The sequence below is a fragment of the Malus domestica genome, chromosome 04 (genome assembly GCF_042453785.1).
Source record: "Malus domestica chromosome 04, GDT2T_hap1".
Lineage (NCBI taxonomy): Eukaryota > Viridiplantae > Streptophyta > Magnoliopsida > Rosales > Rosaceae > Malus > Malus domestica.
The window spans coordinates 29,931,842-30,071,656 of NC_091664.1; the positions used below are offsets into that span (position 1 = coordinate 29,931,842).

The 139,815-nt window shown below is 36.6% G+C and overlaps 19 protein-coding genes and 4 long non-coding RNA genes across 29 annotated transcripts; 11 read left to right on the plus strand and 12 right to left on the minus strand.

The window, feature by feature from the left end:
• Positions 1-19,023: 19,023 nt before the first annotated feature.
• Positions 19,024-23,705, minus strand: LOC103419499 (pathogenesis-related protein PR-4B-like). Its single transcript, XM_070820297.1, has 3 exons — positions 23,421-23,705; positions 22,821-22,969; positions 19,024-19,099 (listed from the first exon to the last, which is right to left on the minus strand). The coding sequence occupies exons 1-3, from the start codon at positions 23,703-23,705 to the stop codon at positions 19,024-19,026; spliced, it is 510 nt and encodes a 169-aa protein (XP_070676398.1).
• Positions 23,706-26,263: 2,558 nt separating this feature from the next.
• On the plus strand, positions 26,264-27,216 carry LOC103434169 (pathogenesis-related protein PR-4). The gene is made up of 2 exons (XM_008372483.4): positions 26,264-26,740; positions 26,836-27,216. The coding sequence occupies exons 1-2, from the start codon at positions 26,465-26,467 to the stop codon at positions 27,004-27,006; spliced, it is 447 nt and encodes a 148-aa protein (XP_008370705.3). The 5' UTR covers positions 26,264-26,464; the 3' UTR covers positions 27,007-27,216.
• Positions 27,217-31,923: 4,707 nt separating this feature from the next.
• LOC139195104 (E3 ubiquitin protein ligase DRIP2-like) lies at positions 31,924-33,072 on the plus strand. The gene is made up of 3 exons (XM_070820298.1): positions 31,924-32,095; positions 32,299-32,398; positions 32,847-33,072. Exons 1-3 carry the CDS (start codon positions 31,969-31,971, stop codon positions 33,070-33,072), a joined length of 453 nt encoding a protein of 150 aa, XP_070676399.1. The 5' UTR covers positions 31,924-31,968.
• A 1,206-nt stretch (positions 33,073-34,278) lies between these two features.
• On the minus strand, positions 34,279-36,224 carry LOC103434170 (uncharacterized). Its single transcript, XR_001789839.3, has 2 exons — positions 36,072-36,224; positions 34,279-35,770 (listed from the first exon to the last, which is right to left on the minus strand). It is a non-coding gene; the product is annotated as an uncharacterized lncRNA (long non-coding RNA).
• A 2,979-nt stretch (positions 36,225-39,203) lies between these two features.
• On the plus strand, positions 39,204-45,240 carry LOC103434171 (E3 ubiquitin protein ligase DRIP2-like). 3 transcript variants are annotated; one of them, XM_070820062.1, is made up of 8 exons: positions 39,204-39,769; positions 40,082-40,181; positions 40,716-41,073; positions 42,179-42,672; positions 42,791-42,841; positions 43,498-43,570; positions 43,931-44,032; positions 44,356-45,240. In XM_070820062.1, exons 1-8 carry the CDS (start codon positions 39,637-39,639, stop codon positions 44,416-44,418), a joined length of 1,374 nt encoding a protein of 457 aa, XP_070676163.1. In that variant the 5' UTR covers positions 39,204-39,636; the 3' UTR covers positions 44,419-45,240. The 3 variants fall into 3 exon arrangements, with proteins under 3 accessions (XP_070676163.1, XP_028957393.2, XP_008370706.3); XM_029101560.2 differs by having other exon boundaries at positions 44,412-45,240; XM_008372484.4 differs by lacking the exon at positions 44,356-45,240 and having other exon boundaries at positions 43,931-44,276.
• Positions 45,241-46,452: 1,212 nt separating this feature from the next.
• Positions 46,453-48,130, minus strand: LOC103434173 (aspartic proteinase CDR1-like). Its single transcript, XM_008372485.4, has one exon. It carries the CDS (start codon positions 48,078-48,080, stop codon positions 46,611-46,613), a length of 1,470 nt encoding a protein of 489 aa, XP_008370707.3. The 5' UTR covers positions 48,081-48,130; the 3' UTR covers positions 46,453-46,610.
• Positions 48,131-48,633: 503 nt separating this feature from the next.
• LOC103434174 (probable prefoldin subunit 4) lies at positions 48,634-50,567 on the plus strand. The gene is made up of 3 exons (XM_008372486.4): positions 48,634-48,810; positions 48,941-49,051; positions 50,140-50,567. Exons 1-3 carry the CDS (start codon positions 48,802-48,804, stop codon positions 50,398-50,400), a joined length of 381 nt encoding a protein of 126 aa, XP_008370708.1. The 5' UTR covers positions 48,634-48,801; the 3' UTR covers positions 50,401-50,567.
• A 2,436-nt stretch (positions 50,568-53,003) lies between these two features.
• Positions 53,004-55,125, plus strand: LOC103434336 (pectinesterase-like). Its single transcript, XM_008372672.3, has 3 exons — positions 53,004-53,340; positions 53,863-54,342; positions 54,446-55,125. Exons 1-3 carry the CDS (start codon positions 53,004-53,006, stop codon positions 55,123-55,125), a joined length of 1,497 nt encoding a protein of 498 aa, XP_008370894.3.
• A 2,260-nt stretch (positions 55,126-57,385) lies between these two features.
• Positions 57,386-58,718, minus strand: LOC103434175 (PRA1 family protein E). The gene has a single exon (XM_008372487.4). The coding sequence runs from the start codon at positions 58,396-58,398 to the stop codon at positions 57,742-57,744; it is 657 nt and encodes a 218-aa protein (XP_008370709.3). The 5' UTR covers positions 58,399-58,718; the 3' UTR covers positions 57,386-57,741.
• A 504-nt stretch (positions 58,719-59,222) lies between these two features.
• LOC103434176 (uncharacterized) lies at positions 59,223-63,164 on the minus strand. The gene is made up of 13 exons (XM_008372489.4): positions 62,917-63,164; positions 62,631-62,693; positions 62,325-62,495; positions 62,022-62,153; positions 61,794-61,933; positions 61,324-61,410; positions 60,955-61,080; positions 60,669-60,821; positions 60,421-60,492; positions 60,193-60,294; positions 59,775-59,945; positions 59,610-59,689; positions 59,223-59,517 (listed from the first exon to the last, which is right to left on the minus strand). The coding sequence occupies exons 1-13, from the start codon at positions 62,945-62,947 to the stop codon at positions 59,463-59,465; spliced, it is 1,383 nt and encodes a 460-aa protein (XP_008370711.3). The 5' UTR covers positions 62,948-63,164; the 3' UTR covers positions 59,223-59,462.
• A 1,363-nt stretch (positions 63,165-64,527) lies between these two features.
• Positions 64,528-65,928, minus strand: LOC103419557 (uncharacterized). The gene is made up of 2 exons (XM_029101562.2): positions 65,281-65,928; positions 64,528-65,015 (listed from the first exon to the last, which is right to left on the minus strand). Exons 1-2 carry the CDS (start codon positions 65,783-65,785, stop codon positions 64,936-64,938), a joined length of 585 nt encoding a protein of 194 aa, XP_028957395.1. The 5' UTR covers positions 65,786-65,928; the 3' UTR covers positions 64,528-64,935.
• A 2,278-nt stretch (positions 65,929-68,206) lies between these two features.
• LOC103434177 (receptor-like protein kinase ANXUR2) lies at positions 68,207-71,586 on the plus strand. Its single transcript, XM_008372490.3, has one exon. The coding sequence runs from the start codon at positions 68,621-68,623 to the stop codon at positions 71,270-71,272; it is 2,652 nt and encodes an 883-aa protein (XP_008370712.3). The 5' UTR covers positions 68,207-68,620; the 3' UTR covers positions 71,273-71,586.
• Positions 71,587-72,419: 833 nt separating this feature from the next.
• Positions 72,420-75,133, minus strand: LOC139195379 (uncharacterized). Its single transcript, XR_011580223.1, has 2 exons — positions 74,912-75,133; positions 72,420-72,659 (listed from the first exon to the last, which is right to left on the minus strand). It is a non-coding gene; the product is annotated as an uncharacterized lncRNA (long non-coding RNA).
• A 1,916-nt stretch (positions 75,134-77,049) lies between these two features.
• On the minus strand, positions 77,050-79,006 carry LOC108173247 (uncharacterized). 4 transcript variants are annotated; one of them, XR_011579727.1, is made up of 6 exons: positions 78,814-79,006; positions 77,966-78,010; positions 77,840-77,865; positions 77,637-77,707; positions 77,462-77,515; positions 77,050-77,363 (listed from the first exon to the last, which is right to left on the minus strand). It is a non-coding gene; the product is annotated as an uncharacterized lncRNA (long non-coding RNA). The 4 variants fall into 4 exon arrangements; XR_011579726.1 differs by lacking the exon at positions 77,840-77,865 and having other exon boundaries at positions 78,814-78,997; XR_011579725.1 differs by lacking the exon at positions 77,966-78,010 and having other exon boundaries at positions 77,840-77,965; positions 78,814-78,969.
• A 3,489-nt stretch (positions 79,007-82,495) lies between these two features.
• On the plus strand, positions 82,496-84,087 carry LOC103408663 (probable WRKY transcription factor 74). The gene is made up of 3 exons (XM_008347498.4): positions 82,496-83,363; positions 83,571-83,696; positions 83,782-84,087. The coding sequence occupies exons 1-3, from the start codon at positions 82,642-82,644 to the stop codon at positions 83,909-83,911; spliced, it is 978 nt and encodes a 325-aa protein (XP_008345720.3). The 5' UTR covers positions 82,496-82,641; the 3' UTR covers positions 83,912-84,087.
• Positions 84,088-84,206: 119 nt separating this feature from the next.
• On the minus strand, positions 84,207-85,979 carry LOC103408664 (small ribosomal subunit protein uS19x). Its single transcript, XM_008347499.4, has 4 exons — positions 85,742-85,979; positions 85,471-85,619; positions 85,248-85,305; positions 84,207-84,650 (listed from the first exon to the last, which is right to left on the minus strand). Exons 1-4 carry the CDS (start codon positions 85,742-85,744, stop codon positions 84,402-84,404), a joined length of 459 nt encoding a protein of 152 aa, XP_008345721.1. The 5' UTR covers positions 85,745-85,979; the 3' UTR covers positions 84,207-84,401.
• Positions 85,980-89,292: 3,313 nt separating this feature from the next.
• Positions 89,293-92,181, minus strand: LOC103434337 (uncharacterized). The gene is made up of 3 exons (XR_011579842.1): positions 91,969-92,181; positions 91,569-91,636; positions 89,293-89,796 (listed from the first exon to the last, which is right to left on the minus strand). It is a non-coding gene; the product is annotated as an uncharacterized lncRNA (long non-coding RNA).
• Positions 92,182-94,593: 2,412 nt separating this feature from the next.
• LOC103434179 (histone H1.2-like) lies at positions 94,594-95,714 on the plus strand. Its single transcript, XM_008372491.4, has 2 exons — positions 94,594-94,776; positions 94,878-95,714. Exons 1-2 carry the CDS (start codon positions 94,702-94,704, stop codon positions 95,469-95,471), a joined length of 669 nt encoding a protein of 222 aa, XP_008370713.3. The 5' UTR covers positions 94,594-94,701; the 3' UTR covers positions 95,472-95,714.
• Positions 95,715-97,657: 1,943 nt separating this feature from the next.
• On the minus strand, positions 97,658-101,150 carry LOC103434180 (uncharacterized). Its single transcript, XM_008372492.4, has 8 exons — positions 100,612-101,150; positions 99,749-100,018; positions 99,423-99,549; positions 99,132-99,193; positions 98,790-98,999; positions 98,466-98,587; positions 98,231-98,369; positions 97,658-98,125 (listed from the first exon to the last, which is right to left on the minus strand). Exons 1-8 carry the CDS (start codon positions 100,939-100,941, stop codon positions 97,964-97,966), a joined length of 1,422 nt encoding a protein of 473 aa, XP_008370714.3. The 5' UTR covers positions 100,942-101,150; the 3' UTR covers positions 97,658-97,963.
• A 643-nt stretch (positions 101,151-101,793) lies between these two features.
• LOC103434181 (protein WVD2-like 1) lies at positions 101,794-105,531 on the minus strand. The gene is made up of 7 exons (XM_008372493.4): positions 105,300-105,531; positions 103,696-104,197; positions 103,238-103,326; positions 103,051-103,141; positions 102,884-102,955; positions 102,621-102,731; positions 101,794-102,323 (listed from the first exon to the last, which is right to left on the minus strand). Exons 2-7 carry the CDS (start codon positions 104,191-104,193, stop codon positions 102,009-102,011), a joined length of 1,176 nt encoding a protein of 391 aa, XP_008370715.3. The 5' UTR covers positions 104,194-104,197; positions 105,300-105,531; the 3' UTR covers positions 101,794-102,008.
• Positions 105,532-117,199: 11,668 nt separating this feature from the next.
• On the plus strand, positions 117,200-118,983 carry LOC103434182 (uncharacterized protein At2g34160). Its single transcript, XM_008372494.4, has 5 exons — positions 117,200-117,419; positions 118,051-118,099; positions 118,378-118,440; positions 118,531-118,595; positions 118,705-118,983. The coding sequence occupies exons 1-5, from the start codon at positions 117,294-117,296 to the stop codon at positions 118,807-118,809; spliced, it is 408 nt and encodes a 135-aa protein (XP_008370716.1). The 5' UTR covers positions 117,200-117,293; the 3' UTR covers positions 118,810-118,983.
• A 4,375-nt stretch (positions 118,984-123,358) lies between these two features.
• Positions 123,359-128,696, plus strand: LOC103434184 (flowering locus K homology domain). Of its 2 annotated transcripts, none has more exons than XM_008372495.4 (7): positions 123,359-123,770; positions 124,114-124,729; positions 126,528-126,780; positions 127,197-127,345; positions 127,440-127,724; positions 127,830-128,024; positions 128,289-128,696. In XM_008372495.4, exons 2-7 carry the CDS (start codon positions 124,121-124,123, stop codon positions 128,463-128,465), a joined length of 1,668 nt encoding a protein of 555 aa, XP_008370717.1. In that variant the 5' UTR covers positions 123,359-123,770; positions 124,114-124,120; the 3' UTR covers positions 128,466-128,696. The 2 variants fall into 2 exon arrangements, with proteins under 2 accessions (XP_008370717.1, XP_008370718.1); XM_008372496.4 differs by having other exon boundaries at positions 123,532-123,770; positions 127,200-127,345.
• Positions 128,697-139,086: 10,390 nt separating this feature from the next.
• On the plus strand, positions 139,087-139,722 carry LOC139195105 (uncharacterized). The gene has a single exon (XM_070820299.1). The coding sequence runs from the start codon at positions 139,087-139,089 to the stop codon at positions 139,720-139,722; it is 636 nt and encodes a 211-aa protein (XP_070676400.1).
• The last annotated feature ends 93 nt before the right edge of the window (positions 139,723-139,815 follow it).

Consider the following 139,815-nt stretch of genomic DNA (forward strand, 5'->3'; position numbering starts at 1 on the left):
AGTGAAAGACTGGATACTGAAGAAAAGATTACTCTGTGATAGAGTCCCGAGTGAAGGAACACTCAGTCCTAACTGGGACGGACTGTTCGAGGTCGTCGGCATCAGCCGCCCTGGCTCCTATAAGCTCAGAAGCTCCGACGGCAAGACCCTTGGCCATCCATGGAATGCTGACCACTTGAAGTACTATTACAAATAGACTCACATTGTACAAGTGTTAAGCTACAGCCTTTCAGCATCCTATGTAACAAAGACCATTTGGTATGAATTCAATAAAGAGGTGATTTAGCCAACTCGACCCTAAACTCTTTTACATTCTGAGCAATGAAACACTTAAGTGTTGAAGCTTCAACGCAAATGTTTCCAATACAAAATAAAATCAATTTATGGTGCCAACAAAAGCTTCATCAATGGAGGACAAATATCAATCTTAAAAGCTTTGCACTATCTTCATCAAGATAGTGTGAAGCAAAATCAATTTATGGTGCCAACAAAAGCTTCATCAATGGAGGACAAATATCAATCTCAAAAGCTTCGCACTATCTTCATCAAGATAGTGTGAAGCAAAATCAATTTATGGTGCCAACAAAAGATTTATCAATTGAGGACAAATATCAATCTCAGAAGCTTCGCACTATCTTCATCAAGATAGTGTGAAGCAAAATCAATTTATGGTACCAACAAAAGCTTCACCTATAAAGCTTCAACCCCAAAGCTTTGCCTATAAAGCTTTAACACCAAAAGCTTCACCTATAAAGCTTCAACCCTTCAACACCAAAGCTTCACCTATCAAGCTTCAACCCCAAAGCTTCACCTACAATACAAAATTTCAACACCAAAACATATAAAAGCTTCACACACTCTTCATCAAGATAGTGCGAAGCTAATTCAAGTTTTGTGTCCTAACAATAGCTTCAACTAGTCACGCTATATACCCAAGCAAAAATCTATAGTCAATAAACCTTACCTATTAAACTATTTTCCAAACACAAAACCTTGTGGCAAATAAACAAATTTTGTTCACAAAACCAAGATTCTCTTGAACTTGTACAATAACACATGAGTAAACACAAACATTTTTTGTTTTACATCCGCAATATCCCTATCATAAACAGACATACAATTATATAAAATCCAACCCAAGCAGCCTTTTTCTCCCTCTCTCTCTTCCGCCTCTTTCCATCTATCAAATTTCTGCAACTCCTGCTCTTCCTCAGTGGAACTGAATTTTGGACATCTTATAGTTCTTGAGCAGATGAACAACTTTCACGAAGGAAATGTTTCTATTTGAGCGACGGAAGTTAGAGTGTTGAAGCTCCAAACATGACTGGTCAGATTTCTGCAAGCTTCAAAGCTGCTGCGGTGTTTCAAAGATTTGGAAATATTCCACCGTTAGTTTGGTCTGAATTTTTGATATGTTATGGAAGAGATGATGAGGAACAACTTCGATGAAGAAAGTATGTTGATCTGAACAAGAGAAAATGAAGTTTCGAAGCTCACAATAAGTCTGACGGGTTAACAGAAAAATGATGAACAGTCACTCATCATACCTAAATATCTGGAGTTGTACTACTCCGATGGATTTCAATTTTGAATATGTTGTAGTTGACAAGCTAAGGAACAATTTTCATGAAGACAACCTTGCGATTTGAGCTACAGAGAATGGTGTTATATTGAAGAGCTACCGCTCCCTCTACGTTAACTCCTTCCTTCACTTCCTTGGCTGCAAACAAATGAGCAGTTTTGGGCTACACAAAAATTTTAGGCCCTCGCAAAGCTAAAACCAGCTTGAAATATTTTTGGATAAGGCATATAAGAAGGTGTGACATCAAAATAAGGCTTCGTTACTTTGACAAATTAGTAGCAAGCAAGACACCTCATTCGGCAACTCTCCTCGCCTGAAGACTTGGGGGACTCCCACCATATGCTACTGCACCTTGATACTCGGAAGTCTCACAACCACTCAGTGACTTGGATTTTTCAAGTCTCCAACCGAGAAGTTTTCCTCACTCAGGAAATTAAGGGAACACTACCTCAAACTACATGCTTCACTCACAAAGCTTCAACAATACAAGTTTCAACAAAAGAAAAAATTCAGAGAACTTTCTGAAGAAGGCTTTGGTGTATTTAACACAATACGTTGAAATGAAGCAAAGCTTATTTATTAATATTTCCGATAAGTTACAAGTATGTACATATACATGAGTCAAAATAAAAAACAAGATGGAGCCTTCACAAAGGTTGCTTAGGGGAAGTCTCAGCAGTCGGTATTGCCACAGAAGGAGAAAGCACCGGAGGGTGGTTATCTGGAGCCTCAGTACTGGACAGAACCCCAGAAGGAGGAAAGTAATAAATGTCTTTGGAACAAACCCATAAACCTTTGATGATCAAGTAAAGCCTGACCATCAGATTCCTGCATCTGGTCAAGTTTCCTATTCATGTTTGTAGCATAGTCATGCGCGAGCCTGTGCAACTGATTATTCTCATGCTTGAGCCCTCTAATCTCCTGTTTGAGACTTATCACTTCAGCCGCCAATGATTCAACTTGGCGGGTTCTAGCAAATAGGCGTTGGGCCATATTAGACACAGAACCTGCACACTGAATACTCAGAGCTAGAGAATCCTTAACAGCCAACTCATCAGACCGTTTGGAAAGTAGTCTATTATCTTTGGGAGTGAGAAGGTTCCTGGCCACCATCGCAGCGGTCATATCATTCTTCATCACGGAATCCCCAACGGTAAGAGGACCAGTAGGGGATAAGAGGGATGAGCGCCATATGTTGTCTGGAGAAGGCGTGGCTGCCTCTTCAACAAGGTTCAAATCAAAACGACGGTCGGAGAGGCTAGACATTTTCAAAGGTGTTGAAGAGAGAAGAGGTTGGATAAATCAAGATCTTAGAAGTGCAAGAAATGAGCTTCTACTGGTAGAGATTCAAGTGTGCTTTGGAACTTAATGTCAACCTCTATAAAAATCTACACTCGACGGAGCTTCAGAAATCGAAAAGGCGTTTGCTTTCTCAAAAGTTGGGCTGCTCAGAGACCATGAGGGCCGATCTCAGAAATCGAAGAGGCACCAGTTTTTTTCAGCCTTGTCAGCATCACATGCACACTTAGCTTTGCTGAAATTACGGGCATTCTGTTGAAGATTTTTGGTGAAGTAGAAAGCACGTGAATCTTACTGTTCAATCATCCACTCTCTACACACAACATCAACTCATCGGGTACCACATATAACTTTGCCAAAGATCTCTGACAAAGTTTAGGCACGAGAATTTCGAAGTTCCAGCTACCCTACTATTACCCACAAGAGTAAAGGAACAGCACCACTGCTTGACAACTGGAAAGTCCCTATGTGTGTCAACCTCCGTGTTCCGTGGCAAGACAGACTGGCAAGAACGTCCAACATTTACTCACATTCGAGAAAAGACTCCCAACATAATTACTTTCTCAAAAACCGAAACGGCTCCGCTTTCTGAATCTCGAGAGCCAGACTCCCAACAGGATTACTTTCTTAAAAACCGAAGCGGCACCGCTTTTCGAATCTCGAGAACCAGATCCCCGACGGGATTGCTTGTTCGAAAACAGAAGATGCATAGCTCTAAGAACTTCGAGAGCCAGATTTCCTTAGATAAAGCTTGTCTGTAATCTTCACACGCAACATTAGCTTTCCAGATACCACATACCACTTTTTGAAAGTGCTCTGACAAAGTTAAAACACGTGAAGCTGGCAGCTCCCACTACATTGCTGTGACCAAGAAGGGTAAAGGAATAACATTACTACTTGCTATTGGGAAATCTCTATATATGTCGACCTCCCTCTTCCACGGACAGGCAACCCTACAAAAATGCTCAACCCTTTCTCGCATTCGAGAAGGCACCCTCAACATAACCTCTCGAAATACTCAGCTTTATTTCCCCCCTATAATACCTCAGCAAATAAGCCACACCAAGAACAAGAGTATCTCATATCATCAGGGTCGAAAGCAAGAGTATCCCATATCATGCTTTCTCCTTGTCCTTGTCTTTATCCTTGTTCACACCTGCAGGACAAGGAAAAAGAGAGCAGTCAGTCGGAACCTCCAATCTGGAACTGACTGTCTGGGACCTTTGCTTGGTTGCTTACTTAGCATTGCTCTCGAGTACTCATCCTCAACTGCTGTCAAGATCATGAATTCCTCCGGTAAATACCTCATGACAGTTGATCAGATATTGGTTCTTTACACTGAAGCTGCCAAGCATGGATGAGTCACTATGAAGGAATGTTCTGAAGGACCATTTAAATGCAAAGGTTGCACACCACTTCTGCCATGCAAAAGATTGAAGCAGAAGGTTCAACGATGAGCTGAAACAGATCACTACAGCACGACACCTTTCCATACCACATTCATTATTCTGTCAACAGCAAGAGTATCCCATATCATCAGGGTTGATCATACTTTAGATTTGATGGACTTGTTCTGACCCTCAAATTCTTGAGTCGACTCACTAAGGCGTCGTGAATTGCACGTGCCGATTCACCACTCTTGAATCAAATCCTTAAAGATCAAGCCACCAACGGTCCTTGAAGATATCACAAGCCCGATTCAAGATCAAGTGTCCACCACCCTGAATCAAATCCAGCCTAGTTCAAGAATAAGCCTGTGGAAAGTTACTTTTTCAAAAGCAAAAGTATTTCATATCATCTCTTCTCCATTTGCTTCTCCTTATCCTTGGTGCTATTTACGACACAAGGAGAAGGAGAACAATCAACAGGAAGCCGAAGTCGAACCTCTGATCCAGGTTGCTTGCTTGGAAGTCTGATTGCTTACCTTGTCTGTTACCTCATTTGGCAAATCTCCTAGCTCGGCGACTTGGGGGACTCGTACTATAGGGTTTGTATCGCACTTGACCAAGCCCGAAACTACAAGTAAGCTTCAAGTGAAATTGATACATTACCTTGTGCATCTTCATCGGTTAAAGATATCACCCCTAGATGGAGGAAAAGTACTTCCAGAGAAGATGCCACATCTACATATGAGACAGATAAGGTAAGTGAAAATGATACCACACTTCGGTACTTAGAAGTTTCGTGATTACTCAATGAATTGGATCTTGCAAGTCCCCAACCGAGGAGCTTTTCTCACTCGGGAACTTAGGGGAGCACTATTTGTACCATACTTGACCAATCCAGAAACTACTGAGCACCAGTCAACGTTATACCGTCAAGAACCCAGAAGAGCTTCCCTTCAACCAGGAGGCTAATCACAATGCGACACGTGTCGACATCAGAAGCCAATCACAGCGCGACACGTGTCAACATCAGAAGCCAATCACAACACGACACGTGTCAATGTCAGAACAAAACTAGAAACCCTCTTCTATAAATAGGGATCATTCTCCCACGATAATCTCTAATGTCATTTTGTACTAAACTATTCACTAGAACTCACAAAATGAGAGCTTGAACCTATGTATTTGTGTAAACCCTTCACAATTAATGAGAACTCCTCTACTCCGTGGACGTAGCCAATTTGGGTGAACCACATATATCTTGTGTTTGCTTCTCTGTCTCTATTCATTTACATACTTATCCTCACTAGTGACCGAAGCAACCAAGCGAAGGTCACAAAACCTGACACTTTCTATTGTACCAAAGTCCTCACTGATTTTGTGCATCAACAAAAGTCAATAGACGAACTTTGGAAACATTTGCATCTGTTTGCTAGGATAATTAAGTCCAATGGATTAGTTGTCTCTGCATCTAAGATCAAGTTGTTTCAAACCAACATTAGATTTTTAGGATACAATATCCATAGATCTACCATCCAACCTATTGATAGAGTTATTCAATTTGCTGATAAATTCCCTGATCAGATTACTGATAAAACTCAACTTTAGAGATTTCTTGGCTCTTTAAATTATATATCAGAATTTTATCCTCATTTACGTCAACAATGTAAACCTTTGTTTGATCGACTCAAAGATAACCCTTCATCCTGGTCTTCAGTTCATACTTCTATTGTCAAACAGATAAAAACGCATGCCAAGACTTTGCCTTGCCTTGGCATTCCAACTCCCAACTCATTTAAAATAGTTGAAATTGATGCTTTTGACATTGTTCTCCTCAAGCAATCAACTTCTTCCAACTCTTCTGAACAAATTGTTCATTTCCATTCAGGAGTATGGAATTCTGCACATAGTAATTATAGTACTATTAAGAAAGAAATATTATCTATTGTATTATGCATTAGCAAATTTCAAGATGATCTATTAAATTAAAAAATTTTAGTTTGTGTCGATTGCAAATCCGCAAAACATGTTTTACAAAAAGATGTTCAAAACATTGCATCAAAACAGATTTTTGCACGATGGCAAGCCATATTAAGTATTTTTTATTTTGATATTGAATACATTAAGGGCAGCAAAAATTACATCCCCGATTTCCTAACCAGAGAATTTTTGCAGGGGAAGAATGTCAACCAACAAAAGCAATAGCCAGATGAGGCTTTCGGACACTCTACCACCACCACTAGTAAAACATGAATCTATTCCTGGTTCCTCATCGGCCCTAGCCGTTACCAACCGTTTCACACCATTAGGATCCACAGTTGGCAACTTTCGGCCAAATTACCAAACACCTAGACCAAATTATCAAACGGCATTAGCCAACCCTTATGATCCATATTCATCTCCAACCTATCCCACTTCATCCCAATCTACTAGTTATACCAAAACATCCCCATATGTTAATAAAAACCCAATGGAATACCTTTTCAGTATCCATTTCAATATCAACCAAGAACAAGCCCTCGAAAAAATAGCCAAAACAGTGTTTCCACCAAACTTCCATTACCAACCCACAGAATCATATAAAACACTCAAATATTACCAAGCCATTCTCATGGAGATAGAATCCATCTCTATCAAACCAATCTTTAGTAAAATCCATGAAAATAAAATCATTTACCATTCCCTTCACATTGGAAAATTCCTCACTGAAACAGAATGGAGACTCCCTTTTTACCAGCTAAAACCCATTCATTCTCAAAATACATCACTACCCAATAACACTTATGATTATTTTGATTATATCCAAGCATGGACTAATATTTTTCTTCACCAGACAGCAGACTTTAGTCATTCATGGTTCATAACTTTTGATAGAAATTTCAAATTGAATTTTCCAGCATGGTTTCCCAAATGGTGGTCAGTTCACAATCTAACAGCTAGTTTGCTACTCGAAGAATTAATGTCAGTTCTTTCAAATGGTTTCCAACAAAAATTTGATCGCAGCAGATTCAACTACAGGATTACACTACTCCCATTGTTCATGGCCAAGTACAAGATCCCGTGGATAATGAAGTGGAATTATGAAGTTGAAACTGGCGAAGTCTATAAATAGCGAGCAGTCAAATGGTGGGACAAATTCAACCTCGAAAAGATCATCAGTTTGGTCCAATCAGAATTTCCTCCCACTCTAGTTCAAGTAGCTATTCCGGCACAACCAATCCAAGCTATTCCAGCATAATCAAAGAAGGCATTGCCAAATATTCCAAAACAATCTTTATCAGACATTAGTATATTATCATCTCTTAAAGGCACTACCAAATCGTTCAAATCTACAAGTTCAAAAAAGAAAGAAAAATCCTCTTAACTTAAAGATTTGGCTTAACAACTAATGGCAGAAGCAGCTCTCTTCACAATGAAGAAGAAGACTCAAATTCAAATTCATTAGATGCATCATCACAACATCTAATCAAGCCAGCTAGCTAGAAGACCCCATGGGCAGATTATCAAGATTCTCAAGACCCATTTGATTTGTAATTGGCAAGTGAACGCATGTGAATAAACAGTTTTACCATGTAATAATTGCCAGTAGACGACACCAAAAGACAGTAGTCATCATCAGCAATGATTCCAGACAGTTTACTATTCATGAATAGTAAAATCATTTTTTTCACTACTCATTAGCAGTAGCCATCATTTCATCTCAGAAAAGAAGACGCGTGATTCACAATGTTCCGACAGCATCATTAGTCTATGGTACCTTTCCAGCCCACAACACATGCAGAGCGGGATTTTCTCTTCAATCTTCAATCATGACATCTCAAGGCCTCTCGGCTATATCTTCAATCATGATATCTCAAGGCCTCTCGGCTATATCTTTCAAGCTCATTTCCCTTTCTGGGAAGGCTAAAACTTCTGCGTATTCTCTAGAACCAAAACAGAAGCAATACTCAGCTGAGAATTATCCAGTCAAAATTTGTAAACACTTTTATTTTCAAAATATCAAGGATGCCTGCGAGCACCATTTCATTTTCCATTCTCAACAATTGTCATTAGACAAAAATTGTAGGTCTACATTTGATTTTCAATAAATCTATCTTCAATATCTATCTGCATCATTATTTTTAATTCATTATTTTCATTATGAAGAATATTTTCATAACTACTGATTTTGAATGGCATAAGATTTTAACTCCAGATCAATTCATTGAGTACCTCAAATTCAAGGTAAATACCGATCCTTCATTGAATTCTTCCATGTTGTATATAGCCTTTGGTATGATATCTGCAAACCCAATGATCATAATGACTGTAGTCTTGACTGTTGTCCCCATAATTTCTATCATCTTCAATAGATATAGCTTCCGCACCCATTTGACTACATATATATATATCGACGTAATGAAAAACTGATCATTTAAAAATGAGATTATCATTTTTGTCCAATTTTTTAGCAATCATCGAACTTTTTATTTTATTTTATTTATTACAGAGAAACAATAGAAATTTCATTGATAATTAAAGAAAGATCAATACAAGTTAGCAAGAGTTAGCCTCTGCCAGAAGAAGGTTTAAAATTAGACAAGGAGGGGTCGAAACCCAAGTACAGGACTGACGAGTATTGAGAACGGACTGAGCCAGTTTGTGGGCAGCTTCGTTGGCTTGCCGGCAAACGGAAGAAAAGAAGCTTCAGTGACTGATGGAAGGAGGGCCTTCAAATCCTCTATAATCGAACTTATTTCGTGACATTTCTTCTTCCATATACTATTAACTTCTAGAAATTCATGCGGAATCACCTGAAGATGTTTTGACCCCCGATAGAACTCTTCTAGTACTTATTTTCATTGTTTTAGCTTAAAAAATCATTACAAATACTTATGTGACTCAATAATTGGTAAGAATGATTTATTAACTTTTCTTGTTATGCACATGAAAGATTGGGTAATGCGGAGACTAAATTTCTAAATTTAATTTTGTAGATCAATTTTTTCACGTTATTTTTATGTACTATATATATATATATATATATATATATATATATATATATTATTTTCATGTGAAACTTGATATAAGTCCAATTTTTTAACCAATATTAGGAACAGTCCAGTTTCTTAAAATAAGTCAAATCCCTTAAATTTAAAATTATTTTATTATCAATAAGTATTATTTATTGATAAAATTAATTATAAAAATTAATTTCTTTTTAATTATCCCCTTAATTATTTATTTTTTCTGTTCCAAACCCCAGTTATAATTTTTTTATATTTTTATAATCAACCTATGTCATAGGTTAATTGTATTTTTCCACCTATATGAAAGATTCATATTTATGTATCACTGCTTAGTGTATCTTACTTGTAGGTATTAGATTTTTTTTTATTTTGTAGTTAGGTTTTATATCTCACTTATAGATAGTACGTTTGATGCAAGACAGGTTATCCTGCAGAGAATAGGAAATAGAAGCAGCTAGCAATAAAGCAATTGGAAGCAAATAGAGTTCTTTGATTGATAAACTCATAGAGTTATATTGTCTTATCTCCAAAAACTCAATACATCTCCTGCTTCCAGCAAACTTATAGGGAAGAAAATAAGACATAACATTACAATAAAGGCAAAAAAACAAGTCTCTAGGCATAACTTAATAACCACCAGTTCTAAAACTATTGAATAATTAATCTTGAAACTTGATGGGTCTTTTAATGTCTCTTCTTGGTTTGTCTTTTGCAATGTTATGTGACCGTTCAAATGGTCCCTCATCATTCCCTCCTAGCTGAAAATGGCTCGCCATCGAGTCAGACTTTTACTCCAGAATGTCTTCATAATATGGCTGCAAATCAGCCACATTAAAAGTTGCAGACACTTCCATGTTACCAGGCAGCTCTAACTTATATGCATTCTCACCAATTCGCTTCATTAATCGAAAAGGACCATCAGCTCTATCATGAAGTTTGCCAAACCGTCCACGTGGGAACCTTTCTTTGCGAAGATTAATCCACACCAAGTCACCTTCTTTGAACTCTATGGGTCTTCGATGTTTATCTGCTGCAGCCTTATACTTCTCATTGCTCTCTTCCAGAATTCTTGTGACTTGAGAGTGTAGGTCTCTAATGTGTACTATCATATCATTGGCATCTCCGCTAAAACGGTCAGTTACTGGCAGAGGAATCAAATCGAAAGGGCTTTGATGTCGTTGATTGTACTATTTTGCAAATCTGGTTTGATGCCTTATGTGATGACTTTTCGTTTATTATTTTGAAGATATATTTGGCCCAAGTTGTTAATGCTCAAGTATTTGGAGAGCCCAAACAGTTAACATGTTGGACAGGTCGAAAACCTAAATTCAAATCAAGATTAAAAAGATGCAAACTTGAGGACGAGTTTCTGAGAAAAGGAGAATGATGCAGGAGGCAGGCCTTGAAGAACACAATTTGAAACCATTAATATGCTTTGGAATAACAAAGGTTTTGTATTTTAATTAATTGGGAATTTGTTAAGTTATTTTGGAAGTTGTAAGGGTATTATAGAATCCTGAGGTCAATTAATTTGTAAACCCTTATAAATATTGTACTAGAAAGTCTTGAATGGTAGACTTAAATGAATTAAACTATATTTGCTTAGTGCAATCGAAGTGAGTTGTTTCTCATTCTAAAATCAAGCATTTGGCTTGGTCGTGTGAGCGAATTCACGATTAGCGACGTGAACGAGCTCCATTGCCCTTGGTTGAGTGATTCTCAGGCCATCTATCCCTTTCTCCTCGAGAACCCTAGGCTTGTCTTGCATCAACATTTAAGTGTGCATCTACCTATGTCATGGGTTTTTGTTCATAGTCTACCTATAACACATTAATATATTACATATTTTATTTTTTTTATAATATACTTTATCACAAAAGTTAATGAATTTAAATTTTTTTATCTAAAAATACAAAATTAAATAATTGATACAAAAATATGTAATTAGATAACTAGATCCAGTCCCAAAAAAACATGTGCCCCTACTTTTTTTTTTTCTGTATTTCTTTCATGTTACTTTATAGTTTCTCCCCCCCCCCCACCCCCACCCCCACCTTCATTCCTACATTTGAAACAATTATATGGATCTCTCATTATGGTGATTTCAAATTTTTTTTTATTATAGCAAATTCACCGTCACGTACATAAATATAATAAAAGTACGTTCGCTTATATTGGTAAGTTTGGTTACTTAATATGAGTACCTTTCGTTTTGGCAAAATAGTCAAAATGGTCCATGAGATTTGCATAACTTATCACTTTAGTCCCTAACATTTCAAATCGATAAAAGTAGTCCCTGAGATTTTCCACCATCCATCATTTGGTCATTTCGTCAAAAACTCCGTTAAGTGTCTCGAAGCTCTTGGTCGGAAGTTTGGGCAATTTTCAAAGCTTCGTAACTCAATCGTTTCTTAACCAAATTCAACCCATAATATATCAAAATGAAGATAGGAAAGTGTAGAATAAGATTATTTCTATTTGGAAGCCCAATGGCTGCCAGAGATAGCCGAAAAATAGCCTCAAAGTTAATTGGTCCAAGGGAAAACTGGAAAACTCGCTGGAAACTGGGTAAACTTTAAACGTTCATAACTTCTTCAATCCCCAACAAAATCAAGTGACTCAAAATAAAAAATCATACTTCTCGATGAGAAAAAGAGAATGGTACCTTTGTAGACGGCTAAATCACCGTGGTTTGGCCGAAAAACGGCTCGAAAGTGGCTAACTCGACACCAAGACAGCCACTTTCGAGCCATTTTTCAGAAAAACCACGGCGATTTAGCTGTAAAAAAAAGTACCATTATCTTCGTCTCATCGAGAAGTATAATTTCGTTTTTGAATCACTTGATTTCGTTGAGTATTGAAGAAGTTATGAACGTTTAAAGTTTACCCAGTTTCCGGCGAGTTTTCCAGTTTTCCTTCGGACCAGTCAACTTTGAGGCTATTTTCTGGCTATCTTTGGCAGACATTGGGCTTCCAAATAGGTATAATCTTATTCTACACTTTTCTATCTTCATTTTGATATATTATGGGTCGAATTTGGTTAAGAAATGATTGAGTTACGAAGCTTTGAAAATTGTCCAAACTTCTGGCCAAGAGCTCCTGGACACTTAACGGAGTTTTTAGCGGAAGGACCAAAATGATGGATGGTGAACAATCTTAGGGACCACTTTTATGGATTTGAAATGTTAAGGACCAAAGTGATGAGTTATGCAAATCTCAGGGACCATTTTGGCTATTTAGCCTTTCGATTTATGGTACATTTAAATTTTCGGTACATTTGGCTTCTTTTTTTTTTTGGAAACTACATTTGGTTTCTTTGTACATTTGAAGACTACATTTGGTATTTTTTGGAAATTACATTTGGTTTCTTTATACATTTTGTTTTATGTTTTAGTTATGTTTTTTTATTAGTAGTCGTAAAATTCTGATAACTTAATAAAGTTATTTCTTTATTTGCTTTTAGCTAATGAGGGATTAGTTTAATTAATTAATTTTAATAAAAACAATCACAAAAATTCTACACAATTAGTTACGAGACTCATATTCCACATGGCACTTTTTGAGTTTGATTTTTGGTAATCACATGATGGTGGTCAAAGAGAGGCTGAAATGCCTTCGTGAGTCCTACTCACCCCTGAAAGAGTGGACTGTCATGACGAAGCCACCAACTCCTTTTTCTTTTCTTTTTTTTCAAAAAAAAAAGCATAAGTGAATATATATTAAATAAATACAAAAATGATGAGGTGACAATTGATCAAGGGAAATGATAAACACACACCAAAGTCCTGGTTGTTGATTCCGTTTTACTTATTCAATCTAACGACCAAAAATCAAGAGAGATGTGTGAGAAGCAGAAAGAGGTGTAGGAAAATCACCTCCCTTAATCAAAATATCTTAATCAATCTAGAAAATGAATAGATGTTAAGTTTAAAAAAGTTGAAAAAACTATAATGAGCTCTAATTTCCTCTTCCTCAAATTTTTATTTTTCCTCACCGATTGTAAGTTTTACTTCCAAGGTTCCTTTCCTAGGTTCATCCTCTTGTATCAATATATGGAGTTTTGGACCCTATAAAATCAAGAAGGAAATGTTCTTGTTTTAACATAAAGCATGCAATCCATTAATTCGTTAAAAGAGGAAGCCCCTAGCTAATGGTGCAATCATCCGCATGATCGTCCATATATTTCTCAAAAGATTGAAGTACATTGATCTCTAATAATACTTACTGTTGTAATACAATGAGCAATTCCGCTTCAATTTATTGCCAACACTAGCGATGGAAGATGAAAGCTTAGAAATCTAAAGAGAGCTCGAAAAGAGAGAAAGAAAATCTGCAACAAACTTTTCTTATTACTGTGAATGAATTACTACAAGAGTCTATCTCACTATAAATACAAGTCAGCATAACTAACTCAACTTATACAATCTATTGACACCTGTCACAATCCTGACCACTAATATATGCTAACATTCCCCCTCAATCTTATGTCTAAGTGGAACCAAGCATAAGATTGGAACATTGTGTTGTAAACAAAGGAGAACATAAGCCTTTAGTGAAAATGTCTGCATATTGGTCTGTTGAAGCAACAAATTGCAGAGAAATGAAACATTGTTGAACTCTTTCTCTAACAAAATGACAATCCACCTCTATGTGTTTCGCTTTAGAGTGCAAGATAGGATTAGTAGTTAAAGCCATGGGGGAAATGTTGTCACAATGTAAGAATGGAGGAGAAAAAGTGTCAATATGAAGGTCTTTCAGAAGTTGTTACAGCCAAACAATTTCGGCAGTGGTGGTTGTCATAGCCCTGTATTAAGCTTATGTCGAGGATCTGTTAACTATGTGTTGTTTCTTAGAACTCCATGAAACTGGATTGGAGCCTAGAAATACAACAAAACCTGTAGTAGAACGCCTATCATTGGGATCACCAGCCCAATCAGCATCAGTGTATGCTTTTAAAACCAATGAACCAGGTCTAAAACAAATGCCCCAGCCTAAAGTACCTCTGAGATATCATAAAATTCTCTTGACAGCAACATAATGAGATTCCAGAGGAGAATGCATAAATTGGCACATTTGATTCACAGAATAGGCAATGTCAGGTCTTGTAAAAGTTAAGTATTGTAGGGCTCCTAAATGCTCCTGTAGTGGGTAGGAATCGAGTAACTAGGACTACCATGGTTCAAGAGTTTCTAATTAGGATGACATGGTGTGGTACAAGGTTTACATTGTAGCATATATATCTTTTGTAACAAATCTTGAACATACTTTGACTGGTGTACAAACAATCCCTGAGACAGATAGTCAATTTGCAAGCCAAGAAAATAGTGTAAAATCCCAAAATCCTTCATGTCAAACTCTGTGGTTAACTTAGATATAACTGACTGAACACAAGTATCCCTATCTCAAGTAAGGATGATATCATCCACATAAAAAAGTAAAACAACTATGTTGTTGCCATCATGCTTAACAAACAATAAAGGATCGGCATAGGAAGATTTAAATCCCAATGAAAATAAGATAGTAGTGAACCCTTCATTCCAAGCTCTTGGAGCTTGTTTGAGACCATAAAATGACCTTTCTAATTTGCAAACACACTCTGGGTGGATCTTGTCAACAAAACCTTGTGGCTAGGACATATAGACCTCATCTTCAAGAAACCCATGTAAAAACGCATTCTTGACATCAAGTTGCTTAAGTTTCCATCCCTGAGTTGCTGTTAAAGACAATATAAGTCTCACAGTGGTTGGTTTCACCACTGGACTGACTATTTCATAATAATCCAATCCAACCTCTTGAGAGAATCCTTTGGCCACTAATCTGGCCTTATATCTGGCAACTGACCCATCTGGATGTCTTTTAACCTTGTATATCCATTTACAACCCACCAGATTTTTACTTGCAGGTAATGGAACAAGTTGCCATGTGCGTTGCTGCACTAATGCATCCATTTCTTCCTGCATAGCTGATTTCTACTGTGGAGATTTAGAAGCTGCAGTATAATATTATGGTTCTTTAATGGAATCAGAATGAACTGTAGTATGAAAGACATGCTTCTTCTTAGAAATCATAGATTTAGATCGGGTCTGCATTGGGTGTAAATTCTGAGAATGCAAGGGTACAAGTTGTAACTCAGTGGCTTGAGAAATAGTAGTATCTGGATGCATGTCTGTACCCCTGGAAGAATCTGAGACTAAATTCATTGAGGAATCTGAACTCATAGAAGAATCTGAGGTTGAACTAGAGATGGCAAGAGTTGTGGAGACAACATCACCTTGATTGAGAGTAGTTGACTGAGTAACATGACTGGTAATGGGTGTGAATGCAGGCACAAAGACACTTGGTAAAGGAATTAGAACTATGGAATGATGCTCAAATGAATTTGTATGAGACACAGAGGTTGGTATAGCTGAGGACAAAGATGAGCTAGACTTTATATGTTGTAGCTTTGCTGAACCAGGGAATTGACTTTCATCAAATAATACATGCCGTGGCATAATTAATTTGTTATCTTTGACAGAGTAACAAATATAACCTTTGTACTGAGATGCATAACCCAAAAACATGGTCTTGGGATCAAGTTTGGTTGTTCTATAGGGTTTCAAAGAGGGAAAGCAAGCACAGCAAAAAATGCGTAACTGATCAAGTCTTGGAGTTGATTGCTACAAAGTTTCAAAAGGAGATCTCATTAGTAATGTAGAGGTTGACATCCTATTTATGAGATAAGTGGCAATAGTACATGCATGATACCAAAACTTAGAAGGTAAGAAAGCTAGCTACAATAGAGTAATTGCAGTTTCTACAATATGCCTGTTTTTCCTCTGTGCTAACCCATTCTGCTCAGGGGTATACGGGCAAGATTTTTGATGTGTTATACCTTTCTCCCTAAGAAATGATTGACAAATGGCATCAATGTATTCCCCACCCCCATCACTCTGTAGAATCTTAATGTGAGCAGCAAAAGAATTCAGTACAAAGGAATGAAACTGAACAAAGTGATCAAACACGATAGCTTTATTGATTATTGGAAAAATCCATGTATACCTAGTACAGTCGTCTATGAAAGAGACATAGTATCTATACCCCTCAATTGATATACAAGGTGCTAGCCCCCATACATCGGTATGTATTATTTCGAATGGAATTACAGATTTTGAAGCATGTAAAGGGAATGGAAGTTTGGTGAATTTGCCTTCCAAACAAGGAATACAAGTCTGAGGTTGTGAGTTACAATGATAAGGAATTGAAGACTTACTAAGTGTTGTCTTAATTATGTGATTAGTAGGGGTGACCCATTCGACAATGCCACAATGTAGAAATCTAGAGAGAGAGCTCGAAGAGCGAGAAAGAAAATCTGCAACAAACTTTTCTTATTACTGTGAATGAATTACTACAATAGTTTATCTCACTATAAATACATGTCAGCATAACTAACTCAACTTATACAATCTATTGACACCTGTCACAATCCTAACCACTAATATATGATAACATTTATCTCATGGTGAAGCTTATTTATTAGTATAATAATTAAGTTCACTACTAAGTTACTGAATTAATTAGGGGGTTATAGCAGGCTAAATTTAGTCGTCGCAGTCGACAAAGTCGTAGTTGACGATAAGCTGGCCGGATGCGTAGCCACTGCCGTCAGTGTCAATCTGGTTAAACATACTCACATTCAGTTGGCGAAGCTACATGAGGGCAAGGAGTGGCGGCCGCCCCTCCCTTCGCCGGAAAACACGCTTAGGAGCGCTGGTTCAGCCCCTCCACTCTTGTCGGAAATGAGAATTCCTGCTTCGGTGGGGCGGATCTATTAAACATACTCACATCCAAGTCTAGCCCTCCGTTGCTGCATTGATCAATAATTCTCACCACTGTTTGTGCTCATGTCCCAGTGTTTGTCAGCTGCACATTTATAAATTCATAAAATAAAAAATTGGCGTTCTAGTGCTAATAAGCTAGTATTTTAAGGTAGGAGCGTTCTAGCGCTAACAAACTAATATGTACCAAGAGGCACTTTCCGCAGGCATCTTCTCCGTTAGGGTCAGCAGGTCTGCAAAATGTAGTCAATCCGTATTTGCTGCGCCATTCATAGGATTGATCAGCATCCCATGTTGATTGTTGAGCAGAAGGCACTTACAGCCCACAAATCGTAATTGATTTGGTCAGGATTGTAGAGGTGGTATATGGATCTCACACTAGCACTTTGTCCCCATGCACTTCTCACAAATACACAGATAATGACCGAAAGTAACAACATAAAGCATGGTGCAATCTTCCCTGCCATTTTGTGATTTGTGTGATCTTTAATTAGGTTGAAGTTAGAGGCCTAGTGTTGTAGTTACTAATCTAGCCTTTGGGAAGTTGGAATTGTTTGGCCTGCGTGAGTTAATTGGCTACCACTACCACCTTCACGACTCAGGACACAACTGAAGGATGTCACATTCGGCCCAGCCCCGACCACATTCCGGGCTCAACTCCATCGTGGATCCTGTAAGCCTTATATGTATATTCTCATTTCTACCTAATATGAGACTTTTTGGGAGCTCACTGGCTTCGGGTTCTATCGAAACTCCGAAGTTAAGCGAGTTGGCGCGATAGCAATCCCAGGATGAGTGATCCATTGGGAAATTCACATGTATATTCTCATTTCTACCTAGCATGAGGCCTTTTGGGAGCTCACTGGCTTCGGGTTCTATCGGAACTCCGAAGTTAAGCGAGTTCGCGCGAGAGCAATCCCAGGATGAGTGACCTATTGGGAAGTTCTCGTGTGAGTTCCCAGAAACAAAACCGTGAGGGCATGGTCGAGGCCCAAAGAGGATAATATCGTGCTACAGTGGAGTCGAGCCCGGGATGTGGTGGGGGCTCGGGCCGGGATGTGACAATTTTGGTATTAGAACCAATCTCTGGCCGGATGTGTGCCGACGAGGATGTCGAAACCCTAAGGGGCTTGGATTGTAACATCCCACATGTGAGCTCCCAAAAGGCCTCGTGCTAGGTAGAGATGAGAATATACATATAAGACTTACAGGATCCACCCCCTAAACGATGTGGGATGTTACAAAGGATGAGTTTTTGCATCTGCTTTGGATGCAATATATAGAGGTAGGGCTGGGTTCGGTTCAACACGGTTCGGTTTCGGTTTTTTTCGGTTTTTTTTTTTTTAATGATGTAAATGGAAGGAATAAATCTCCCACTTCTCATATATCAATGGAGCCTGCTCCGCCCAACATCGTCTTCCATTACCTTTTCTACATCACAAATCTCTAATCCTTTGGTTAAGACTTTTCTAGCCTCTTCCCAATTTTTTCTTCTCCAAAAGTACAAATCATACAACTATTCCATCATAAACAAAATAAGAGATGCAAAAGAATTTAATTCCCTTTTTAAGACTACACAGAGGAAGAACCATATGAAAATCCCAATGGGTCTTTGCTAAAACTTTACAACAAACCGAAAAACTTGAACTCAGCAATTTTAGGTACTAACCTTTCACCTTCATGCATTTTCTCACTAACCAAACATATACATTTTCTCACCTCAAAATCCCGAATATATTCAAGTAATTCAACTACTTATGATCAAGCAGATCGAGTTCAAATTTTCAAAACTTAAGCAAATACAGAAACATATATTCTTCAAGTACATCGCCAGGATTCAAAATTCTAAAAATTTAAAATTTACAAAATCATGAAATAATTCAACAAATTAAGATGCAGATCGAAACAAAAAAAAAAGCAAATAGGTTCGTCTAAATGTCATAATCGGACTCCAATATCGCATGCCCAGTGCCCACATTCAAATTCATAGTCAAGTCCACAATAGATCTAGAAAATTCCGAAACATATTCAAAGAAAAATACAAACTTTTTCACCTTAAATTACATAAATTTCAAATGGGTAACCATAAAATCGCCATGATCATAAAATTAAAAACCCATGAACTGACAAATAAATAAAACCCACAACCTTTGCTGCAGGGAAATCGCCATGATCATCGCAAGCTCTAATCCTCTTTTCGTCGAGTCTCGAAAGGGGCGAGCGAAAATCATGATTTGGAAAAAGGAATCCGTGAGGAGGACATGAGAAGACTAGAGAGAAAGTGATTTGGAGGAAGAGAGGAAGGAGAGGGAGAGGGAGAGAGAGAGGGAGAGAGAGAAACTGAGGAAGCAGCGGACGGAAAAAGTGTTTGAGATCTGAAATGAAATGGGAGTGAGACGGCTAGGGTTTGTAAAGTTAAGAAATTTTATAAAGCATTAAACATAAGAAACCTATAAATATATTACTGGTACAATTACAACAACACAAAGCCTACAGTTAAGTTGGCTAGCAGCACCTTACCCCAACCCGCAGGTCAGGGGTTCAAACCTTGACGCGGCCAACATGATTTTTTAGTATTTATATATGATTTTTTTTTCGGTTCGGTCCGGTCCGGTTCGGTTTCCGGACCTCAAAAACCGAAACCGAACCAACCAGATTCGGTTCGGTTCGGTTTGGCAGTTTCGGTTCGGTTTTTTCCGGCCTCGGTTCGGTTTGGTTTTCGGTTTTTTTCGATTTTCGGTGACAGCATACAGCAAATCCGCGCATTGTGAAATGTACAAAAGAATATACACACGAGAGAGAGAGAGAGAGAGAGAGAGAGAGAGAGAGAGAGAGAGAGAGAGAGAGAGAGAGAGAGAGAGAGACTAGAGCAACTGAGTGAGTTGTGTACTACCAGAAAACTAGAGAAAAACAGATTATTAAAATGATGTTTTGATTAATCCCACTTGATCGATTAAAATTATTTGATCATTTGAATTATTCACATATGTACATTATAATATTTGTAAATTGTAGGTGGTCATTTATCTATTTAAATGACAAATGAAATCTAACGTTTTTGAACTTTGACATTACCCCAACAACGATTGACATCTATTAAAGCATTCTGAATAATATCAGGCGGCTGCTCAAACTATTAAACATTCAACTTGTTTGGGATGCTTTCTTGCTATTTAAGAGCTCTCAAGTACTTGGAATTGTAGGAGAAATTTTTTATGTATACCGAAAAACCAAGTTATGCAGTGTATCATTCTACGTATTATTATAGCAATGGATGACATGATTGATTATGTTTCACTTTTAGAGTATATTAATTAAAAAAAAACAATATATGTATTATAATTTGAATAGAACACATCACCGCAAGCCAATTGAGAAGAAAGTAAAAAAATTCTCACATGCTATACGTCTTTCAAATTGTGTTATCTAGGTAATATACTTGAAAACTCCCACACGCAAGAGAGCGAGAATGTGTAAAAATGTCCTCACAAAAAAAGAGGTCGCACAAAATTAATTAATGTATGAAGAAATTAATGAGCCACTTCAATTAAGCAAATAGCTTAGTCTAGAAACAGACATGAAAACACATATTCCATTTGGAATGATAAATATTTCCTCTGCAGCCATGCACCTCTCTCCACGCCATGACAATAGTTTGGCTTGACCCAAGAGCCTTTTCAAGAGAGGCATTAAATAGAGTCTGTAAAACCGTATAGTTCATATATATAGGGGCAAAAGGCTTCCAATGAATTTGAATAGAAGTTCTCAAAGTATCTTAATATATAGGGACTCGTTAGATATTTCAAAAAAAAATTTAAATATAAATCTGATATAGGCACTTAAAGGGTGACCCCATATTAATTTTAAGTGGGAATGATGTCGCTCTTTATTTTTTTTTTTCCTTGTTTTTTGAACCCATCCATGTGGGGCAGCTTCTCATTTAATTTTGGAAACTTTGACGAAAAACTCCTGATATTGTTCACTTTAACGAAAAACCATATTTTTACACTAAAAAGTCAATTCTGGTACTATTCATTTTATCATTTATTTTGTCCTTATCGTTAAAACTCAAAGTTTTCAAATCATTTTTATTAGTTTTCTTTTTAATTTTCTCATGTAATTTTTTTTTCACTCTTGAAAAATCAATGGGCATTTAGGGGCATCAAAAGAATAGTCGAGTTCCTAAAAGAATATTATCTGCAATGGAAAATCCTTATACTATAATGCCTTAATGTAGGGACTAAAATATTAAAAAATTATTGTTCATTTTCTTGAAGTATTGTGACCATTGTAAAAGTAAAAAACTATCTCTAGCAGCACCGAAACCGAAACGGCACTATGTCATGTTTAGGTTGTTTGTTAAAGTCCATACATTTAGTATGGTCTCAAAACCACACTAAAATGTCATCCCTTTCCACCCTATTTGACATACTATCAAATTATCCCTTAATCCACATCACTCTCTCTCTCTCTCTCTCTCTCTCTCTCTCTCTCTCTCTCTCTCTCTCTCTCTCTCTCTCTCTCTCTCTCTCTCTCTCTCTCTCTCTCTCTCAAAATTCATATGAGAATTCTTGCTGTGATCAAATGCAAATGAATCTCTGATCAAATAATAAGCCATATCACTCCATTAGGGTGCTTTTTCCTACTCACAAAGTCTATCATTTGTGCAATTAGCTAGCTAGGCTAAACTAGTTGATTACATCTCATAGAATTCTCATGTGGGTTGGTTAATTAATGTATTATGTGGAAAATGAGACCGTCTTATACGTAGATAAGTGTAAATTTTAAATTGTACATTTTTTCTTAAAAACCGAACGAAACTGTTTGAAACCGTATCGAACCGAACCAAATGGTTTGGTTGCATTTCGGTTTTGGCTTTGAAACCGCACCGCAAAAAATTTCAGTTTTGATTGTGGTTTCACTCAAAACCACACCGAACCGAACCGTGCCCACCCTACACTTAATTAGTTTTACCTGTTGGAAATTAAATATTATAATATGAAATATTGTAATATATAATTTTAATAATTGAATGAAAATAGTGTTAACCAATTTCTTAGAAAGATTATGTTGTTTAGGTGTATTCCCTTGATAAGTGATGTATACTTTTGGATGAAAAGTTACATCTCTTTAATAAGTGGAAATTGGATTCTATATAAACCGATGAGACCATTGGTATTAAATATAGAAAATTAAAGTTAATTTTTACTCTTGAGAAATAGGGTTTCCCCACTTTGTTTCTCAAATGATTCGTGTGTCAAATTTCGAGTCGTGTCTTGAGAGTACAGAATATATAAAGTTCGCCAGAGTCCGAAGATTGAAGTGCTTTGACTTCGGATTATAGATTGTTGAATCCTGGGAGATGGACGCCTATCGAACTACAGGCACAAAAGTAGGGACGAAATTCTATCTTTAGGACATTGCATTTATGCAAGCATCAATCTTCAAGTTTGTCAGTTTTTCTAACTTTATCTCTAGTTGTTTATATTAATCTCATATATAATTGATGTTGTGAAATTTCTTTATGATTATTATCATTGAAGTTCTTGTGTTATTTTTCATATTTTCTAATATTGCTCCAACATTACCATGAGTGCTCTGCCATCCATAACCACTAACACAAGTTATTAAAGGGAGCAGTTTCCATTATTTATTAATCCCTTATGACTATAACCATAAGATACATGAGAGTAGCTAGTGTATGGTTTAATCGCCACAATAGACAAACTGGTAGTTCACCATAAGGTGGCCTTGGGCATAGCCTTTCCCATCAGTGTCGAGTCGTTTAAACACACCCTCGTCCAAATCTAGGCCTCCATTACTGCACTGATCAACAATTCTCACCTTTGCCTGAGCTCCTGTCCTCACGTTTGTCACCTGCAGTGTAACCGGTCAAATGAAATTAATCATTTCCACACTTTAAAAAACATGGATTAGGTGGTAATATTGTTTGTGATGCCCACTTTTCCAGACGTGCTGTATGGCATAAATGACACGGACAGTGACGCTAAAATTCGTAACATATAATTAAATGTGACGAATTTTCACATTACGTGACAAATATTTGTAGTCACATAAACTTGTTTTCTTGTAGTGCCAGTAAAATCTAATTGTGCACATGTCTTTGTTGGAAAAAAAAAAAAAAAAAAAGAAGAAGAACAAACTTAGTTAATTACATTATAACGTGTCATTATCACTACAGTCTTATAATATTCTTATTCACTCAGAGGTGGAAGATCACACGTTCGATTTGGATAACAATACTTTATCTCATATCCCACGTAGATTATCATCAATTATATCACAAAAAAATTATGTATGGACGTACCCTTAAGCACTTGCCACAAGATGCTTGGCCCCGAGGCCCGACGGGGCCGCAAAAAGCAGTCCATCCAAACTTCCGACGCCATTCCAAAGGCTTATTAGCATCCCAAGTGGCGCAATAAGCACCTGCTGCGCTCAAGCTCCATCCTATCTTCTCTGGATTGTAGATATGGTACGTCGATCTAACGTTACTCGCACTTTGGGCGCTGGCACGGCCCATCATAATAACACAAACCAACAGCAGCACCACCGTGCATGATGCAGATGGCCTAATTGTTAACTTCCCCATTTTTATCAGGAATTTGTATCTGTTTTACAAGGGATGATATGGTCTGCAATATTAGCTAAGTGTTAATTAATTTATAGTGGGAATCTATGGTTAATGTTAAATTACGGTAGTGTTGGAAGAGCCTGACTGCTTTTGTGGAATATGACTGTCTAGAATTAAAGCAAGTAGTGCGGATTCTTGTTTTTCCATACCAAATGTACGTAGTCAAGGCCAAAAGTCAAGAAAGACTTATCCCTTTGTTTTTCTGGTTAATCTGCTTCGCGTTTGCTCATATACATATGAGAGAGAGAGTTTTATATAAAGGTGGTGGAGGGTCCATATATGGGCACTATTGTGTGTCATCTGGTCAAAAAATGTGGCTAGTGGATGAAGAAGAAGAGAAAATTGGACTGGAAAATATAAATAGCACACATCTCATGATAAGATTTTTGACCCCCAAAATCCTGGCCAGATAGAAAACATACGCGTCCAGATTAAAAAGTCTTACATTGAAGAAAAGAAAAACATTCAAGTCTTTATAAGAGATTATGTCACTTCTCATATTGCCAATAATTTTATGATAGAAGCTCAACTTTCTTTATAACATCAGAGCATGTTGTTTAATGTGTGAATCTCAACTGTCAGACGTGCTTTATGTTACTTGATTTGTATTGTCCACATATTAAGCTTAAAATTTCACCACATCTGAAGATGCATGTTGAGAGTATTCACATCAAAGAAAGAAGGGACCTTGCATATGCTTATAAGTAATTAGACTATTCGTCATATTCTCTTTTATCTTCACATCCTTACACAGAGCACGGTTCTAAAAATAAAAAATTTAAAAGAAAATTGAACCAAATCACACATGCTCAGTTTCATTTTAATTCGGTCTATTCATTTGGGCCTTATCAAATTCAAGACCCAAAGAACATTATATAAAACTAACAATATCTCCGGAAAGTTGAACATGAAGTTTAGGAAGCTTATGGTGCGGCAATAGGTTTCAATTTAAACGAATTTAAAATATTACTAATTGGGTCAGAACAGTTAGAAACTTAGAATGGAGATTCGTCGTCAAGAACATCTCTAGAGTGCCCAAATAAATTTAAGGTAGCTTGTGGTGCAATGAAATTTCCTCGAAAATGGATTTGAAATGGTTTTTACAGAGTTTCGAAAACCAATTAAAATAAGTGTTGACCTTTTGCAAAATCTTTTAGGATAATCATAGGAGGCCAAAATTTTAAACTAAGTTTGTAAACCAAATTATTTGTCACTAATATGAAACACGTTAATTAACACTTAAGTAATAATTCAATTCTGCCACTTAGTACTACGGTTTTGTGGTATTCATCTTCACTTAAAAGTGGGAGGTATTAAGTTCGATTCTCGTCCAACGCGAATTTGAATCGCATTATTGTTAGCCTCTTGTGAGACTAAACTCTTCCCCCTCCCCCTTAGTAGATAATATCGTTTTTAAACTTCTAATAAAATAGAATGAGATTAATCACAAAAATTGTAGGAAAAATATTTAGTTAAATTCTTAAAAAAGAATAAAAGTTTCATATAAGAAATTAAAAAACAAGGCGTCTAAATCAAAACGTCTAATTTTTATTGATCTGTCTATGTGATAACGTGTCATGCATATATTATTGACATATAAGCTATGTACATACACATTTTTGTTTGTGTTTGTCTCTGTAGAACTTTCAACTGATGAAAAGCCTCCCTTATCTTCAAAGTCGTCTACTACCTTAATTTTTGCCGTGATTAATGTCTAGATAGTCCATGTACCATTCTACAAATCCAAGTACCGGATAGCTCCTAAACATTATTAATTCTACACAAGTTCAATGTTCTCGGGCATTTGGTTTTAGTCTAGGTATAAAATTAGACTTCATTTTAGGTGGCGTGGCTCTTCTCTTGGCTCGGTTTTCTTCGTTGATCTGCCTAATTTTATTTACTATAGGTTGAAAAAGCACGAGTGTAAATTTCAAGTCGTCTCCTCACGCTTGTATTTTATTACCTAGAATATTATAATTAATATACTTAAGTGAATAATGTAAATTATCAAATTAAGATATGGGTTATTGAATCATTTTAATAATCAATTTTTCTTTACTTTTTTATGTTGTGAACAAGTTAATTAGTTTCTCAATGTTGACACCTCGCTCTCTCATTGGAGATATTCTTGTGTTGGGAACCCGAAATGGGGTAAGTGCCAGAGAAGGGATGCGACCAGAAGGAAGTAAATCGTAGGTGTACATGGTGTTTTTTATCTTTGGAAAAGGGTTCCCACTGGATCATATTTTTTGGGATTTCGAAGATCGTGTAATTATATCTATTCATCGTACATCGTACGATTATAAATTATTTAAAATTTAAAATTAAATATAAATAGTACCTAACAAAAACTGACCGTACAATATACGATGAACGAATATGATTACACGATCTCTAAAATCCCAAGAAAAGGATCCGGACCTGTAGAGATAATTGTTCCGGTAATTGGACTTTAGAATTTCTCCTCTCACTACACGTGTACTATATATTTCAGTCAAGGTTTGAGTCGGTCGATCGTGGTAGGCAATTTACATACGCCATATATACAATTCCAACTTCCAAAAGGTTAGATCAGTAATTGCAACACCAAACCTCCGGCCTATAAATTCAGCCCTAATATATCTCCCCTACATATCCTTGTGTACCAAAGCCTTCCAAGAACAACAGAGATATTGTAGATTATTGCCTGCTTGATTCGGAAAATTACATATCACAACATGGCCGGGAAGATCACAGCAAGCTCTGTGTTGTTTGTTTCGATCATGATCTGTGGTTTGGTCGGCAGTGCATTGGGACAAAGTGCGACGAATGTGAGAGCCACATACCACCTCTACAATCCACAGCAAAACAATTACGACTTGCGGGCAGTAAGTGCCTACTGCGCAACATGGGATGCCGATAAATCCCTCGAATGGCGCAGCAAATATGGATGGACTGCCTTTTGCGGACCTGCTGGCCCTACTGGGCAAGCCGCATGCGGAAGGTGCCTCTTGGTACGTATTAACATACTAGCTGATTAGTGATGGAACGTTCTTATGCAAAATGTGTTTGTGCAAATATTTAATTTAATGAATTTATGTATCTGCAGGTGACAAACACTCGGACTGGAGCTCAAGCAACGGTGAGAATTGTTGATCAGTGCAGCAACGGAGGATTGGACTTGGACGTGAATGTTTTTAACCAAATTGACACCGACGGCAATGGTTACCAACAAGGCCACCTTATCGTCAACTACGACTTTGTCGACTGCGGCGACTAAAGCCTGTAAACCTTAATTTTTTCAATAGCTATATAGTTCTCTACTTCCAGTATTGGTAAGGAACTTAACTATGTATTACTAATAAATAAGCTTCACCATGGAATAAATTGAAGTGGAATTGCTTCTTGAATTATAACAAGAAGTATTATATTATATAGATTGTATAAGCACTTCAATCTTATGATAAATGTATAACTGCACCATTAGCTATGTAGGGGCTTCCTAATTTAAGAATGAATGTTGCATAATTTAAAACGGGAACATTTCCTTCTCATTCAGTGAATTTCAAAGGAACCAACCATGGGAAGTGGTCCAGCAAAAATACGGTAGAATTCCAATTTAGATTTGCTTCCTAGTTTTGGGTTTGAGAAATGAAGCTGGCAAAAACTTGAGTGATTCTTTAGTTAAAAGCTTTGAAATGATGTTTGTCATTTGACTAAGGCCAGAGATGAGCTGAAATGCCCTTAGCTTTTCTAGAGTCCATTGGAAATTAGTCATACCCTTCTTAAAGTGGGATACCTCAGGCTTTGGAAAAAAGAAGAAGAAAGGAACCATGAAAGTCAAGACTACAATCGATGGAGAAAAATAAGGACTTGAGCAATAAACTAAAAATACAATCAATGGAGAAAATTAAGGACTTAAGCAGGGTCTTTTCTCCTTGTTCTGTTTGCTTGTTTCAAGTTTGTTGCTCTACTTTGCTTTTTTTAATCTGTGTTAGTCCTCTGTGGGAACTTTCCTTCGTACTCACCTTTGGTGGATTTCCCTGTTTTGTGGAAATTTCCAGTTCAACAAAGAAAAATAAAAGAAGGAAATAATTAAAAGTAAATTCGTTTTAATAAGCCATGCATTTTCTTGTTTTGTTAATTTGACCGATTCTTAGATGAGATAGGATGGATCCAAGAACCCAAATACCTAAACATCATAATGTTACGTACAATACAAGCATATATATCCAACATCAGATATTTGGCGTTGATGTTTGTCATCTTAAAGTAAAGCCAAACAAAAATGTATTATTCCTATTGAATAATGAGTTCCACACAAAAACGGGAGACTAAATGATATACTTGTGTCACCAATGTCTTTTGCGATAAAAATCACATTACTGTCTTGTTATGTAGGTGGTAAAATGCAAGTTGAAAGACAATATTAGCTTGGTTAATAGTGTACGGTTGACATTTCTGAAATGAAATCTTGACAATTCCAAATGGACATATGCTATATATGCATCCTTGCTGCTTCTAGATCAAGCACTTTGAATGATAAGGTACGTTTAAACTGCGAACTCATTCATTTTCTCCCATCAAAGACTGCCACCCGTGAAACTAAGACTTTGGGTGGACAATTCTAATTTATATTTCATACTTTTATTCGTGTGTCTTAATGTAATTAGTCCAACATTCAAGATGGAAAAGACTACGTACCTTTGTATCTTATCTTATCTTAACTTATCTTCAAATTTGTATACAATTTAGGTGATACAATTCCAACATATCCAAGGCTAGCTTGGTAATTGCAACACTAACCTCCGTCCTCTAATTAATTCAATCACAAGTATTCCCTGATCATTTCTCACATCCATATTGGTCCGTATACCAAGCTGTCAAGTACCATGAACAATATTAGTTAATTCATTATTAGCCCTAGCTGCAGAGGAGAAATTACAAATAATTAATCAAAAAACGGCCGGGAAGATCACCACACCGACACCGTGCTTTGTGTCGTTATTAGTTCGGATCATGATCTGTGTGTTGGCCATGGCAGGCAGTGCATGGCCGGGAACAAAGTGCGACGGGTGTTACAGCGACAAGTTTGCCCTACAATTAATCCACAGCAAAACAATTACGATTTGCAGGCTGTAAATGCATACTGCTCAGCATTTGACGCCGGTCAATCACATGCATGACGCAGCAGATATGGATGGGCTAGCCTTTTGTGGACCTGTTGGCCCTACTGGACAAGCTGCATGCGGAAGATGTCTTAAGATACGTAGGGCGCTGCTATACACAAATAATCTTATGCAAAATGATGTATGTTTGCATGCGCAGTTGACAGACACCGAGACTGAAGCTCAAGCAACGGCAAATTTGTTGATCAGTGCAGCACAGGAGGCTTACACTTGGACACGAATGTGTTTAACCAAATTGATCAGTGCAAAACCAACGGAAATGGCAATGCCCAAAGCCGCCTTTTCGTCAACTACGACTTTGTCAACTGTGGCGATTGACTAGAGCCTCTAATCCCAAACCCCCAAATTAACTAGAAGTTTAGCATTGCTCTCTAGCTACTTACATTATTAGCAAGGGAATCACTTAGTTATTACTAATGAATAAGTTTCACCTTAAATTGCTTCAAAAAAATTACTAATATTGACCGTGAACTATATATCTTCAACTTTATGAACAAATGAAGTCATGGTATATGAGTTTTTGTTATATACTTGAGATGGGACTGGGAGCATGTAGACTGCTTATAAAAATGATTTTCCATTTACAATATCCTCCATATAGTGATAATATTATTTTAAGGGATTCTACAAAGTATATTAAACAAGTTGATTCTCCATATATAATCGATTCTCTTCTTACGTGATGTGTCACATAATAGGAGAAATAGATATTTGTCCCATGAAAAGAGAAACAAGTATATGACTATTCTCTAATCTTGGAGATTAAAGAGTGGCTTGAATTGGGGAGGGGATTGGATTTGTGCTTGTGGAGACAAACTTAAGGCTCCTCTAATCCTTTCTTTGCCAGTTACCATCCCTCTTTCAAGCTTGATTAGAGATTATTGGACCTTAATTGGACTTGAAGGCGTAGGGAGGCAGGCTCTCTCGTGTGGGCCATATCTTTATAAAGTGCAGGGCTACTAATCACCTTCTACAGTTATCCACTTTGGGTTTCTTCCTCGCATTTCTCACGGGATGACCTTCTTTGGTCTTTGGTCTTCGGCCCTTATTCAATCTCAATTAAGGGGCAAAAAAGTGAAAAGGTGCTTTTGGCTGACAATAATACTATTTGGACAAAATAAAACTACTGAGTGATGATCTTCTCGCATCCCATTTTACTTTATGCATACCTTTTTTAATTATTTAATAATTTTTTATGTGGTAATATATAGTAGGGTTGAGCACAGCTTGGGTTGGTTCAGTTTTGGTTCTAAATCACGAACCAAAACGCACACTTTGGTTTTCCTAAATTTCATATCACAACTGAACTGTAAAAGCTTAAAAATGATGTAATTGGTTCACTAATATTGCGGTTTGATTTGGTTCGGTTTGCAGTTTAACATGTTTAAACGCAATGTGTTAAAGACAAAAACTTTATCCACCAATATAATTCACCACTTATCTCAACTCAAGGATTGAGAAACACCCCTATTCTGGCACACTGAACAAAAAGAAAAGCTGCAATGATAATTTAAATATCTCAAATAACTATCCTGCAAAGTGAAGTTGCATGCATCTTGAAGATATAACAACGAGAAGTATTAATAGTGATTGTAAACTACTTCAACCTTATGAATAAATATGATCATCGTGAAAAGTTGCGCCATTAACTAATTTAGGGTGCTTCCTCTTTTAAAGAATGTAAAGTTGTATATTGGATTGTAAAGTTGTTACATTAGCTAGCTTGGTATATATGAGTTCTTGGTTTCATATTTGAGATTGGAGAATGTAAAATTGTAAACTACTTAATAATATATTCCATTCAAAATGTCCTCCACATGGTGACACTATTACTTTAAGAGCTTATCAGGCAAAATGTATTTGAAACTCGTTGATTTCACATGTAATTGTCTCTTTTTCTTTATGTAATGTGTCACGTGAGGAGAGAAATAGATACTTATCATGTGTGAAGAGAGACATATGTAAAGATTCTATGATCTTCTTGGAGATTTAAAAAGTTGAATTAATGAATCGAAAGAGGGCTGTCAATTTTGTGCTTGTGGAGACTGGCTTAGTTAAGGCTTCACTAGTAGTTTATTTTCCAATTACCATCGCTCTTTCAAGTTTGATTAGACTTACAGTGCCGCCAAAACCTAAAACGATCCACAACGTTAAACAATTAGTACAACTCCGCCTTTTTAAAATGACTCACAATGTTAAACAATTAATACAACGTCACCAACTTAGAACGTTTCACAATGTTAAACAATTATGACAGTGCCTCAACTTTTATTGATTCATAAATATAGACAATGATGATGGCGTCACAACTTAAAAAGATTCACAACTTAACTAAATAAAGTACCGCCAATTTAAAATGATTCACAACTTAACTAGTTAAAATGCCGCCAACTTAAAATGATTCACAACATTAAACAATTAATACAACACCACCAACTTCAAACAATTCACAACGATAAACAATTATTATAACACAACCAACTTAAAACAATTCACAAATCAACTTGTCAAATGGTATTATTGTCGCAACAAATAAGGTCACTTTCATTTTTGGAAATAAAATCATTCTTTGGATAAGTATGCCACCAAAAACCCTTCAAAACATTAAACAATTTGTACATGGCTACGAACATAAAATAATTGACAACGCTAAACAATTATTATAGCGGCACTAACACAAAATTCAAAAAATCAAGATGTCACAAGATATATATTATTGTCACAACGAATGGGGTCACTTTCTTTTATGGAAATAAAATCATATTTTAGATAAGCATGCACCCAAAATGGTTAGAAATCCATAATTTTCCAAAATAACCTTACCCCAAAGGAAAGAGCATTAAACAAAAATGAAATATAGGAACCTCGACCTATTGAGTGCAGGGCTTAATAATACTCACCACATGTAAAGTGTATGTTACAGAGTTGGTAAATCAAAACCAAGGTTATAAATACTCGAACTCGGTCTAAGGTTTTTGTTGCAAGCACAAAGACACAACAAAAAAGCATTGTCTTTCTAAGATAATAAGGATTAAGAAGGAGAGGAGGAAGAGATGGCGACTGGTGGTGGTAGTCAGGTGGTGAAAGTGAAGAGGGAGGCAATCGAGGCATGTTTGAAGTGCGGTCTTTGTAATAAGGAGTCGGAGGAGGCTACAACCATTTCACTTTGCCTCCATACGTGTGAGTTTCTTTTAATCTTCTATTCCCTTAATTGAAAAATGACATGTGTGATTCTTTTGTCTTTGTTGATTAACAAGGGGACGTTGCCAAAATTCGTATCATTCCTTGTGATTTTTTAAGAAAAGGGTTTTGTTTTCCTATAATTTTTTCGATTATTTCTGTAATTCAATGCTGAATTTTGTAAAATGTGGATTTGAAACCAGTTTGCAGGAAGTGTATCTTCCAAAAACTGTCGGAGGAGGAGTATGACCAATGTCCCGTTTGCGATACTCATCTCGGCAATTTGCCTGTGACAACACTCAGGTAATGTATTCTAATGGTAAATGCATCCTGTCGTTGGTTCCTTGGTTCGTTAACAGGGACTTACCAAAATCTTTCGAAAGTAATTAAACTGTGAAATATAATTAGTGGTAGTCACATTGCCTTTCTTCCCAACCTACCATAGGGCAGATAATAAGTCGATGCTTGTTTATTATCCAATAGCAACGGGGAAACAAAATAGATTTGGAAATATGGTTTTAGAAAAAATCATGACGTAACTGGTGTTTTGCATAGAAAATGTTAACAATATACCATTTCTGTAACTAGGGTTCCTACTTGCATCGTTGTCATACGATTTTACGCAAGTGCGTAGTTTTTTTTTTGTTGTACTCTAGTTTTCCGATCATAATGTTGTAAATGTGCACGGGAGCTTTTCGTTTGAAATGTTCTTACACATGCTTAATTAGGATGTCATTTATATGATCTGCAGGCCAGACTTTAATTTGCAACACATTATAGCCACGATATTTCCTGCTAAAGAAAATACAGTCAATGCACCAGAAGTTAATATGGACTCTAAAGCTAACGATCCTGATGTTCCACCTTCTTCATTGCCCGTGAAAGGGAAGGAGAGTTCGTCAGGAGGATGTAGTTTTTCTGCTGAAGACCCTGCCAAAAAAGATGATTCTACAGAAGAGTATTCAAATAAACTCTAGGTAAACGGGGGCAGGATTTTGATTATTTGCGCTTTTATCTTAGCGTTATGGCTTCCAACATATTCAAGGGCATATTAGTAATTCAAACACTAACCTCCCGCTTATAATTAAATTCAACCACGATTCCTTGACGATCGATTCACAAAATGGCCGGGAAATGTTCAGACCATGATCTGTGTATTGACCATGCCGGGCAGTGCATGGGGATCAATCTTATGCATGGCGCATGCGGCATATATGGGCTACCTTTTGCGAGATTTTTAATGTATCTAGAATCCGTGAGTACATAATAGGTTATTACACGAGTGGTCTTTCATGTGTTTCTCTACTTGTATAATAACATATGACGTATGTACTTGTGTTCCGGACACTGAAAAATCTATTCCTTTGTAGATTTGTTGGCACTTGTTAGAATAAACATAAACCAATAACAAGTTATATGAGCTACTGTTATCAAAACACAAATCATTGTTCATTAAACCAATGTATGGAGAAAACCGTACCTGCAAATGAACCAGAACCGGACGCCATGCTCGATTTCTGCAAGAATTCTGCAGTGCACCTTCTCTTCTCTTCAATGTTCAAGGTTCTCAACTAATAATAGGTATTAGTTCTGAGTAGAGTACACACACTGCGAGAACAGAGGCCACCATATATATACTACATAATCCAAGCCAAATTCTATAAGGAATTCCCTATTAAAAACCATATAGAAAACCAATTCCTTTTAAATAGTAGTTCAGTTACAATATGGATTCATAAATCCATTCTCAACAAGGCTTTCAGTTCAATCTCTAATCCTATAACCAAGTTTACAGGTTCATACTCATGCTCATATTCTTACATTCTCCCACTTGAGCAAGTATGGACAAGGAAAACTAGTTCGATTAAGATTATAATAGGGTGATCACTAAGCCCTTTGAGCCACATCATAATCAATCAATATGTGCATTTCAAAACACAGAATCTAAAAGCTTACAATCACAACCAAAATGCAACTAATGCTTCCAGATTACATATGTTCAATCTACACTTATAACATTATGATCAAACTGATATTAGTGGACCTATATATCCACTCCCACTATTTCTAAACATATATATATATATATATATATATATATATATATATATGTATGTATATATATCCTTCTAATTCACATGAATGCAAACAATTGCTCGAGTCAAATCACAAAGATCCCCAAGGCATCAAATTAAATTCACAATTACATATATATATATATATATATATATATCAGATCAATCAATTACAAAATCAAATCTCTTAATACAATAAACTAGCTAAAACAGAAAACTTAACTCAAGAGAAGAACTTCATTGCTATACCAGCTCTTTGAACTTCACAATAGCAACACTTTTCAACTTTATTATTGCAACTGTCTCTAATAAACTAACACTACTCCCACTGATCAAAAGACTCGAGCACACCCAATCTAGATATCAGTTCGTCAGGAAAAAAAAGTCCTGAACTCCCTCAAAAACTCGTTTCAGATAAGGAACATCCTCAATGTCAGGACAATCATTGCTAATTTGGTCAAAAACTTGAGCAAGAGCAGACCCACCTAACCTCTGCTTTCCCTTTGCCAAAACAATGTGAAGCAGCACGCCATCATCCTTGAGCTTTAAATTTGAGGTTACTGTTTTTGTTATGTCAGGAAAAGTGCAATAAACACTCATTACAAGATTGGCAGGTGCCTTAACAAACTCGCCTGCAACATGGGCTGCCATGGAAAGACTGTCCCTCCCACCATCAATTGCAATACCAAGTTCGATCATTACTTCTGAAAGAGCTGTAGCAACATCATACATAGCTGCTCCTTCCCCATTAAGCTTGGTTGCATACATCTAATTCTCGTTGGCTTTAACATCAGATAGAGAAGTGACCTTTGCCCAAACAAGAGTTGTGAGTGCTTCTCCAACAGCTAATCTCGCCATTGCTTTTGGATCCAACAAACCTTTGATTGGCTGCTCCCCAATGGCACATGCACCTCTAGTCACGTCAGTAAAAGTCTGCACTATTACTGCAACATCAAAGAGAGGAATTTGCAAGGGCCCAACAGCTTGTTGTTGTGCTACAAGACCTGTAACACACCTGTCTACTTTGGATGTCAAGAAGCGCTTTGAACAAACAGATGGAAGTCTTAACACCCTCTTAAGTGAATCCATCACTATTATTCCAGGAGCAATATCAAGTGGTTCTCATGCATCAATCATCCTATGGAATTCAAAACTTTTCTGTGGCATATCACCAAGTACTTTCTCTAGCTCCAAATCGACGGCAGGAAGAGGGGGAGAGATTCCACTAGATTCACATTTTTTAATAGCTAAGCTATCAATTAAAACAGCATGTCCTTCACCATTTATTGTTCCAGTAACAGCCATAGAAACCCTTTCTCTTTCACATATTGACTGCAAGAGGTGGCGGCTTTCAGGCTTCACCAAGATTGCATCTTGCTCCTGGTATTCTGCACCCCATATCTCCAAGACAGACATGGTGTGATCACCAACTACAATTGCCCAGATATCAATATGGCCGCCCTTGGGGTATATAATTTCCTTAATTTGCAAACCATATTCTCCTTCCCCCTTTCAATAAATTCAGGGGGTTGAACCATGTAAATGTCTTCTCGAAGATCACCATTGAGGAAAGTCATTTTAACATCCATTTGATGCAACTCTAGATCAAAGTGTGCACAACATACAGTGAAGAGATGTCTCATGCATGATAACCATCATTCATGGTTTAACAGAAAACATAAAGGTGCATTAGCATTCTGCAGATTACAAAATAACTGCAGATAACACATAATTGAACACCCAAAGTCTAAATTACTGCAAAATAGTTTCAATTCAATTGAATCCATATAGTTTTGTTATCATAATAAACCTCGACTCAATCATCGGATGAATATTTAAGCAGACAAGAATTATTTATTTATTTATTATTATTTTTTTTTTTTGCAATTTATGAAGCATACCTTACACAGATCCTTATTTTGAAACAGCGCTGCGGAAAAATTATTCAAATCGATCATATCAATCGCAAGGTTGATGAATTCATAACCCAGAAGCATATTTTGATGATTGATGTTATTAATCGAAAAACCCCTAATTTGGAAAGAAGACCCTTACCAATGGATTTGCAGGAAATCTAAAGGTCACCAGCTTTTCCTTGTTTTTTTTTTCTTCAGGTTTTGTCGTTATTCACCAAACCTATATGCCAGAACCCGTGTTCGATTTCCCAATCCTGCAACAATGGTATATTTTCTTAAATATTATTCATGCTTTTGAACCTATTGGTTTTAATCACATAACTCATAAACTTATAAACCAGGCTCTGATACCACATGTTAGAATAAACATAAATCAATAGCAAGTTATATGAGCTACTGTTATCAAAACACAAATCATTGTTCACTAAACCAATGTATGGAGAAAACCGTACCTGCAGATGAACAGGAATCGGACACCATGCTCGATTTATGCAAGAATTCTGCAGTGCACCTTCTCTTCTCTTCAGTGTTCAAGGTTCTCAACTAATAATAGGTATTAGTTTTGAGTAGAGTACACACACTGCAAGAACAGATGCTACCATATATATACTACATAATCCTAACCAAATTCTATAAGGAATTCCCTATTAAAATCCATATATAAAACCAATTCCTTTTAAATAGTAGTTCAGTTACAATATGAATTCATAAATCCATTCTCAACAAGGCTTCATATTCAATTTCTAATCCTATAACCAAGTTTACAGGTTCATACTCATGCTCATATTCTTACAGCACTACCTAACAAGCTGCTTGCAGAAGATACATAAAGTACATATTTACATATTAATTGGTTACGCTTGAGTGCAACTGTATATACAAAATCTTATCTAAATGTATGTATGCATGTATGTGTAGGTGACAAACACTGGGATTGGAGCTCGAGGAACGTCGAGGATTGTTGATCAGTGCAGCACCGGAGGGTTAGACTTGGATGTACGCTAAAGTGCTTAACACCGACGGGAATGGCAATGCCCAAGGTTGCCGTATCGTCAAGTACAAGTCTACAACTTTGTCGACTGCGGTGCACTTCTTACATTATTATTAGTAGAGGGAACTTAGTCCTTTTTTGTTGTTGTTTGTTGGTGTGTGTCAAGAACTTAGTTTATTTCTAATGAATATGCGTCATCGATCTTCCGTTGATGGAATAAATTGAAGTGATTTTGTTTTTTTATTTATATTAATTTAATTTTCCTTGCAAACAGTATGAAAATCTATACTAAACTAACATAGTGACAATATTACCTTAAGTTAAGGGCTTATTGGGCCATGCATATGAAACGAGTTGATTTTTTATAAAATTTTGTATCTTGATGTGTCATGTGAGGAGAGAGATAAATTTTTATTATGCATGAAAAATGATATGTGTAGAGATTTTATAATCTTCTTGAAGGGTTAAAGAGTTGATTGAAATGGAGAAGGGATGTGGATTTTGTGTTTTTGGAGACTGACTTAGTTAAGGGTACCATCCCTCTTCGAAGCTTGATTAAAGATTACAGGACCTTAATTAGGCTGCTAATTACCTTCTAATGCTTTGGGCTTCTTTTTTGCTCTTCACACTCGATACCCTTCTTTGATCTTTGGGCTTCGGCCCCCATTCAATCTAATAAGAGGGCACATAAATGATAAGATGTATCGGGATAACAATAAAACTATTCAGACAAAAAAATCTACGCTCTTTAATAAAGGAGGATTCTGTTTTTATATATGAATTTATCTATATTAATATTAATATTGGAGTAATATTAAGAAGATTATCTATTATTTAAGTGTTGATTAACGTCATGATTTTCTATTAATGACACGTCGCATGGTTTGTAAATTTGGTCTACCTAGTATTACTCTAAATATTTTGTTAGTAGCAAATAGTAGATATCCTATGTTTAGGATCTCCTTCTTCAACCTACTGTATTTCTAGTTCAAATCCTCAATTTCTCCTAGTGTTGTTTAGAGTAGAAATATCTCTTGTAATAATAAGGTTATAAAAAATGTGTTAGCAAGTGCAACACTTTTTGAGTGTTCAAATAACTTTAACTTATTTAAGTTAAAACAACAAATGTTACGAATCTTCTCATATTATAATTACGTAACAATAATTACCCCGCCAACTTGACAGTATATTCTTACATTGTAAAGTTAAAACGATTCATGACATATCAATTTTTGCACCTAAACAATTATTACAATCGCCAACTTAAAATAATTCACAAAGTTGAACAATTATAATAGTTCCACCAACTTTAAAACAATTTACAACATTAAATAATTACTACATCACAGCCAACTTAAAACGATTCACAATATTAAACAATTATTACACTGCTGCCAACTTAAACGATTCCGAAAATCTAACATATCACATGAATTACTGTCGCAACGAAGAGGCCTCTTTCTTGTATGGAAAAAATTTAATAGTTTGGATAAGCATCCCACTAAAAAAGGTATCAAACCCATCATTTCCAAAAAAAAACCTTATTCTACAATACAACCCAAAAGGAAAGAAGCAATAAATTAAAGAAAATATATGAACCTAAACCTATTAGGTGCAGGGCATACTCACTACGTGTAACGTGTGCGTGTGTGTACATATATATGCAGGCCTTAGGGATCTCCATTTTTTTTCAAAAAAGAAGATTAGGTGTGAGCTCATTTCACATCGAACTTCAATGATTCAAACTGTTTATTTTGTAAGCCTCGTTTTATAGATGATCCTTACAAAATTTCAATTCAATCTAAAACCATTTGTCTATTTAATTATCAAGATAAAATTTTATTATTTCTTATATAACAAAATATTCGTTAATTTCTTTGAACTCAATTAGCTGTCTTAAACATTTCCGATTTGGCTAAAACTTAGTAAGAATGATCTATGAAGTGCAACTTAAAAAATAAACAGTTCAGATTGTTAAAACTTGATGTTGTGTGGACTACATAACTAATCTCTATTTTTATAAAAAAAAATTAAGAACCCTTCCATTAAAGGTTTCTTACATATACAAGGGAGTTGGTAAAACCAAAGCCAGAGAGTATAAAAACTCGAACTCGTTTAATGTTTTTGCGTACAAGAACACATGATACACAACATAAAGGCCTTGCCTTTCTAACATCTCTCTCTCCTCACATACGCACACATACTCTCTCCAAACTCTCTCGCTCATGTTTCTTCATCGAAGCTCGAATTTGTCCTGAAATCCCAACAAACCCAACGTGATTTTCCCGCAAGCAATCACAACCCATCTCTTAGTTTCGCCCCCAAAACCCGCCACTTTCTTCACTCCCCTCAGATCCGACACCACCAACCATCCGACACGTCCGATAAAACCCAAAACAAAGCCCCACCCTTTTCTTAATTTTCTCACTTAATTATCCGAAAACCTCTGGCTTTGCGTTTCTGTCGGGTCGGGCGTTGAATGTGGTTTGGGGGGAGAGGCAAGGGGGACATAGACACAGAGGTTCGGAGATTATAAGGGTTAAAGAGGTGGAGGAAGAGATGGCGGCTGGTGGTGTTGGTGGTGGTCAGGTGGTGAAAGTTAAGAGGGAGAAGCTGGAGGCATGCATGACGTGCCCTCTTTGTAATAAGCTATTGAAGGAGGCTACAACCATTTCACTCTGCCTCCACACGTGTGAGTATCCGTTTTAATCTCCTCTTCCCTTAATTGTTTCTTGATTTTCTGCCAATTTTATGATCTGGGTCTGTTCTTGTTTTTCCATATCTGCACAATTTGTTTTTTTGTTGCAAATTTTCATTTTTTTTTCCACAAACACTTGAGGACATTGCGAAATGTTCGCATTGTTCATTGTAATCTTTGTTATATTTATTTCTATTGCCATGCATTTCCATAGAATTGAAGAAAAGGGTTTTGTTTTCGAAGAATTTTCTCGATTATTTATGTAATTCAATGCTTAATTTCGTAAAATGTGGAATTCGAAACCAGTTTGCAGGAAGTGCATCTTCGAAAAGCTCTCGGATGAGGAAGGGGACTGCTGTCCCGTCTGTGAAATTGATCTCGGAATTTTACCTGTCGAAAAACTCAGGTATTGTACCTATATTCAGAACTGACGATGCTTCATCTTCGCTTGGATTACAGTTTCACATGTTGCTTAGCTGGTTTTAGGTAAATGCATGGTGTTGTTGGTTCTTCCGATACTTAATTAGGGGATTACTGAAAAGTTTGGAAAGTAACTTTTAGAAATGAAATTAATGGACTCCTATACAGAGGTAGTGTTAGTCACATTGCGTTGTTTCCCAACCCACCCTAAGGCAGATATCAAACCGATGCTTGTTTATTATCGTCTAGCAATAGAAAGTTGATGCTTTGTCAATCATCATAACAATTTGAAACTTTCCAGATTGAGATAAGGGCGGGCTTTTTACCCCATAATTAATGCTTTACTTAGATACCGATTTGTGTAACTAGGGTGCCTACTTGCACGCTGTCATATGATTTTATACAGGTCAATAGTTTTTTCGTTTTACTAATTTTCCCGTCACAACGTCATAAATGTGCGCTGGAGCTTTATGTGGAAATGTTCTCACGCATGCTTAGGATGTCATTTGATGATCTTCAGGCCAGACCATAATTTGCAAGATATTATAGCCAAGATATTTCCCGTTAAGGGAAAGAAAGTTGATACACCAGAAGCTAACGTGCCCGAAGCTAATGATCCTGATGTTACACCTTCTTCATTGCCAGTGAAAAGGAAGGAGAGATCATTATCTTCATTGGTAGTCAGTACCCCCAAAGTTCCATTACAGTCAGGTTTGACTGGAAAGAGATCAAGAGCTCTGTCAAGAAAGGGTGCTGTTTTACGAGGATGCAGTTTTTCCGCTGAAGAAGCTGCAAAGAGAGATGATTCTACAGAAGATCATCCAATGAGCTCCAACTCAACTGGTACTCTTGATGAATTCGCACAAAATAAGAGCCAGGTAAAAGAGGGGGGGGGGGGGGCAGGATTTTGATTATTTGTGCATTATCATAGCGTTTATGTTTAGTTTCATTGCAAAACCAAACAAGTCCAATGCTTTATGTTGAGATAATAGTTAGAAAATATGATACATTCATCATGACTCTAACACAAGTTATTCACTTCGGAAATCAGGTCACACTCGTAATCAAACTAGGAAACCCTATAAAAAAAAAAGGAAACCCGATATTCTTTTATGGTAGGAGATAAGATTTTCTAGCTGGTCTTAGTTCTTTATTCTTCAACATTCTCTCTCAAGCTTGAGCGAAAATGATCAGGCTCTACCTGTTTCACGTCAATAACACCAAAGGTCTTGTTAGGTGCCTTGGCATTTATCGGTTGATTGATCTAACTGTTGCACCATTTTGTCTTCCATGCGGATTCGGGGCAGCCAGGTCTGATTGTTTAGCAAACTTTGGTGTTGATAATACCGGGGTTTGTGGGTAGGATTCTTGTCCTCTGGGCTCCGTGTATTGGTGCAGTTTTTTTCATGATCTTTTGGGGCTTCCAAATGTTCGCTTCTTTTAGGAATTGTTTCAATTTATATCTCATCCTCTAGATTGATTTTCGTTGTTGGTTTGAGCCGGGGTCCTCGTTTCCCACTCTCCCATTTCCATTCTCTGCTTCTAATGGCTTTTAGACACAATTTTAGGGTTTTGCTTCATGTCCCCTTAACTTATTGTACCGTTAAATTTTGTTTATCGATATATCCACAATGTCTTTACATGATAGCAATGCTGGAGTGGATTTGACATTGTTGTTTAATAGACATAAAAAAGAAGTTAAAAACACCATAGAATGATGAGACACCTGCCCAGTTAAGGTAGATGATATGAGATGGTGATCCATGGCCTACAATGTGTAATAAACTACAATTGTTCTGACCAATGAGGGATAAATTATAGAACGAAAAAAAGCCTCTCGAGGACAACATGGAAACATTCCTACAATGTGACGTAGTGTCTGAGGCAATTTGTAGTCTGGTAGTATAAATGAATTTGGGAGACCTGATTACATTTGAAACCTGTTTATGAAATATATTTTTGCATGTTTATTCAATTATGCAGGATTCGCCTGAGCATTCATATGAGCGAACTGCTAATAAATATATGAACAATGACGTTGAAATAATAGAAGGGAAAGCTGATCTGTGGACGCCCTTAAACTGTCTCGTAGAGGCTGCTAACCGAACCAAGTCCTCGAAGCCAAATTCACAAGGGTTGCATGCCAAGTCTGATCCAACCAGTTCCCTTGATAGTGAACTTTATATGTCTCAAATTAAGGTAGAAGGAGAATTGCCAAATGCTCTGGACTGCATCAGGAATGCATATACGCCCAAAACCAAAAAAAAGGAGGCCGACCAGAAGGCAAGAGGAAAAAATAACAGTAACGGAACAGGGGCATCAGGACCAGTGAAACGTAAAAGGGTGCGCACAGCTAATCAGAACAGGGTAGCTGCATCCGGGGAATCAAGTGCCTCAACTCAACTTATGCTAGATACATGTGGGGCCAAGTATAGAAATGTTCCTGTTTGGTTCTCCTTGGTTGCATCTGAAGACTGGTGAGATGTTCTTTTCGTTATAAAATTGTTATGGTTTATTTTATTTAATTTTTTTTTTGGGAGCCCGATTTTGATTTCTTTCATGCCGATCCCTGATTTTGATGGTAAATTTCTTCAGGAAAGGAGAAATTTCATTGCCACAGATATCAGCATGTTGCTTGAAAATAAAGTGAGTTTCTGTATTCCTTTTACTTCCTTTGAAGTTAGGCTATGTCGTTTTGCATTGATCCGTTGTCATATCTTAGCGATTTAATCATCTGAAGCGTGTATAGGATAGAGCAACAAGTACCAAAATGGGGGTTCAGCTTTGTGTGTGTCTTGTCTACCGTATTTTTTTAGGGTTATAAATTATATATGTCTTATTCTTTTGCTGTTGTAAACTTGTCACGTGATTTAAGTATAGCATCATCTGGTAAGAATGCTATACACCAGAAATGAAAACAGAACAGTGTTGAGTCAACTGCCCTTCCCAGATTTATATTTGAACCACATATTTTCCCCAAGGCTTTTCCAAATCCATTCCAATTTGTGCATTTAGAAGAATTTCAATCTTCATGACTACTTTCCTGTTAGTGAGCAAGCGTAACAACTAACTGGTTTCAAGATTTAGACTTAAGAAGTTTTGAGAAACTATTTTGATGGATCTTCGTCGATCGATGATAGAAAATGGTTTTGGTTGACACAAGTATTAAATCTTGCAATATTTCTATTTTTTAATGGTTTTTAAGTTGCCTAAGCTTTTTCTGTGTTTATTCTGGTTTTGTAATGGATAATGAAAAAAAATATTGGGACTTAGTTGTATTGACTTTTCTTTTTCTTTTGCAGGGATGGTAAAATGCCCGTATCAACAATCCAGAAGTACCTTGCAATGAAACTTGAACTTAGCAGTGAAAATGAGGTGAGTATATTTTTGTTGTCTTCCTACAAAGCTGAGAAGATTTCGAGTTTTTGACGTTATACAAACTCGTTTGACATTACTATGGCTGCTCATGAAAACCTAGAAATTCATTTTCGCGTTCCATCTATCAAAACATAGTTTGACAGTGCAACCGGAGCTCTCTTCTGTTTCCTATCATACGCAAAGAGAGCATTTTCCCTGACATGGATGCTATGGGTCAAGTGTCATAACATTTTTCTACAAAACGCATTGGAACACTTTAACTGTTGTTTATTGCATGCCTTTTCAATAAAAGAAGCGATAGGGCGTGGAAACATTTCCACTTACGCTTCAAGTTTTAATTTTTTTCCTTTCTTGCAGGTGGAGATACTGTGTCGGGGTCAGCCGGTGCTTCCAACATGGCAACTAGAATCCCTAGTCGAGTTGTGGTGCCGAACAGCACCAACAACAAAAAAAATACCGGTAACAGTTGGCTCCTCTGCTAAAGATTTTGTGATGGTCCTCAATTATTGTCGTAGGGTTCAAACTCCATGAAAGAACCAATAAAAACTCTTTTAATTAAGGTAAAACAATATAAGTTTCTCTTTTGTTGTTGTCGATCGTAGTGGTTTGAAATCTCTGAAAGAACCAATAAAATTATCTCATGTTGTCTTCATAGTTTACAACTCAAGATTTATAGTATTGGCGGATTTTACTGGTGTTTCAACTAAGTTTATATGCTAGATCATGTGTTTGTTCTATATATTAAATTCTTTGGTCTCTGTTTTCTTATCATAATCATTCAGGGAAGTAATTTCCGATCATCCCTTACCCAAAATGCACACTCCTTGTTTATTTGTAGTCGTTAGATTGAATCAGTCAAAAGAGACAAAAATAAACAAGGGTGTAGATCATGAAAAATGGCGTGCGGACCCAGAAATTCGACCGAGTGTTGCTTCCGTAAGTAGCAACATTGACGTCCTCACTTGTAACTTCGGTGGCATTCATCAACGTAGAACACAACAGCTTATGTCCTACATCTTCAGTATGGAAGAAGGCTTGTTTCGGTGTTATTTGCAATTTAACACCGCCGTCAAGATGCACCGTCAATGTCGCCCCATTGAGATGTTCCGGTTTCAGACCAACTGCCTTCGTTACTTGTTCTATCAATCGGCCATAGAAATCCTGTTGTAGTATTGTCACTTACGTTCCAGAGTCAAGAAACATGCTCCCTTTCGAAACCGACCCCAATGAGTTAAAAGGCATAAATGTGTTTCCAACACCGATTATCAACAGAATGAGATATGCGCCCGACATTAACAGATGGTTGTGGACGCCAAGCTGGAGGATTCAATGTAGAAGTTGCTGTTGTAATGTTTGAAGCAATAGATGAATGTGATGTTGGAGATTCGGTTCCAATCCTAACTCCGCGACGTTGCTGGTCCCATTCTCCATAATACAGAACTTGATCAAATTCAAAAGAAACACGAGTGTATGGAGCAATCTTGTTTGAAATCTTTCATAGAAAAATTAGTTAAGGAGTGCTTACGTTTTATGCTACAATAAAGGCACAAATTCTGAATTGTGCCCACATATTCTTGTGATGTGTAAAGAAGTGGAATGATTTATTATTTATTAATATTTAGCGGCCACAATTTCTAAAAATAAATGAAATTTATAATGTATTAATATTCAACTGACATTTCTTTTCAAATTGTTTCATTTGCCTATCTGAAGTCACACCACACCTTTGTACGGTTGATTAGAGGATGAGCTTATGGACAATTTTTTGTTATGTGTGTCACGAGAAGGACTCAATACAGTAAAAAAAATAAACACTTATGATAAAGACAAAAATAATATAACCAAGCACAAAAAACCAACCTGGAGGAAGACAAGAATCTAAAAAACAATTGAAAAGGCTAAGAATCTAACAAACCTTCATGGCAAATGGAAACGATCCATCGTAAATACAAAACACTGAATAGTAAATAAGCAACTTCGTACCATTATTTACCACGATTTAATAGATTTAATTTATAATTTAATATTTCATGTGTGCTAGATGTAAAGAAAAACGAAAACAACACATATGGTTGTGCTTATTATAAATCAATTTTATAGACACAAAAAGCTTTTCGTGTATGTGTTCCGTCAAAAAGTTTTCAGGTCTATCCCATTCCACTCGGTTCCGTGCCCCTTAATGTTTTGTGTTTTTTGTTTCTTACATTGGGTACAGTATGTGGTGCCTGTATAGAATGGGCACTGTTCACCCTATTGGTGTTCAAGGAGACACAAAATCCTCATTTGTGTCCTCAATTTTGTACCCAAAGCCATTTTTTTGTAGTGTAATACTATTGCATGCTGCTGTACTGTAGATATGCAGCTGAATGGCATAGATAAATTAGAAAAGTGATTAAAATCATATAATTTTATGAAGTAGTAGTGTTTGCAGCTGCCATAAGAGAGATTAGAAGAGGGATTTAGATTGAAGAAGAAGAAAAGTACTGCAAAAATGGAATTTATTAAGAGAGTAGCAATGTTTGTTTTCAGAAAATTTGCATGGGAGAGGTTTTCAGGCCACACGATTTTCTGGTCAAAGCCTGCATGCGCAAGAACGTCATTTCTAGGGTTTCAAGTTCGTTTTTTGGTAATCAATTTTTCTTAATATCACAGTAATAATAATATCCATGTTAATTACTTTTTACATGGTTAAATACTTGGCTCCTGGCTTGGAAAATTACTGGGTCTCCTGCCATCACCACCACACGATAAAAATCTACGTGATCATCATCAACTAAGGAGTCTACTCTCCTAGTCCTACGTCGCATAGAAATTGAACTTCAGAAGGAACTGAATGAGGTTACAAAATAGCACAAGAGTGCATATGTAAGAGAATATGGTTAAGGATACAAAATAACGCGCAACGTTTTAAACTCAAGTGATTAAGAACATTAATTTATCCATGCATCCGAGATCCTAAGTTCACTTCCCCCTCATACACGAAACATTTTTATGATTCATGTTTTTTATATCCAAGCTCCTTCGGCTAGTTAATTTCCTACAAGTACAAAATTACAATCAAAATAAAACTGAAAACGTAGTTGAAGAAATAAGAGAAATGAATAGCAAAAGCACTATTAGGACTAGGACTAGGGCTAGGACTAGTACTGCTAGTTTTTCTGCAGTCAACTGCCTTGAAGGAGACCAACATTTTTTCAAGATCAAAACCAATCAAAAAATTTGACTGAGCATAGCTTCCATAGAGACCAACTCCTTCATCTATTGTATCACTTGCGTTAAGCATTCCAAAGCAGTGTAATTTATCTTGTTTGTTTTGATAGAAAGTTTGTGCCGGTGACAACTGCAATTTAGCACCGCCGTCGAAATGAACCGTCAATAATGGTGCTTTAAGATTCTCCGTGGTGTTGTAGCAAAGCACAGTTCCAGAATAGTCGTGTACTTCGACTGGTTTTAGCGATGAATTCATCACCTTCTTTACTTGTTCTACCAATCTGCCGTAAAAATCTTGTGGCAGCATTGTCACTTGGGTTCCCGAGTCGAGATACATGTTCCCTTTTGAAATCGACCCTGATGAGTTAAATGGCACAAACTGTTCTCCGACGCTGAATCCCTCAACGGTGACGAAATATTGGTTTTTGTCTGCTCTAGTGATCAATGCCGTCGAAACCACACCTTCACCCGAAACCTCACTCCCCTTCCCAAAACTCATGATGCTTGCATCATTGGGATGATCCGGATCGAAGGGTACGAGACAATGTGAGAATTTCTTGCCTCCAACGTGAGGAGCAAGTTGAGAAATAATAGATAAATTCCCGGCTCCAAGCCCTACTATTCCCATTTCATTTTCGGCGAAAGTTTCCCCGGTGTTGTTGTGCCCACAACCAATCACAACGTCTTTGAATGAAACCGGCTTCCCGGAGCTGGATCCAAACGTGATCGTCTCTTTCGACATCACCCCTTGTGTAATGGAATCATCCATGTAAGTGTAATTGTAGTTGCAAACCTTTTGATCATCATTTGAGCAAGAGGTGTAGCCAGTGTCGTTAGCATAACTACATTCGTGTGCAGTACATGGAAGGGTAGCATACGATGAGGACTTCTTCGGGTCGAACTTGGGATTTTTTTGCTTGTAGCAAGTCGGACACGGCTCACATTGCGTCCACAACAACGTACTTCCTGTATCCGCCACTGCATAAATCTCATAGGGTGGAGTTCCAAGAGAGAGCTTCATAAGTTGTGCACCCTCACCGCCCTCCTTGTCACGCTTTAGTTCCGATTGTGGGGTGCTTTCTTCCATAAGACGTCGAGAAATTTTATGATTATGATTGTAAAGCGATGAATTTAGAGAATTTCGGCGAATAAGTTTGACACTAAATCCACCATTAACATCAGAATTCCTCGCTTCTATAGCTGAACTATGGCATATGACTAGATAAATGATCAAAATCATAGCCACTACACCATAATTGTGTAAAAGAGAAAGACCTCTAGTGTCTGCGGATGCCATATATTACATGGAATTTCAGGAAAGGAGATGTAAGAGGAGAAATTAAGTGTATAATTAGTGCTTAAATAAGGTGCTAGGGTTTATGTTAATGGCTAAAAATTCACTAGTAACACATGGAGTTCCTTTTATTCTAATCTTAGAAAGGGGGTGATAGTTTTTTTTAGAAAATTTGAAAGAGGCCACATTTTTGTGTGAAAAGCTCCATACCACTTGTTTTTATAGGTTCAGTTGTTGCTGTGGACCCTGGTCAAAGCTTGAACCTCATTTATTGGGTTTTCAAACTTCTGAATTCTCCAGGTTTCAACAGTTGATGCCATATTTAGAGACACGTTTTTTTTTTTTTTTTAAGTCACGTGATGAGTGTTGTAGAACGATATACGTAATTTGTTGGTTATTTCTTAAAAATGTGCTAGGAAAAAAGTCTGGTACAACAAGTATCATAATATAAATTTTTGTTTTCATGTATCTAATCTCTTGTATTATGACACGTACTGTATCGAATCTTGTCCCCGACACACTGAAAAATCCTTTTCAAATTTACATTTTCCACTTTGCACCTGAAGGCCCAAAATTGTATTTGTGCTGTTAATAGCCCAATAACCGGAATGGCTGACTGATTAGTCATAAGTACGGAAATACCCATTGCAACCTCTTGACAGACTTTACTCTTCACAGTTCACTGAGCAGCTTCTTCGTGTTCGTTCAACGCTTTGAATCAAATATGCAGCAGGTGAATTCGAACCCTAATATTTTATTCGCATAATTAATTTCTCTGTACTTATTTACTTCGAACATTTCCCTGCAAAAAGATTTATAATTTATGTTATTTAACTTATGAGTTTTTGGTATTGGGGCAAAAGGGTGGAGGATCTGAGACGGAGGTGACATGGGAGGACCAGCAGAACATCAACAAATTTGGCAGGTTGAATAACCGGTTTCACGAGCTCGAGGACGAGATCAAATTTGCCAAGGTAAAATCTTTTGACTTTTTTTTTTCTCTTTATGTTTAAATGGGGTTTTTACTTATTTATTGTAAGTTTTATTTTGGTTTTGAAACTGAATTTCGTTGAATTTCTTGTGATGGGGTTCGATAATTCGTCCAACCCAAGTTGTAAATTTGCTTTAATTTCATGGGTTTTTGGTTGCTTAGATTTTTTGTTCTTCTTTCTGTTTAAAGATCAAGTCTTTTTGTCCCTATACTTGATGTGATTGCAAAAAAATTGGAGAATGCCATGTTCTGTTTTTTGCCTTGAATTTGATAAAGTCAGAATTAAACTTGTTTTAATGGATTAGTGACAACGGGTTATAGAACTTGTACCATGTTTTGAATTAAAAGTGCGGGAAGTAAGGGGGATTGTAATCTGAAACTGCTGCTATGCTGAAGACGGATTGACTTGTTCGTTAGTCTTCTAGGTTTTGCGGGATTGTTTCACCAGGTGATTCTCAAACTAGCCCGAAAGCAACGAGTTTTATGTTGTATAATTGGCATTGCTTTCAGAAAGTCGCTTTGACAAATGTTGATATCGGAATTGCATTTGATTCTATGGTTTTAGTGGATGGTTTAACATGAAAAACTTGTTGGCCGGTGTGGAATAGGGTTCCTGATATGTGCCAACTGACTAATCATCAAATTAATCGTGGTCCTCCATGCCGGGATTCTGTGTGATGATAATTTTACATGTATCTTTATATCATAGTTTACTTTAGCACAATTGGTTTTCCTTGGGAGTTATATTGTCTCTTCAAGCAGGGATAAAGACCTATACATTTTGAATTTGGTCTACTTTTTTGGTTTTCCTTGGGAGCCTTATGGTCGATTCTCTAGTCCATTGATTAGTCGGTGATCATTTTGTGGCATAAATGTTCGGATATTGCAATTTTCCTCTTCGGATATTCCACCTTCAAAAAAGTTAATTCAGTTTCCAATATTGTTTTAACGTGTTAAAGTTACTTAAGAATTATATCAGATTGGTTCTCAACTCTCAGTTATGGGTATTACTGTTAACAGTTGAACTTGAACACCACTTGTGCCTTCTTTTGATCCAATGCTGCCATCCAGGAATCAAAGGATAATCTGGAGGATGCTAGCAACGAGTTGATTCTCACTGATGAGGAGGTGGTCCGGTTCCAGATAGGTGAAGTCTTTGCCCACGTGCCGAAAGAAGAAGTGGAGAGCAGGATAGAAGAGATGCAAGAGGCGACGAGCAAAAGTTTAGAGAAACTTGAAGAAGAGAAGGCATCTATTCTTGCACAGATGGCTGAGTTGAAGAAAATTCTGTATGGAAAGTTCAAGGACTCCATCAATCTAGAGGAGGATTAAAAGCGTGACTTTGTTTCCGTAGTTCCGTTTCTCGAATGATTCGCTGTTGATATGAATTTCATTGTTCAATGTTGTTTTTAGAAGGAATTGTTCGCTTGTAGTTTTAATACATGAAGAAACTTGTTCCACTTCTTTATTTCAGAAAGTCGATTCAGATTTTGCATCCACTTCTTTATTTCAGAAGGTCGATTAAGATTTTTGCAGTAAAACCCTGAAATGCGGCAATTGTGGGTTAAGTTTGTTGGCCAAGATATCGTGCCTACCTCTCGGATTTTCCTTCACAAAGTGGCCAAGCTCGCGGCAAAGTAGGGAGGTATGTGATAATGTTTGGGTCAACAGACCCCCATGCTCCTTGTGCATGTTCTGTGTAATGATAGTCTTTCTTATCCCCCTTAATCTCTTCTTGGTAGTACGAGGAGTGACTCTTTTTGCATTAGATGCGGTGTTGTTTGTACCTCCTTGTACTACTTCTCTCTAGTTGCTGTTATTTGCTTTTGCCTTGTGGTAGGCTTCTTTGTATCTTTAGCATGTGTCCGGATAATATATTATCTCGTTTGCCAAAAAAAGAAAAGTGGCCAAGCTTTGACCAGCTTTCGATTCTTACTCAAGGACTTGTAACTCAAATGGTTGAATTTCTAACATGCTTAAATCAAGGGAAATTTTATTTAAACTCATGTAACCTATTTCTACACTCAACTTACTCTTTGCACCCATTTGATTTTTAACTAAACTATTAATATCTCTTTAAACCCTAATTTACTACCTAATATACCCCCATAAACCCAATTCAATATGTGGATTTATTTTTACACCCATTTGATTTTTAACCCCATAAACCCTAATTTACTACCTAATATACTACTATCTGCAAGTTTGTTTGGTTTTTTGGGGTGCAGTTTTTGTATTAGGACTTTTAGGCAATACTATTTGCACCAATAGCTACATTGATGCCATGATTTTGGGGTGTAGTTGAGAAGAAAAAAATAATATAAAATCATAAGAAGCAAATGAAATCCAAGATCCTTGCAATATCTGCAAGTCTTTTTGGTTTTTTTTGGGGTGCAGTCTTTGTATTAGGACTTTTAGGCAATACTATTTGCACCAATAGCTACATTGATGCCATGATTTTGGGGTGTAGTCACACTACACCGATAGAAAAGAAAAAAAATATATAAAAACAAAAAAGCAAATAGAATCCAAGGTCTTGCAATATCTGCAAGTCTTTTTGGTTTTTTTGGGTGCAGATGAACAGTGGGAGATCGACTGCAGCAATTTGCTATTGCAGAAAAATAAACAAACTATGTGGGATTGATTGAAAAAAAAAATTAAAACCAACTCATATTCTAAACTCTAAAAAGTTGAAATCAAACAAACAAAAAATTCATAAATTGAGTCATATCTTGGTTAGAAGATTTAAAACTTCAAAATCACCATCCATCACTTATTTTTCTCTGAGACCTATTAGGGGTTTTAGCCGAAATAAACATAGGATAAACAAAGAGTGATCGTAGGGTTTAATTATAGGAGTAATGCTATTCATACCATATTTTTGTGCCATTTTTTCATACCACCTTAGGTGGTATTTGATGAATATCATTAATCTAATTATAGTGTTTTTTTTTTTTGTACGACTAAGTCAAGGGTATCCCAAAGGCTTCCTAGGCCCAAAGGACTAATCCCTCCGCGCATGTGAAATGCTTCAACTGTGCATTGCAGCACAGTGCCTGCCCACTTTGACAGCTTTGGGGTTCGGCTGGGGAGCACCCCCAGCTACGCAAGAACCAATAGGTCACTCGACAGTGGTTTAATTATAATGTTTGGATTTATTAATAAATTTGAGTTTTATTATTAATTTTATTTTGTACTTAATAGTAATTATGTAATCGAGTAAAACAGACAATTAACATTTAAAATTTTAAGTTGGGTGTAAAAAGAGGTTACATGGGTTTAATAAAAAATTTCTTAAATCAACGATTCAAGCACATAAATAATGTTCCACATATCTTAAACTTTTGAATCAAAATTGTGGCCATTCAAATGGGAGTATGATTATCTTCCCTCCAAATTTTCCTATCCTTCATTCTCCGCTTATTTGAACGGTCACGATGAAGCCACGTTAACATCTAGTGTTGATTTTTTTACAAAGAGAAAAAGACATTTGACAACAAACAAAAAAAAAAAAAAAGACAAAGAGGAAAGTGAGTGGAGAAGGAATTTGGAGGGGAGAGAATCCTATTATGTTCAAATGAAGGAATCAAAATTAACTTCAGCTTAGCTAAACAAAGAAAGTAGTAAGGTCAAAGAAAAACACAAAGTTAAACATGCGAGAATTCCTAATTAGTGAAACAAAAATGGGAAGAAAATGATAAATTTTTGGAAATAAATAAGTTTGATTTGGATTTAATCAGAAACAAATCTCAGAGTAATTGTTTGCTGCACGATTATATTAACGTCCATAATTAATGGTAATTATTCGATCCCGCCATGAAATTTGCCCGTTACCATTCCTTCATTTTTCTGCATACATTTTCATGAAATATATAAGCATGCTTGATAAATGTAGAGGCTCGGGATCACGATAATCCATTCTTTGCTTCTCACGCATGAGTCCATTGACGAAGATGAAGCTTCCCTGCCGTTTCATCTTCTTCACCATTTGCCTCTGTGCTCTGTCGATGAACACTTGTGCTAGTTCCATTGGCTCCCACTACAAAAACGTGCCTTCACCTGTGCTCGAAAGGTCACTGGACTCAACCATGGAGCTTGTACAAAATGTGGCCTCTGCCATGTCGAACATCCACATGTATGCTGATCCCGATGTCGATGCCGATGCCCGCGAAGATGATGATCGAAATCTGAAAATAGCTATTTTACACTGTGGATATGTTCTTGGTTCAACCTATGAAGCCATGAATTGGTCCCTTTCCACAATTCATCAAGGTCTGCATTCTTAACCATCTCTTAGTTTCTTTCATGAATTAGTGAGTACTTTTCCAAAAACCCAAATTAGAATTCGACACTAAACAAACAATTAATAAATAAATTATACGGGTAATGTTAGGAAGACTAAAATTTTAAATTAAGTTTACAAAAATGTGTCACTAATAAGAAATAAACACATTAATCAACGGAACTGTATCACACTAAACTTAAACAGACAGTAAATCATATATAAACTAGGGTTTATTGCATTTTTTACTCTGATTAGAGAATGCTAATGAGACTCTCTCAAAAGTGGGTCTCACAACAATGGACTCTCTTTCACCTCTTGTTTTTTACACAATATTTTATAATGTTGACAAAGAAATTAACGTTAAACTAGAAGGAGACATAGAATCTCCTTAGCATTTCTCTTCTGTTTATTGTTCCTCCGATTATATTTTGACAAAAACTTGTAACGGGTTTTATTCACATTTTGTCTAGAACAATAACTAAACTACTCAAAGTCTCATTGATTTACAGATTATAAACAATACAAAGGGAAAGGTGATGTCATTTCCCATGCAAGAACAAGGTTGAATGCAAATCTTGAGAGACAAAAGACATGCGTGGAAGCATTTGATGGTACCAAATACTCCATGATTACACAGAGCTTCAAGCAAGTTAGGTCATCAACCCAGGATCTGCTCAAAATGTTGCAAGCGAAACCTGGTCGTATTGAAGCTAAGGCTGGCCTGGAATTCTGGAAAACTCCGAACGTCACCGTTTCTCAAGATGGGAGTGGGAACTTCAGAACAATTACGGAGGCCCTGGCGGTGGCTCCGAGTCACAACCAGAATTACTTCGTGATTTTTGTTAAGAGAGGAGTGTACAAGGAGAACGTGAACATCGACAGCTCGAAGTGCAATCTGGTCCTAATCGGTGAGGGCATGGACGTTACTACAATTTCCGGCAGTCGAAGCTTTCGTAGTGGTTGGGAAACATTTTATTCTGCAACATTTGGTAAGGCACCAGAATGGACATATATATGGTTTGAGTTATCTAAAAATTCATATCGAATAACAGGCTGACAAGATAACATGTAACTGTGAACTTTCTATTTCAGCGGTTTCTACAGATGGATTCATTGCGATGGACATAGGGTTTGAGAATACAGCCGGACCAGAAAACTATCAGGCAGTTGCGCTTCTATCCGGAGGCGATCGCGCAGTTTTCTACCGTTGCAAGATCAGCGGATACCAAGACACGTTGCTTGTGCATGCCGGTCGTCAGTTCTTTCGAGAATGCCAAATCAGTGGCAGCCTCGACTTCATCTTTGGCTACGGCGCTGCTGTTTTCCAAAAGTGTTTGCTCACCGTCAAGAAAACTATACCTGGCGTAATCAACACTGTCACCGCTCATGGTCGCTACGCCCCTAACGACCCCACCGGCTTCTCCTTCCAGTTTTGTACCATCTCCGCTGACTCCGACGTAGCCGCCGCGTATTTAGGTCGGCCTTGGGGAAAGTATTCGCGTACAGTTTTCATGCAGTCGTACATTAGCAATGTTATACAGCCACAGGGTTGGATTGAATGGAAAGGGAAATCTGCACTCAACACTTTGTACTACGGCGAGTACACGAATAATGGGCCAGGTGCCAGGCTTTCAAGCCGGGTCAATTGGCCGGGTTACCATGTGATTGAGAACCCGGCCGAGGCTGATGAGTTTACAACAGCCAAGTTTATTGAGGGGGACTCATGGCTTACATCTACAAATGTTCCATTCATCCGTGGATTGGAGGACTAATTCGGTTATTAAACATAGATAAATGATTTCCATGCTCTTTTTCTCCTTCTACGTCATGCTTTACTTTTATCTCTTAATTCGTCTCTCATTTATTCAATCCAAAGATTAATAAATAATATGGATGTATAAAATTAGATGACTTCAATTAATATAGTGTTTATATTCTCTTACTCGATATTTGAGCTTCATATGCTTCGAGTTGTACAATGTTACACCTTTAGTAAGAAAGTTTGATTATGTAGCTGGTCACACCATTCAACTTTCTATTAGTATAGTAGAGTGCCCAACCAAGCACTCCATCAAGCTTTTCCTATTGAAGATTTCTCAAACTTTGCTGCAAGCCAGCATTATTAATACAACCAAGTAAAAAATAAAAATATATTAATACAACCAAGTAAAAAATAAAAATATATTAATACAACCAAGTAAAAAATAAAAATATGATATCTCTCTTATTTTTGTAACGACCCGTCTCTAAATATTACGGTTTTTATAATTTTATAACGTAAAATTACGAAAATGCCGAGGTAAAAAAGTTGACTTTTGTTGACCGCATTGTCGTGTCACGTAATATATGTTTTCTTGATGTATCCTTGTAGCACTCGTCGCTACGAGCGTGCGGTGGCACGTGTGGCGCCGCGTGGGGGAAACCTGAGGCCCCTTCTTAGGGTTTTCGACGTGCCGAATCCAAATCCGTCGTCCGTTTTCCCAAATTCGACCGTTTTGGTAGAGTTTTACTAAATGGCCTCTATATGTGTTTAGGTGCATCGGTGGGAAGTGACTCCATCCTCGCTAGCTCTAGCGGCTCCCAGGCAACAAAATATATGTGAGTGGACCTCTTCTAAACTCGCATGTTTTTATAAAATATTAGGCTTGCATGCATTGAATATGTTTTATATTATATTTTCTGGATTTTTACATTTATGGTTTACGAGATATTTATGATTTGTCGAATTTACATTTTACTAAAGGTTATGAAATATTGGGATTTTCATATATGAAATTCTATGGATTTACGATTGTGATTTATTTGGATTTATGAATATGGGTTATCATGGTTGCGATGAGGCTTTGAGCTGTTGAGCTCTGGATTTGATATGAGTTTTGAGGTATGTTTTTTATACTTATCTAGTGAGTTATTATACAACACATACATACAACCGGGTATGTAGACGTCTATGGCCATAGGACATAGTTTATGATATTGATGACATGCCCCCAGCTTCACTGGCTAGTGTTGGTGTGATATGTTATATGTATATGTTTCTTCTCTAGCGTAACTCGGAGGCATACAGCTTCACCTTCGGGTGATGCACCACCCTTCTTCTCTGGCGTAACCCGGAGTCGTACAGCTTCACCTTCGAATGATGAACCCATTGCATATACATATAATGTTATATCCTCTTCTCCGGCGTAACTCAGAGTCGTACAACTTCACCTTTAGGTGATGGACCATGGTTTCTTCACTAGCGTAACCTAGTGTCGTATAGCTTCGCCTTTAGTGATGGTTATACCTTCGGGCCACTATGATACCCCTAGAGAGTACATTATTGATGAGATTTACAGATTTACCTTCGGACGACGATAACACCATTATTGAGCACTGGTTTACATGTATTGTTTTACGAATGCATTTCATGGCATGCTAGAGTTTTCAGAAAAACCTATATGTAGTATTATATATACGTTTTCAAAACAAGGGGTTAGTATGTTCAGAAAGAAAATGATTTTCTTATCATTAGTATTATTATTATTATAAACTTTGGTTCACTCATCCTTGTGTTTTGCGCCGCTTTAGGAGTTAAATTCAAGACATACGATCCCGGTGTTAGGGCACTTCTGCTTAGGCATCTTCGAGCCTTCTCTGTATAGGTCCCATTCCTCGATTTGTACATTTCTAAAATAATTCTTTCACATTATTCTTAATTAGTTGTATACTCTGAATACGGTTCTGCATTATTATATTTCTTTCTAATCATATGTTTTAATTCGCATGCCTGTTTAAAATGGTTTCGTCATTCTCGAGTATCGGTCAGCACGTGTCTATCCTGATGTTTGGAGATATCAGGATTGGAACGTGTCGATTTTGATCACGTCCAAGGCGAAAGTTACTATAATCAAAATAGTCCTACTGAAGTCTCTCAAGTTACTATAATCAAAATAGTCCTACTGAAGTCTCTCTTCTAATGTAATTTCAATCATATGTCCATCCGGGATTGTACAACATCTCAATAACACTAAACTTCATGAAAAGTCGTAATAAAACATAATCGTCATAATATTTTTATATTTAACAGAACAAGAATTCGAACGACAATTTTATGTTGCTCCGAAGCATTCACGAAGTATAATATACACCGAATATACTAGAAAATACACCACAAACTGTTACAGAAGTAGTGATGATGAAACTTTACCAACCATTTGATATCAAAAACAAAAAACACAAACAATCAAACACCTTTGCCACTGCAATCGCTACATTTTCTCTCTACAATTTGCATCACAGCCCTCCAAAAACCAAAAAATTCCAATTTTCCAGGTAAAAAATATCCAACCCCCTCAGTAAACTGTAAATCCGAATTATCCCGACAACCCGATTTTACCGGGTCCAACTCAAATCCGGGTGTAAGAAGTCGGCGGGCGGAGGGTCTGCTGGCTAGAAACAACCGAGACCAACCCATTTTCCGCGGCGGTCTCCTCGTCGAGAAACAAGTCTTCCGTCACGCGAAACGCCGCGTGGAGCCCAATAACCACGACGGCGACGATCAGTGCCACCAGCACGTTTAAACCCACGTGAGTGAATACCAGCCCCACGACAGTTACCAATCCCAGCACGACGGCGACGACCCTGTCGTCGAAGCTCTGATTGAACAGAACAACGGGGGTGGTGCGGAAGAAGTAGAGGGCGAGCCAGGCGACGAGGACGATGAGGAAGACGATCATAGAGATCGGGTGCCAGAGGAGGCTGCAGAAGACGATGAAGAGCGTCGCCATGACGTAGTTGACGCGGAAGTAGGCGGTGTTGCGCTTGATTCGTGCAATTGCGTCGGCGTAGTTGTAGGGTACGGAGAAGGAGGTGAGGGAGAAGATCTCGGGCCATGGGCGACTCGTTGGGTACACGGTTTGGGAGTTGAGAGTTGGGTACAGGGGTTGGGAGGAGGTCTGGGGTACAGGGCGGGAGGTAAAGGTGAGGTATTTGGAGGTTTGCGGGTCGATTTGGGCGGCGGTGACGGTGGTGCCGCCGTAACCCGCCGGTGTTTTTAGCGGCATTGTTGGTGGAAATTGGGGGAATTTTGGTGCGAGATGGGAAAGTTGGGCGGCGGAGGAAGATTCGACCTCGATAAATTGAGAGGAGGAAGTTTTTTTTTTTATATATTTTTTTTGTTTTTTGTTTTTTTTTTTTTTTGTTTAAGTGGGAAAAAGTAGTTTGTTGTTGAAACACAACTGGAATTTTGCTTAAAAAATAGTGGTGCCCTTCTGTATCATAACGTCAAGTTTCAGTTTTTATTTGTTACCTGTGATGTGGCCTCCACGTGGATGAAGAGGAAAATGGGCAAGTCATCAAGGTTTCAATTTCGTTGATGAAGAGTTCGATACTATATTATTGCGACTCGTCTATTGTGCTATTTTAGCCTAATTTCTTCTTTTTAGTGTAAAACTTAGATCAATTGGCGGATGTTATAACGAAGTTTGCATCAAACAAAGCATTTTACAAATGATGCACCAAGTCGTTTCAATTCCGGCTCGTACAATCGTTCATTGAAAAAATGCACGACGCCTCGTGACAATGCCGCTGTCAATAGGTCCCGGAAACAGCTCAAATCCAAACGTAATCGGAATCTCGCCATCGCCACCGTAGTAATGACAATGACATGTAGATAGTAGAGATGCTTTACAGTGACAGATATAGGGATGAGTTTAGATGGCTCTGTGATCAGCAGATGTTGTATGTTTTTTTTAACCGAAGTGATAGCGTTGTTGTCGTGGCTCTGTGATAGCGTTGTTTGTTGATGGTGTTGTATGTTATTCTCTAATTTAATGTTAGACGTGAGTTAAGTTAGTTGGTCTGTCCGCGATTTAGACGGGAGGAACAATAGGCAAATAAGGAGGGTACAAATTACTCAAAAACACTACCACAAAATCACAAACATTTATCCCAAACAAAATTGAAGAAAGGAAAGCTACCGGAATTACTATAGCAATCTCAGTTTCTAATTGGAACAGCACACCACTATGATGAAAGAAGGGGAAACGATCTCAATCCGGCATAGTAGCCGGTCCGCCTCCTGCTGACTGGTCGTCTTTGGATACAGGCATCCCAGGCATCCGGCAAACTATGGTTTCTGTTTATCAGCGCCATGAAATTTCCGTCCAGCTTCAACCGCTTCTCTGTAAAGGGGCAAGCAGTTAGCACTTGAAAACCAGAGCAGGTGAACCAAGAAACCAAGGAGGAAGGATCCGAGGAGCTTTCGAATACAAACCTGAAAGCATCTACAAGTGCCTTGTTTTCGGGGTCCCGCCTCACGCCCTCATAGAAAGAATTGGCAGCTTCATCAAACTTCTGCAGTAACAAATAATATTTCATGGAGATTGTTCTTTTTTCTTAGACAAATTATATTTGAATACGTGGGAAGATGAGTACATGCCTCCAACAGTCGCAACGCTGCACCTTCTCGGTACCAAGCCTTCCCCCATTCTGGCTTTAATTCCCGTGAGGTCTTTCCGTCAGCTAATGCATGCTCGGCTTGACCAAGACACATCCAACAAAGGCTTCGGTTAGAAAACAAAGTAGCATCGGTTGGGTCCAGATCAATAGCCTGAAAATACAAAGCCACCGAATTTAAGTAGCAGCATTTCGTAAGCAAAGCAGGTCGGTTGTTTTCCCCATTACGCACACTTCACAAAGCAGTCGTCTGAACTATTTTTCAATTGTACATCACAACAATCAAACGTTGCCCTTATACTATTCTATATCGAACAGGACCCACAGTAGTCCAATAAACTTGTCTTAACACAATTAGGAAAATGATTAATACTAGTAGCAGAGAAAGATGTATACTACACCTGTGTATACGCATCAATGGCTGTCTGATAATCCTTTCTTTTGAAAGCATCAGTTCCTCTTGATTTTGCTTCTGCAGCTTTCTTCTTCGCTTCAGGTGACACCTGAAGAAGTTGTTAAGACGTAAACGCAAAACAATTTAAATCTTAATGCTAATCATATTTCAAGAATACACAAAGTATATCTATAAGCCAGTATGGTACGTTAAGTTACAGGGTAAAAGTGAGCACCTCAGGCAGATCTTTCTTCGGTAACACACAATCTTTCGACACATTAAGTTCCTTAAAATTTCCCACTGCTTCCTGAAAATTTTGACATGCCAGAGGTAGCTTAAATGGGAGCCAAATCTAGAGAATGCTGTTATGTTATGTGTTCATATACAAAACATAGATTATGAGGCAATATTAGGGCAAATCGAAGCAACCTATTATTATGTAGTTTTGTGGATGTATTATATGAAATGTCAAGACCTTGGTACCTGTTGTCTACTTGTTTCAGACTGCATATACTCAAGTATGTCGTCAACTGTCCATTTTGGGATACTTTCAACTTTTGATGTCAAGGGAAAGAGAATCTCAACGGCACTGCGGTTCCCTCTTCCAGCTGCAACCTGTATTGGCTTCAAGCCATCCTGTGGTGAAATAAAAAGTCAACATCAATCTATGTGCCACTAAAAGATCGGACAATCCAAATTATAGAAAGAAGGAAATCACCATTTTCTAATGATAAGAAAAAATAATTCATACGTAGGGATGGTGAACTACCTCATCAGTGATATTGGGATCACCTCCACCTTTTAACAATAATTGCAAAATCTCTGGGCTCCCAATATCGGCAGCAATGTGCAAAGGGGATGCTCCACCAGCACTAATATTTACTTTGGCACCAGCCTATACAATAAAATGGAAAAGTAAATTGCAGGTAGAATGATTATATAAAGATTAATGTGTCCAGAATCCTTACCATCTCTATACAAATAAAAATTGAATTCACATTGACATACAAATTGTTAAAGCATACATAAATTCTCGTATCTGCCCCCGCCCCAAAAACAAAAAGGGTAGAAATCATTTACTTGCCACTTGCAAACTCGTTTTGCTATATTACCGGAATACTAGGACATAAAACCAAACCTGAATCAATAATTCTAAGCATGGCAGTGAACCAGCAGCAACAGAAGACAGCAAAGGCGTAATATTGTCATCATTTTCAGCATTTGGCTGCAAAACAGAAACCAGATAAATGAACAACATACGAAAATCTCACCACATAGTTCAGTGACATTAAGAAAACACTTTGTTATAACACAATTATTAAGGAATTACCAGAATTACAAGTGAACAAAGTGTGAAAACAGAAAATCCACAAAAGCAAGTTGTAGAAATAAATATAATACTATATGATGTATAAAATGAGAACGTTTAGCAGATGAGGGCCCCATTGTTCATATGACAAATATGACGAGAACCGAGAGAGACCCTAAAAGCATGGGCTAGTTTCTGCTATCTTCATGAAGAGGTACCCATATTATAGACACTTCATCAAATAGAACTTCAAAAAAAAAAAAAAAAAGAAGCACGTATTTAAATATTCAAAAGCTTACATTAGCATTGTGTTCTAGTAGAACTTTCACGGCATCTTGTTGACCATGACCAGCAGCCCAAATTAAAGGACTTCCAGCGTCACTTTGTGAATTAACATCAGCACCTTTGGAAATCAAATACCTCAACAACTCAATGTCTCCTGCAAACAAGCACAAACCATTTATTGATGAAACGCTACTATGAGAGCTTTACATTTACAAAACTAAATTAGAGTTTAGAAAGCTCACCTAATCCAGCAGAATGATGAAGAGCTGTGGCTCCCAATTCACTAGCTATCCCAGGATTGGCACCAGAATCAAGAAGGTATTTTGCAGTTTCGGTATGTCCTTGCCGAGCAGCATGGATAAGTGCAGTTTCACCTGCAGACAGTATAAATTTCTACCAATTAGACTTATGGTATGCCAATAAATGCAAAGCTCTTAGATTAAAAGCATGTGTCCGCTTAAGTTTCTATATCACCCAAAGAGATTCTAAAGTCGCATTCTGGTCTCGTTAAACAAAAACATATACTGTATAACATAAGCACATACCGTCTTCATCCTTTGTATCAACGTCAAGTTTCAGTTCCTCCAGCAAGTACTTGCACACCTCAGTTTTTCCCTCTCTCGCAGCAAAATGAAGGGCCCCTCGCTTGTTGGCATCCTTAATATCAGCCACAGTTTTGGCCAAATCCTTCCCTTCATCAAGCTGCCCGGCCAAATCTACCCGAAACAAAACCCCAATAAAATTTAACAAATCATTGAGAAATTGTGGAACTATTCAATTACAACCACAGCAAATTAAAACAAGCAAAAAAACCCAATTCGTCACAAGAAAGATAAGGCATTGTTACTCACTCTTTAAGAGATCAAGATTCCCAGTAACAGCAGCATTAAGAAATTGTTGAACTTTATCCCTCACTGCAGTAAATCAAAGAATTACTTTTCTATTTTTTATATAAGAGTAAAGGTGCAATCTTGAAATTTACAAAATGATACGAATTCAAAAGAAATTGGGATTATGCATCAATATATACACATACATACGAATTAAAAATCATGGGCAATCATAAATTAGTGAACTTTTTGCCTCAGAAACCAGATTCAAAGAAAAGGGGTGAGTGATAAGAGTTGGAGAAGGAACCTGCAAGGGCAGCAGAAGCGTCAGCGGCCATGGGGAGGGTAGAGAGAAGAAGAAGTAGTTTATGTCGTTGGGTTTTTGAAGGTGCGAGCAGAAAGAGTTCAACTTTCGGTTGGGTTGAGACACAGAGAGACGCAGAGCCGGCGGAGGAGGAGCCAAGTGTTTCTGGGGTTTATGGTTTATGACTGCCACGGCAAATGGGAAACACAAAGAAAAAGGGTCAATTTATGCGGAGGCAAACTTTACTTTTTGCTTAGTTTTTACTTAAGTGTAGTTAATTTTACCCCAAGTTACTCAATTTTATCGGGAAAAAAACTTTGATAATATTGTCTGACTATGTTATAAGATATTTCTTACAAAATAATAAAACGTTTTATATTTTAATTCTACTTGACTTTTACTGTCTTAGTTAAAGAATTTTTCAAAATTTTTGTTTTCGCTCAATATATATATTTTTTTAGGCAATATTTCTCGTTTTGATTTCACTTTAGTAAAAAGAAAAAGTAATCATCCATCTATGAAGTGATCAAGAAGACAATGCTCTTCCCAAAAGAAATGTTTAGGGTTGTTTTTCAAAGGAAAAAGACAAAATCGATGCTACATAGTTGACGAAGCTTTGGATACACTTAGAACATTCTAGGTTTAGAAAGAACGTAATACATAAAATTTTAAAAGTTAAAACTTATCTAGGACTCACATATTCATGTATCAATTATTTTCTAATACTAATAGGATTTTCAGTATATTTTGTACCTTTCTAGTTTAAGGCAAATAACAATTTGGTTTTTATTTTTTTTTTTAATTGGAAAACAATTTCGTAAAATATTATTGGCCCCTCTTCCAGCTATCTGTATAGTTTTTCTTTTAATGTAACCAGCACAATGTGCGATGCAGATTAACTCTTATGTCATGGATGAAAGTACATCAATTTTAATTAATATGAGTACATCAATGTGATCATCATAGAATTTTCTCCGATCTTCTTGAGTAATAAGCTTGCAGTCCTTGTTGATTGATAGTAAAATTCACAGGTTGACCATAAAGATAAAACCAAAGTAACAAAAGTAATATTTTCGGTGCCAAGAAATGAGTTGAGATACTCGCTCCATTTCTATGTTTGGAGCCAACAAACTAAGAAATCTAGAGCGTTTAAGAGAGAGAGATCTATATGGTTCAAGAGTTTGTTTTTGTATGAAATGGGCCAATAATATAAGCTAATAAAGGTCACATGATTTAAATTGAGTGATCATAATATTTTGAACTGTCGACTCTGAACACAAAAATCTGGAGAGGATTTTTAATTCCATAGAAATGAGTCGATGCAATATGTATTGACAATTATCATAATAAAAGTATTAATTTTTCTAAGAATATGAGTCTATTTATTAAAGGCAATTGTTTACATTCCTCCAATTCCACTTTCACATTCATCGATAAGATCGGATGTGCTACTAATGGTGTGGTTGCATGCATGTGAGATGTCCCCAATATTATACATCATCAAATTTCTCTGTGTCCCAAAAATGATATCTTACATGATAAACGTGCTGCGCAGAGCACCAAGAGAAATTTAATTGGATTCAAAACTAATGAGAAAATTAAGCAGATTAATCCTCCAATCAAACCAACCAAATCTGATGATTGTCAATAGATCCTTCTTAATTTGCAGTTTTTTGCATGCATGCATGCCACTAAACATGTTCAATCTCTCTGGTATGGTAACTAGTAGCAGAAATTAATCCAGAAGTTGATATCTAAATTAATCATAACCTTATCGATCTTCTTCCTCCTCTCGATCTCCTCTCTCCTCCTTTTCCTGTATAATTCTATGTCTGTCTCTCTCTTTCTCTCTAGAAAGTAGAAATAGTTTCCTCTGTACAAGCAAAGCCATCTCACACTTCAATTTTCTTAATCTGCACCACTCGCTCATGACCAAGAATAAGCTCTTTTTTCATGTTTTGCTTTTGCTTTTGCTTTTTAATCCTCTGTACAAGCAAAGCCATCTGATGATAATTCCACTCTTCAAGAAGATTGGATCACTGAGCAAGCCACAGCTTGTGCCCAATGCCTCAACTTGGTCTTCACCTGTTCAGGATTATCACCTACAAAACCCATAAGATTAAATTAATATGTTTCAACGGATGCTAATCACAATCAAGTTGTATTAGTAATTTTATAAGAAACTATATATATACTACCAACATTTTAGAATAATTACATACAATTAAAATTAATCCAAAATACTAATTAACTACTATGATCATAAATTGTCTACATTATTTCATGCATAGTCGATAAGTGTAATAATATTTAGTAAGAAAATGTTGTATTGTTAGACTTTGGTGATTATAGAAAGTCAGCACATACCTGGACTGCATATCTTCCATGCATCTGTATCGCTCCTAGGGCTTCCAAACGACGAGTAATGTCCACCCATTGACGACGTAGAATGGCGGGCGCTAGCGCTATTCGGCGTGGACGCGGGGCTCGGTGAAAACTGGCGGTTGACGGCGAAGTAAAGGTCAAGAGCGGGCAAGGTAGCGCTCAACCTCTGACCCTCCTCCTCATTGAACCCAAACCCTAGCTCAATGCACCCTTTGAGCTCATGCAAATCCTCGTCGGTCAGATGCATGTCATCGGAGTCTCTGATCCCATTCATCCTCCTCTCCTGGCTGAGAATCTGGCGCTGCCGCCTCTCCCAGGCGATGTCCCTAGGCGTCTCGCACATGGACAACTGCTTGCTCAAGCGCTTCCGGCTTAACGTCTTGGGCGGTGCCAGCGGCATGTGTTGGAGCTCCTCCTCGGAGGACGAAAGGGACAATAACGGCGACGATGATGACATCTTCCGTCGGTGTAAGTTATTGTCCTTCATTTTAAAGTAACTAATTATTAATTAAACAAATTAACGTTGAGTTTGCTTAATTAACCAAATGCATGCACGTATGTACGCGGTGGTGTAGAGTATGAATGTATGGTATGACGTTTATATACGTGCGTGTGTGTATATACTCAATCCCAAGGTGGTGATGGTGGCAGCGGCAGCGGAAGGAAGCCACCGCGCCAACCGGACAAGAAAGTGCTTTCGATCTGAGTGTGGGACGGGGGTTGGGTGGGGGAGGGGGAGGGGGAGGGGTTTTTTTTTTTCTTCCCCAAAAAAGATAATCAGAAGGAGAAAGGATCAGAGAGCAATATTTTAGGGTTTCTGAGGTGCATGATCTCTCACCAGCCCGACCAGCTCAATACAGATGTTGTGTGAAGAGCTTTAATGGGGACAACGAGGGTGGATGGACCTGCGGTTGCCGCGCACATCCGTTGCCATTTCCACCATCCGTTTCAAACTGTCACTAACCAAAATCCTCCCTAATTACTTTGTTAATTTTGGAAGGTACATAGTACGTACATATCTTCTCATATTCTAACAAAGATCTTGTGCATGCATGCTCCCTAAATTTATGTATGTTTTGTCTTTGGATTTTTAGCTAGTGATACTAAAAAAAAGAATGATAACATGATCAATGGTTGCCTACCTTTGACAACAGTATCATTCTAGATGTTACACTTTTTAAATATGGGGAATAATTAAGATTTTCGGACTATTTTTCTCATAGTGGACACTTATGCTTAGTTTATATCATGTGATTCTTCTTTAATTTATTCGCTTCAAATATGAAGAAAAAAAAATGTCCAAATCACTTTTTTTTTTTAACATACAAGTGCTACTATTTGGATCAATTGATGACAACCTCTGTAATACACATGTAATTAATAATGTGATAAGTAAATGTAGTGTAAATAACAATTTTTCACAAATAAATGTGTAATTGACAAAAAGAACGTTGTAACACATTTGCATGATCTTTTAGTTTAACGAGTTGTTAGTAGTTCTCCACAATAGTCATCGTACACTCTTACATCATTCAAAAAAGGAAAATGTTACGTTGTGTTCCCTGGTTGACCGAAATCTTAAATTGCAACTTTATTGATTTGAATATTTTGATTGAAGGACAAAATATTGAATTTTAGTATTAACTAAAAACTTTAATAACGGAAATTAAAAAATTCTCCTTAAAATCATGCAAAGATTAATACCAAATAGGAATTTTCAATTTTTTTTCTCAAATTTAAATTGTGTGAAATCTAATCAGATCTTTTATTACAAAATAAAATGTTTTATTTTTGAATAAGGGTACATTATATATATAAAGGTACATTTTACATATAGTAAAGTGGTACATTGTACATTATAAACATATGAATGGGTACATTATAAATATGTTATAGGTCAACAAAACATTAAAAAAAATTATGGGTACAAATAACAGTTTAAAATATTGGTTCAAAGAAAATAAATATATAGGTACAACTTAAAACTAAAAAGAAAATTGGTACAAAATAAAAGAATGGTTGCAAAATTAAAAATGTGTACAAATTAAAAATAAAAATATGAGATACAAAATTTAGATATAAATATAAATAAACCAAATGTAACGTTTCTAACACTAAACGAATGTATTTGAAAATGATTTAAAAATTTTAAATATGTTGACATGTAAATATTGAAACAATGACATAGATATATGACCAAACGGCCTTAAACAAAAATTGAAAAAAAAAAAAGGCTTGAATCAATGAAATAAACAAATGAGGGATGAGAACCTAATTTCTTCTTACAAAAAATAAGGGAGTTAATAATATTCATAAATAGTCGTCATACACACCTCCAAAGAGAGGCAACTCATGTAGAGAGCTGTTATTAGTACCAAAAAATGTTACCCTCCAATTTCTTTGTGTTCATTTTCTCTTGTGCATGTGTTTATTCAGGAGAAGTTTTGAATGACCTTTTGGAAGTGTCAATAACATTTAAAAACTTATTATATGTCTTTTAAGAACTGTAAATAACTGCATTCAATCTCTACTTTGTCATAAGAAGTCTTGAGTTCAATCGTATAAACAACATTTGTTGGTAAAATAGTATAATCTTTTCTCAAAATATTCAACTTCTATAGTCACTACGAAACACCATCGATATTTTAGCTTTAGATTGTTGGTTGAGAGTTTTGAGACTTGAGAGAGGTTTCATATTAGTCGTTGTGTTAAAGATATCACTGCAAAGAGACCTTGCAGGAGGTCGTTAGAGCAATCCTCCAGCTTATGAAACTAAAACATTAAAAAAAAAGGGGGCTAAATTCAGCCTGTTATTTACTACAAATAGGAATTTCAAACGTTGTCACAACCAACCAAAACCTGTACAATCTTCGATTCTTGCTCCCAACCATTGGTTTCCGACTACATTCCCGGTTGTCAAACAACAACGGACGTCTCAGAAACGGAAATCGAAACGAACTAAGCAAACAAAAGTTCCCACGCTTACAGAAAAAAAAAAAAAAAAGACTACCAAATATTCAACCGTTTGTCTATGTCTTCGTCTTGCCTGGTCGAGTCCTTGAGGTCCAGGTAAGACTGTTAACCGTTTTTGAGTTTGATTAGATATGGCGTAGGTTAACACCATCATCCATAGAAGAAGAATACAAAGAAAACGCAGAAACAAAAAAAAAACGCTTTTCGTTTCTCCGGGCGTACAGGAAAACTTCTAATACTTCTTCATTATTGATCGGAGTCCTCCGTTTTCCTGTACGCCGTTGGCAGAGCTTTCGGCCTCCGTCTCTTTTTTCTTTTTCTTTTTCTTTCCTTTTTATTAGCTAGCAATATGTACATCAAAACACCAATTCTTCTATTTCTCGCCTTTGCATCCGTGTTCTTGAACGGCCTCGATGCTGCAAACCCGGGCTCAGATCCGCTGATCCTTGGCTGTGGCGCTGATAATGAGGCCAAAGATGCAGATGGGAGGAAATGGCAACCGGACAAGAAGTACCTTGCCGATTCATCAAAGACAACCTCGTCACAAGCGCAGTACCAGGACCCTGCGCTTCTTTCCGAGGTTCCATACATGAAAGCCAGGATTTTCACCGCGAATACCACGTACAAGTTGCCTGTGCAACCCAAGCAGCGCTACATGCTTAGACTTTATTTCTACCCGGCTGTGTATGGCAGCAACAACGCTGAGGGGTCCTATTTTTCGGTTGTTGCCAATGGAATCACTCTCTTGCAAAACTTTAGCGCTTCAATCACTTGCAGGGCCCTTACACAAGCTTATATCATGAGAGAGTATATGTTGGCACCCCTCAACAAGGATTCCCTAGATGTCACCTTTTCGCCTTCCTCGGGGTTTGCATTTGTGAATGGGATTGAGCTGATTGGAGCCCCTGACATGTTTGGCGACGCTGCAATAGTCGGGTCTTCAGACCAGACTTTTGACGGCAAGAGTTCAAATTTGCAGACCATGTTTAGAGTGAATATTGGGGGGCAGTTTATTTCCCCAACCAATGACTCCGGCACCCTAACAAGGACATGGTACGATGACTTTGCTTATGTATATGGTGCACAACTTGGGGTCACCAACGAGGCCGCCAAGAACGTAAAAATTGACTACAAAGATATGCCACCGTACATTGCTCCCGTTGATATCTACAGGACCTCGAGATCAATGGGTGAGAAGAAGGACATCAACCTCGGTTATAATCTCACGTGGGTGTTCAACCAAGTCGATGCTAAATTCATGTACCTTGTGAGGTTACACTTTTGTGACTTTTACCTCACAAAAGCCAATCAAATAGTGTTCACAATCTACATTAACAATCAAACCGCCGAGGCTGAAGCAGATGTGATCGGATGGACAGGAGGAAAGGGAGTGACTACATACAGAGATTATGTGGTAGCGGCCAATGAGGGTTTCAATGGTGACCTCTGGCTAGCTTTGCACCCTTCGAAGAAATCAAGTCCTGAGTTCTACGATTCACTCCTCAATGGGGTGGAGATATTCAAGCTCGAACAGGGGAAAAACTTGGCAGGCCCTAATCCCAAGATTTCTGACATGTTGGCGAAGGACGAGCAAGAGAAGAGAAGCTTTCAAAGTCAGCAGCAGCAGGGAGGAAGCGGTACCAACAAAGCTCACGTGATTGGCGGAGCTGCTGGAGGAGCTGCAGCCTTTGGCATAGTTGCTGCATTGTGCATTGCTGTGTACCAACGAAAGAAAAGGGCCCCGGGAAGTGATGCACACACTACTAGCTGGCTACCAATCTACGGAAATTCCCATACCAGTGGCACCAAATCAACAATCTCAGGCAAGAGCAATGCTAGCACCCACTTGTCATCAGCTGCTCAAGGCCGTTGCAGGCGTTTCACCTTCCCTGAGATGAAACATGCTACTAAGAATTTTGACGAGTCTAATGTCATTGGTGTTGGAGGATTCGGAAAGGTGTACAAGGGTGTCATCGATGGAGGAACGAAAGTGGCGATCAAGAGATCTAACCCACAATCAGAGCAAGGAGTTAACGAATTCCAGACCGAAATTGAGATGCTTTCAGAGCTGAGGCACAAACATTTGGTCTCGCTGATTGGTTTCTGTGAAGAAGATAATGAAATGTGCTTGGTGTATGACTACATGTCACGCGGCACAATGCGAGAGCATCTGTACAAGGGCAACAAATCTCAAGGTCAACTGTCATGGAAGAAAAGGCTGGAGATCTGTATTGGAGCAGCAAAGGGACTTCACTACCTTCACACTGGCGCTAGGTGGACCATCATCCACAGGGATGTCAAGACGACAAACATTCTCTTGGACGAGAACTGGGAGGCCAAGGTTTCTGATTTCGGGCTCTCGAAGACTGGTCCCAACATGGATCAAGGCCATGTTAGTACAGTGGTGAAGGGTAGCTTCGGATACTTAGATCCCGAATACTTCAGGAGGCAACAACTGACAGAAAAATCTGATGTCTACTCGTTCGGAGTTGTCCTCTTCGAGGCGTTGTTTGCAAGGCCGGCTCTCAACCCTAGCCTGTCGAAGGAACAGGTCAGTCTAGCAGATTGGGCTCTACATTGTCAAAGAAAAGGAATTGTGGAGGAAAACATTGATCCTCACCTCAAGGGGAAAGTCAACATGGAAAGCGTCAAGAAATTCGCAGACACAGCTGAGAAGTGCTTGTCCGAATCAGGAATCGACCGCCCCACTTTGAACGACATCTTGTGGAACCTCGAGTTTGCGCTCCAGTTGCAAGACGACACAGATGGCTCGAGTCACTCCTCAAGACGCGAGAGAAGTGACTCTGACGACCCCCATCTGAGAAACCAGAACATGATGGCAATACACTACAGCAACCTGAGCCTCGGAAGCGAGAGTGATTTGGTTGAAGAATCCAACACCAATCCCAACAACAACAACAACAACAACACCGCCACAAATGAGAACACCGGCGACACCAGCGCAATCTTCTCACAGATTGTCAAGCCAGAAGGTCGATAAACGATATGCTCTTGATTCCTGATTTGCTGTAAGATAAAGCAATATGGGATTAATCGAAGAAATACAAACCAACTTACAAGATTAATTGCTTTAGTTCCTATATATGATTCTATAGCTATTTGTACTCTACTCAAAACAAGTTCATACAGAAGTCAACTTTTTTCTTCCCGGTGTGGTATATGATATAAAGTTATAATTTGTATAAAGTTTAGTCTTTCTTCTAGTATATTAATCTTGTATACACTATATACTATGTACTGTAAAATGTTGAAACCGAAAAGAACGTAGAATGAATCGTTTTGTTAGATTCTTCATTTTTTTTGTTTCAGTGAGTGTGAATTGTTCAGATGTTTTACACTTTTCCCTCTACCTTCTCGAGAAACAAAGAAAGATTTTTGGGTTTCATACAATGTGAGCCTAATTATACTTACTAAACCCTAAACCCCAATTAAAATTTTAAAAAATAAAAAAAACTAGAATGTAGCAATCGGAAGATGGAAACTTTACAAACAGTGGAGCCGGAGCCGGCCACTGATCTAACACCGATACTACCCCAACGACGGTGTATATACGTTGCGCTATTTGGCTGCTACGTCTTGCATGCATGCTGCAGAAAATAAATTGGAAAATATGTCATAGTTGCAAACAAAGTTAAACATGAAAGGCCTCCAAATAGTTCTCCCACGATTTTACCGAGTTGCCCGTAGTATTTGAGGGGAGGAAGATAAATGTCTAGCAGAAAACAGAAGCAAAAGCACTTGAATCAGCAGAAAGTAACAATTCTTTGAGTTTAAAATGACGATTTGCATTTATTGCGGCGGTTTTCAAGATTTAGCGTCGATTTTCTGACTTTTAGTGACCATTTTAATGTGAAAACGATATTAATTTTCTTTTGCGACAATAAAATTCGTCGCTAGTTGTCGCTAAAGATGTTAATATCTTTTGCAACAAATGAATTCGTTGCAAAAGATCACTTTTGTAGCGACTAAAAGGTCGCCACTAAAAGTACAACGGAAATTAAAGACTTCCCCTCTCCTCCCCTTCAGGTAATATTTTTGTTTTTTGGACGGAACCATTCAGGTGATGGTTTTCGTCCAATAACCTAATTTTATAGACCCTTTTGAAGGATCCATCCAAGGATACAATATTAAGCCTTCCAACCATTTTAATGGTTTTCGTCCAATGACCTAATTTTAAGGATCCTTTTGAAGGATCCATCTACGGATACAATATTAAGCCTTACAACCATTTCAAACGAAATTTGGTAACAATTCCCGACTCTTGGCCGTACTTGAGTGATTCTCAGATGATTCGAACTGAGCTGTGATGCCTGGACCATTGAGACTTATAACCTGGACGTTGATCCGTGACGATGATACGTTGAAGCCTGCAAAAACACCAAATCAAAGTTCCATTAAGCGTCTCCCCAAAACAAACCTAAACTCACAAATCAACTTCTATAGAAACCAAATAACAGCTATTTTTTTCCCAAACTAATACTTGTAGTCGGAAAGAAACTACGTAAAAAAATTCAAGGACATTAAATACATCACTTCAGAAACCAACAACAAGATGAGAAAGGAACAATGATAAAAACGAGATGAGAAAGGAATAATGACATGTATTACCAAATATCTCCGATCAAAGGCAGTTAGAATTTATTTTCATGTTAGCATTCTCGAAGGACTAGGGTCCAAACCCACATAAGCATGTAACCAGTTTCCAACTAATTCCACAGAAAGTGAACCAGGTCAAATTCTAAGACTGAGTTCAGAGAAACGTACAGAACTTAGTAGACTACCCGGAAAAAGAATGCTACTCCATAACTGCTCCGACAACAGCCAAAATACAACTAATAAGAAACAGAAATTCAAGTGTTTAACTCACGAATAAACATCAAATTCACTGACACTGCATTAAACAGGAGATTATTGCTTCTATTTTTCTATAAATTATTGCCCAAATACAAGGGATAAAATTTAGTAATTTACGAATAGCTAACTCACTCTGAGTCACACAAAACACTAGGAATCTAGGATACATGACCATCAAAGGGCACCAGACACCAAGTGAACAGAGCCCCAAAAGGTATAAATAAGAAGTCACACCATATGCGACTGATTTCCTTATCTTGCCAAATACAACCAAACTGAATGGAGAAATCTCAATATGCACTTGCAAACAATGAGATGCAAACTCGGACAAAAACTGATGTTTAAGTCCTAAATAAAACATGGATGACATGATGAAGCTCATTTGCCACATAAGAAATAACCAAAAACAAACAGAAAAAGCTCCTGAAATGTAAAGGCTTAAACATCAGCAGAACTTAAAACAGACGCCAAAATCGGGTCACAGGGCCATTACAAACTCGACATTCATGTTTCCCTAGGTACATTATTAGTGCTTTTGTCATTTTAGGATATAGAATTTTCCTCCATTCATACTGATACAGCGATGCTATATACTTTTCACCTCAGACTAGTGAAGGAAAGAAACCAAATACACGAAAAGTACATCTAAAACCAATTACAAAGTATATGAGATACCAATCTTCAAACTGAAGGAATAACTTGTTAGATCAAACACTTTGAAACTGCATCAACATGTGAATATTTTCCTGTAGTGTGTACTTATGGACAAAATTGAAAACGGTGATTCAAACTTTAAAAGAAATGCAGAATTGGGGATGTTTGTACCACATTACATCGACCTCGAAAACACCGAGTACTGGTCAACTAGGAAGCCTCAGTAACCCTCCAAAGGATCCCCGCTTCAGCAAGGGTGCCGAACCCACGATCAACCTCAAAACAAGTGAGAGTCACGATACGTGGTTATTCCCGTGAGTCCTAATGTGAGAATTCTCCCCAACTTGGAGTCAATCACAATGCAACAAGTGCAACACCACATTAACACATTCAAACCCACATTGGCCAAAGTCAAGAAATCTACTCAAACTTTGCCTCTATAAAAAGGTAACTTCTGCTCCATTCAAAGGGTTAATCACATTTACTATCCAACACTATTTACCATAAAACTCACCCACTCAGCACCCTAAACTTACTAGCTAACTTAAGCATCGAAGGCTCTTAGGCTAGTACCACACCCTTCGATACTTACTCTATCTTCCTTGCAGGTTGCTTTGCCCGTCTACCTTTGACCAGAGCGCCCTCACGAACGTCCTCTCATCACTCTTTAGTCTTTACGTTGATTCAAGATCAAATCGATTTTGTGCATCAACAGGAGAGGTCTCAAAAATCAGATAGGGTCTTAGGTGTTTCCCTCTTTTTGACCTGCTCGGAAATTTAGAGCCGCCCAATCACTAGGGACCAACATTTCAATTCGAAGTATTTCTGTTCTAATTTGCAACCCTACCTTGTTGTATCCTGGTATAATTAGTTGCAAAAACACAGATAAATTCCACTAAATCAACATCTAATTAGCCATTTATTTGAATTCTGATAAATAATCCCTATCCAGCATGAACTGATTTACAAGAAACAGACACAATTGCATTTGCAATCAATCAAAGTTGAATTTAATTAGCCATTTATATAACTAAATTGAATTAACTACCAACTAATTTGCAATCCAAATTTCACAAATATTGCTAATAAGATTAAGTTTTAGGGTTTTTACCAGGATTATTCCATGCGATTAACGAACGATCAAATCGCTTCCACGCCACGAATCGTTGGGGATGCGATCAATGTGACTAGCCGATGATGATGAGAATCGATTCGGCCACGATCGCAGGGGTCCATTGCACGTCGTCGTTTTGGTCTTCCAAAGCTGTGAAGCGGAAAGGAGAAAGCATGAGGAGGAGAGAAACTGGGTTTTTCCTTCCTTTTTTGTTTGGGCCGACTGGCGATTCTATTTGCTTATGAGCCCATTTTGTGTTATACACTTTGGACCTACTATTCTAAATCACTTTCATCTTCTTCTTTTTTTTTCTTTTTTTTTTTTTTTTAAATTTTTTTTTAATACAAGCGATAGCAAGGGAGCGAAAATTGATTTCAAGTCTTCAGAATGAAAATGAAAATGGCAATGGCAGAGCCAGAGCTATGTAGGAATCTAGGTGGTCCAGACTAGAAACAGTGACGAAGCTATACGAGAACTAGATTGGTCTTGATTTCCTTGTGAGTTTAGTTTTATTAGTGATTTTTTTTCTTCAGTATATATATTAAATCATCTAGTACTACGGTCTAATAATATTCTTCTTCACTAGTTCGACTCTCTTGGATTGTGAAGGCTGTGTTGAGTTTGATACCCAGCCAATGATTGCCCCTCATATTTTGCGGCCTAGCCTAATTCCTCATCCCCTTGGAATATAATTTTCTCCTGCCCTAGAGTAGAATATCATTGTAAATCAAAGGGAGGAAGGAAGAGTGTGTCTCAGGCAGGAGGGTTTAGTTTGATCTAAAAGCCATGCACTATATTGAACTCTCTAATTTATCGTTGACAAAAAAGATAAGTAAAAATGAAAATGCTGAAATGAAAAGGTAAGTGAGAAGACTGTTAATATTCTCCTAATTTCTCTTTCACTTGAAGGACTTTGAACACTTTGAGAGGCCCATTCTAAAACTTTCAATCTTATAGAACTTGAAAAGGGTTGCTAGTGTTAATTAGTACTACAATTTAGTGGCTTTTCTCTTTATTTGTAAGGGAGAGGTCTCAAATTAGACCCTAATAAAATACCGTTTTGATATTCATATTTGGTTTATGTGTCAGCAATATTTGATTTCGATCAATTTAGCAATAAATTTTTTATTTTTCATTATTTAGCAAATTTTTCTTTTTTAATTTATTTTATAAAGCCACACCTGAGAACTAATGGCATGTTTACTTTAGTTGAACACTACATATATAATGTTCATCCATGTATCACTTCCATTTATGCTCCATTTTATTAGCTTTAAAGATATCAAAGAGATGGACTAATCGTTTATCATCAATTACACCGATATTATCATCAACTTGACCACATGTCCAAACCTATAGACAAGAGACTTTATCACAGAACGCGTTGATCCAATTAAAATTGGAACGATGATTTGTTTTAGCCAACATATAGGACTTTTAAAATTATTCAACACAATCATCTTAGAAATTGTTGGGGTTACCATTATAGATTGCAATAGGATCTCCTTATAAAATGTACCTTTGGGTACACTTCCTCCGCCATCAAACTCGAGAATCAACGAGAGTTCAAAGCGAAAATCAACGAAAGAGGAGCGCTATATGAACGCCGGTGTTTTTAGGGCTGTGACTTTGATGGGCATGCTTGTGCTTGCTATAGCTCAAGACTAAAATTAATCATAAGAATAAATTTGATATTATTTGGCTGCAACATCTTGCATTCTGCAGAAAATAAACTGGAAAAAAAAATGTCATAATTCACACTAGCATTAGCAAACAAACAAACTTGACAAGCTATTTCATTACTTTCTAATTTCATTGCGGATATAACATCAAGAAAATGACACATAAATACTTTTTTCATGGTTTACTCAATTGCCTCTAGTATTTAATTGATGGAAGATAAATATTGAGCAGAAAACTGCAGCAAAAAGACTTGAATCAGTAGAAAGTTGGCGAGTCTGAAGCTAAAATGACGATTTTGAACCTATTGCAGCGGTTTTTTAGTTTTAGCGGCGACTTTACCAGTTTTAGTGACGACTTTTTGGTCTAAAACATGTTAAATGACTTTTTGCGACAATAAATTCGTCACTCGTCGCCGCTAAAACTATATTATATGGCGATTGAAAGGCCGCCACTAAAGGTCCATAAAAAATTAAATTCTTTCCTCCCTTCCCCGTTCAGGTAATATTTTGTTTTTTGAACGAAACCATTCATGCGATGGTTTTCGTCCAAATAACCTAATTTTGGGAACCTGTTTGAAGGCTTCATGTGCCTAACTGGTGATTTGGCTTCCTAATTAGTTATCGTACGTTAAGTTTTATTACAAGGTATTTCAAACCAAATTTGGTAATGAATTTCCATGGCAGGTCTTGATCGCTTCGGATGATTAAGCCTGGACGATTGAGACTCGCAAACCGGATATTGATCTGCCATTGCGACACATCGAAGCCTGCATTTTCACCCAACCAAAGTTCCATTAAGCATCACTCCAAATAAAACTTAAGCTCACAAATCAACTTTTATAACAAGAAGATATTCCAAACGCACACTTGCAATCGGAAAGAAGCAACGTAAAACAATTCCAGCACATTACGAAAATCACTGCATAATACGAAAACAAGATGAGAGCAATGATATGCATTACCAAATATCTCCGGTCAAAACCAGTTAAAATTTATTTTCAGCTTAGCATTCTGAAAGGACTAGGGTTCCAACTACTTACTCCACCGAAAGTAGACGACACGAGCAACCAAAAGATACTGCATAACTGCTCCGACAACAGCGAAGATAAAACTAACAATGAACAGAAATTCAAACCTTAACTCACAATTTTTTTGAGAAAAGAAACTATCGCACAATACAAGGGACACAATTTCCGAACAGCAGGAAATAGAAAAGACTAGACTAAATTGTAACACACTTAACTCTGATTCACAGGGAGCACCGGGAGTCTGGGATACATGAGCATTTGAGGGGACCAGAACACAGGTGAATAGAACCCCACAAGCTATAAATAAGATATGTCACCGAATATTCGACTGATTTCCATACCTTGGCAAATACAACAAAACTGAATGACGAAATCTCAATATGCACCTGCAAACAATGAGATGCAAAACTCACACGGAAATTGATGTTTAAGTCCTAAATAAAACATGGAGACGTGAAGAAGTTCATTTGCCTCATAAGAACCCACCAAAAACAGACAGAATAAGCTCCTAAAATGTAAAGGCTTAAACATCTGCAGAACTTCAAACAGACACCAAATACGGGTCGCCATGACAGTATGAAATTCATGTTTCCCTAGGTGCATTACCAGTGCTTGTGTCATTTTATCATATACTTTTTTACAGCATTCATGATGATACATTGATGTGAAATACTTCGCCTGAGACTAGTGAACGAAAGAAACCATATAGACGAAAAATACATGCAAATCGAATAACAAAGTAAATGAGATACCAATCTTCAAACTTTTCGATAAAACACATTGAAACTCCATTAACCTTCAGTTCTAATTTACTATGGTGATGGTCTAGTAGTATTCTTTTTCACTGTAAGTCGTAGGTCTTGGTCCGAATCTCGTGAATGAAGAGTTCGATACCAATTTATTCCCGCACCTTTAGTGACCCTCTTGTATCCTACTATAATTCGTAGCAAAAAACACAGATAAATTGCATGAAATTATCATCTAATTAGCCATTTATTTGCTTCGCATATAAAATCCCTATCCAGCATGAACTGGCTTCCGAGAAATGAATACAATTGCATTTGCAAATCAATCAAAATTTAATTTAATTAGCGATTTATTTAACTAAATTGAATTAAATTATCAAAATAATTTAGAGAAATCCAAATTTCACAAAATATTGCATTGCTGAAAAGGATTAGGGTTTTACCAGAACGTTTCCGTGCGATTACGAAAGATTTAATCGCTTCCGCGCCACGAATCGTTGTAATCCATGCGATTAAGGGTCGTCGTTGATTTGATTCTTCTGAATCGGTTCGGCCGCGATCGCAGGGATCCGTTGCACGGCGTCGTTTTGGTCGTCAAACGTTCTGGAGCAGAGAGGGAAAAGAACGAGAAGGAGAAGTTGGGTTTTCTTGTGGCCCGACGGACGATGGTATTCGCTTATGGGCCCATCTCATGTTTACAGATCCACTATTCTAAATCACTTTCTCCTTTTACCTCTTATTTTTTATTTTTTAAAAAGAAAGGTTTCGTTAACGACAAGTTCGATACTATTCATTCTCATATTGTTTATTATAAATATATCGTTGTAAAAAAAAGTTGTTTGATTGATTATCAAATTGATTGACACTTCAATCATATTTTGCATAAATATCATATGGGTGATAATACCACCTGAACTTTTAATTTTTTTTTTATCACCTAGACTTTCTTAACCGTTGGAGTCTACCACCTAAAACCATTTATTTTGTCGTTAAAACATGTTACATGTAGGGATATTTTCGTCAATTCACTTCATGGGGTTGGCTATAATCAAGTTGGTAATACTGCCTAAGTCAATATGGCGCCAAAATTTGGGGGTTTGTACAGCCCCAATCCTCTATATGAGTTTGAAAAATTAATACTTAAATAAATTAAGGTGAACTATACACCCACTTGTTGAGCTACAAAAAAATATCTTGAAAACTCACTGTAAACGAAGGACTAGATTTTTGTGTAATTTTGACTTCAATTCTTCACACAGCCCTTGCCAAAATCAGACCCCAATCAACTTCTCATTTTCTCTTCATGACCTGACTTAAACGTCGCTACCAAAAAAAAAGTGTTTTGCTTTTGTACAAATTGACTTTAGCGTGCCCTAGGAAGTGAATTGACAAAAATAGCCCTCCACAAGAGGGCGTGTACATGTTTTAACGGTAGAATGAATAGAAAGTAACGTAGGTAGTAAATTCCAACAATTAAGAGAGTCCAAGTGATAAAAATTGAAAGTTTAGACGATATTGATGCCCATGCTTGCAAGTTCAAACAGTGCTTTTGCAAAATTCCCTATTTTATTTGATAATCTATACATGCGACTTTCAACTATACTCCACTGAGACAAGATGATAAACTTGCTTTTCATCATGAAAGACTTCCTATGGTAATTATTATAATTTATTAACCCATCTTATCAGAGATTAGTGCAAGATGACATAATTCTTCCTCTACTAATGTCGTTTCAAAAACCATCTCCTCAAATATCAACTTAATAATTCAAAAAGGTGTGTGTATTTTGGATGACCAATAATTTACTAGGGAAGTGATCATCTGCCTAACTCATAAATAAAGCATTTCACTTGTATAATTAGAGAAAATTTTCAGGGGTGTGCTATCCACACACCCCTTTTTGCTTCTCACACACCTCTTGTTAATTTTTGTCCGTTGATCTTCTTTAATTCATCCGATCCGATGACCGAAAACTAAAAAGGTGTGGGAGAAGTAAAAAGGGGTGTGTGGATATCACACTTCATTTTTTCATTGTGACAAGAACATGGGTGGTACATTATATGTATTTATGTAAGTAGTGGAAATTTTTTTCTAAAGTTACTAACTTTTTAACACACATATCTCACTATTTATATGGTGATACGTGGTGCACAATCCCGTATGTCGGTCACGATGAAAAATCTCTTGTCCTATTGATTAACAACAACTATTAACTAAGGCAATTAGTCAATGTTTTGTGGTTGTGATTTTCTTAAATATACTAGAACTTACTTGAACAATTATCACAAATTGAACACAAGATCATTACCTAACCCTAACTGGATTTCAATCATTTGGCACTACCTTAAGCACTAAATTGTCACCTATAAGTTTATCAATTAGATATGTGAAATATTGGTTGATGTGACAAATCTCACTAGCTAAAATAATCACTTTTCATAATTTTATTGATATGTCGTTAATATTTGGTCGATAATTTCTTTAATATATGACGTTCTTATAAATTTCCATTCAACGAATTTCCTTGAAAACTAGACAAAAAGTACCCAAAAAAAAAAAAAAAGTGTGGCGAAAAAAGGTCAAAGAATACAAGGAGAAATTTCTAGGTTCGGCGGGTGGTGCCACTGTCTTACATGCAGATGAGTAGAGAAAATCTTGTGTAAGGGCATCCTAATCATGTCATTTGTGGGAGCTCTCTAGTTTAACTTAGTTCGCACTGATCTCTTCTAATGTGAGAGTTGACTTAGTTAAATAATCTTGTCAAAGTTTTCATCTCTTATGGGGATCACAACCAAATAATGAACGTTCCTTACTTTCCGTAGTGGAGAGAGATTCTCTCTTACAACCTGATAATTAAATATGTGTGTTAAAAACATAAACCACGTGTCCAATAAAGACTTTACCTCATGAATTGTGATAAAATCCGTGTGTTTAAAACATGAACCACGTGTCCAATGAAGATTTTACCTCATGAATCGTGATAAAATAGTTGTAAGAGAGAATCTCTCGTGTCACCGATTTACGGGAGCTCAACAATGGGGGCTTCTACGCACCCCATTCTCGCAAAACGCATCATATGCCACGTCTGTGGACATCGCTGCATGCCTTACACTATGCAGTGGCTACGGTGCACAGTGTAGCAAGCAAGAGAATCAGAGAGGACATCTGGATAGCAGCAGTACTCAGTGGTGTACTTTTGGTAAATTTTTCTGACCTACAGTAAATGTAATACAGTGAAAATCTTGGTCGCGTAGTGGGTCCCACTTTTGTTTACTTCCTCCTCCTCCTCCTCTAATGAGGATCATCTTCGGATTCCATTTGTGAGGATTTCGGAAATCCTCAAATCGTGTTTCTTATTGTATATCGTACAATTAATTTTCGTCAGGTACAATTCATATTTAATTTTAAATAAAAATATTTAAAATAATTTATAATCGCAGTACGATGAACGAACACAATTTAAAAAATTTCAAAATCTCCATAAAGAAAATCATCTTTCTCTCATTCCTCCTCCTCTATCCTTTTGCTAAGAACAGAGCACTCACTCTCTCTCTCTCTCTCTTGAAATGTTTCTTTAAACATATAGAAGCAAAAGATTATTTTTTTTGTTATAATAGTTTATCATTTGAAAAATTGGTTAAAATAATTAAAAAAAATTTGTTAATGACATACAAAAAAATAATCATTTAACAATTGAAATTTGAAAACGAAAATGATCATTTTAGCTAGAGTAACACGAATGCATTATTTAAGATCACCAAATCTGCTTTAACGTACCGTTTGGTTTTAAGAATAAAAAAAAAAATCAGGTCAGAACAACTACATAGGAAGGCATATATTCAAAGGAGATAAACTTGTTTTCTTCTCGTGTTTGAATTTATGTTTCGTTTATTTATAAAGACAAAGCAAAAAGTCTTCTCTTTCACTCGTTTTGATCATTTATTTTTTCTCTGTTCATCTTTCACACTTCTCCTACAGAGAGCCTTGGTTTTTCTTCACATCACATCCCAAATCAATCTCTTCATCCCACTTTTTTCCCGTTTTCCATCTTATTTACTTTTTTAACATGAAAAGGAGTTAGACTTTTGAGCAAGTTGATATATGCAGCAGGTTCATTAGTAGAACGCTGTCTGTCGTCTAATAACCATTTCGTTTTCAGTTTTTAATTAATCCGCAACTATTTCTTTCTCTTGGATACTCCACGATCTGATCTTGACAAGGTTTTTTTAGAGTTTAGGGAGAGAGAGAGAAAGAGAGAGGGAGAGAGAGAATGGAGGAGGTTGAGGCAGCTAACAGAGCAGCAGTTGGGAGCTGCCACAGAGTTCTCAATCTCTTGTGCAAACCAAAACCATGGAAAAACCTGCAGGTGGAGACTGAGGTGGCAGTGTTCAAGTTCAAGAGAGTTCTCTCTCTCCTCAGCCATGGAAGAGGAAGAGTGAGAAAGTTGAAGAAGAACCTAAACCCACCACCTTTCCCTCAAAATATCTTCTCAGATGGCCCTAATTATTCTGATATTTCACCAAAACCCCTCCAGTTACTCCCTCCTATTTTTCCTAAAACCCCCCACACACAAAAAAATTTTCTAGGAAACCCAGTTCCGGATGCTAATCTCAAGCTTCCCCTCCAAATTCCCAAAACAAAAACTATGATGCAGCACCAGGAAGAGAGGGAAAAGTTGCAGTTTCCCCCCCAGCAGGTGAAATATCAGAGTGAAATGGTGTTTTCTGGGATAGACAGTGGCATCAACCTTGCATTTGATAGGTCTAGCTCTAGCTTCAACCCCTCCATGACATCAGCCAGATCGTTCATGTCATGTTTGAGCGTAGGCGACGGCGATGAGGTCAACACCGGCAGAGATTCTTTTCGGTTGATCGATGGCGTGCCTTGGGTTTCCGGTCAGAGTTCGCAGCAGCAAAGGAGGTGCACTGGTGTGGTGGAAAATGGGAGTGTGAATTGCGGCGGCAGTGGTAAATGCCACCATCCCAAGAAGAGGTGAGTTTTATTCTGAAAAAGAAAGAGGTGAGTATTATTCTGAAATTATCGCTTTCAAGATGGGTGTTCTTTTTATCTATTATGAAACAAACGTTATTCTATCTTAAACTAATCTAAATTGCGGGTTGAGGCTTCAAACTTAGTTGCATAGCGGGAGCAGATCCGCTCTAGCCAAAGCGCTTGAACTAATTTTGTTTTTGTTAACAGGAAACTGAGGGTGAAAAGAACTTTTAAGGTCCCTGCCATTAGTGACAAGACTTCAGACATTCCTCCTGATGAGTTTTCGTGGCGGAAATACGGGCAGAAGCCGATCAAGGGCTCCCCGTACCCAAGGTAACGATTCTGTTTTCGCTACTCAACATGCTTCTGTAGTTCATATGGTTTGTTTCAGTCTGGCTTATGAAGGGTATTGATGTAGGGGATACTACAAATGTAGCAGCATAAGAGGGTGTCCTGCGAGGAAACATGTAGAGAGATGCTTTGAAGACCCTGCTATGCTCATAGTCACCTACGAAGGCGAGCATAAGCATTCCCAATCCGCCCGCTGAGGCATTGGCCTGGAATAACGCCATAGACACCCCGTTGCAGGAAAGTTCTGGCTGTGAAGTGCATCCTTGTACTTGTAGTATTAACATTGAGCTTCAATCGGAACAAACATAGGCTAACTAGTATTTCATGTAAAATGTAAATTGAGTTGATGGAAAGCGTTATTTTTAACGTTCAATTCTTTTGAACCCTCGTTATCAAAACCAAAATTCTACTACGACATGCACCTGATAGATGAAGCGTTGAATGTACAGTCAAGGATCCAACAGCAATTTAAGAATCACAACATGAAACACATTCAGATACTAATAAACTTGATTGAAAGAAAATCTTTATCCGATAAATCCTACAAGCCGGTCGACTTTGACATTGTTTACAGAACGATAAAACATTCAAAAGATATCGATAAAGGAAAATCCAAATCCATAACTTAATTAAAGGGTCTCAACATCTGATATCAGGGAACAAGTGATCAAGGAGGAAGTAGAAACTTCACTTGAGGGGAATGAACCTGGAAGAGTGAGTGGCACCAATACCGGGCCTTCCGTGCTTGACAGGCTTGTAACTTATGGAGAACTCAGCAAGATAATGACTGATCATCTCAGGCTTGATCTCAACCTGGTTGAAGGTCTTGCCGTTGTACACACCAATGATGCTACCAATCATTTCAGGTACGATGATCATGTTCCTGAGGTGAGTTCTAACAGGCTCCGGTTTCTCACCAGGTGGGGCCTCCCTTTTCTATTCCAAAACGCATGGAAAACCAATAATAAATACACAGATACGCTCACAATAAGTTTGCTCTTAAATAAATAAACATGGCAAGGCAATAGAGTTAGAACAAACATTCGTAACGAAAAAAGTAAATGATTGCAGATGTTAAACTTGTTGCAATACGTCCTAGAACATGAATTACTTAAAGACTCTCAAGAAGGCACCGATAGCAAATCAAATAACAATTAGAGATTTTTGTTGGGGCGTCTACATATAATGAATCCTGCATCCATTGATACAAATTAAGTTCATCTACTCTTCACCACTCATACTACAAAAGAGACTAAATTTAAACCAAGATAAAATGAATTTCGATTTCGTTCATTTCTAGCGTAGTTCTATATGAACTTCTCAATCATCGCAAGACACTATTCCGGATTTATAAGCTGAGACAAATAATTCCGGATTTATAAGCTGAGACAACTAATTGATCACAAATTTAAACCATAATTCTTGATTCGAAACACCACATTAATCGATTAATCCAAACACGAAATTAATGACAAAAGCCAAAAAAAAAAAAAAAAAAACTGAAACAATTGCCGAAAAGATAAGAATTCTTACAGCTTTGCGAAGCTTCTTGATCAAAGCCATTGGCTTTCTCTTCAAACCTCTCTGGAACCTGAACCCATTTCATCACCCCACCGAAACAGTACAGCATTCAGCATAACCAAAACCAAAACCAATTGTACAAACTAACAAGTATAAATAGATATATACATACATCTATACATACAAGTACAGGTATTTATACATATTTATTCGTAGATTCACAATCTGTATGTACCTTCTGCGAGCCCTGGCAGGGAAGAGCTTGACAAGCTCATCAGTCGACATATCGAGAAGCGCATCCAAATCTACGCCTCTGAAGCTGAACTTCTTGAACGTCCTCTTCTTTGGGACTCCTGCCGCCGCAACGTCAGCCTCCACATCCGCCTGGCCAACAAACCACCGCCGCGAGCAGTCAGATTGATTCCCGCGAAAAATCGTACACAAAAGTTATAAAATTGGAAAACAGAAATGCTTGATTGAGAAATGTTAAGGGGGTTTGAGCTCACCATGTTTGCTGAAGACGAAGAAAAACCCTAATTCGCAGAGGTAGAGAGGGAGGGAGAGAGAGCGAGAAAGAGAATCGGCGACTGGCGGAGTTGCAGTGGAAGTGGGGAAATTAGGGTTTTTATGGTTGGGTTTATATAGGTCCTCGATTTAACGGGTTTTTTGCTGGAGCTTTGGAGGAGTCGGATCCGCCCCGAATATCCGTATCTCCACGGGTACTAGACTATAGAGTCCGTTCTGGTCCTCTCCCGGGCTTGCCTATCAAGTTTGGGCCTATTGGGATTGTTTAGTTATAATTGGTTGCTTTTTGAAAAGCTTAAAAGCAGAATTTCTACGGAAACTTTAATGAAAAGATCCCGATACTATTTATTTTAATGAAAAATTATATTTTTGTATTAAAAAATTAATCATGGTACTATTAATTTTACCCTTTATTTTGTCCTTATCATTAAAAGTCAAAATTTTCAAGTTATTTTCATTACTTTTCGTAATTTCTAACAGTTAAAAGTGTTGTTAACGAGGTTTGATGAAAAAATAGAAATTTCGAGTATAGAAGCACTTCTAACAAAAGCGCCGATCATCATAAGTGTTATTTATAAAAGCAACCCTAAACAACCTCTCTTTTTTTTCTTTTTCTTTTTTTCTTATTGTTTAGTTTGTCCATGTTTACATGTTTACCTTATACACAAAGTTGTTTCGTCTTCCAACTTGGCTCCTTCGTATTGAGTTGTTGTTGGAGCGTCTAACCAACGATTATTTCCAATCTAAGGCATGACTTGGTAGTTAAGGAAGTTGCCTTAGCTTAACCAATCTCTTGAATAATTGCATTTTTAGAGGCCAAATAAAGCTTCTAGCCCCTAACCCTTGCCCTTTCCACTAGACTTGCTCTTAAATCCACATTCTAATGCCTAGAAAGTAAGGAATCATTTCTACAAGAGGGACTAGCTAGTTGATTCCATACCAACTATACAAAGTAAGTAAATGTGTCATTAGTAACGGAGTCAGTTTGAGGTCAATGACTGCTCATGACTCCAACAGCTTCCTAATCTCGAACCCAACTAAAGAGAGAGTGAACAATGTTGAAGTACAACCTATTATTGCTTCTTCCTTCTCCATTTTTCTTCTTTATTTACTGTGTCTTTCCTTCTCCTTTTTCTTCTATGCAACCCAATGGTGCATTCTCAATGTAATGCTTCACTTAAAAAGTCTTGGCAAGTAGGTCTTGACAATCTGCTAGCATGGATACATCTTGACAGAAGCAAATGCCAGAAGAACACAACAACTATCAATAGATGTTGTCACAAGCTTTCGACAATGCTGGTAGATTTTGACAGATGTCGACAAAATGCTCGACAGAATTGTGCAATGAATTTTGTTTTTATAGAACTTTTGATCCCTTTGTTGTAAACTCTGCCACTACATGTCATAAAGAGTGTTCACGCTTCTTATCTTAAAATTGGTAAATAATTTTTCCTATAATATTATAAGAAAACAACATTGGTGGATCAATTAAATCTAGTGTATGCCATCGTTGCTTTATAAGAAATTTCTCAATGTTCATTTTGATGTTCTCCTTGAGTGACATGGCACGACGCCTGAAAGCTAAAAAAAAATCGAGGCAGGGTGGGAAGCCAAATGGCTGGTTTGGTATTGTTGTGCTTTAAAAAAAAAGCTACTGTGTGAATAAGCGGCTGTGCTGTGAGAATAAGCGGCTGTGAAATAAAACAGCAGAGTGTTTGGTAAACTTTTTTTGTAAAAGTGCTTTTGAAAAAAAAAAAAGTGTTTGGTAAACTTTTATGTAAAACAGCTGTGACTGTGTGAAATGACCAAAAATGGTATAATACTATATGTGCTATTAATTTAATTTTCTTAACAAATAAAAGTGAATTAATAAATATACTTTATTTTTAAAAAAGAAATATTTATAAACTTTATCTTAAATATTAATTAGTATGACAAACTACTTCAATTGAAATATTTTAGACTGAATAGCTAGGATTCATTAGTACAATATTGTTAATGTACTTGAAAGTAGTCTAATTAGATGCATTCATGAAACTTGCTGCTATTCTATTTCTTAATGCTTCTATCTCATGGGATCCTTCAACTTGATAATTTTGGTATTCTTCATCATCATCATCACTACTATCGCTCTCTTCACAATAGTCCATGGGGTCATCAAAATGACAATCACGTTCAGAATATCTCCGTTTGTAGTTATGAAGAGCCATTGTAGCAATGATAATCTTGACTTGCTTATTGAACGGGTAATTAAGTATATCCCTTAAAATTGCCCATCTTTTCTTCCATACCCCAAAAGTTCATTCAATGATGCTCCTTAGAGAAGAATGCATGTGGTTGAATACCTCTTTATGACCCGTTGGTTCGGGACCCCTACGAAAATCTGGGCGATGATATCTTTCACCTTTATATGGTCCCAAATAACCTCTCATTTGTGGGTACCCCACATCTACCAAATAATATTTTCCTGAAAATTGAAAATTTTGTTTTGTATTGTAATAATTATACAAAGTGAGTATGCAAATTGTTATAAATAAGTATGAAGATTACCATTTGGAGGCTTTGGAAAGTTTAAATTTGGATTCCGTAACACGGATAAAAAAAACCCTTGTATCATATGCAGTGCCTTCTCATCTGGCACAAGCAAATGTGAATTGCATGTCAAAATTACACGCAGCCATAACATTTTGTGTCGATATTCCTTTCCTACCAATGTATGGAACTTGATCCGGAGGTGGTATTGAAGTCTCAACATGTACTCCATCTATGACACCAATACAATCCTAAAAATAATAACATAGAATAAAATCGTCAACCTACACTTATAGTTTGCAAACACTTATAGTTTACAAATAAGTTAGAAGACGAGTCAAACTTTACCTTAAAATGAGGCATGTATCTTGTATCTCTCCTTATTTCTTGGGGAATGCCACGAAACTCAAAATTCATCGGTTTGATAACATCTATTGTCATCTTACATACGATATCTAACATAACACCAAAATATCTACTAACAGTCTCCCCAGAATGTTGAAATCTCTCTTGCGCTAATCTATTTTTCACACCATGTCCCAACATATGCAAGAACATTCATAATATTTCAATTGCATTCATTTTCCTTGAACCTTTCAATCCATAATTAGTTTGCAAGTCATTGGATAATCTATAAAAGACATCTTTGTTCATCCTAAACATTTTATAGCATCGCACATGATTTCCTTGTAGTACTTCCATTAACCAAATATTACCTGTTTGGGAAGAATTCATACACATACTTTTGTGGACATATTTTAAATAATATGTTTCAACAGCTCTCGCTACAGCGCATATAATTACACCATCCTCTAAATCCTGAACATCATCATCAGAGGTATTCATATTGAATATACACCTGTAACCTAACACATAATTCAACATTCCACAAGTCATAATCCAACAATCACTAAGAAGTCATACTCCGACATTCAAGAACAAGTCATTGTTCAACATTTAACAAGAAATCATAATTCAACATTCAACATATAATCCAACATTCAATAAACATGTAGCAACATTCAATACATAATTTTAATGCAAAGTACAAACCACACATATAGTCCTAATTCATAGTTTTAGGCTTTTAGTTCCCTATTGTTCTTTGTTGAACATATATTTCAACCAAGTTAGCTGGACTTCAGGATCTTTCATCGTGCCAAACACCTATCGCTTCTCTGCACTGCAAAATAAACATGTAGCAAAGTTTTGCAGCACCTCCAATTTTTTTCCTTTCTTGTTTTGCAATTCTCCTTGGTTAGCCGTTCTTTTTTTTTCCCTTCCTACTAGCTTGCCTTATATCCTGCATGGTCTCAATTTCATCCTCATCATCTGAATTAATTTGTCCTATAGATTCATTTCTTGTATCTAGTGGTAGTACTCCAGAGGAAGGTGCCCAGGCATGTTCACCGGTAGCAACTGTGTTCGAGAACATCCTATCTAACTCGTCCTCCATCTCAGGACTAATGCCTTTTTTTTGGAATTTTCCATATTCTTTGTTTATCTACAAGTAAGAAAGAATATGGTTAAGACATATTGCATGATATCATAATACATATTAAAAGATAAATACACAAACCTGAATTTTATTATTCCACCACTTATCAGAGGCATCAACGGTACCCTTACTTGAATTCCACCCTAGGCCAGTTTCTTTACCAACTAGCTATTTCCACAACTTCCACTCATTTTTAAGTGCATCCCACTTATTTTTAAGTTGCTTTCTTTCATAATCATGCCCTGTTTCTACCTTGAAGTTAGCTCTAATATTTGCATATCTATCTTTGTCAAAGTGAGTGCCTGGACGATGTCCGGCCTCAACCTCCTTGATGCAAATATCACAAAATATAGATATATTGTGGGCATTCCATGTAGCAATAGGATTTGACGAAGATGCCCCCTTCTTTGCCATCGATACCAACTAGTGATTTGTAATATAACCAAGAAATAACCAATAAACGATCCAACTACAAAAGATTACATCACAGTTTGGGAAAAAAACTGGACCATTAATCACAAGATTAAATTTCAGAACCGGTTATAACTCATTAAAAGATCAATGTTTATTGGAATACAAACACATGCTTATATGGATACCCCACAAGTTTACCAAATGTAATTTTAGTCCATGTGATTTTCCATACAACCATTTGTTATACAAGACTACTTGGACACAACAATTTACGACCATTAAAGCATTCTAGACTAAATAAACATTTCATCACACTAATTCATTAAGTGGAAGTTAGTTTGAACAGAAGAGAAAACTTATAATAAAAAGGACCACATTATTGAAAGAAAAAAAAATATGTTAATTAACATATAAGTTTGAAAAGTGGTTCGATTATTCTTTGGAATTTCAGAATGTAATGTCAACTATCCTTGAAGAATTCACACGATGAACCATAAAAATACATGAAACTTCATTAACACATAGATCAACCATAAAAATACATGAAAATTCACATGATGAATAAGATAAAAATATTCACTTGACTATTATTATTTTTTTAGTAGACAAGAAGACTGAAAAATGATCTAATCCTAATCTCTGAAAACCCTTGTTTCAAGTAAGAGCTGAAAGCCAAACCAACAAACACCAAAAAACCTAAAAGAAAAAAAGATGAACACACCAGAACATATAAACACCATAAAAGTGAAGCCCACTGTAGCATGGATCCAGCCAGAGAACAAACAAGCTAAACAGTTCAAACATTCACAAGAGGTACAATCAATAATAATGGGGACACCCTCTTGACTTCTATAACCAAGAAGTATTATTTGTCTGTTACACCATTTTCTTCAAAAACATTAGGCATGTGTGTGTGTGTGTGTATTTTCATCGAGTGGTTACAAGTTCATCTGCAAGATCGAAATCTAATCTTGGCTCCTAATCTCCAAAGAATGACAAGTCATTAATCCTCCCTTGTCCTAGGCTAGACCAAAAAAGCTCAATATAAGTGGTTTCTTTCTTCTCACCTGCAAACACTCCATGCTCAAATTTAACAGAAATCAGCTACCCTAATTTCATTCTTTCAAGTTTTGGTCTTCTACTTTAATCCTTAGGTTTCATGAGAGGATATGTACCACTACATTCAAACACAAATTACACAATCGAATATGATCACGAAAATTACAAAATGCTTGAAAGAAAACTCATTTCAAGTGCAAACTAATACGTAAACACATAAACCAAATACCATTTAAATGCAATCATAAAACAGATTTATCAAAAACATGAAATCCGAATTTTGTACCAAGACAAAAATAACCCACCTGTTCGAGTACAGCCTCAGCGATGTCCTCAGAAACCCACTTCCTTCCAGAGAGATAAGATACGAACACTGACAAAGGGATGACAAATCAGAAGCACAGTTCACATATCAAAACCAAAGCAAAGCTTTATAAAAAATTATCCTTTACCTAAACCCAAATCAGAAGCAGACCTTCTCAATTTTTCTTGTTTCCTCCACAAACCCTAATTTTTTCCCCAATTATTTTTTTCCACAAACCATATCACCTCCCACAATTAATTTTTCCCCACCCTCCATCCCAATTGTTTTTCCCGACACCCATACCCTCATCCCTTTGCTCTTCCCACCCCTTTTTCCCTCTCCCATCCCCAAAGTTAAAAATCCAAACAAATAAATAAATAAAATTTACAAGAGAAGCTTACCAAACTAACTTGGAGAACGAGAGAACAAGGGAGAACGCTGGTTTTGGAACGAGAGAACGAAAGAGATCTGGTTTCCAGGTTTGGGTATGCGAGAAGAGAGTAGACAAAAAAGCAAATTTGCATTACTGAAGGCGAGAAAGGCGGAGAGCTGCGACTGTAAGGAATGAGGGCAATTTTGGATTATTGAAAAATTCATTAAACCTACACTGTTCACCCGTGTTTTTGGTTTGGGAAGCTGCAGCTGTTTTTTGGGAAGCTGCAAATAGCAGCTTCAGGTTTTGGGCTTCTTTTCACCTTAAACTTAAAAAAAAAAAAGCTGCTTTTGGAAAATTTACCAAACACTTAAAATCCTTCTAGCTTTTTTTCACCCTAGCTTTTTTTTAAGCACCTCATTCCCAAACTGCACCAATGACAAGTAAATGCGAGCTTATCCTGCCATGTGAAGAAAAGTTTATGAATCTTCCACTAAGTGCCCTTAAAAGAAAGGATTTCCATTTTTTTTTAAATGGAATTGTGACGCTCACACCAGATCGAACTTCAATGATTTAAATCGTTTATTTTTTAAGTTGCACCTCATAGATCATTCTTGCAAAATATTAGTCAGTTCGAAAATATTTGAGACATCTAATTAAGTTCAAAGAAATTGACGAACACTTTGTTTTTTTTTTTTTGGTTACAAACATTTTTTTTTAATACATCGATATTTTTACACTAAGGAAAATAGGAGTTCGGCTAAGCCACACAATGGGTAACCTAATTTGGTATTGAATTCGCCATCCACGAAATTCGAACCCAAAACCTCTCACTTCCAAGTGAAGAGGAATACTACTAGACCTTCGTACTAAGTGGCCGAACACTTTGTTCTGTAAGAAACAAGTAAATAGGCAAATGTTTCGGATTGAAATGAATTTTTGCAAGGATAATCTATGAATCGAGATTAACAAAAAAGAACGTTCGAATCGTTGAAGTTCGATGTGGAGTGGGTCCCACAACTAATTCCTTTGAAACAAAAAAAAAGAATCTCTTCTCTTAAAGGATCTGATACACTTAAGCATTTGGGATATATACTTATTAAGCCGTGAAAACTCCTCACCTACCCAAAATTAAAAAGTGAATTTTTCGGTTTGCGTTGTGCCAACACACACGTCTTGTTGAATTTATCAACCCTGACCTCTCGGCAGAGTTACATTTGTGCCTTCCCTATTTTCTTACATTTTCCATTTGTATAGGTTACTAGATTTCCTGAAAACGAAACAATGAGTGAACAATCAAAATTGAACAAGCACCTTTTGGCTAATGCAGTTGTGATTAGTGAATTTTCATCGTACATATGCCGTTATTGAAATCATTAATTTTAAAAAACATCGCTTAGAGATCATCTCTGTATTAAATCAATCAAATTTGCAATCCTTTACTATCTCATATGTACTGAACAAATCGACAATTTTTGTAACAATTAAGATTTTTATACAATGAGCAGCTGATTTAGAAGAAAATGTCATATGCGCTTAATGAAAGGTAACTATGGAAGGACAATACTTCTCTCATATCCCACTAATGTGCATGTCATCATTTCACCGTACAATAAGAAAAATCGGAATCGTTTATTCTCTTTATCATCATCCACATAGCATCTCTAGAAAGCTCTATTTCATTCTGATACCATTTAGTCATCCATATTGTAATATGTGATGAATCGTCAATTTCTTTTATTCAAATGGATGACTAAACAATTTTCAAATCAAATGAATTTGTATAGAAGTGGTTTTTAGATGATAGTAATTAGAGAATGAACAATTTTGATAATAATGTTTGTATGATGAAATGATGTCATGTTAGTAAAAAAAGAGGAAAATCATCGAGAAAGAGATGTATTATACAATCTGGAATGGCTACATTGTTTTGTGTGGTTCCTCAAAGAACACCTCAAACATGAGTCGACTTGTGCTGGATGAATTAAATCATAACAAATTATACACATGCTTGTGTTCATATGAAAATTAGGTATCACAAACTATCACACTATTCAAAATATGTTCAACTTCATCGTCCTTCTGATCGACATTTCGTGACTCATTCGTTGTCGGAATTTCACGATTCTTGAACCAATTCACTCCTCTAACGATCCAAGACCAAAAAATAGAAAATGTATTTAAAACATTCTCGTAAAATCTAATCAAACTCAAACAAACTCCAAAGAAACCCTAGTTTTGACCAATTCATCTTCAAATCCAAATTTCTCCCAATCCAAAATTCCAAATCCACCAACCAAACACTCATTAGAAAGCTCACGTTCTAACCTTCACAAACATCAAAATCTCACTAAAATCCATCAACTACCCAAAAAATTACACCCATTACAAATCAACTCAGAAACACAACCTAAAATCCCCTTTCAAATATTTGACAACCCAAACAAAATGTAGCCTTCAAACAAAAGCATAAGCGGTCAATCCTATCCGAGTCACGCCCAAAACTCTCATCCCAACCGCAGATAACCCCTCGATCTGACGACCCGAATTTAAACACTTGCAGATTTCTCGATCCGGATAGCACTGCTCTCGACCAATCAGCGCTCAGCACCTACCTTTCACCTCCTCCCCATATAAACCACCTTCGCCCCAAACTTGTATTTCACATTTCCCGTTTTCTGTTTCTCTCCATCCAAAATCCGTAAAAACCGTTCCGATTCCGCTTCCGAGTTAATCGTGTCAAACCGCCGAGTCAACGACCATGACTGGAACTGACGTCTCCGCCGCCAAGGCCAAGAAGGCGAGGTCTCCGCCCGCACACCCGCCGTTCGTCGAGGTACGTGATCGGAAAATGGGTATTCTGGTTTAGTTTACGATGTTGCCGTCTGTTTTGTGTTTTCGGAGGCTGATTGCGATGTCGTTTTTTGTGGTTTTCAGATGATCACGGTGGCGATTGTGGCGCTGAAGGAGAGGACGGGGTCGAGCCAGTACGCGATCACCAAGTTCGTGGAGGAGAAGCACAAGAATCTGCCGCCGACCTTCAGGAAGCTTCTGCTCTACCATTTGAAGAAGCTCGTGGCTGCCGGAAAGCTCGTCAAGGTGAAGAACTCGTTCAAGCTGCCTCCGGTTCGCGGCGCCGCTCCGGTGAAAGAGAAGACGGCCGCTGCACCGAAGCCTAAGAAGGCGGCGGTGGTCGCCAAGCCGAAGACCAAAGCGGCTGCGAAGCCCAAGGCGAAGGTTGCGTCCAAGCCCAAGTCGAAAGCGGTTGCTGCTAAACCCAAGTCGAAAGCGGCTGCTGCTAAACCCAAGTCGGCAGCTGCGAAGCCAAAGGTGAAGAAGGCGGCGGCGGCGGCCAAGCCTGCTGCCAAGGCGGCGAGAACATCGACGAGGACGTCGCCGGGGAAGAAGGTGGACGTGAAATCTAAGGCTAAGGCGAAGAAGCCGGTGGCTCCGGCGAGAGCTGTGAGGAAGCCGAAGAGTGTGAAGTCTCCGGTGAAGAGGAAGGCTCCGGCGAGGAAGGCGAAGAAGTGAGATAGTCTTAGAGATGGTGGTCCGTGACGTTTCTCGAGAGGGGTAGTTTGTGTAAATTTGTTCAGGGAGTGAGGGTAGTTTGGGAATGGAAAAGAAACAGCGTGTGTGACACAGAATTTGTAGGGTTTTATTATCTGATTTGTTTGTTAATTTTCCAACAACTTTGGCGGTTGTTATTTGCCAACTTTTTTTCTGTAGTATGAATGACATGATGAATGAGATGCTTATTGTTCATAACAAAAATGACTTGCAATTTATATCAAATTATGTCTACATGGATATGATGTTGGGTTACTACTACGCATGCCTTCCAGTTACCACCTATCAAATTACGCGTTAGTTACGTATTACACGTTTTAAATGTATTTATATATATATTTTAAATGTATTTATATATGTAAATTAACAAAAAGAAAGTTAAATATTTGAAATAAATGAATAATCTTATATTATGCTAGAAGAAATTTCTCATAAATCAATTAAAGCAGCTGAATCTACATAATAAAATTAGTCTTTATTGAATTTACATTAAAAATAGATAAAATAATATTTAATAAATAAATCAGGATGCAACTTGGATTTGGCCAATCCAAACCTATCTATGTCCAATCCGACTTTAAACCCGAACAAGTGGGTTTTTTTTTTTAAATATAACTCGTCCAAATCCAACCCAATTTCAACTCGTTCATTGATTTGATTGAGTTGGGTTGATCATTTGCTCGTCCATCTCCAACAAACCCAACCTAACTAACCAAACTCAATCTAACCAAATTGTAACCCATATCAATTAATGCTCATACTACACCCAAGCGAGCCAAGTCCAAAAACCAACGCCCTTTCTAATATTTATGAAATTAAAGTAAGTTAGCTTTGATTAGTCAGCACATATTCGTAGTTTCTAAATCCTAAAGTTTTATAGTATATTGATTTATGAAATTAAAGTTAACTAGCTTTGATGCTACTTGGCTTAATTGTTTTAGAAATTATTGGAAACTAAGTTGTTACAAGATTAAACTTAAAAAAGTTGGGCAATCCGAACCCAACCCAAGTAAATCCTATCCCAATTAAACCTGAGTCCAAATGAACCCGAATGAAATCCAACCTGAACCCGAGTCTGAATTGTAAAAGTTGGGTTAGGATTGAGTTGACCTTCCAACCTGTCCAATCTGCCTGAGTTGCATCCCTATAAACAACTGATTGAATCACATTATTACTTGCCCATTGTGAGGCTAAACCCACTCATTTTCCCTTAGTGTAGATAATATCGTTTGTTAAAAAAAAAATCATTTGACTACTAATTTAATCACATTATTATCTGCGTGCGAAAGACTTTTTTTTATAACCGGCATAACACGTCTCTAAAGATGTTTTGAAAGTGTTTAAAAATAGAGAAAATAATATTTAATGAATAACGGATTGATCATATTATTGCTAGTCTATTGTGAGGTACTAATTATTTAAAAAAAAACTGAACAAAAAAATTAATTATTAAAAAAAATACTATTAAAATGATGAAAATACCCCTGCCATATTTTATGCATTATTTTGGATTGTCTTTGAAGTTTTTTGTTTGAGAGGGCAATTCTACCTTTTTATTTTGTGAAGTTAGTGACCACAAAAAAATACTGTTCATTGGGCCCTTGGCTTTGTATATAAAAATTAGAATGGATAAGTTTTTATATATTTCTACAATTTTGGCAATTTTAGGGGCTATTAGAATGGATAAGTTTTTTAGGGTCATCTATTTCAATTCTTGCATGCAAAATGATTGATTGGTTTTCTACCTATTATTCGGTAGTCTGATTTAGAGAAAATCAGGAGTCTGATTCCTCATTTTAGGTGGGTTTCACATATGTTTTCATTCCATAAATGTTGGCATAACACTTTAATCAGTGTAATTCCATTACTTCATTCTATTCCGCGTATGTATTTCCCCAAGTGTTGGTAAACACTTTGAATCACTGTTTTCCAAAAAAAAAAAAAAAAACACTTTGAATCACTTGGAATGAGTGCAATTGCCACTCCTACCATTCTATTCCACTTACTTAAACACGCCATAATTTGCTGCTAGAATGTTATTTATTGATAAAACTTGAGTGCAGAAAACAGGCGGTGCCTTGATCATCTAATCTAATCCATATTTATTATTATGGTAAGGAACGGGTTGTCCCTTACAAGGCACAAAATTGGATAATTAGAGTTCAATAGACATTCACAAAACTGGATAATTAGAGTTTGATACACATTCACAGGCATCAGATACACGTGTTATAACATGAACACATAGAACGCAATATAACACGAAAACATGAACATGGAAATAAGGCAACCAGCCCCCTAATCTGCATCCTTGACATGGGCCACCTTTTACATACACAGAGGATGCGAAACTTGATCCTCTTTGTATTGCTTCACATTTTGGTGTGAACCATGTGTTGTGGAAAGCTCAATGGCATACAAAATCTCTAACTTTCTTCATGGGATGACGCGGTTTAAGTGGTAAGTTCGTATGCTTGTTCTGTAGCCGTCTGCGTTTCAGACTCCATCCCGGGAAATTGTCCGATATCATGTCCTTTAAGATTTTGAAACTCGTTGCGTAAACCAACAGCAAACTCTTCAGGACGGTCTCCGCTGCTTTGGAAATAGTCTGCAATCTGTATTAAGAAAACCAATTCGCATTCATGGAACTCTTGCTTGCAACTTTCTTTGTATTACTTAGTCTTTTGGCGAAGAAAAAAGAGAAATTCGAAGAGACTTACATGATTGGCAAGAGCAATTCCACTTAAGGCGGCTGACTCGACATTTGAACCCAGTAACCAATCACCGCATATACCAGCCCTTCCGAGAGGATCAAAGATGCAGGGGACGCCGGGTGTATTAGTTGGAAGTGCCGCACCCCTGCATATCCCACATTATCAAAATATTATTAATCCTCTGAATTACAAGAGCATTTCATTCAAGTAAGCATCATAATCGCTTAGTGCAGCTTCTCACCATAACTGGATTCGAGTGTAAAAGGGGCTCTGAAGTGATCCTTTAGGTAATCCGAGAGCATCTTCAACACCCGAAAGCATGCCAGCCTTCACCTTCTCTGCCGTGGCAGTTGGTATATTCTCCTGCACATTGACAGTTAGCGCAACGTCATATCTACTAGTCTTCTAACGAAGTATGATGCATGGCAATTGTGTGTCTAAATTGGAAATCCTCATAACTCTCATTCGTTTCATTTCAAGTAATGATCAAAAGCCTTTCATCTATGCTTTTGTAAACATGCTTGCTCTTGTGTGAACATATGGCTGTGTTTGCGTTGAAATATACCTGTGGAACCTTGTTCCGCTTCCCATAAGTTGCAGTACTAAGAAAGGTCCAACAGTGAGGACCTTTACTTTGGGAACCCTGGAGTTTTGTGGTATTATTTGCCATCCAAGAGACGGAATCAACCCCTTTTACAAAAGCTCCTTCGAAAGGAATTTGAAGTGGATCCTCAAATGCTGCTAGGAGGGCCCATATCGAGCTCAATTCCAGCCTCTACCAGCATCAAACGGACAGGCATTAGAAGAATAGTAGAATACAGTTCAAGACAATTCAATCATGACCGCAAGGGTAATTGACGTAGATATGTGACATCAAATCAATTAAACGCATGGATTTTAGATGTACCTTCATTTGTCCATAAACTAGTGGTAAGCCCGATGATGCAAGTAAGCGGTTTGCACATTTACCTATTGGAAAATTAAATAAAAGAGAAGTGTGAGCACACACATTCAAGAACATATACAAGGGCATTGTGAATATCAGATGCGCACACGAACATGTAGAAAAGCCCCTAACAATGAATTATGCAACGCACTTTCCAAAACGAAAAGAAAAAAAGGCATACAACATTTAAGGTTTCTGTATGATGTGAAGATGCCACAGCAACAGAAAATTACACTTGAAAAGCAATATTACCATTATGTGCGATAACAATCGCATCAAACTTCCCATACGGTTTTCCATTCTCACTCAAATGCCACATCCCATTGAAGGGCTCGAGTTTACTTATCCAGCAAGGTCTCTCCACATTAATCATACGAGCCTGCACCATGTATCAACATTCAACATTCTACTTAGCCATGACATGGTATGTTAAAAACGTCAGACCATCTTAGATTGAAATCAGCATACCTTGACAAGGACAACCATGCCATTGAAGCAACTAAATGTTACCGTATCTTAACAAGTCTAACCATGCTATCGAACCAACTAAGTCTTACATATATAATAGGTTACTTCACCTGAGAAAGTAATGAGTCAGCAACGGGGCGCATTCCATTAACACCTATATACCTTGGAGAAGAAGAAGGAAGCGGAACAAAATTACCACCCACTTCAAGCTCTCCTACCGCACCCTGCCATTCTCGAACCAGACCTTGCTCCAACCACCCTTGAACCAACCCAACAAACTGAGGATCACTGGCTGTAAAGAACTGAGCTGCATGATCAAATATCAGAGGCTGAGGATCCACTACTCTGGTTCCCAATCTTCCTCCCAAACCATGAATACCCTATGATAGCAAATCATTGTCATGTGGCACAAGAAACATTTGGAGCACAAATCCAACTTTCAAATTTATAACTTGGTAAGCATAACTATATATGCATCCCGTTCGGGTTCCTTCCATAGTTTCATTAAGGGCATGCTCGGGATTGCTTTAGGAAGCACTTCTACGCGCTATTCCATGAACCGCTTGAAATTTAGCAAAAAATTGACATGTTTATGATAACAGCACTTCTAGCAGAAGCACTTTCAAAGGATGCACTTGCTAGGTTCTTCTTAAGGAAACACCTCCAAGTGAATTTTAAGAAGCACTTGATTTTTTTTTTTTTAAAGTTCGATATGTTTACATATAAGCACTTTCAGTGAAAGCACTTTTGAGCAAAAATGCTTCTTACAAAAGCAATCTCAAACGAGCTTAAATAGTGGCATAGTAAAGTTGTAAGCTTTTTGCAATGTCTTATCCACAAATGAAAATTCAGAGCAATAACAAAAGTAAATAATCCACACAAATTAAACAGATAAAATTAAAAACACACACACATCAAAACAAACATTACCAATTACAAAAAGCTAAAAACTTGAAGGAAACAAGCAACAAACCGTGTCGAAAACGGTGGAGCGGACGCCGCGTTTCTCCAGAAAGAGAGCACAGGCGAGGCCCGCCATGCCTCCGCCGATGATACCAACAATGGGGTCATCGGAAATTGGAGTGGTGAAGCTCACCTGCTCCTGCTTGAACGTTTTCTTCAGAACCGACCTTCTCGAGGCGCCGTGCTTTTTACCGAACCTGGGGGAGGGTCTTCGGCCGTCTGCGGCGGCTCGTTTCTTGGGTGGTGGTGGTGGTTTGGGCTGGGAGGAGCAGATTATGGTTAGGGGCTTGTGGGTTTTGAGGGGGTGGAGGCGGAGAGAGGAGTGGAAGGAGCAAAGCATGGTTGTGGAGGTTTTGGAGGGAGAGAGATTATACGACAGAAATTGTTAGAGACTGGAGGGAGAGTAATTTATGTGGTTAAAATTGTTAATGTTGTCTGATTACGATGTTGTCTTTGTGGAATGATCTCCCCATAATGTTGTCTGATTTTCTGACAAGTGACAAGATGTGGTAAACATTTATCCTATCCTAATAAAAAAGGTTAAACTTTATTTCATTAATAATGTTGTTTAGAAACATATAAAGACACGACACTTTGAGAAAACATTTGAGTATACGAGATGATTCTGGTTGGGAACGAATTCTAAGTTCGTATTTCATACAACACGTTTTGGGTTCGATTTCTGGCATTCGTGAATCACACGATGGTAGCTAGCGAGAGACCGAAATGCCTCCGTGAATCTTCCAACCCTAGAAAGTGGGCTTAGAAAGTGGGCTGCAGTGGCGAAGCCATCAATTGGTCCCCTAACATTTGAGTATGTGTACAATTATTATTTAGAGATCAAACATTAGGTTTTTAGTCTAGATTGGTTACTAGTTTCGATTTTAGATTTTAGGCCTAATGGTTTTAGACGTTTTTTTTAATATATGACCAACCGAAACGGATCTTCAAGTTCATCATAGTATGTTTACTTACCAAGAACGAGGGAAGCAAGATAATAGAGAAATAATGAAAATTGGATCAACTACTCCCCTGGTTGATCCAAAATCCAATTTCTGATCCTAAATTACAGATTTAAGGCGAGATCAACATATTTTTTTATTCCTCATGCATTAGTGAACATGGAAAAAGTCAGAAATTTCTTTTACCCTCGTACTCATTCTTCGTAAGTAAACATGTTGATAGTTTCACGTGAAACAGAAAGCCTAAACCTTTTATATATAACAAGATGAGATGAGATATGTACCAGTTACCGTTTTAACTTACAAAACCATATACAATTCACAATTAACACAAACCCAAGTAAACAAGTCATTTGAGGAGGAAAGTAAAACAAAAGCTATTTCTCTTCAGTTCATCCAAATGTTAAACCCACCAAATTCAAGACCCTTTTTTTCGCACTTGATGTTAAAGGAAGCTTTGGTGTCCATCGTCATTCGAATCCGATGTCTGCTCGGCGGTCTTTCGAGATGTTTCCGTTGTTTCCCTTTCGTGTTTCGAATGGTCTTTGGTCTTGCAACCGCCAAGGCTGTTTCGCCTCCCGGACTGAGCCTTACTTTTGGGAGGCGTGGATTCTTCCTTATGAGTGCCAAGGCTGTGACGTTGTGCCCGAGAACAGCCTTTCTTTTTTTCCTCTGCGGATGAGTTGGTGATTGCATCGCCATAGCTCTTCCTCCGGCTTAGACTGTTTAGTTTTGGTGACTTGGGCCGAGTGAGCGGAAGCTGAAATCATATACAAGCACACACAAAAGTTCATCTCGCAACAAAAGGTGCAGCTAGTATAAGGAATCGCTACATTACTCGGACTAGGATTACCACAATGATACAATATATCTAGTCCTAAAAAACAGATTAATCGCTTAATCAAAGACTTAATCAAGTTCCAAGTCCCTGTTCTTTGGTTTTATTTTCAGTTGACGTGTGTATCGAGATTTATGTTCTTTCTCTTTTGGGTCAATTTCAATATGTTCTGGAACTCACAAGGAGTCGAACACAACTGACAAGATTTGAAATAGCTACCTTCTTGCGTTCAGCCTTAGGAGGAGGGGGCTCGTAAATGAAACTAGGTATTGGATTTGCTTTGAAGACCATGCTCTTCCTCAGTGCCTTGATGGCTGCTTCTTGCTCTTCCTGAAAGTGTAACGAAGGAAAATGTAAAATATGACTTTTCAAACGGAACTCATCACGTGCGGAAGAATTAACACCCAAAGAAAACGTTGGCCCGTATGGCACCCATGATTAATGCACGGGAAAATAATAGATACTACAGGGATGTGGCATACCTTGGCCCTTGCTTCCCACTGGCTTCTCTCTGCCTCCATAGCTTGATGCTTTTCCTCCAACTTCGAGTAGAACTAGACAAAGGGAATCACATCAGTTACACGATAGATTGTGCGGATAAAAAGTAGTCCTCAAGATATACAGTCACTTGTTTTATTAGAGAAAGTACCTCTTTCCTTTTCTCTATACGTTCGTAGATCCTAAACGTGGGAGCTTGTCCAACTGTAACCTTGAATTTAGGTGTTCTTGATGCAGCAGTTCTATTCTTTGTTAAGGATAATGCTAATGCAATAAACAGTTTCTAATATATGTAGAAAACAAAGAAATTCAAAGCTTCAAATGTCAACCAAGGATACGAGGAAGTCAGAGACCAAATATCTTCTTCATTAGCATGCTTCTTAGTATCATGTTCCGCGCCCTCTCCTGATGACTGAGGTGAAGTTGGCTGAAATGAAATGAGGGGAAAAAAATTGAAATTAGAACCATCTCAAATCTACAATAACGATGCAGTAGTGTTTACAAGCAAAAGTTCATAATTCTTCTCAGTTTCATGATGCTTTTCGAGCCAATGAAACTCATTTTAATTGAGGCGACATTCTTCGTGAGATCATATAAACATGTAATTGAAAACTTCTAAAGAGGGGCATGGTTTCACGCTAGAACAAGCACAAAATCTTACACATTTGCAATACCAAATTACAGCATCAATATTCAGCGACCTCAACACAAGTTCCATATATAATAGACTGACTTGAACCAGCGGATGAATCCTTTAGAGCTGTGAAAGAAAAATATAGTATTTTTACGGTTTTACCTGTGAACTCTTGGGAGGCTCTGCATTTGGAGACTCTGGATTCTTAGTGGCAAGAGGAGACTCTGAGCTCTTATTAGCATCAGGAGACTCAGAATTGCTGGATTTTTTGGCAGTGGCAGTTTCAGCCCCAACAGTCTGATTTGAATGCCCATTTTCAGCAGCAGTGGATTTTAAGTTCAACTTTTTAATGTCACTCGGCTTCGGAAATTCAGGTTTCTCATTTTTGGCATCAGTCGAGTCATCATCAAGATTTGTACTCTTAACAGCCAGCACATTTTGCTTCTCCTCAGATTCCACAGCAACTTTGTTTTCTTCAACAGGGTTCTTCACCTTAAAATCCTTTGATTCAATGCTTTCTTCTGAAACTTTGGGAGCAACGTGGACCTTACCACGAGAAAAACCAATTGAAGTCACCACGACACCATTAATCTTCTTCTCCACCACCTTCCTCTCCATTTCCCCGTTCCCCACCTTTATACCAGTACCTTCCCTCCCCATGACACTGCATGAGAAAAATCAAACACGCTCGTTTGATAAGCTAAGATAATATACTAACAAAGCCTTACTTATTTACAAGTAAATTATTCCATCTTCAAATAGATTTCAAATTCTTCGAATTGACCAAAAAACTTATGAAGCTTTATCTGTTGAAAAACATGTCAAATTAAACCGAGACAATTTCAAGGTACATTAGATCTCCCAATCCATATTACAATGCCAAATACATCTTTTCCAATGACAGTTTGAAGAAACACACGCAAGCGGGCACACGCGCAAAGGAGAAATTCTTGTATAGAATTCCGGTGGTCTTATTTGTTTGCCGGTCACCGGAAACTCCTCAATTTGCTTCTTCTTCTTTTATTTTTTTATCAAACTCAATTATGCAAAGCATTTATACAATTATAATCACATTAAATAAGACATAACAGGAGATAAATTAGGTAAAATTTAAAAAATTCAAGGAACAAGACATCTAAAAAAATGAATTGAACCCAACAAATAAAAAAAATTAATAAAATTAAAGTAACAATTACAAAAGCTAAAGTAAAAGAGGGTAGTTTCAATTTTAAGGTAAAAAAATAAAAATCAAGAGGGAAATTAGAAACTTGATTCAACAACAACAACCACCAAGCCTTATCCCATTAAGTGGGGTTCGCGGTATGAACCTTACAACGCCACTGCCCTCGGTTTTGCGCCAAATTAGAAATTTGATTGACAAAACAAATCTGAGCAAACCCCATAACCAACAATAAAAAAACCATTGACAAAAACATAAAAAGTTCCCATCTTTTACATTTCTGAGCTAAAATTAACCTTAAAATCACCAAAAGAAAAAGAAAAAAAAAGAAGCCAGCTGAGAAAAATCTCTCATTTCGGAGCAAAAAATTCACCAAAAAGATTAAAAACTCAAGTTTGCAGCCAACAATGACAAAAACAGAGAAGCACCCATTAAAGATAGAACCTCAAAGCTCAAAACTTTGCAGAAAAAAGCACAAATTGAAAGACAAAACCACATTTGAGAAATCCCATGAAACACAAACACACGAAAGACAGACAATACCAGAAAGAAATGAATGCTGAGAGATAGAGAGATTTCTTCTTACATTTTTTTGGTCCCGATCTGACAAGATCTTTGAACCCCTTCAAATGGATGTTTTTTTTTTCTTTCCTTCTTATGTTCTTCTCTTTTTCTCTCAGGCTGCTGAGAGAAAGGGTCTCAAATTCTCATGTGGTATTATTGTTTTCTTTTGGTTTTATGTGCTGCGCTGTTTGGCTATATATAGACCGGTCTTTTTCTTCCTTCTAAATTTCTGAACGCCGTGATGGTAATTTTTCGGTCTACTCGGAACATCTAATTGATAGTTATCTATAATTAGATAAGGAAGGTTGAAACACATCTACTATATCTATATAGTAGTATGTTCATAAAACGTAAAATATTAACATTACGTAACTGTATTCTGAAAACTCAAGAAATTTTCTTTGTTTTCTGGTCTTTGGGTTTTGTAATTATAAGTTTTCAATACAATCTATAAGTGGAACATATCAAATAAATATGTCGTTCATTCATTTTATAATATGTAGAATAATAACATTATGTGATTGTATTTCGAGAACACAAAAATTAAAAACAAATCTGTGGTTTTTTAATTTTAGCGGAGTTTGGAAAAAAGGGTAGGGAAATTTTGGGTGTGACATTTAAATGGGATGTTCTAATTTTGGTGTTTGGAACAACAGAAAGTACTGTTTGTTGGGAATTCAAAGCCATCCACCATTTTTAACCACTCCATTTTAAATGGTGTTGAGAATGAAAGATCTAATCTTTAAGATGCTCAAACAGGAAGTTTCCCAAATAAGGTGAAATTTATGGGGTGGTGGTGGATGTGGTTAGGGGTGTAGTCAGATAAGGATTTAAAACAATTTTAAAAGACTTCTTAATGTGATAGGTTTGATTAGACGTATAATTCTTACAACATTCAAATGAAATTTTAAGAATTCTTATAGATTTTGATTAAAAATTTAAATGAATTTTGATAGACTTTCTTGTCATTTAAACAATTATTTTTTAAATAGAAAATAAGATTAAAATAAAAAAACTTGTAAAAAAATAATGAAGAACTTTGCTCAGTCCTCCCAACCCAAAGGTGATGTCGGGACGAGAGGGATTGGAGGGGGTCGGTCGGATAAAGTTGACGTGGAGAGAGGGCAGCTGCTTGAAATGAAATCTTAATGAAAGCCTGTGGTTGGAGTTGAGATTTTTTATAGCTTATTTTTATGCATATTAATATTTTTAAATTCTACAAAATCTCATATTCTATAAAATCCTTTAAAAGCTATGACTTTTGTAATACATACATATTTATGTGAACTCCTTAAAAGTTTTTTAAAATTCTAGTCGACTACACATGGATTTCGATGCATTCTTTTAAGGGAACTTTAACGAAAAGCTCTCGATACTGTTCACTTTAACGAAAAATCACATTTTTTATACTAAAAAGTCAATCATAGTATTGTTTACTTTACCCTTTATTTTGTCATTATCGTTAAAAATCAGTTTTCAAGTTATTTTCATTAGTTTTCCTCTTACTTTGACCACACCATGATTTCAAAGTCTTTTAAAATTCTAGTTAACTACCTCATGATTCTAAAGCCTTTTAAATCCTTCCAAATCTTAATTTGACTACATTCCCTAATTTATCAACTTACCTACTTCATTTGAAATACGGGATTGGTTATAACATTTACATATAGTTAAAACAATTATCATTTGATGATCAATTATATCCATGTGAACAATGTACTTAATATAATTATCACCTAACCGTCGAGATAATGATGATATTAAATTCATATAAATATTGTAATCGAATCCCAAAACACAGTCCAATTGACTAAAGGATGGTACCTATAAACTGAAAATTATATAAAATAAAATAAAAAGACGAAAAAGAAGAAATTGATATTTTTTTTATTTTTTATTTTTAAGAATCTACATGATACAAAGGAGCTTAACCAGTTAATCAATACAATCATTCATTATGATACGTCCTGAATAATATTAGGGATGTCTAAAACTATTCAAACAAACTTACGCAAGATAAAGCAAATCAAGCTAGCTTATGTGCTTCACGGCTTGTTTACGAAAAAAATATGCTTACTAGATCGTAATGAATTGAATGCAAAGCTTCGACTGAAGTAACTACTTGAATCATAAATTTCTTTTTCTCGAAAGGAATTGTTTTATTGAGCAAGGAAAAATAATCTTTACAAATAATTTTCATGTGTTGAGTTTATAACGGTCGTTGTGGGCACAAATACCGACGGGGAGGGAACGTGGAGGCCGTAATATGTGCGGCAAAGGACCTACTTTTTCAAACGTTGAAGTTCAACGTTCCAAAGTTCAACGTTTTATGCGGTTCAACTTGGAATCTTGTTGAAACAAAATTTCATTTCATTTCAGTTTTATTTTGTGTTTTTGTAATTGTGTTTATTTACTAAATTTTGAAATTTCCGACTGTAGTGTTCAGAGCTTAAGAACTAAAAATTTTGGATTCTTAGTTTTTGTGGAAGATAAATTAGAGTTTTTGATTTGTGTGAGGTGAGTCAGCAAAATCAATTAATTATGAATATTAAATTCAATTTAAGTCGTCTAAATTACCTCATTTTTAAGCTCAAAATAGCAAAATCGAGAGTGATCTATGCCGTAAGTTTTGTAGGGTTATCGCTTTCTCATCAAAGTCAGACTCTCAGTCGTGTTACATTGACCTCGTCCTCTTTTTTATCATAAGGCCAATTCTTGGAGATTCCACAAAAGCGACAATTTCTCTAACCCAAATATCGCCCTTATGAGCACCTTTCATTTTGTTTGTCTCATGATTACTAGTATTTTAATTAATATTTTTGTTTTTTAAATAAGCGTACTAAAATGCAAAAGTAAATTGATAATGAGTTTCAGGAATTTTTGTTCTTTCTGTCCGCTTTATGAAGTAGTTTAATGATGAAATAAAGAGAATTTAATTAGTTCTTTCTAACCGTTTTAGCATGCAAAGAGTAAGACAACAAAAGTAATTTAATGGATAAGCTTTTTAATTATACCAGCTTCTTGCACAAGTTCGTGTGACAATTTACTCTTTTGTATATAATATCGTTTTAGTTCAATAAAAAAATTCAAACAGTTTTAGAGGTGAAAAGTCGAATATAATACATATAAGTTTTTCTTGTTTCATTTTTGGTAGAAACCCAATAAGATCAGAGGTTTATGGAGAATGGTATTTGGACCTACCCTCTCAGTAAATACATATTACTACTCTGCCAATAAATCTAGATGGGTCTCCCCAAATTTTGCATGGAATTGAATGTCCGTACACATGAGGTTTAACTCCTCAGTACTACTACATACCAAGAAAGTCTGATTTTTTTCTCTCGAGCACATAAATATACAAATATAGGAACCCCGTGAAATATTAATTGCAAGAGCGTTATATATTTCACATGAATTTTCTGAAATCTTAGACGTGTTTTGATGGCTTACATATTAGCTAGTATGCATTATGGTCTCTTATTTTCTTTTCACGAAAATTTTACACACTCCGATATATGACATACACCAAATGAATGAAGCGTTGAATATGCAACCAAAACTCTATACACTAGTGCATACTAAAACACTCCTTTGTGTTTCAATTTTTTTTTTTTTGGCAAACCCTTCGTGTTTCAATTTTTGTGATAATATAGTTGTATGAAAAGCTGTGAACTGCAGTTTCAACAAGAACTGGGTATTCTGGTACCGTCATGCAGAAGCATTGGGCGATCGTGTCCACTTTAAGCAAAAAGAAATGAGATGGCCTGATATCTTTCTCTCTCCATTGTCATCATATTTCCCCACAGTATGAGTTGTATGGAACTTACCAATTTATCAACTTTCCTTTCTTTCTCAACCGCCCTTTCCATTTGAATTTCAAGTAGGGTTTGTTGGTCAAGGTGGTCCGAGAGTTTTTCAGGTCACTGTCTGGTTGGGTACCCTAGATTTTGGAGATTGAAGAATAGAATAATGTTATTCATACACTCATTTTTACTTCCTATACACCCTTGTTATGTTATATTTATTGATCTTCGTTCTTCAATTCATTCGTTTCGACGACCAGAAATTAAGAAGAGTGTGAAAGGTAAAAGTGTGTATGTGGATAACACCACCCTAAGAATAAGAATCTAAGTAGCGATTTATGGTTTACTACACTTCAAAGATATTTCTCTGCATTTCTATGGGAGGTCTTGAATTTGACCTAGCCAAAATATTCATCATTTTAAATATTGTATTAAAAAATTAAGAATCTGAGTAAAATTTGACAAATATTACTATAAAAATACAAAATTAACTTGTTTATTTAAAATATCTAGAAGAACTGTTGGATAAATTGCAGGAAGTGTGTGAAGTTTTTTTGGGGTCAAGCCTTGCCCATTGGAAGGCTCTTCAAAGAGTCTCTTGTTTTTGGTCAAGTCTTTTGAAAGATATAGCAACGACTTGGATCAGGGTTTTATTGTACTTTATTTGCTTGCTCCAGTAGAAACCAAAAAATTGCAAACAAAATTCTACAGTGCATGCAGTTCCGATATATTCAGCTATTAATTTTAATTATTTCTGATCATGGATAGTATGGAATTGTTTCCCGAAACACTTTTCTACCTGGCTTTTCACTGCTTTTGCATATATATTTACCACTGAGAAGCATAATATTTAGGGTTTATAGTACCAAAATCTGCTAGATAAATTCGAGGGTTTTTATACGTGTGTGCATGCCAGAATGACACCCCGACAATTACAAGTTTAACCGATTAGTTCGGCATGTATAAAGGTTTTAGGCTTTACAGGTCTGGTGCCTGGTGGGATGAATTTTAGGGTTCTTCTTGTAAGGGCAACCACAAATATTTTAGCCCCAACCAGCTTGAAACCAAAGGGAATGGACCCAACATATATATAACATGGAAGGTAGGAATTCAATTTAGGGGGTTTTGAACTTTAATCCTTCAAGAAGATTAAAATTTAAAAAAAATCTGGTGTTAGATTAAATATTGATTTTAGTCCCTAATGTGTCCTTAATTCAAAATAATTAATGTTAATGTCACCCATTAAATATTTAAATTTATTAATACACAAATTTTAATTTATTTTTTGACCAAAAAAGAGTTTTTTAATTTATTAATTTTATTTAACATTCTTCAAATTTGAAAGACTCAATTAATGTACCTAAATGTTAGTACCGAAATGTATGTACCTAGATATATGCACCGAAATGTATTAATATTAAATTAATGTACCTAAATGTGTGTACCGAAATGTTAGTACCGAAAATGTATTATATTGAATTAATGTACCTAAATATTTGTATCGAAATATATGTACCGAAATGTGTGTACCCAAACGTATGCACCGAAATGTATTATAATGAATTTAATATACCTAAATGAAGAAGATAAAGTACATCAAAATATATTGTATAACAAAAATTAGTTTATCTAAATGTTCACAACAAAATATATTACGATGAATGAAATGAAAATAAAAATTATAATGAAATAAAATTAATACATTAAAAATTAGAAAGAAAAAGATAAATAATTAAAAAATCAAAATATAATTAATAAATGAGGTTATTAATGCATCAAGGGACTAAAATTAGATTTTGATCTTACTCATGGTTTTAATCAAAACGTCATCTTTGCCAATGATTAAAATGAAGTTTTCTATTCAATTTATTCAAATAAAAGTAGAAATAATATAGCATTTCATGCTTATTGTGGGGTGAAAGGGACATTTTGTGGACCCTTCATGGTTGATTTGACATCAATAACTTACTTCTAAGAGTATCTCAAAAATAAGTTTTAAATTTTTTTGTTAAACATGCAAGTGAAGAGTGTCAAAAAATTATTTTATCTACTTGGTTTAATTTTTCGTCTGCAACAAGATTATCTGTTTTAAGTTTTAACAACTTTGAATATTTATTATTAAGAATTCAAACTCAACCCACTCATTTTCTGAATGATGGTGTTATCCACACACTTCTTTGTATATTTCTCATACTCCTTTCAAATTTTGACCGTCAAATTAAATGAATTAAATAAGATCAAATTACATAAATTAACAAGAGTATATGGAAAAAATGTGTGTATCTAGATAACACCACCTTTTTAGAGAGTCTTTTACAACATTTTTTAGAAATGGAATTTTTGAATTTTTGAAATTGACTATCAAAAATAGAATTTTGGGTTAGGCCGGTACTGTTTAGGTTTTAGGGAGGGTAACACAATTTAAATATATTGAGCTTTCCTTTCAATTGCCCACTTTTCAAAGGCTCGATAAAGTCAAAAAGCTCATTTGTTTATCTGTTCCATTCGAATTTGTCTACTATTCTATTTTAATTAAAAGCAGTATTTGACCTACTAAACGTCATTAAAACGCTATTTTAATTAAAAGCAGTATTTGACCTACTAAACGTCATTAATACGCTAAATTTATCTAGGTATTAAAATTATCTCGTCATTTTTTTTGTTTTTGAAAATGTATTTTTAACAGAATCATTATTAATGTCAGAATTCACTTTTTTAATCTATTTTTTTAATTTTACGTGATAATATGATGTATTGTATATATACAACCATTTAATATATAAATTTAGGATTCTCAACTTGAATTGATCAAATTTTCACACGAAAATACATACTCACTCAAATCTCATTTTGCATGGTTATAATTTTAAAGTTCGAATATGTAAATATTAAAAAAGCAAGCTGCAAGAACACAAATCCATCGTATTCTCAACAGCTAGAGAGGACATGCATGCATGCTCTGCAATTTTATACTTTAAGCACATTACATGCCGATCACAATTATTTAACTAATGATTAGTAAGGTACTAGAGAGGATTACAGGGATAATGCAGAATATTAAATCAACTTTACAGTACAGAAATGAACATTAGAATATTGATTAACTATTAATTATTAATTACACTAATGAGCACATACAGGAATGAGGGGTTAATCGGTCCCATGGTACGTGTTGTATAGTCTTCGTTTCATATATAGATTGGGGAGGGAGGGGGTGGCGAGGACCTCTTGGCTCTATACTTTCATTAATAGCTAATCTCCGAGAATTTATCAAAAATAGCCAAAAATTAACCCTTAATTTAAAAAATATCACTTTTTATAAAATCTTTCAAATATATCCAAAATTTCATTTAAATAAACACAAATACCCTCAAATTTAACAATCAAATAAATTAAAGACTTTTTAGCCAAAATGATTCGTGACATTGACATAACTCTTTAATTTAAAAAATGTCCTTAACAATTAATGATAATCAATAGTAGTGTTCTTAAATTTGTCTATCATGAATCATTTTAGTCTTTCTTTGAATTTTTCCATTGTGATCATTTTAGTTTTTTCGTGAAAAATCTGTCAATTGCTCTGTTAGTGTGATGATGTGGTGCCACATGGGTCTCACAAATACAATCATATAACAACATGTGGATTAACTTTAAAAACTATTTTTATATTTAAAACTAAAAATGATATTAGTAAGAAAAAAAGCGTTGAAGGCATGATTGAAGTTCTGTTGCTCCCACTTGCGGTAACCGCGGCGGCGTTCAATGTCGGTGATGAGGAGGTCGAAGGGGATAGGGTTGTGGTGGTGGAGTGTAGAAGCAAATGTGAAATTGGATTGGAGCTTGAGGCAACAATAGCTAAAAAACCTTTAATTTATTTAATTGTTAAATTTGAGGGTATTTGTGTCTATTTAAGTAAATTTTTGGATATATTTGAAGGTTTTTATAAAAAGTGACATTTTTGAAATTAAGAGTTAATATTTTGCTATATTTGACAAATACTCCTCATACCAGAAGCCAGTGCTGCACCTAGTTCATGGAAATAAATGTGAAGCCATTTGTAAATTTGTTTATTTTCTTATATATTTTTGCTAATTTACAGACATTGTTTTATTGAGAAATAGATTATTTGAGTTTAGCCACACAACATATAGGCAGTCATAATTAGATATCAAATTCGTCACTCATGAAAGTCGAATATGAGAGATCCTCACACTTTTATATTAAAACAAGATACTATTAAACTGTAGTATTAGTAGCTATATATTTTGCAGACATATGAAATCGAAAAGGATAACTGGGCCTCAATGGGGCATAGCTACCATATGTACTTAGGAAGGGAATTAACAGGATCTCATCAACTGACGTGTTTATTTGGTCAGCTTAATATAACTAGTCTTTATTTGGTAGCTGAAATTACTAACCTTAATCTACTGCTATTCTATAATCTATATCTATCAATCTAGCTGCCGTCTGCACTTACCCTTTTTTGGTCCGAAGCTTCTTAGTTCAGTTGGAACCAGCTAATTGACTTTAACGAACCAGCTTATTTAACTTCAACTAATTTCCTTGGATATGATCACTTTACTGTCAGTGGGGTGGGGGTGGGGGTGGGGGTGGGGGATGGCCAGAGAGAATCCTCGTCAGATTCTTTTTTTTAGGATCCCGAGAATCCTCTAATCACATTCGTTTCTTGTATGTCGTGAGATCAGTTTTCATCAGGAATTGTTTATATTCAGTTTTAAATAAAAAAATTATAATAATTTATGACCGTACGATATACGATAAACGGATATGATTGGATCCTCACAAAGAGAATCCGGTCAGATCCGCTCTTGGGGTGGCCATTTCTCATGCTTACAAGTAAATTTTGTGGGGTTAACACCCAATAAAAAGGCCCCTAATTGCGGCATAATTAGCTTGACTTTCCTACTTCATGTGCAAATTGACTTGCCGTTCTTTATCAGGTGGTTTCTTTTACCTACAATTTACTATTTTTAAGGGGGGAGTTAGTCTTAGTCTTTTAGATTCACTTTCAGAGTCTGCACATGCGAATCGTGGTGAATGCTGTCTTTAGGCAAAATGATAGACTTTCCTACTTCCGGTGCTAATTTGTCAAAAGAATAACAGAAATGCTAAGGCTACTTTCTTAAAATAAGATTGGATTTTTTGTCACTTCACAGTTTAACGTCAATACTCGTGTCAACATTACAAACCAATGTGCAAAAAATATAAGGTGTCAGAGAGTCATGGAGAGTCTCACTTTTAGATCAACTTTTTAAACTAAAATTGTAAACTATGTGATATGTCACAAATAGAAAATAAACACGCTAATCAATACTTAAGTAATAATTCAATCACCAACAATAACGTCATATGGTTTACAAATTTTGATTTAAATAGACAATCTTCCTAACATTATTCTTGTCAAAACCCAATCATATGAGAGATTTTTCAACGTGTTGGGAACACTGCTCAATACATCAAGTGTCATAATACAATTAGTTTGATACTTGGAAGAAAAAAAATTCAACCACTTGTATTATAATACTTTGCGACCAGACCGTGTTCTCGACACCTTGAAAATTTTCTTCTACCATACAATTTCGATCTCCCTCTTCAGTAACTACCTACACAGAGGTTAGAATTTATAAACTTTTTGGTGTTTTTTTCTTCAGAATTTTGGATAAGATTGAAGAAAGAGGATCCTGGACAATGGATATTGGCATTATATGTTTGAACTTTGAAGCACTCCGACTCCTAGTAGATGGGAACACAATCATGAATATATATGAAAGAAGGTGAAACATTAACATCTCATGAACAATATCTTACTCTCGAATTATGGTTGCTCTACAGACTTGTTTAATAAATCATCTAATATATCTAGCAATGGAGCAGCACGCTTTTTATAGCTTCTTTTTGTATAGAAGCAAGGTAAGTCGTTCTTCTTGTTGGGACAGCTTTACTTATTCTGTAACTTTTTTTTAATAGAACGATATTATGTACATTAAAAGAATATAAGATTAAATTAAGCCGTATAATGAGAGATTTTACATTTGACAAGAATTAAATCAAGACCTCTTCTTAAACTTTTTAATGTATTAATTTCTAATGTGAACATTTTGTTTATGTCTTTGAATAAAATCCCTTGACAGAAAAATAAAGTAAAAAAAAATCATTGAAAATATTGAACGCGGGCCATGCTACTGCATGCTTTGTCTATCTTATTAAAGTCTTAACCACCAAATACGTGGGACAATTAAGTTTAACCACCAAAGAAGTGGGACAATTATGCTTAACCACAATTATGTTCAATTAATCTCTCTCAGAAGTCTTCCTCAAATCGATTGTCCTAGAAGCTGATGAACAAACATTTTGTCAACATTGTCGGTTCTTTGACAATTTCTAGGGCAAGTTTTGATATTTCATACATAGATTGGGGACCATAATTGCAATCCATAGTCCCTTTCCCTAGCAAGGAAACCTTCGTATACATCTCACTTATACAATGTTAAGCATGCATGCATCAAAATTAGAAATCCCGCTACACCTACAATGCTACATTTTATTTAGTAGTACAAGTTTTGTGTAAGATCCAACCGTTAAAAAAAAAATTAGATTTTCAAATACAAGATTTAACTATTGATTTTTCGAGTTACTCAGTAATACCATAGAAGTAAAATTAGAAAACTAGTTAAGGCAACCCTATATCTTTTCCACGATAAATTTTCAGTGTGCTGGAAATACGGCTCGATATACCAATGTCATAATACAATTAGTTGGAAACTTTTTTTTTTTTTTTTCAAATTTCCAACTAATTGTATAATTACATTCGAGGTACTAAGACGTGTTCCTAACACATTGAACAATCCACATCGAAATTGACCAATCACAATAAATTGTTGTCACATTTTTGTTTGGTATCATAACTTAATTATTTGTGCACGTGTAAGTAACCCTTATAAAAATATTAATATGTCCCACGGAAACGAAGCAAAGTTTGGGACAACTTCTCTTTGTTAGTTCCTACAAATATTGTGCGTTTGGGGTCTCTAATTTGGACCACGGCGCTTCACCAACGTTGTGTCAATTCACCAACGTTCCTCTGTCGATTTTCTTGTTTTTTTTTCTTGATGAGTTTTGATTGTTTTACCTTTAAATCACGGGAACAAAATTGGATCAAGTTTGTCCATGATCATTTGGTGTAGGCTCCAATTCCAATCTTCCAATTCCTTCCAAAAAGTTTCGTACTTTCTAAGTTCATTCCAATTTTGGAAACTTTGAAATTTCATTCTTTTCAAATTATTGGCATATTCAACATTTCTTTAGACCAAAATGTTGAATATGCCAACAATTTGAAAGGTCGACAATGAAATCTCGTATTGAAAATCTTAAGAAACCATCATATACGGGATGACTCAATAGTTGGGGACGAATTCTAGAACCGTATTTTACATGGCACTTCTTGGGTTTGATTCCTAACGCTGGTGAATCATACGATGGTGCCATGGGGAGATTGAAATGTCTATGTGAGTATTTCCGGCCCCTAGAAGTGTAAATTGTCATGACGAAGCCACTAGCTGTAATTCATACAGTATGAAGTCAATCATTCTAGTTAATTTAAGCTTGAAAAGCTAATGTTTTCGGGCTTTAAGATGTATTAGAATATTTTTAGTTACATTCAATTTTGTTTCTTCGAATTTCGAAACTACTAAATAAAAACTAGCCAGAATAAAAATTATCTATCAAACTTGTATATTTAATTGTTATTGACGCACCAAAATAGTTCAAAATAGTCATCCTGCACTCTTGCGTAATAATAAAAGTTACATGATGACTACTTTGAGTACGAACAACAATTCCCAAGGAACCATGGAAAGACAATTGGACCTTTTGGTTGTGAAAATCATTGTTTTTGGGCTAAACCCCACATCACAGAAGCCCATTATGATAAAATGTCCTAAGCCCAGGCCCACCTCATACTACAACATAACGGCCTTTGCTCCTTCGGATCCTAACTGCCAAACAGACTGCCTCCGTCCGCCACCCACTCCCACACCACCGCGTGTACTCTTCCAATTGGCCCCCTCACCAATACTCCCGCCATTATAAATTTTCCTCCCATGACCGCACTCCGCTAACGTTTCCGATCAAATTCATGAGTCTCTCCGATCCCGAAAGCGAGAGATCGAAAGTTGGAGAAAATAGCAAAAATGGCGGCAGCTCAAATGCAGAGAGTCGCATCTCCACCGCCGCAATCGGTTGAGGCGCCGAAGAAGAACAGAATTCAGGTCTCCAACACCAAGAAACCGCTCTTCTTCTACGTCAATCTTGCTAAGGTATATATATTGTTATATAGTTTTTCCTTATTATATTCTTGCTCGTTCGTTCAGACGGTTTCGTAACGTAATTATATGTATCTGATTACAAGAGAAAGTATGATAATTTTTGCAATAACACCGAGAGATTAATTGTCTTTCGGGGTTTGATTGTGTTTTTTTAGAAAAAAATTTGAGTATGATGATCACACGTCATATATGAGCGGTTTGGTAATAACACGTGGCTGTATGATAATCACAATGAAATGTTTTTCGTGTTTTTTGAGAATTTTTTTTTAGTAAGATGGTCACACCGTCATCTATCGCCTATTCATCTGTTGCTAATACGAGATTGGGAATTCACACCGTCACCTGTTGGTAATACGAGCAGATTGATAATGCCACGTGGTTTCTCGTGTCTTCTATTCTTGTGGAGGAAATGCAGGAAATTTGGAAAAGGGAACTGAAATTTAGTACAAAAATAAGGAAGCTCAATTGTAGGGATGATTTTTGTTGATACTTGGTGAAGAGAACATCTATGTGGTCTTACTGTGTAGAGCTTTTCAAGCATTTGTTGATTTCTTGAATACTAATTAGATGAATTTCGGTAAGAACTGCATTTCGTGTTTACGTTGTGTTTTCTTTGACGCAGAGGTACATAGAGCAGTACAACGAGGTTGAGCTCTCTTCGCTGGGGATGGGTAAATCTTTTCGGAATCATTTCTCAGTATCTATGTTCTTGTTCAGTTTCCGAAATAGTAATAGCATGAAGAAGGAGAACACCTTATATAACTCAGCATGATTAACCTAAAACTAGTTGAATTACCAGACCTACGTGATTACTTTGATGAATTCAATGTATTTTCACGCAAGTAGGCTGGAGATTTCATGATTCTGTAGCAGGCTCCAAGTGAAATTTGTATTACTGTGAACTTTGATGTGAAGCCTGTGATTATGTCCTGCACTTATGTTATTACAGCAATCACTACGGTTATCACCATTGCTGAGATTTTGAAGAACAACGGCTTGGCTATCGAAAAGAGTAAGAAATCTGCACTCTTAATTCAAAAAAACTTGCAAAAAAGTTATAAAGGTAGTTGATTTGGTTATCTTTGTTTGTGGGATTGCACAGAGGTGTCTACATCTACCGTTGGAATGAAAGACGAGAGTAAGGGTCGCCTCGTGCAGAAGGCTAAGGTTGGTTTCTTTAGTCGAGCGTCTTTAAGTTGTTGAAACATTTTATACGAAGTTTCCACCAAGCTTCTGATACCGTTTCTGTTTTTTCTCCTTTTCGTTTAAACTTCAGATCGAGATTGTGCTGGGGAAGTCTGAAAAATTCGACGCCATAATGCAAATGAATGCTGATGTACTTGCTGCGGACTCAGCTGCGACCGAGGGAATAACAAAATGATATAACAAAGCAGTTCCCGTTGTTGCACATTCTTCCTTCACTCTCTGCAGTATTGTAAAGATCTTCTCTTTTTGTACCGTTTCCTTCTCGAATCTGTAAATTTTTCATCTTTTTCGTGCATAATGTCGATTGTTAAATGAAAAATTGGGAAGAAATTTTAGGACCCGTTCGTTACTCTATTTGAATCTAATTTTTTAAATTAAAAAATAATTTTCAAGTTTTAGGCCTTAAAAATTTGTTTGGTATGACTATATTAAAAAACTGAACTCAAGACTAATTAAAAAATATAGTGTATTCTTTAAAAACATAAAAAGTAAGTTTTTAAACATAAACTCATTCTTTTTTTTTCTCTCCCTCATCCCCTCTTACTCCAAATCTATACCTCTCTCTTTTCTTCTTTTCTCTCCTCTTTTTTCCTTTTATTTTTTATATTTTTTCGTCTCTCTTCCAATATGCTCTTTTCATTCTTTTAATTATTTCTCTCACTTCTCTTCCTCTTAGGGGTGGGTTCAGTTTAAATCGGTTCGGTTTTTTGCCAAAACCGAAACCAAACCGAAATTTCGGTTCAGTTCGATTCGGTTCTCTTTTTTTTTCGGTTTGGTTTTTTCCGGTTCGGTTTTGGTTTTTTGTTTTTTTTTTTTCAAAAAATGAAAAACATTGAAATTTTAAATTTTAACATATCCAACACAATCATAACATAAGCATTCTAACTAGAATCAAAGACAATGAAAATAAACATTTAAAGTTGAACTAAAATCATTAATCAAGTCTTCCAAAGTCCAAACTAACAACCTCACAACACAAAAATCGTACAAATGACTTAGAAAAGTTAAATTGTATGATGTTGTTCAAAGATCAAGGTTGTTTGCTTGTAACTGGAGGTTGACAACTTGATTAGTAAAAAAGTAATGCGTGGGTGAATTTATTTAGTGTGTGTTGGATTCTTTTCCATCACAAATTACCCAAGTAATCTACCCGAAATAAATGTTTATGGATTCTGTTACATGTTATATGAGAGTAGATTTGAAAAAGAAAGCTGGGGCATAAGTAGACAGTGCTATGGAAATGGATGTATGTACTTCAGGAGGATGTTTGGTTCTGGAACCTTATATGGGGGATAAATAATAGGTTAGGGTTTAGAGTTTTTATAGACTTTTTTTTTTAATATTTTGAGCTTAAAGTTTGGCAACACATTGAGTTTAGCACATTTTAACTTACAAATTGGGTATAGAAAATAATACCAAAACAAATAATTAAATAAAAAAATTAATTTAATTAATTCGGTTTGGTTCGGTTTCTAGATCACTAAAACCGAACTGAACCAAAAGAATTTGGTTCGATTTGGTTTTTTCAATTCGGTTCGGTTTTTTCGTTCGGTTCGGTTTGGTTTTCGGTTTTTTTCGGTTTTCGGTTTTTTGAACCCACCCCTACTTCCTCTTTATCCGGTCCAATCTTTTTTTTTTTTTTTTTTTCAATCATCTCTTACTTTCTTTCCTTCTCCCTCCTCTTTCTCACTCTCCTACGATCGCCTCTTTTTAGATCTTTTTGTCTAGTTTAAATTATAAGATTTAAACATTTTAAATCGCAAACCAATCAAGTTTTTTAGTCTTAAAGAAAATTGTTTTCAAGAAATGTTCTTAAAAAATATTTTGAGAAATGATAAAAAATTTCAAATAGAATACTAAATAGGCTGACTTTTTGATATCACGCGCAATCTTATTATTCGTGTACATACATGAGACATACACATATGCATGTATTATATAGCAGCACATGGAAGACCCTCTGCGTATTTCGTTACATCGATAAAGAAATTACTACGAATGCACATAATTTAGACAAATTAAAATTGCAGAACAAACTTTTTTGGTAAGTTCTTTACACGTAAGGCACAACGAAGCTTTCAAAAGTGGACTCATAAATGCATATAACTTAGCAATTAAGTATTTTCCATTGTCTCGTTTGAAGAAATTAGATGCAATTTGTATTTTTGAGGTTATGAGTAGAAATTGTCTAAATTTTCTCTTCGAAAACTGCTTGGCTGCCATTAGTGATTTCGAAGGTTTTATCGAAGCCTTCTTCTTCTTCCATCGCTATATACATCGGAAGTTTGACAATGTCTTCGTATAACGATCTTATTAGGTATGTTTAAATCTTTGATTTTTGACTCTTCTTGTAATATTTTGCTTGAGTTTCGGATCGATTTGTTTATTTTCAGGCTCATGTTAGACTTTTTGCAATTTGAAAATGATTTCCGCCTTGCTTTTTTTATTTTTGTACACAATTATGTTTATTTACGTCTATTGATTCATTTGTCATTTCATTAATTTGAAAGCAGAAACAAACGAGGTGTGTGGAAGGACAAAAATGTAGTGTAGAAAATTACATCACTTTGTTTCCATCTCTTTTCAATTTCTTCTTTTCAATGCGCCCTCTCTTTTAAATTTGCGCCTAGTATTTCTAATATGAAAACCTTTAAGGAAAGGGATCCTTATTTTTTATTTTTTTATAAAAATGAGAATTAGTTGTGGGGTCAACATCATATCGAATTTTAACGATTTGAATCGTTTATTTTTCAAGTTGTACCTCATAGATCATCCTTGCAAAACATTAGCCAAATCAGAAATATTTAAGACATCTAATTGTGTTCCAAGAAATGAACGAATACTTTGTTATATAAAAAACAATGAAATTTGATCTTGATAATTAAATAAGCAAATGATTTCAGATTGAATTGAATTTTTGCAATGATGATCTATGAATCGAGATTGAATTTTTGCAATGATGATCTATGAATCGAGATTAAGAAAATAAACGATTCGAATCGTTGAAATTCGATATGGAATGGGTCTCACATCTAATCCCTATTTTTTTTCTTTCAAAATCATGGGGATTCCTTTGCAGAAAAAGCCTGTTCTAATAGAAGCATAAACAACCATACCTTTATATTTTTCATTATTATTTTATTTTATTTTCCAAAATAAACAGCCCATTCCTAATTTGGGAATATTTGTTGATAATGCATGAGCCGTCGCTCTGTTTGTTGATAATGCATGAGCCGTCGCTCTGTCTTCTTACCTATGGTAAGCCACAGTTGTTCATTTTTTTCTGGACTAGAGAGGTTATGGGAAATTTAACCCTGCTGATGGCCACAATCAAGCAGACTTACTAGAACGGAGTATCGAATCTGGAACCACTAACAATTTTTTATTTATTGGAGAGTTACAATCTACGTCCTTATCATTTGACCACCTGCTGTAATTTTTAAATAGCTTGGAGGAATTACTTTTGGTTATAAGTGTTTCTACGGAAAAGTGCTTATATCATAGCTATTTTTTTTCTTTTGAAAATCTTAAAATGTACCCTTTTTACTCAAAAATATTTTTAAGTATTTCCTCTAGATGAAAAAATGTTTTAAATTGTTTAAAAGTGTTTTTAGCGAATTTAACCATTAGCTATAGGTTTTATTTATAGGAAAACTAATGAAAATGACTTCAAATATTTACATTTAATAAAAAACCGTACACTAAATTTTATTTAATGATAAAGACAAAAAATAAAAATAAACAAAAAACTTAAAAAAATCCAAGTGCGCTGAGCGCATGTCCCTTCCCCCCCTCCCCACTCGCCCTCCTCCGTAAACCCCATCCCAATCCCCTCTCCCGCAATACCTATAGTCTATACCTCATTCACTAATACCACTAATTCTGATGTGAGATCACCTTCATCCTCCACTCCCGTCGCTCGTTACTCTTTGCCATCGTCAATTTTCGATCCCCCAGCCTTTACAGAAAGTTTCGCCTACGATCCACCCGGCAAACACTTCATCGTTAGCTCCATCCACAAATGCACCATCCTTTCTGTCCCCGCGCCTCCTTCCACGACAAAGCCTAGCAAACCTATACCCTAATTGCCTAACCTTCAAATCAAACCCAGTTTCCTCCGTGCCTCATTTTCTTCTGGAAAGCCATAGCTTGATGGTACAAGGTTGCATAAGGGAAGGTTTGCCAATAATAAAAGGGAACAATATCAAATCAAATCAAGTCCATTAACTGCCTTTTTTCAATACAAAGTGAATTGTTTGAGAAAATTGCAAATTCTGATTGGTATGGCATGTTCTAGTTGGTTGCTAACTCTGACTGTATTTTCATAAACAGTGTAGTAAGTTTCATAAACAGTGTCGTAAGTTTTCATAAATAGTGTAGTAAGTTTCATAAATGTGTCGTAAGTTTCATACACAATGTAGAAAGTTTCATAAATAGTTTGTGCACGTGTCAGATTTTTTTTAATATTTAAATTATGTATTTTTCATTAAAATTTAAGTTCTTTTGTTATTTTTATTAAAATTTAAGGGTTTTTCATTAAATTTTAAGTTTTTTTAATTAAATAAAGTTATAGCATAGTTTTTTTTATTAAAATAAATTTTGCCTAAGCCATTTTTATGAAAGTTCCATTTATTTATTTATGTAACATGTTAAGCTTACCAAATGGATAGAACTTGGCTGCTGAAAAAATCAGCAGCAACCCGTTGATGAAATAAGTTCGGCTATGATTGGTCATCAGCAAGGACTGTTGCTGATTTTTCAGCAACCAAGTCCCGTTCTCACCAAATTTACCAAATTATGTGACAATGGATGTATCAATATTTGACAGTTTGAAAATAAAAAGATGAGATGAGTATACTTGGCAAATTCGTGGGGTATAAATATAATCATATTTCCAGAACCACAGAAATCGAACCTCAGAACCCAACTCTCTCTCTCTCTCTCTCTCTCTCTCAAATCAAGATAAATCACTCTCTCCCTCTCTCTCTCTCTCTCTATTTTCTTCAACTCTGAATCTCTCTCTCAAACCCCTTGGAAGCCTAATCCAACTCTCGTCGTCCTCTCCGGCGATTCGCCCCTTTCAGTTTCAGGCTACTAGGTTTCGCGCTGCCACCACCAGTTCTCCTCGCTACCCATGTAATTTTTCTTGATTTTTTATTTTATTTTATTTTATAGTTTTGTGTGTATTTCTTTTCAAATTTCTGCAATTTTCTATGGTTTTAGTGTAGTATTTGCTTGATGCATTTCTGTATACGAATTGTCGATGTTGGTTCGTCATTGGGTGTTCTTTGTTTTGTGATTCTTTTACTCTAGGGCTGTTTTTTTTTTTTTTTTTTTTTTATTGAAAGAAGGGTTTTTGTTCTTGTATCGTGAAATATGTTTACTAATTCATGGTTCCCAGACAGGTTTTCGATTCGGAGTATTTTTCTTCATTTGGGTTTGTTCATATTTTTCATGGTTTATGTTTGATATAATGCAGACAATTTATGGCTGAAGCTGATAAACTCTATGGGGAACTTGATGGAGGTGAAGTACCTGTGACCGTGGCTGAAATCGATGGTGAGATTGAGAATGCACAGCCACTGGTAGAAGACCAGGCTACGGCTCTAGACCCAGCTCCGGAGCTGACGGAGGCCAATGTACAGGGGTATGAACAAGAACATGGAGTGACATTTGCACAAGAACAAGAAGATGCATTTGCACAGTTCCAGGCACAGCAGCAGGAAGATGCACTTGCACAGTTCCAGGCACAGAAGCAGGAAGACGCACTGGCTCAGTTCCAGGCACAGGAGCAGGAAGAGGCACTGGCCCAGTTCCAGGCGCAGGAACAAGTAGAGTTATCAGTAGAAGTACAAGAGGAGGAGGCGCAATTACCTGAACAGAACCAAGAGCGTCATGAAGATGCTGCTGTGGCTGGTGGAGGTGAGAAGAAGTGGCCTGGATGGCCAGGAGAGAGTGTTTTCCGGATGCTGGTTCCTGCGCAAAAGGTTGGCAGTATAATTGGACGCAAAGGGGAGTTCATTAAGAAAATAGTTGAGGAGACAAGAGCTCGCATTAAAATTCTTGATGGTCCCCCAGGAACAACTGAAAGAGCTGTAAGTTTCTACTAATAACCTGTGTGAATGAGATGTAGTATTCTCTTTCAAGTTTCAACGAATTTTACGTAGTTATCTGCTTTTGGTCACTTGGTTTATGTCATTCTCTATATTATGCGTTCGCTTTGAAATGTATTTGAGCATTTGTAGTTCCTATCATTTAGTTGCTGGGCTAAGTTTTCCGTGAGGGTAAATTTGCTTTATTTCGTAGTTGAGGAAACCTTCCTTAGTGGCTATAAATATCTGATTGTTGTTGAGATTGCTTAATGTTTATAGTTTGATGGTTTGACTTTGACCTCTACATGACTATTACAGAGTGTTGCATGCACCAAGTATAACAGTCATATGGTGATATACCATTGTTGAAATGACCTAGGGAAAGATGAAAATGAAGTTCTTGACTTTTGACTCTAATTGTTACTACGAAGATCAATCACCAATATGATCAGTTGATCAATATGAAGGACTTCACCTTGTTGAGTTTAAAAGCTATAGGTTGATAATGTCAATTGATTTAATAATTACAGGAAAAAATATACAATAATTGTCATCCTAGATGGGGCAAAATAGTTATGAGGCACAATGCAATATGTTAGATTAACGTACACATTAAACGAAATCTTGATTAGTTTGACTAGAAATATAATTTTTGTTTCATAGAAAAAAAAAAAAATTAGGTTCTAGTGTATCAATTTGTGTTCTAAAGTAGTGATGTTCTCATAGTTTAAATGTGTACTTTGGTATAGATCTTTTAGGAGAAGAAAGTGCTATCCAAATGAAAAGGAGTTACCATATAAGCTTTTAGTAATATCTAGCCCTGTTCTCTCGAAGAGTCTGAAAATCAATGAAATTATTGAAAGTGTGAGGCAAATAATAACAAATGTGATTCAACTCTAGAATTCCTTTTCTAAAAATGTTTAATCAAAAGAAGACATAAAAGAAGCGGCATCACAAGAATCTATAAAATATGAATACATCCATTTATTGTAATAACAACAATGAATGTGTGCAGGTTTTTCATGCAAACATTAAGGCAACGACTCAATCATCAATAAGATCCCAAACTTGAAGAACCAAAGGTCCAGATGGAAGGGATCAGCATTGAGCATTACAATTTGCTGAAAAGTTGATCTGAATAAACACATACACTATTCGAACATTTGTTCCACAAAGCTCTGCATTATCTCTGGTAACTTCAGAACCTGGATGATTGATGTGTTGCCGCAGATGATGTACACCATAAAAGAAATCAATAATCCTTAATAACGTGATTCTTAAGACTAATGATAAATTTTAAGTGGCTTATAAACTATCCTACATATCTTTGAAACAAAAAAGCAGTATAACTAACCACAGTCAAATGAATCAGTTAGTTATACATAAAAGCTTGTGCATAACGCTAAGCTGTTGTTTTTCCCTACTAATTTGTCAAAATTGATCTCTTGTAGGCCAATTATGACCATATATAGAAGATTTATATTTGGTTGGAAGATCCTACATAGATATGTTCGATGCATACCTTTTGGTTTATAAAATGGTTTGATGTATCTGAACGCTGTGTACGATTTTGGCTATCCTTGTTACCATTCACCTGGTCCAGGTTTTTCCGTGTTCAGTTTTTACATTTTTGCCAAAGAATTGTTGATTTGTTTGTTTGTTTGTTTGTTTGTTTTTTTTTTAAAATATTTTTTATGAAGAAGAGTATTTTCATATGTTTGTGTATATGTCAGAGGCACTATGTTATGGTAACGGCCAGTGTTTATTCTATGCTGATGGTGCTTTTTATTGCGTTGATTAGGTAATGGTTTCTGGCAAGGAGGAGCCAGATTCTTCTCTGCCCCCAGCAATGGATGGCCTTTTGAGGGTTCACAAGCGTATTATTGATGGTTTGGATGGTGATTCTTCTCATGCTCCACCGGGCATGGGTGGCAAAGTATCCACAAAGCTGCTGGTCGCAGCTTCACAGGCAGGAAGCTTGATAGGGAAACAGGGAGGAACTGTTAAATCCATTCAAGAAGCATCTAACTGCATAGTTAGAGTTCTTGGATCAGGTAATCTTCATTGTATATTGAATCTCTCATGATTTACAATTTTCCGATGTACTTTGAAACATACACAGATATCTGATCTTAGTGTAAGTTCTGAAAAATTCATTATGAGACTACCTAGCTACTTGTCTTGTTACATATAGTTTTCTTCAGTATAACCAAATAAGGCTTAAAAGTTCATCTAATGGATATAAGATTAAATATTTAGTGGCAGTATTTGCTGAGGGCGGCATTCACCGTTGCATTTATGGGATACAACCCATCACATGATACATGGTTCACAAATAGTAAAAGCTGAAGCTTTTTCTTCTTTCTTTACTGTTTACTTTCTTTAGTTTTGCATCTCTATTTTCAGCTGGACATTGGTATATGTGTCCTCTGCTCGATTGCCTGACCTTTTGTTGAACGATTTGGCGCAGAAGACCTACCGATTTTTGCTCTTCAAGATGACAGAGTGGTTGAAGTAGTGGGTGAGGGTGTTGGTGTGCACAAAGCAATTGAACTAATTGCAGCTCATCTTAGGAAGTTTTTAGTTGACCGCAGTATAATTCCAATATTTGAAATGCATGTAAGTCTGCCTTGTACTCTCAATTGCAATAAGTCAAACCAACTCTCAACACTTGTGTTTGATGAAACACGTGGTGCTCCTTATTTTTTATCAGATGCAAATGGCAAATCCTCAGATGGATCATGGGCCACCTCATCAAAATTGGGGTCCACCTCAAGGTCATCCCCACAATGCTGGTCATGGGGGTCCTGGATATGGGCCGCCTAATCCCCAATACATGCCACCTCCTCGGCAGCTTGACAATTACTATCCACCGGCTGACATGCCTCCACCTATGGAGAAACAGCCTCATCATGGTATATCGGCTTATGGAAGAGAAGCTCCAATGGGTTCCCACCAATCATCAAATGCTCAGTCCGCACCAGGAATGGTCACACAGGTTATACTCATGTTTCTTTAATTCATTGAAAACTATATTGGTGTTATCAAGTTCTTTCTTGTAGTCCAAATATGTTCTTGATGATGATTTTTCTTATTTTTGCAGATCACCAAGCAATTGCAAATTCCGCTGTCATATGCGGATGCTGTAATTGGCACAGCTGGTGCAAGTATAAGCTATATTCGACGTGCTAGTGGGGCAACTGTTACGATACAAGAGACTAGGGGTGTACCTGGGGAGATGACTGTTGAAATCAGTGGAAGTGCTCCCGAAGTTCAAGCAGCTCAGCAACTGATACAGGCAATGCTCGTTGTCCTGGCATTTGATTCTTCTATCTTGATCATGCTTTCTGGCTTATTAGATTTTTGTGAGGTCATAATAGGAGTACGGGCAAACGTAACGTGTTTTATTGGGTGTTCTGTTATATAGTTATTTCGTGCATTAGCGCTGTTAGAAAGCTTCTGTCGGTAGTAGTTGATACACGAGCACATTTCTGTTAATACATGCATTCTAATTTTCTGTTAGAACAGAGACCTTGACAGTCCTTTGTTGGTTGTTTTACAGAATTTCATGGCTGATGCTGGGGCACCGCAGCCGACCCCAACTCCTGGCTCTGTGGACCAAGGTTATAACAACTATGCAACTCATGGTTCGGTGTATGCATCTCCCCCATCTAATCAAGGACATGCAGGACAACATGGGGGCTATGGCTCAGCCTACGGCTCGCATTATGGGTACTAGACGGGAACTTCTACTAGGGTTTTTTTTGTAAGAGTGAGACAAATCGTTTATCGGTGTGACTTAGTCGATCACATGGTAATTCTGTAGGGCAGTTGTATTGTTATACTGTGAATTCCCTTCTGAAACTTTGATTTTGAACTAGTTAATGTCAGATTTTCGGTGTTAATTAGGCCGGCGAACCGTAGCGTTGAGCCGATTTACTCTGAATTAATGGACATGCTCTTATTAGTAGCTTGGCACATTGTTTTCCGGTTGATGCATTCAGGAGAAGCCGTCATGGTTTTAGCATGTAGCAGGGAAGAAAAACTACTAAAAATAATGTGGCTGGAAAATGACATAAATATGTTTTATGTTGTAATACAACGTTGACTCTTTTGCACAATGTTGTTAAAAATACGATTTTTTACCATTTATCAAAGTCTACTAAAAGTGTTATTTAGGAATTTTTTTTGAAATGTCATATGAATTTGTACCTATTTTTTAATTTGTCATATAAACTAAAATTTTAAGCAATTTGTCATACCAACTTTCCGAAATCATCATTTTGTCATCTCACTGTGTTCAGAAGTATTTCTGTCATTTTAACACCTCACTTCCTTCTATTAAGTTGCATTCGATCAAAACAATTCTAGAGTGTTTAGTTTAGCATGTCATGAAATCAAATTTTATATGGGCTTTGTAATATAAGAAACGAGTTGAAGTTTGGTGCCAGAAAATAGATTTGTAGATGCATATACGCTGCTCGAACACAACGATCCGGATGAAAAACCCCGAACACAGAATTTAAGAGTTTTATTAAAGAAAAGTAAAGAACTTGTAAAAAGATCTTAAATGACAAATAATCTTGAACACAAGTCATGTGCCTCGCACATGACTTATTTTTGATGGAAAACTTAACGGAGTTAGGGTGAGATGGCAAATTGATGATTTCAGAAAGTTGGTATGATAAATTGCTTTAAATTTTAATTTATATGACAAATTGAAAAATGTGTACAAGTTTATATGATATTTAATTTTTTTTTCTTTTTTTTAATATAAAAAAAATCTAGTAAGTCCCCAAAACATAGTCAAAATGCCACAAAAATTACAATGGTGTATGCAAAACTTCGGTAAACCGATTGGAAACACTCTGATTTTGAGAAAAATGAAAGTTGTTCAGTTTTTGCATAATCTTTTGCATGCACAAAAAATGTAACCACAGAGGAATTCCGTCTGCTTGAGCATCTAGAATTTTGCAAAACTGAGTTAAAAACTTTTGACTATTTTTTTTACAGATTTTGTGGAAGGTAGAAAATACACTATAAAGTTTTGGCATCTCTTTTTAGTAAAATCAAGTTGGAGAATTCCCATTTTCCTTTGACAATTTTTCTTGGTTGTTTCCCACCAGAAATCCATGATGCTTTGTTTCAGACGTTGCACTACAAACACATGGATTATTTAATTATAATTACTGTTCAGAATTATTTTTTACGGTTGCCAATTTGGAAGAGCTAGGGTTTCTGTCTGTGTCAAAGTTTCAATCTTCAACCCTGATTATTCCAAGTACCGACCCAGATTCTTTATGTTTTCTGCCTAAACTTTTCATTGCTTTTGGAAACTAATTGATTAATTAAGCTTTGATACGTTGTTAATAAATAGCTGGCCAACGTATTACATAATCCTTTCAATTAGAGGTGTTAAATTAACCTATTTAGTTGTTAATAAGTATCTGTTAAGACACCTTTAATTTGACATCATTATCATATACAAGTGAGATTGGTAGTGTTGGTCATGTAAGATGAAATCAAACTAAACAGGTCTTAATGGGTATCCATTAACAATACAAGGAGTTGATTTAACACCTCTATTTTCAATTGCTAGTGGCTTAGTGCTGTATTAGTTGTGCTTAAAGTAGGATTTTAATTTCAAAAACCGAAGAAAATTGGAGCTGAAATAACGTGGGAATCTTATTAAAACATCACTATACCCTTTTTGGAAAAATATTGAGAAAGTTCTTTCTTCATTAGGAATCTAAAACCATACTTTTTTCTTCATGTCTGCAGGAATCTAAAAGCAAACTCCTCCCTTCATTTCTCTTTAAATTTTAGTGCATGCAGACTATAAATATCGCTCTCTCCATCTTTCAATTACAACATAACTTTCGAAATTGTCTTCAGTCACCACATCTTTTCCGTCACTAATCCGCTGTGTTTCCGTCACTCATATTTCCAAAACTTGCTCCGTTTTCGAATTTCTCACATATATCAATGGGAAATAGACAAGCAAAACAGCAAGCATGCTGCAATCAATACGAATTTCCGGCCTCTACTGCTCCAAACGTTTCACTTCCGAGTCATAATCATACTCGCAATTCGAATAGTAACCAGGTCAAACTACCCAATCTGTATGGAGCTGAAGCTGCACAGACTGGAATGGCACGAGTGCACAAGGTAGAGATGAGAATGGAAGACAATGATGGTGCATTTTCTGACTACATTAACCGCACGAAATTCAAGATCAGTGCTACGACCTCCAATGCTGGTATCGAGAAGGCTGCATCCGCAGCAGATGGTGTTTATGAAACAAAGCAAGAAGATGATGAATATCATATGTTTACGGATTTTGTTAATCGCTCTAAGTCTAAGATTAAAAAGACCTTCAGCATCGGAAGCAGAAACAACATCTCCTTTAAGAAGTAGGAGACTCAAATTCTACAACCATATGCGCGGCGTGGTGATTGCCGGCATGTTCACGGATTGTGTTCTTTCTCTCTATCTCCCTTTTTAATTATTTCTCATATTTTACATGTTATGTGATGTTGTCCAATTGTCCTGTATGTTTTATGAGTCAATAATGTTAAATTATTCATGTGTTTCTAAAGCCAATGTGCTATTATAAATCTGCTCTTTTCGAGCAATCTTAGAGAATGTATGTAACGATGATGTTTGAATGAAGAAATATCTTATCGATTTACGCACATAATTAGGGATCTTTAATATGCATATAAATCATGTGATTCAGGAAAATGTGACTTCCTAAAAAGTGTGGCTTCTATGCATTGCAGCAAGCTTCAGACACGTAGTTTTTCTCCAAATTCTGGACAATTGGCATATAATCTTCACCTCTTCAAGGATAACTTTTTCATTGTGATTGGAACAATCTCTTGAGATAGAGGCTACAATTTAAAAGGCGAGACTCCTCTGCATCTCTATTTTGGATATGGATTGTCTGCTCCCCTTCCTATACCCTCCCATGCCCTCATATTTCTGTAGTCACAGTTAAGCCACGTCAACATTTTATATTCTAATTGCTTTTTGTATTATTATTTTTATAAAAAAATCAATATAAAATGTTGACGTGACTTAACCGTGACCACATAATATAGGAGGGCATGGGAAGGGTATGAGATGAGGAGGACAGATCCAAATCCCTCTATTTTTGTACGCGCAAATTGGACCGAGATAATAGAAACTAAATCTAACCTAAACTACATATAGAGGGTTGATTCCATCGAGGCAATAAAACATCTAAATAATATTCTACTTTATACGCAGTTGCTGGATATCCCACTTTTATGAAGAATTTATGGGCTAGGAATATGATTCCCATACATCAGTTCATATGTATTTTTCAGTTTTCGAGCAAGGATCGCAAGGACATGCTCTCGAGATTTCTCATTAGTTCATCTCCTAACCTTATTAGTAGTTTGGCATTGTTAACAGCGCCGGTCCAGAAATTTTTGAGGTCCGGAACGACATAAAAAAAAGTGCCATAACTTTATGTAAGAAAATTATACTTAGAAAAATATTTCAAACTCAATAATTTAGAAACACAGAAAGACTAATTTATTTTGTATTGAGAGAGGGAAACAAAAAAACTTCGGTCTTACAAGTAGATAGATGATGAATTTTGTTTTCCATTTGAACCTTGAATGTGTTTTTGAATAAATCGTGAGATGTTTTTTTCTTATTTACTAACCTTGTCAATATGAGACTAAAAAATAATGATGTTTTCGAGTCTTTAATTGATATGTATTATTAATGAATGGGCATTAAATTAAATATTTTGATGACATGTCATATAATTTGTAAATTTGGTCTACGTATTATTCTTTGTTGAATATTAGACTTGAATTAAAACGAATAATTAAAAATAACAACCCACATAGCTACTAGATAGTAACTAAAAATAAATTAACAACCAAACAAAATTTGTAAAAATTGAAAAAAATAAACATGCACATAGCATTTCAAACTTAGGACCTCTTGTTAATTTTAAACAACAAAAATCATTGTTTCTAATTAAACTTCTTGATCCTTTAACCAAATTTTATAAATTTATACTCTTATAAAAAGAAATTTGTAAAAAATGGAAAGTAAATAAGCACACATGGTGTTTTAAACCCAAGACCTCCTCATTATTTTCAAATGACAAACCACCACTTCTAGTTAAATTTCTATGTCTTTGAACCAAATTTTATAAATTTATACTCTTATAAAAATATATATAAATATACCACCCTAATAATTTTGGTGCCCCTAATTTTTTTGGGCCCTGGACGGTCGCCCTGCCTGCACTGGGCTTGGGCCGGCTCTGATTGTTAATTACATTGCAATGTTTGAGAATTGAAAGGAAAATCAAGAAGAAATGATGAACAGAAGGATGACCACATAGATATTAGAGATAGAGAGAGTTTTAGAGAGAGAAATAAGATTTGTATTAACTGACCAAGGAAGATTACACAATTCTGTTTTTATAAAAGAAAGTCTAACAACTCTAACCAAATATTAACAAACTTACTAACTGTATTGTTGACTTGTACCCTTAATAGGTATATTGTTTTCCTGCTGATGCATTCGGGAGAAGCCGTTAGAGTTTTAGCATGTAGCAACTAGCATGGAAGAAAAAGTTCAAAAAAAAATAAAGAATTTTACTGGAGAATGATGTATAAATAGGTTTTATGATGATTTTGTTAGAGACTTGCAAAACAACTGGAAGTTGTGAGTGTTAGCTCACATATTTTCAAAATATGATGATTGAGTTTTTGCAAAAGTTTAGTGTTGCGAAAATGCCACGAAAATTACAATGGTGTATGCAGAATTTCGCTAAATCAATTAGAAACACTTACTGATTTTGAGAAAAATGAAACTTGTTGAACTTTTGCATGCATGAAAAATGTAACAAACCATGTGATTAATGAAATAACCCAAAAGGAAAATCAAATAAAAATAATAGCGGGGCCCTTTACAAGCCACAGAGGAATTCCGTCAGCTTTAGCATCTACAATTTCACAAAAGTAATTAAAAATTTGACTATTTTTATGCATATTTTGTGAAGAATGTTGCTATGCTTACTCCATCGTCTTATTTCCTCACCAACTTCGTTTTTCACCCACCAGAAAAAAGTTGAAAGAAGAACACTATTTTCACACCTACCATCATACCTAAAATACCCTAATGTGATACCAGCGCTTGACACCTCAACTCCGCTGCAGTGCTGCACCGATTCCCAACGCCCAACCCAAGCCCACAACAATCATAGCACCACCATGGCAACAAAACTCCTCACCTCCACCCATTTTCATGTTCCCTGCATAGTCTGGGTGTTTGAATTTTCTCTGGATTTCAAGGATTGCAATGGAATTCAATGAGTGGATTATGTATCTTAAAAATTTAGAAAGAGGGGAAATGAGAGAGAAGGGAGATGAAGCTAAAGATGAGGTTGGGGTCGGGATCAGAGGCAAATAAGGGGATAACTTGGCGAAGCTAGAGATGAGGTTTTTAAGGTCCTTTTAAGCCATTTTGCAACAGGATAACTTGGTAAATAAAAATATTATTTAACAGTGGGTGGGGAGATAAGATAGATGGGTGGGAATAACAACACTTTTTGCGAAAGGTAGAAATAACGTTATGAAGTTTTGAAATCTTTTCGAAGAAATGTTTTTAGTAAAATCAAGTTGGAGAATGCCTATTTTCATTTGACAATTTTTCTTGTGTTATTTTGCGGATGAATACATTGAATAGGTTGGTTGTTTCCCACAGAAATCCATGATGCTTGTTTTAGATTTTGAACTATAAAAACAATGGATTATTATTGTTTGTGTTAGGAATATTTTTTAAGGTGTCGCCAATTTGGAAGAGCTAGGGTTTCTGTCTGTGCCCAAGTTTCACTCTTCAACCTGATTATTCCAAGTACCATCCTAGATTCTTTATGTTTTCTGCCTAAACTTTTCATTGCGTTTGGAAGCTAATTAATTAATTAAGCTTTGATATGATGTTAATAAATAGCTGGCCAGCAGATTACATAATCCTTTCAATTTCTAGTGGTTTAGTGCTGTATTAGTTGTGTTTAAAGCACTATTTAATTTCAAAACCGAAGAAAATTGGAGCTGATAACGTGGGAATATTTTCCCAACATCACACCCTTTAGAAAAAAATTTGAGAAAGTTCCTTCATTAGGAATCTAGACCAAACTGGCCTCTCCCTTCATTTCTGCAGAAAAAAACAATTACTTGCCACACAAGGAACTTTGTCCTTAAATTTTCGTTCACGCAGACTATAAATATCGACCACTCTATCTTTCAGTTACAACGTAACCTTAGAAATTGTCTTAGTCACCACATCTTTTTCTTCAGTAATCCGTTGTTTTTCTGTAGTTCCGTCACTCATATTTCCAAAATTTGCTTCCTTTTCTAATTTCTTACATATATCAATGGGAAATTGTCAATCAAAATGGCAAGCACGCCGCAAGCAATACGAATTTCCGGCCTCTACTGCTCCAAATGCTTCACTTCCGAGCCATGATCATACTCGCAATTCGAATAGCAACCAGGTCAAACTACCCAATGTGTCTGGAGCTGAAGCTGCAGAGACTGGAATGGCACGAGGGCACAAGGTACAGATGAGAATGGAAGACAATGATGATGCATTTTCTGACTTCATTAACCGCACAAAATTGAAGAACAGAGCTACAACCTCGAATGCTGGTATTGAAAAGGCTGCATCCGCAGCAGATGGTGTTTATGAAACAAAGCAAGAAGATAATGCATATGATATGTTTACGAATTTTGTTAATCGCTCTAAGTCTAAGATTAGAAAGACGTTCAGCATCAGAAGCAACACCTCCTTTAAGAAGTAGGAGACTCAAAGTCTACAACCATATGCATGGTGGTGATTGCTGGCATGTTCACGCGGGGATTGTGTGCTTTCTCTCTATCTCCCTTTTTAATTCTTTCTCATATTTACGTCCTGGATACACAGGTTATATGATGTTGTCGAATTGTCCTGTATGCATTTCTGAGTCAATAATAAATTATATCATTCTTCTTTCATGTGTTTCTAATGTTAAAAACTGTCCCACATCGGTGGGGTGAAGAAAACCAAAGGGGTTTAAATAGTATTACCCCATTCTAACTAACACCGAGGCTTTTTGTAGTAAAACCCTACACCTGACGGATTGGGCAGGTGGTTAAGTTGGGGACAATATCGGTGTCGTTAGAGTGGGGCGGGCCCGGCGATCCAAAAATTCCAACATGGTATTAGAGCTCACGGTTGCAGGCCCGTGCAAACCAACAAGCTTGTGCTCAAGCCAATGAGCTTGTCGATCCAAAAATTCCAACATGGTATCAGAGCCCACGGTTGCGGGTCCGTGCAAACCAACAAGCTTGTGTGCAAGCCAGGGGAGTGTTAAAAACTGTCCCACATCGGTGGGGTGAAGAAAACCAAAGGGGTTTAAAAGAAGAAAGATCCCATCCCACATATTTAGGGATCTTTATTGTGCATATAAATCATGTGATCCTGGAAAGTGTGAATTCCTAAAACTGCGACGTCTATATGCATTGCAGCAAGCTTCAGACAGTTTTTGTCCCAAATCCTTGACAGTTGGCATATATTTCTTCACCTCTTCTAGAGGCTACAATTTAAAAGGCCAGACTCCTATGCATCTATATTTTTGTATGCGCAAATTGGACCGAGATAATAGAAACTAAATCTAACCTAAGCAACGCAGTTGCTGGATCCCATTTTTGTGAAGAAATTATGCGCTAAGAAGCTGGGCATATGATTCCCATCCATCACTTCAATTGTAGAATATTTCTCCTTTATAACAATTTTTTACTATTCAGCCAACGTGGTTTTGCCTTCGTTTCTGTTTCTATTTTTCAGTTTTCGAGCAAGGACAGCAAGGACATGCTCTCGAGATTTCTCATTAATTCATATCTAAACTTATTACAAGCTTGCTCAATTAACTTCTTACATACCAATGGGAAAGAGTTAGCATATAGCTCAAACTCAAAGCATTGTTGTGCAAGAAAATCTTCAGTTCTCCCAACCCAATTTATAGATTGGCAACAGTACCAACTCAGGTTTCAGTGCTGGAGACAAGCAAGACTGAGGCAAAGATGACTTCACCAACAAGGTTCGAGTTGAGAAGCTATCAACAGTCCAAACTAGAGCCACAACTTACAGAACTGTAAGTTTGACATACAACGATGCATTATCTGACGACATTCATCGCGCATAAATTAAGATCCGAGCTATCTGCAATGTCGGCATGTAAAAGATTGCCTCCAGACCAAGAGATGATGGATATTGGATATGATAGAAAGAAAGAAGACAGTGCCTGAGTGCCAAAGATACATTTTTAAGATTATATAAATCGTGCAAAGATGAGGATCAGAAAGACATCAAGTCTTGGAAGCAGAAAGATTATCTTCTTAAACGAGAGTAAGAGAGTGAAAATTAACGAGGGAGCTCTAATGATTGCTGACAGGATCTTCATTTACAATGACAGCATCCGTAATGACTATGGTTAGTCTTGATGGATAACTTAGTAGGAAAAGACTTGAACAAGTCCAATTCCTGGGCTTAATTCTGTGTTTACTAGTATTGGGATTATTCCGATTCTTTACTTCCTCTACATTTACTAACACGTACTGCAGGCAAAAAAACATATGGCTATCACACTACGTACAATTCTTAATTAATCCAGTTCTTGATTATTGAATTATATTGATTAGGGGTTGATATTATTTCCACTCCTTATTTTTCTATTACTGACTTTCCCGATTCATGACTTTCTCTACTCCAAAACAATATGCCATCAATGAAGCTTGGCCATATTATGGACAAGAAAAAAAATCAATGGAAAGAATGACGGGAATATTTTGGTTGCAAAGTTAACTACTTAGTGATGGTAACCTATGAGCATGCACTAGGTTGACAGAGATGAGTAGAATCCATCCATGCGAGGTGACAATATTGTTGTATGAGATGGTAATTTGTATGTTTCATCTTAGGGTTGCTAAATGCTAATGTGAAATTTCTAAGGAGTAAGGACATATTGATTTTGGCATTAGGGTACTTGGGAAACATCTTTCTAGAAAGGAAATCTTCTCTGTAAAATCAAGTTAAAATGCCTTTTCCCTTTCAGAATTTCCCTTGCGTTCTAGATCTCAAAATGTACTCATTTAGCGTATATTATTTGTTGAGAACAACAAATTTTAAACTATGTACTCTAAACCACGGGTGGACACACTAATAGACTGCCATGGCGAATTGGTCTAACTCACAAATGTACCCATTTATAGTAAATGAATAGGGGTTGGTGGTTTCCCAACCGAAACCCACTATGATTCTTTCGGCTGGACTTACAACAAATTAAAGTCGTGCGCGTTATTCAACATAGAAGAGCTAGGGTTTTCTGGATATATCGACTTTCGTTATTCAACCTGATTCCACATACGTACCCACCTAGATTCTATTTGTCTTCTGTGTTGAAATGTAATCTTGTCTTGGCCCAAGACAATTGATTCGGTCCATACACAAAGAAAGATCCATGCACATGCTAGAGAATTCTAGCAAAGTTCAAGTTGGTGTAAGAGTCTAGAAGAATGGTGAGGATTTCACCAACATACAAGATTAGTGTAGATAATTCTAGCTTAGGAAGGTAGTGGAATTATCTAGATATCTCTGGCATGATGCTTCCATGCTTCTCCAAGGTTCCATCCATGCCTATAAAAGGAGAAGGCAATCCACACCATTTGAAACAACCAAGAGAGCAAGTAGTGGGAAGTGAGAAGAAGCAACAAAACTTCTAAAAGTGTTTGAGTGTTTCCTCTTGTACTAAGTTTGTGAGTGAATAAAAATCTTGTGTAATACATTGAGTGTTCTTTCTTTCTCTTGCTTATCAATTCCGCTGCATTACATTCTTTTTTGTGAGATAAACGTCTCCAAAGTAGTGAAGTCTTTTTAAGCCCCAACATAGTGGTATTAGAGCTATGACTAGCAACACTATGGCAGCCTTCCAAGTTCCAGTGCTCGACAACAACAACTTCGATAATTGGAGTATCAAAATGAAGGCCTTTTTGGGAGCACACGATGTATGGGAAGTCGTGGAGAAAAGCTACACTGAGCTAGAAGATGAAGCTACTATGTCCCAACCCCAGAAGGAGAGTTTGAAAGATTCAAGAAAGAGAGACAAGAAGGCTCTCTACCAAGCATTAGATGACAATGGCTTTGAGAATGTCTTGAGTGCAACCTCTGCCAAGCAAGCATGGGAGAAGCTTCAAAGCTCTTACAAATGAGCCGAACAAGTGAAAAAGGTTCGTCTTCAAGTATTAAGAGGTGAGTTCGAATCTCTACAAATGAAAGGGTCTGAATCAATCTCTGATTATTTCTCAAGAGTCCTGGCCGTTTCCAATCAATTAAAAAGAAACGGAGAAAAGTTAGAAGATGTTAGAATTATGGAGAAGATACTACGCTCGTTGGACCCCAAGTTCGAGCACATTGTTGTGACGATTGAAGAAACTAAAAACTTGGAAGAAATTAGTATAGAGCAATTAATGGGTTCGCTACAAGCATATGAAGAGAAACATAAGAAAAGGCAAGGGAATGATGAGCAGCTCCTCAAGACGCATGTCCAGTCAAAGAAGAAAGAAGAAAGCTTGGACAACGAGGGAAACCAGTACGAAAGAAGTCATGGTCGAGGTCGCGGATGTGGACATGGACGTGGACGTGGTTGGAACTTCAAGAATCATAACAACTATGAAAGAGGAGGAAGCTCAACAAATTGTCGTGGAAGAGGACGCTCAAACTTGAGGTATGAAAAATCTCAAGTTCAATGCTACAGTTGTAAAAAGTTTAGGCATTATGCTTGGGAATGTAGAGCTTTAAGCAACAGGCCTGATGAGAAGGTCAATTATGTGAAAGAAGAGAAAGAAGATAATGGTGTTGTGCTACTAGCATGCAAGAACAATGATGGAGACCATGATTATCCATAGTGCCTTGACACCGGCGCTAGCAACCATATGTGCGGAAGAAGAAGCATGTTCGTAGAGCTTAATGAATTGGTGAGTGGCAACGTTTCTTTTGGA

Excerpts from the sequence above, each read along its gene's own strand:
- LOC103434174 (XM_008372486.4), top strand. Across the intron at positions 49,052-50,139 it reads ACGAGATCAAATTTGCCAAG|GAATCAAAGGATAATCTGGA; the intron begins GTAAAATCTTTT and ends GCTGCCATCCAG.
- LOC103434182 (XM_008372494.4), top strand. The coding sequence starts at position 117,294 with ATGGCGGCAGCTCAAATGCAGAGAGTCGCATCTCCACCGCCGCAATCG. Across the intron at positions 117,420-118,050 it reads TCTACGTCAATCTTGCTAAG|AGGTACATAGAGCAGTACAA; the intron begins GTATATATATTG and ends TCTTTGACGCAG. Across the intron at positions 118,441-118,530 it reads CGGCTTGGCTATCGAAAAGA|AGGTGTCTACATCTACCGTT; the intron begins GTAAGAAATCTG and ends GGGATTGCACAG.
- LOC103434184 (XM_008372495.4), top strand. The coding sequence starts at position 124,121 with ATGGCTGAAGCTGATAAACTCTATGGGGAACTTGATGGAGGTGAAGTA. Across the intron at positions 124,730-126,527 it reads CAGGAACAACTGAAAGAGCT|GTAATGGTTTCTGGCAAGGA; the intron begins GTAAGTTTCTAC and ends TGCGTTGATTAG. Across the intron at positions 127,346-127,439 it reads TTCCAATATTTGAAATGCAT|ATGCAAATGGCAAATCCTCA; the intron begins GTAAGTCTGCCT and ends ATTTTTTATCAG.
- LOC103434181 (XM_008372493.4), bottom strand. The coding sequence starts at position 104,193 with ATGGGGAGGGAAGGTACTGGTATAAAGGTGGGGAACGGGGAAATGGAG. Across the intron at positions 103,327-103,695 it reads AGCCTCCCAAGAGTTCACAG|CCAACTTCACCTCAGTCATC; the intron begins GTAAAACCGTAA and ends ATTTCATTTCAG. Across the intron at positions 102,324-102,620 it reads CTAAGGCTGAACGCAAGAAG|CTTCCGCTCACTCGGCCCAA; the intron begins GTAGCTATTTCA and ends ATATGATTTCAG.
- LOC103434177 (XM_008372490.3), top strand. The coding sequence starts at position 68,621 with ATGTACATCAAAACACCAATTCTTCTATTTCTCGCCTTTGCATCCGTG.
- LOC103408664 (XM_008347499.4), bottom strand. Across the intron at positions 85,306-85,470 it reads CCTGCCAGGGCTCGCAGAAG|GTTCCAGAGAGGTTTGAAGA; the intron begins GTACATACAGAT and ends AAATGGGTTCAG. Across the intron at positions 84,651-85,247 it reads TCAAGAAGCTTCGCAAAGCT|AAAAGGGAGGCCCCACCTGG; the intron begins GTAAGAATTCTT and ends GTTTTGGAATAG.
- LOC103434169 (XM_008372483.4), top strand. The coding sequence starts at position 26,465 with ATGGCCGGGAAGATCACAGCAAGCTCTGTGTTGTTTGTTTCGATCATG. Across the intron at positions 26,741-26,835 it reads CATGCGGAAGGTGCCTCTTG|GTGACAAACACTCGGACTGG; the intron begins GTACGTATTAAC and ends ATGTATCTGCAG.
- LOC103419499 (XM_070820297.1), bottom strand. The coding sequence starts at position 23,705 with ATGGGGAAGTTAACAATTAGGCCATCTGCATCATGCACGGTGGTGCTG. Across the intron at positions 22,970-23,420 it reads CTTGTGGCAAGTGCTTAAGG|GTGACAAACGTGAGGACAGG; the intron begins GTACGTCCATAC and ends GTTACACTGCAG. Across the intron at positions 19,100-22,820 it reads CACCTTATGGTGAACTACCA|ATCTATTGTGGACTTGACTA; the intron begins GTTTGTCTATTG and ends GGAATTTTCTAG.
- LOC103434179 (XM_008372491.4), top strand. The coding sequence starts at position 94,702 with ATGACTGGAACTGACGTCTCCGCCGCCAAGGCCAAGAAGGCGAGGTCT. Across the intron at positions 94,777-94,877 it reads CACACCCGCCGTTCGTCGAG|ATGATCACGGTGGCGATTGT; the intron begins GTACGTGATCGG and ends TGTGGTTTTCAG.
- LOC103434175 (XM_008372487.4), bottom strand. The coding sequence starts at position 58,398 with ATGCCGCTAAAAACACCGGCGGGTTACGGCGGCACCACCGTCACCGCC.
- LOC139195105 (XM_070820299.1), top strand. The coding sequence starts at position 139,087 with ATGAAAGGGTCTGAATCAATCTCTGATTATTTCTCAAGAGTCCTGGCC.
- LOC103419557 (XM_029101562.2), bottom strand. The coding sequence starts at position 65,785 with ATGAAGGACAATAACTTACACCGACGGAAGATGTCATCATCGTCGCCG. Across the intron at positions 65,016-65,280 it reads ATGGAAGATATGCAGTCCAG|GTGATAATCCTGAACAGGTG; the intron begins GTATGTGCTGAC and ends TGGGTTTTGTAG.
- LOC103434180 (XM_008372492.4), bottom strand. The coding sequence starts at position 100,941 with ATGCTTTGCTCCTTCCACTCCTCTCTCCGCCTCCACCCCCTCAAAACC. Across the intron at positions 100,019-100,611 it reads GCTCCACCGTTTTCGACACG|GGTATTCATGGTTTGGGAGG; the intron begins GTTTGTTGCTTG and ends TTGCTATCATAG. Across the intron at positions 99,194-99,422 it reads GATTGTTATCGCACATAATG|GTAAATGTGCAAACCGCTTA; the intron begins GTAATATTGCTT and ends ATTTTCCAATAG.
- LOC103408663 (XM_008347498.4), top strand. The coding sequence starts at position 82,642 with ATGGAGGAGGTTGAGGCAGCTAACAGAGCAGCAGTTGGGAGCTGCCAC. Across the intron at positions 83,364-83,570 it reads TGCCACCATCCCAAGAAGAG|GAAACTGAGGGTGAAAAGAA; the intron begins GTGAGTTTTATT and ends TTTTGTTAACAG. Across the intron at positions 83,697-83,781 it reads AAGGGCTCCCCGTACCCAAG|GGGATACTACAAATGTAGCA; the intron begins GTAACGATTCTG and ends GTATTGATGTAG.
- LOC103434336 (XM_008372672.3), top strand. The coding sequence starts at position 53,004 with ATGAGTCCATTGACGAAGATGAAGCTTCCCTGCCGTTTCATCTTCTTC. Across the intron at positions 53,341-53,862 it reads CCTTTCCACAATTCATCAAG|ATTATAAACAATACAAAGGG; the intron begins GTCTGCATTCTT and ends ATTGATTTACAG. Across the intron at positions 54,343-54,445 it reads ATTTTATTCTGCAACATTTG|CGGTTTCTACAGATGGATTC; the intron begins GTAAGGCACCAG and ends TTTCTATTTCAG.
- LOC103434176 (XM_008372489.4), bottom strand. The coding sequence starts at position 62,947 with ATGGCCGCTGACGCTTCTGCTGCCCTTGCAG. Across the intron at positions 62,694-62,916 it reads CGCTTCTGCTGCCCTTGCAG|TGAGGGATAAAGTTCAACAA; the intron begins GTTCCTTCTCCA and ends GATTTACTGCAG. Across the intron at positions 59,690-59,774 it reads CAGCGTTGCGACTGTTGGAG|AAGTTTGATGAAGCTGCCAA; the intron begins GCATGTACTCAT and ends TTGTTACTGCAG.
- LOC103434173 (XM_008372485.4), bottom strand. The coding sequence starts at position 48,080 with ATGGCATCCGCAGACACTAGAGGTCTTTCTCTTTTACACAATTATGGT.
- LOC103434171 (XM_008372484.4), top strand. The coding sequence starts at position 39,637 with ATGGCGGCTGGTGGTGTTGGTGGTGGTCAGGTGGTGAAAGTTAAGAGG. Across the intron at positions 40,182-40,715 it reads TTACCTGTCGAAAAACTCAG|GCCAGACCATAATTTGCAAG; the intron begins GTATTGTACCTA and ends GATGATCTTCAG. Across the intron at positions 43,571-43,930 it reads AACTTAGCAGTGAAAATGAG|GTGGAGATACTGTGTCGGGG; the intron begins GTGAGTATATTT and ends CCTTTCTTGCAG.
- LOC139195104 (XM_070820298.1), top strand. The coding sequence starts at position 31,969 with ATGGCGACTGGTGGTGGTAGTCAGGTGGTGAAAGTGAAGAGGGAGGCA. Across the intron at positions 32,096-32,298 it reads TTCACTTTGCCTCCATACGT|TTTGCAGGAAGTGTATCTTC; the intron begins GTGAGTTTCTTT and ends ATTTGAAACCAG. Across the intron at positions 32,399-32,846 it reads TTGCCTGTGACAACACTCAG|GCCAGACTTTAATTTGCAAC; the intron begins GTAATGTATTCT and ends TATGATCTGCAG.